Genomic DNA, 144179 nt, shown 5'->3' on the forward strand with positions numbered 1-144179 from the left:
GCCTGCCTGAAGGTCGCTCACCGCAACGCTAAATAAATCATCTAGCCATGTTTGCAGTAATCTACTACTTCAATCAAAAAGAATCATAACGTGCATTTTCGGGACATTTTGACCCAACATTTGTTTATCTCGATTTACTTGTATCCAAAAGAACTGGTCACCTTCAGACAAGCTGAAAAAAAGTTACCACCATAACTTGGACTTTGCTTTAACATTCTTAAGGCTTTTATTCCTTTTGTGCACAATACATAAAAAATAATTACTTTAAAGACACAATAAGTATTTAACAAACAGAAGAGGGTACGTGTTGGGTTGCCAGACAGGTGGCTGTGTAAGCTTTCTATTTCCCTGGACTGAGCGGAGGAAATTTGCTTAAATCTCAAAAAGGCAACGTCCTCCCGCGGCAGCTCCTCCACGTTCTGTAGGGAGTGACAAGACAGGACCTTCCTAACATCAGACCTTCATGCATACATTTCGATCCTCAGGCTTTGGCTGCTGCAGCTTGCGCTGCTGATAACTGTTGGATTTTCATACTCATCATCTCCATCACAGCTAAAAGGAAAACAGAGGATCATTTAAAGGAGGGCATAGAAGTGTAACAGCTACATCATACACATGCACAGCTGCCCACTATGCACAAATAGGTAATGCCAGCAAAGCAGTCATAGCATATATATAAACAGCAAATACGAAAACCTTCAATTTATTAACAGGGTTGCAAGCAGATTCATACACAAAACGAACATTATAAATAGTGTAGAATGGATTAGCTTTGCCAATTAGATCATATCAGCTGTACAGACAGGACACCTCTAGATCCCTTATTTTGGAGTAAGGACATGATTTCGAGGAGTCCCACTTTGGGTTCAGAGTGAGACTAGATTAAGGTGGTGTAATGGGATCTTTGGACCACGGGTCCTCTGTAAGAGCCCAGAATTAAAATATTTGGCCGATGGGGTGCTAAGCACACCAGTAGGGACATTTCATTTTTAACCAACTTTTGGGATGTCTTCACTGCATGGGAGTGTGTTGAACAGAGTTTGAAAAACACAACTACAAAAAGCTTTCCATGGAGCCGGACATGCATGCCACCTGCAGGTCATGTCTTGGATCGCTGTGAAACCACCAACTTCATGCATCTCAGTTCTTTGCGTAAGCTGCCAAAGCCTGGACCTTCTTTGTATAGCTTACAGGTTTTCATAAATCTCTGATCCTCCAGTGCTGGCCACCAATTTCTACGAACAGCTCCTGCCCATCTATATCCTTAAATATTAGCATCAAGCACTTGTAAGCCACAGTTTTCAGAAGCTGACCCCGCACTGTCAGCAGTGAAAAGGGCTTGAGCATCCCTGGCCTTATTGTGCATCAACAAATCGCGTCCTTTTCAGCTGGCCCCCATTTGTTGAGTTTACCATCCTATGGAGTCTTCACAATTGGTACCTTTGATGCAGAAAACGCTACAGGCAGCAGCACATAAAACACCAATGGCCTACCACTGTGTGTTCTGTCCTGCTCTAGCACTTCTGAAAATTGAAAATGGTTCCTTGGGTCATGGCTTAGTATGTACTAGATGAGTTTTTCTCAACTGGAGTAATCCCGATGTGGACTGTGCATCAGATATTAGAGTCAACTCTGATGTGCTGTCAAAGGCTCCACTTTGAGGTACCTGCTGAGTCAAATCTTCTATTGGCACATTTCACCCCACTCGAGGAGCTACAGCAGCCCAACGTGAATGTGCTTGTAGGTGCTCAGTAGGACTAAAATTGAAGTGGACCATTTAGAGTTCCCAAAAGATGAAGGAACACAAGGGCACGGATAACAAACAATTTAGGTAGATCTGACCGGAAAAAAGAAAAAAAAAAAGAAATCGGTCGTAAAAAATAGATTAAAGAAACTGACTGCATGCAACATCATATCGTATGATGTTGCATGCGGTCAGCTTTGCGGGATTAAAAAAAAAAAAAAGCCATTCCCCTCCCCCCCCACTTACCTGTTATCTCGCCGCCTGGTCTAGTTCTACCCTTTAGTTTCAGATCCGTCCCTCCAATGCGGGTCGGATCCAACGCTGTAGGGTCCTTTTTTTCTTTTTGTTTTCCTTCGGTCCCCCGCACCCAATATTGAGGAAGCAGGGGACACCCCTGCATCCCCAAAAGGCTAATACGTGCCGAACAAAGTGAGCGGGGGACACCTCCGCAACCCTTGCTCCATATGTTCGGTACGTATTAGCCTATTTGATATATTTTGTTCCATCAAATGTTACTGGCCAAATTCGGTCAAATGTAACTTTCGGTCAAATAAAAAACCGAGCAAATATACGAATACCATCACAAACAACCATAAGCCGCATACAGTGGCAGCAGAGTTAACACATTGCTAAATGTTCTGTGCAACCCAAAGAGATCTTTCACATCCGTCAGGTAGAGAAATATAAAATTCCAGTTGAAAACTGTATGGACCTAAAACAAACATCAACCTGTAGGTGCTGGTTCCCATATTTCTTCTTAGTGTTATCTAACACCATTTAAAGTTTCCACTAGACAGAAGGACTTTCCATGATGGTCCTTTTACCTTGACTGATGACCATCACCCATACAATGTTTGTGGTGTAAACATACCTAGGTGGTAGCAAAGGCATGTCATTTTCTGTCACCTCAGACAAAAATGATGAACGTTTGTCCGTATCCCAGTACCAAATGTGACATAATTCTTCCCTTCATCTCTGCCATGCGGAGATGCTATCTTGGCTATAATGCAATCATACAACTTGGGAAGATCTGCTTGATTTCTCCCACGAGTGGCTTGCTCAGAAACAAGCAAAAGTCTACGCTTCGTACTATTGTTAGGTTTTGTAACAAGACTTTTATATTGTGCCAAATCCCCATTGTAGCGGTCTCAGATTACCAGACGTGTCTGGAAGTTGGCTTATTCTGCCCCGCCATGGATGTCCAGACCATAGTCTGTGAAGGACAGGGAATAGGACGAAGAAAAGAGGATTGGAAAGAGGTTGCAGATGCCACAGACGTACAAGGGGTTGTTTTAGAGGAATATTAATCGGATAGCATTGGTGCATGCAAGTCCACCAAGTCATGGTCTGCCACCAGAATTGTCCAGATGTCCCGCTCCACAACCACCATGATATCAGACCATTGACTATCTTACTGCCTCCCCATCGGGTCCACTACCCTCATCCCTCAAATCAACCCTCATCTCATCCCCAATATTACTTGTCTCATTAATTCCTCTTTCACCTTTATTATACACGCCATTATTCTAACCATCCTGAAAAAAACCCTCTCTCGACCCTTCTACCCCTGCCAATTTCAGGCCTATCCTTTTTCTCTCCAAGCTCCTACAGCATGCCGTTTATTCTCGGGCGTCTTCATACCTTAATCTTCAATCGCTTCTACCATCCCTTCAGTTTAGTTTCCTCCTGATCATTCCACAGAGACTGCCATCCTGCATATCTCCAATAGTCTCCTCACTGCCCGTCAGTCTAAGCTCTCTGCTGTTCTTATTCCTCAAAGTCTCGACTGCATTTGATACAGTTGATCAGTCGGTTATTCTTTCCACCCTCACTTCGCTTGGCCTTTCTAGTTCTGTCCTTAAATGGTTTCACTCAAATCTCTCCAATAGTTCCTATTCCGTCCCCTGGTTTGGTAACACTTCTTCCCCCAGTTAGCTGTACCGGGTTCCTCAAAGCTCTGTACTAGGTCCTCTCCTCTCTGTACTCTCATCACATCCTGCAATTTCTCATTCCATCTTTATGTGGATACTCCAATCTTTTTCATCCTTTTCTGACTCACTTTATTCAAATGTCTCTCGGATATTCAACTTTGAATGTCCTCTCACTTTCTCCACCTCAACCCTTCTAAAACGAAGGTCTTCTTCTCTCCTGCAATTTCCTTTCCGTCACCATCCCTCCTGCTTCCCTTCACACCCCCTCGTCTCTTCTGTTCCCATCATCAGCCAATAACTGGTTACCTTTGACCCCTCTCATTTTGTCTGCACATTTCTAACACTGCCTGATCATGCCGCTATGCCTTTTCCAATATCTGCAGTGGCTCAACCCCATCTTTCTTTTCACGCCAGCAAGCTTATTACCTCTCTCAGTTTTTCCCATATAAACTACTGTTCAGCCCTACTCCTTGATCTTCCTGCCTCTTACACCTTGTTCCCCCAGACTGGTCCATAACTCATCCATCTGTCTTCTCTTTTCTCTCCCCATCGCTCCTCCACCTCTTCTTCCCTGATTTCTATGTCTCTTCTTCCTTTTGACTCTTGTATTATTTTCCATTTCCTCTCAATCATCTTTAAATGCATCCATGGTCTCGCTTCCCCCTTTACCTTTCCTCACTAATGTCTATACTCTTCAGCCACATCTGTGTGTTGAACTCCCATAATCACTTTTTACTTTCTGTCCCTAAACCTCTCAATGCCTCCTCAAGTTTGTTACTTTGCTTTAATGGTTCCTAAGCACTGGAATTATCTTCCCCTCTCCATCCGTTCTCCACCCTCTTTACGCATTTTCCAAGTGACCCACAAAACTCACCTTGTATCTGCTCTCTCCAACAACTGATAGTATTTTCCTTCTACTCCCCGATTACTTCCAATGTATTACTAAGTTTGATTGCATCATTATTTTTGTAAACCTGTACAGCACTTTCACCAAAGCGCTATAGAAATCAAATCAAATACAAATACTATGCTGGCTAGGGCTGATGGGAGCTGCAAACCAAACCACCCGGAGATCCAAATGCCACATGTCCCCCACATCAAGTGGTTCATAGAATATACCTCCCTTTTGCAATCCAAACCTAACCACTATTGAATCAAACTATTTATGGCAGTTTCAAACAGCAACAGGTAGTTCATAACTGTTAGTGTTGGGCACGTGATAGGCTTGATATCTGCTCCAGCCCCCCAGGTTGAATTGTGGTGGCTTTTTGTGTCCCCCAGATTACATTTACTTTATTCCCACCTGGGCAAATTCTACAACTTCCGTTCCCAGTAAAATCTTTGTTAAACATTAGCTCTTTTTCAGAGAGTTCTGGGAACGTAGGCTTTAATAAAATTGGTGTGTTGAGAGTCTCAGAATTTGTAGGTAAAATACACTGCAATTCCCACAGTACAATAATCGAATTTTAGCAACAACCTCCTTTTCAGAGGCAACCTAATTTTTCATAGTGCAATAGTTTCTTTCTTTGTCCCCCTCAGAGGTACTGTATGTATATCGAGTCCCAAAATGCAATAAACCTCTAGTTTATTTGACCCGTCATAACCGCTCGCTTGTGTGGATATAGACTTCAATTCCTACAATGGAGAAATGTTCCATTTCCTTTATTCTGTACATAGCCTCTCCCCCTGGGCTATTGGGAATGTGGACTTCAAGCCCTGAAACGCAACACTTCTCTGCTAAAATAGTTGGATCTCAGGATACCAACATTGTTCAGGCTCTTGGAATCACAGCTTAGCTTGACGGCATCTGGTTTTGCTCTCAGTGTTCCCCCTCTCGGCCATACGTGTTGCTTCCTCCATCTTCATGACTTGTGTGCTGGTCCTGTGAGGCTTAGGACTGACTTGGCTCACATGAGTGGTTTCTAAATGCGGAATGGCTCTTTCCCGATCATTGTCTCTGCTAGAAGCTCCTCTGCCTTCTTCACAGATTATCCAGCTTTCATCTCACTATGTAGGCTAAGTGTATGGGGATCTTTAGCAGGGCATGTGTTTCTCTATTGCTTGACCCCCTGGCAGTACAGTCTCGGTACACACTGTATGGGGAAGGCTCATCACCCATTTCCAACTGATCCAGTGCCAGACATAGGATAATGATAAGATATGATAGGTTATTTATAACGCACTTAATACCCAGAGGTTTCTAAGCATAGGAAATCAGAGTCCGAGATCATTCGGTCTTACTCTTGTGGCTCCACAAATACTGTCATTTGGCTCCACCTTACAGCTTAGCAGATTCAAGGTTGCTTTCCCAAAGATTCCCTTCTCTGCTCTTTTGCTTCTTCTGCGGTGTCAGTCATCCGGCAAAGGAAAGCGAAAAGATTAAAAACGACATACCTCTAAGGGGTGACAAACACAAAATTCATAAATGTGCTTTGTTGGTCCGAATTCGGTTTTCCATTAGGTCTTCCCCAAAGTGAATGCCTCACACATAGGCCAGTGAGTACACATTTACCCCTACCAAGAGAAGTATGGTCTCTTCTGCCTTAGGAAACGGAGGACTCCTTCCACTTTAACATGGGTCGATGCACAGGATCGAACCTTAACTTCTATTGAAGTCAGGAGTTGGATTCTAAATAAGACATAGGAAGTCTGGCCTAAGTAGTCTGGTTAGATAACCTTTAGTGATCTTTAGAACTCAGACAGGAAAGCAGCCCCTTTACAATACAGGTGTAGCGCTACTCTGGAGTCTGTGTTCACAATCTGAGGCCACCAAGGCATTTTTCTTCTCCCACGTGGGAAGAGGGTCTCGATATTTGATTTGCAGACAACACCACTGCAATGTTTCCTGTAAACAATCTGTGTGCTGATATTCTTATGAATTGTACTCCCTTGTTATAAAAACTTAGCTGTTATCACTTCAAAATAAGATGTGTGTTATAGCTTACATGGCCAAGTCTTCCAACCTTCAGGGAGAGCAAAGCTCGAACTCTGTAGTTCTCTCTAATCCAGGAAGTGGGCTGAACTCTGTAGATCTCTTTGCATCAGTCAGAACTACAAATGCAAACTGTTTGAATTTTGGACAGGCACTCACACTGTCTGGAAATGCCATCCTTCTCTTGAGAGGCCAGATATTTTCCTCCTTCCCTTCCACATCCTCCAGCAATAACTAGCAAACAGAGGAGGTATCTTCTGTGGCAGCTGAATCAGGTGGGTATTTGCTAGCCACGAGGTTTCTGATTTTAAGAACTGCTGGAAACAACAGTTTGGCTGCCTTTTTTGCTCCAGGAAGCAGGGGCTAGTTCCCTACCCTCAATTGATGAGTCATATGGGTCTAAAGAAGGTAATCTGAGAGTAATTAGGAGTTCCTGCAGGCCGACAATATTCAACAAGTTAGGAGTACAAGAGCTCAGGTTTTGCTGAAGATTCCAATCATTTGTCCTGCCCCCTTGATCATATTTCTGTCTGCTTTTGCAAGCTCGGGTCTCAGCAGATCATTAAGATATAACTTGGCAGCCACTGGCACCTACAGAAATTCGGATTAGATTCAGGGATCTTGTTTAGTAGTTTCCGACTGTGAGGAAGCTTCTTCAAAATATAGTTCTTTTGTTTCTGGCCTATAAGCCATTTAAGTGGAAGGTGATCAATGATACTTGCAGTCACATTATTGGCAATCTTCAGTCACTTTTCTCCTGCAAGCTGCACATTATTTTCCAGAAAGAACAATGTGCATTTGAAATATGCATTTTCCTTCACAAGGTTCTCCCATGTTCCATATGGATCAGGTGATTTTTTTCATTAATTTTTCCACATACTTCCTTAGAGGTTGAAAGGCTTGAATGTCTGCAAAGTACTGAAATGTAATCTTGCTTGCACTACAACAATCAGATTGGACAGATTATTTGTGGTCTTTGATGTCATTCCCTTAAATCTAGTTTCTTACATAGTGGTTTCCTAGATTATAGAATGCTACACAAAAACTGGGATTGATAATTTAGAAATCCACACACATGCAATCATGTTTTAAGTAGGTTCTGTCTCGTACACTCCTGGATGTCACGTGTAGCAGAGCCATTTGGGCCATTGTACAAATCTATGGATGTTATTTCCAGACAAGATATTTTGCTCAGCCAGGCCCCAATGAGGAATAGATTTGGTTGACATGCCATTAGTCTGCCTCTTTCCCTCTTCTAATTCTCATGCTTTCGAACTTCCACACCGCCTCCGCAGGAAGGGAGACTATCCTATTGTAATTGAATAGGTAAGATGCCTTGCAGCCACAAACATCTGCAAGGTTCTTAAAATGTACATTTTGTGGCGAGGAAATCCAAAAGCTATAAACTGATATATTCTGTGGCCAGGACATCCCAAGAGAATAAGGGTTTAGTGGCAGTGTGTATGGGGAGGTGATTGGTGTGGCCTAATACAAGAGTCACTACAGTGAGCAAAACTTTATTGTTTGCTGAAGGATCCAGAACTGGACAATGTGTCTTTGAATGCATAAGACTTTATGGACGGCATGTGTGTGGCTGAACTAAGATTATGGAGCAGAGAAAGATTTCGAAAAGGAAGCTGCGACAAACGCAAATATTGACGGTGATGAACAGAAGTCATTGCATGATGTGATTTGGCTTATTTTTGTTTGATTGTAGCAGAGCATATTTTTTTTTTTTAAGTACAGGTGCAGCATCTAGGCCTCCAACGGAAGCCTGCGGTCAGATAGAGGCTGAGCTGCTCAGACACCATATTCCATGTGTGGCCTTCAGCAGTGGGCACACCACCCCAGGCCTCACAACATGTATTACAAGCACCTGCCTCTTTGCTAGTGGCCCCGCTCACCCCTTACCCTGTTTCATGGCATGCTTCTCTTGTAGCGCTGGCTGAATCTTTTCTATCTGCTTTGTCAGGAATTCAACTTTTCTCTTGAAGAAGTCTTTGGCGCTTTCAGCACTCTGGAAAGACAAACAAGCCACAGGGCATACATGAATAAATGAAGGAAGCAGCAAAACATATTGCACAATAGTGAGGCTCCCCCTGTGATTAAACCATGACATGTTTTCTATTGTCCCATTAGTATGCAGAGATAAGGAACTAGAAAAGGATAGGGCACATTAGGATAGGGTTCTGAAAAGCATAGGTAAAAGGAGGAAACCAAATTACATTCATAACAATAACAAATATATATACCCATTTTTTTGATATCTTAATAAAAAAAAAGGTCTTGCGATATCTAGAGCAAAGACAGGCAAACAAGAAAAAAAACTTCAAATGACAAGCAGTGCACACAGAGGAATACATTTTTAAGTAGGTCCAACACAATTGCGGTCCTGGAAGCTAACCCAATTCTGGTCCTAGGATCTAAATCACACATCATATGCGGTAGGTGGATGGGGGGGCGGAGGGGGAGGAGGGAGACCAGGAATCAGTTGAGGAAAACACATACATTAAGGGTGTCTATGCATGGGAGTTTGTTCCGTTATAAACTATCAATTCAGTTTGTTGCTGGTTATTTCTGAGTTTGAGGACTTTTGTCATCTCCTAGGGACCGCAGAGAACGGACTTGAGGAACCTAAAGCAGCCCAAGAGGTCCCTATGCCTTCAAACAAAAGCAGTGTTCTTTCTGGCAATACAAGTAAATCCCTTCATACAGGTTTTTCCTAATGCAATTTAAAACAAAACAAATTTCCAACATATCCAAGATAGACTGGACATAGCAGAATTTGCAAGGATATGAAATCAGTTTTACTCTACTTATGATGATCCCTACCACCAGCACTAGAAGAAGGAAAATGTCCCTCCCCCTAGTCTAAATCACTTGCCTCACATGGTGGAACCTGCTAAAACTTCCTTCTTTCCACATATAAACAAAGACAGATCAAGTAAAAATAGGCCGTCTTCACCAACTCAAATCCTCTGGTTGGTTTTCATGTATGTAGATGTCTTGCTTAATACTACATTTCACCTTGCTGATTCTTCAGATAACTTCTGTCAGGAGGACATTTTAAAGACAGAATTCAGATTGACCAATCAAATGATACCACCCTGGTTATCAATCGGTTGTCAGGAGTCCAAAGCACAATGTCCAGATTACTGTTCTACAATTGTTAGCAGTACCCAGGCCATAAACAGAGGTCCATCCCACCCAGGATCCATATATCATGCATCAAGCTGTTAGGGATATTTTCCTAAAGGCCCTTTTTGTCCTGATCCTGCGGTCCATCTTGCTAACTCAGGTACTACTAGTGATTTCCTCAAACTTACCACACTCAAAAAAGTGGTAGATCTGGGCAGGGTTTTCACGACTAACTTTCATGAGGCGGAGATGGGTGGGTCACAGGTGCAGTACACAACACTTTTCATAAATTCACAATGAGATCTGGTTCACACGCGATTTAAAAATATATGACAATGCATTACTTACCGTAAAAGCATTTCTGATGGTTGTATCTGCTTAGATTCACATGCTGTGCATAGGTCCGACATCCAGTGGTCACTGCGGAGTATTGCATTTTGTTTTTCGTAGTCGAAAAGGGGACGTCGACAAGGCGTGTCTGTAACACTATCCCTATAGTGACGTGCGTTGTACCCACAATCCCTCACGCGTCGAGGTCCCTCTGTTTGTATTTTTCTGCCCTGAGGGAGCCTTCTAGACGTGAGTGAGTACAGAAAAGAGAGAATATAGAAAAAGGATGTCTATGTTCCTTCCATCCGAGCGGGGAGGAAGGGTGGGCGCATGTGAATCTAAGCAGATACAACCATCAGAAATGCTTTTACGGTAAGTAATGCATTGTCTTCTGATGTTTGTTAATCTGCTTAGAATCACATGCTGTGCATAGACTAGCGAGCAGTACCCGGAGTTGGCGGTGGGTTATGAGAAGGAACAGTAGAGAAAAGATGTCTTAATACTGCCTGTCCCACCTGGGAGTCAGATCTAGAGTGTGCATCTAGACAGTAGTGTTTTGTAAAGGTGTGCACAGAACTCCAGGTAGCCGCTTTGCAGATGGACTCAAGGGGAACATTTGCAATGAATGCTATGGACGCCCCCGTGCCTCGAGTAGAATGTGCTCTTGGCCTAAAGGGCAGTTCTCTCTTAGCAAGAGTATAGCAGAGAGTGATGCATTGAACAATCCATCTAGAAATAGTGGACTTTGAAACTGCATCCCCTTTTCTTCCTGCTGCCACCGAGACGAAGAACTGATTAGTCTTCCTCAGTGGTTTGGTTCTTTCCATGTAGAACATGACCGCTCTGCGGACATCTAGTGTGTGCAGGGTCCTTTCTCCCAAGTTGGAAGGATTTTGAAAGAACGCTGGTAGTTCTATAGACTGGTTTACGTGGAATTTTGAGATGAATTACGGAGCAAACCTTGGGTGAGTGCGTAGAACCACTTTATCTCTGTGAACTGTAACAAAGGGGTCTAGAACAGCAAGAGCCTGTAGTTCACTTACTCTCCTGATGGAGGTGATAGCTATTAGAAAAGCAGTCTTAAGAGTGAGGTCTTTAAGAGATGCTTTGTGCATGGGTTCAAATGGTGAGCCCATGAGTCTGGTAAGTACCACGTTAAGGTCCCATCCGGGAGCTGGGTCAGCTATCGGGGGGTGTATTCTCTTTACTCCCTCCATGAAGGCCTTTATAACAGGGATCTTCCACCACGACACTTGAGTTGGGAAGTGGTGTATGCAGAAAGTGCCGCTAGGTGGACTTTAATGGAATTGAACACTAGACCTGAATCCAATAAATGGGTCAGGTATAGAATAATGTGTGGGAGAGCAGTCAATTGGGTTGATGCTCTTTCCTCTGCACCAGATGACAAATCTCTTCCATTTGCTAGAATAGCAGTGGCGAGTGTTAGGTTTTCTGGCTTCCCTGAGGATGTCCATGCATCTCTGTGGGAGCTGTAGATGTCCAGATTCTATGATCTCAGGAGCCAGGCTGCTAAGTTCATGTTCTGGGGGCATGGATGCAGAGTCCTGCCCCTGTCTTGTGACAGCATGTTGTACGGGCAGGGGAGTTTCACTGGGGGAGATAGAGACATCTCCATCAAGTGAGCGAACCATGGCTGTCGGGCCCACATTGGGGCCACCAGTATCATGGTTACTTGTTCCTGGTGCATCTTGTGCACCACCTTGTTGAGAAGGGGAGTCGGGGGGAAAAGCGTAAACAAATTTCCCTGACCATTGAATCGACAGACCGTTCCCCTTGGATTGGTTCTGGGGGTACCTGGAGGCGTAACTTTGGCATTGTGAGTTCTCCAGGGTTGCGAACAGGTCTATTTCTGGGAAACCCCATTGCGTGAAGACGTCGAAGACGATGTCTTCGTGCAGTCGCCATTCGTACTCTTCGGGCAGGGGGAAATCCCTGCTGAGTTTGTCTGCCAGCAGATTGAGTTCCCCTGGTACATGTTGTGACAGAAGGAACATATTCTGTTTGAGAGCCCACTTCCATATGTTTTGGGCCAGTTTGGACAGTCCTGGAGAGTGGGTTCCCCCCTGCTTGTTGATGTAATACATGGCTGTGGTGCTGTCTGTAAGGACCATCACTGTCCTGCCTTGTAGGTGTTCCTGGAAGGCTTTTAGCGCCTTGAACACCGCTAGTAGCTCCAGAAGATTGATGTGTTTGGATGCTACGTTCGGAGTCCACTCTCCGTGAGCAGTCTGATGGGATAGGTGAGCCCCCCATCCTGTGAGGGATGCGTCTGTGGTTAGAGTGGCTTCCGCCGCGGGTGAGGCAAAGGGTTTCCCTTTTTTCAGGTTTTCCTTTGTCCACCACCGTAGCGAGAGAACTAAGGCCTGCAAGACCACCACTAGATCGTCCCATAGTCCGCTGGCCTGACACCACTGGCTGTTGAGCCACTCTTGCATTGGGCGCATGCGCAGGCGCGCGTGAGGTACCAAATAAATACACAACGCCATCATGCCTAGCAAGCGCATTGCTTTGCGTACCGTCACCTCTCGACCGGTCACATATTGAGGGATCTGAAACAACATGTTTTGGACCCTCTCTTTGGAGGGGAAGACGAGGCCGTCCTTTGTTTGAATTAGAGCCCCTAGGAATTGTTTGATTTGGCTGGGGTCTAGGCTGGACTTCTTTTCGTTGATGGAGAAGCCCAACTGGAACAAAAGGTCTACAGTCTTTTGGGTATTGGAGAAGCATGTTTCGTAAGAATCCCCTGTTATGAGCCAGTCGTCGAGGTAAGGGTAAACTGGGATGGACAACCTGCGCAGGTGGGCCGCTGCCACTGCCAGTACCTTCGTGAATCCCCTCGGTGCTGATGCTATGCCGAAGGGTAGCACTCTGAACTGGTAGTGTTTGCCCTCTATCATGAACCGGAGGTATTTTCTGTGCGCTGGCAACATTAAAATATGAAAGTATGCATCTTTCATGTCCAATGTTGTCATGTAATCTCCCTGTGAAAGCAGTGGGATCACTTCCTGTAAGGTCACCATACGAAACTTTTGGGGTTTGATGAACTTGTTCGCTGGGCGCAGATCTAATACAGGGCGCATGGTTAGATCCTTTTTGGGTACAAGGAAGTACACTGAATAAATACCTTCCGTTACCTGAGATAGAGGCACGACCTCTATGGCTCCTTTTTCCAGCAGTTGTACTTCTTGTAGAAGGATGGCAAGATGTTCCGGTGACATGCGTCGTCCCCTCGGGGGTTTGTATGTTGGGGAACTGTTGAATTCGATGCAGTATCCGTGGGCTACGGTGGAAAGTACCCAGCGGTCTGACGTTATACCCTCCCATGCTGGAAGAAAGGATGTTATCCGGCCCCCGACCGGTGTTGCATGGGAGGGGACGCAAATCTTCGCGTCACTTGGTGTTGTTAGGGGCTTGGGAACCTCTGGGGGTGGACCCTCGCCCTCTTCCTTTGCCCCGGCGCTGTCCTCTTTGGCTGTACTGGCCACTATTGGTCTGGAAATTGGTGGCAGGGTACTGTTGCTGCTGGTTTTGTTGTTGGCGTTGGCCACAAAAAAAGCGTTTGTTGCCATAGCCGCGCCTGGTAGAGGGCTTAGAGATTTGGTCAAGAGTTTTGATAGTATCGAACTCTTTTTTAGCCATCTCCAGAGCCTCATCCACCGCTTTCCCGAAGAGGTTTGAGTCTTCAACAGGTTTATTTATTAAAGACACCTGTGTCTCCGGTTTGAACCCTGAGTTGCGCAGCCATACGTGGCGTTTTAGGACTATTCCCTGAACTAGGGATCGTCCCGCAGTTTCTGCCGCATCCAGAGAGCTCTTTACAATACTCTGGTTGACCTGGGTTCCTTCGCCAATAGTTGTAAGCAGGCGTGTACGTAATGGTTCCGGCGCTTCTTCGGCGTCTTTGCGCAGTTTGGCCCACTGCACGTCCGCATAGCTAGCGAGCAAAGAATTGTTGTTTGCAATTCTTGCCGAAAAGGCGGCCGAGGATGTAACTCTTTTTGCAAGGGCATATAACCGCTTGCCCTCCTTGTCAGGTGGTGCCTCACTGGTGGAAAGTGGTACCCCTGCCCTCTTTCTTGTGTTGGTTACTACCAGGGAATCCGGAGTGGAATGTCCCCTGATGTACAGCGGGTCTGAGGGTGAAGGAGTGAAAAGTTTTTCAATTCTAGGATTGACCCCTCTGATTAGTGCGGGTGTGGACAGCGAAGGGATGATTCTTCTCTTCACCGAAGCGAGGAGGGGAATTGTCTGACTGACCGGGGGTTTCTCCTTAATTACTCTTTCTACAAAGTCTAATTCAGGGGAGAGCTCCCCAGTGTCCAGTTCGAAGTGTGCTGCTGCTCTGCGCAACAGGGCATTAAATGTGGGCTGATCGTCAATGGGAGACGTGTTTCTAATAGGTGAATTGTCAGGAGGATTTAGGTACAGGACATCAGTGTCGGAATATATTGATGGGGATTGCCAGGGGTGAGAAGGTCCTTCTTCTGGATTTTCTCTGAAGCCTTCTCCTACCAAGTCTGGGCTGTCTTCCAGACCTTCCTCCTGGTTCCGTCCCTCTTCCTCGTCCATAAAATCATCCTCTTCCTCAAAATAATGTTCTTCCCCAGTGAGGTCATACACACTATGGAAGTCTGAGGCTGTGTCCTGGTGGGGATTGACTAGTCTTGGAATTTTGCCCCTGGGGTCCTCCTGAGGCCCTTCTCTTATTCTCTTGGGAGTGGGAGGGTTCTGGGTATTCATAAACCTCTCCATTCTTTCCATGCAGAGATGGAGCCTTTCCATGGTTTCATGGGGTACCCCTGAGCGGTCTAGCGGGGGAAAATTGGTGTCTTGTAGCTGAAAACGGCTCGACCTCTCCCACAACGTCGAGGAAAGTGTCCCGTCGCCCTCTGAAAAGCCTTCAGGTGTGCTGGGAATCCCTTCGACTGAAGGAGATCGTCCCTGTCTTTTCGGCGTGTCTTTCGACCTTTGCGTAGCGCTCGACGAGTCTTTCGGTGTACGCTTGTGGGCGTCGGCTACCACGATCCTCGCCAAGCTCTCAGCGACTCGTTTGTCAGCGGAGGGCTGTGGTTTCGACGTTATGGGTGTCGATCGCTCTACAGCGGCATGCGCTTTCTGCTGATGCGCGGCGGCCGATGATTTGGGGGCGGCGCCCTTATTTGCCGAAAGCCCAGTCGCTGGTCGCGGCTGCGGTTGCGAGAGGGGCTTCGAACCCGAACGGACCGAGGAGGCCGCCGGTGAAACCTGCGTCTCCTTGGGCGCTGATAGAGCCATGGGTTGTGTGCTTATGTGTGGTCTTGTGTGCGTCAATGTCGCCGGGGTGTTCATCCCCATAAGCAGGGCGTGAGCCGAGCCCGTCGGGGCCGGGGACAGACGACGAAGCGCGTGTGCGCTCTCTAGGGGGGTTTTCGACTTCCGTAGCGGAGGTTGTGGTATCACGCTCCTCGTCACTGTCAGAGGTAGCGACGGTGGGTGGAGCGTCGGCCTTCGACATAGCGTAGGCCGCCCACCTCTTGACCCTACGGTCTTTTAGAGTTTTCGGCTTAAGAAGCCGACAAGCCGTGCAACCTTCCTCTTTGTGATGGAGGGGCAAGCAGCGGTTACACCGTGAATGCTTGTCCTTCCAAGTAAACTTGCCCTTGCAAAGCGGGCAAAACCTAAAGGGTGTCCTCTCCATAGCCGAGGCAATAAATCGTGATAACCACCCCAAGGGAAAGGAAGGGGAAAAGGAAAGGCATTCTCAGAAAAGAACTAGAGATGTCCCACGACCCCCACCCTCCCTACTGTATTTGGCCTGCGAGGCCAGGCCACGTGTTCGGCAACGCCGAAGGATCTCCTCCGCTCGTCCCCTCCGTCGAAGATCTTCACAACAGCGTCGAGGGGGGGGGGGGGGGGGGGAAATCGATATGTTCTATATTAATATAGGAAAACGACCAAAGGTCGAGGAGATGAAATCTGCAATGTCTCTCGAGGAGTACCGCGTAAAGGCGACCAGTAGCTGGGCGGAAAAAAACAATCTGAGGGACCTCGACGCGTGAGGGATTGTGGGTACAACGCACGTCACTATAGGGATAGTGTTACAGACACGCCTTGTCGACGTCCCCTTTTCGACTACGAAAAACAAAATGCAATACTCCGCAGTGACCACTGGATGTCGGACCGATGCACAGCATGTTATTCCAAGCAGATTAACAAACATCAGAAATATATGATTTTAAGAAGAGAGAAAAACAACACTCATGGGTAAGAAGGTGGCACAATGTTTCATATATTTAACACGATTTTAAGAACAAGTTAGAGACAATAGAGAGACCCACCATAGGAAGCAAAGGGCAGTAACAGGGATCTAAAAACCTCTCTTTCTAGGCTGGCAATTTCAAGCAGAGACCAGTAGTCAGAGTATGGGTAGCCTTTGGCAGGAAATAGTTACCTTTGTGCGAAAGTGCCACCAAGAGCAGTTCCTTGAGTACCATTGGAGGGAAGCCCTTCAGAGTCTTGAAGATAAAGAAGGGCTTCACAACAAAGAAGGATCTTGCAAAAACCAAAAAAAAAAAAAAAGACCCGCCAGCAGGCATGGAGGATCAGGTGAGCAGTCCCCTTGCACCGAAAATGTACACAATTGGTGGTTACTTCACAGGTTGCTCAGCGACCACTCCAGGCCTCCGAATTGGAACAATGGTGGTGTTATGTAGAATGTCCTTTGGGTGTAATTCTCCCCACTTGTAAGTCCCCCAGCACTTTTTGCTAGACTCTTGGATTTTTTTACCAGTTCTCAGAGTGAGTGGGAAGCTTTTTCCCCCCACACTCAGTTTTTTAATCTACCGTTAGGAACATTTTTCAACCTTTTTGGTTGCATCTTTTTGTAGTCATGCTTTCCTCCACATTTTAAGGCATATGCAATGTATTATTGCAGCACACCACACTTTCTGTGCAGTGGTGCTAGGATCTCAGAGCTTTCCCTTTTTATTTTCCTTGTGGTAACAACCGTTACCAAGGACACAGGGATACTTTTTAACCTATCCGACTGTTATATTGTGGAATCAGCACACCCCACCTTATTTAGAGTGCTGAGGGGACACAATGTATGCCTTTTTCCACTTCTGTAACTTTCTAGATACGAGAAGTCTAACTGAGCGGCTGGCGGCAGTGGATGATTTTCTACAGACATTTGTGAATTTTACATGCAGGCTGCTCTCGCAGCTGCGGGAAGGGACACATGGACCTTAATTAGTGCCAGTCTTTGTTTGCTAACTCACAATGGCTTGCCCTTTCTTGAGCCTTCCTCCGCTACCCTGCATGGGGAAAGTCCTGCTCACTCCTTGGTCTTTGACAGGTTCCCATTGGGAAGCCCGCCCGCAGGCAAAACTGGGAAGTCAATGAAACTCCTCAGGTCTTTGCCCTCGAGTGTGTCTGCGTGGATCCAGTTCTAACTGGGTGCCTGGCTGTCCCTTTTGGGACAGCATAACTCAAAGTGGTGATTGGCTGGGTTACTGCATAAAAGGCGAGGGTCTTGATGCTGATACGAGAGTCAATGTTATGCTCACCTGGTCTCTGCGGAGGCGTTGGGGCACGGTTGCAGCCCTCCGGGGGTGAGGTCGCTTGGGTCTGACTTTGCCCTCTGCGCTTATGTGGTGACTGGTGGCAATAGGTGATGCTGCTCGGGACTGCTCCTGTTGATTAGTTTTGGCGAGCACCCAGTCCTGCTGCTTCTGGCAGGGGCGCTTGTATGATCTAGACAGAGTTCCTTCACTGGTCCCTTGCACGTGGTAGTCCAGCCCTGCTGCGACTAAGCCACTATACATCAGTTAAGTGTTCCCGTTTGCCTTTGTCTTTCCTTGCCTATTTTTGTTGTATTGTAAAGTTTGTTGTCTTGTATTGCTGTCCATTCCACTTTTGATGTTTGCTCTTTTGCTTTCTTCCCTTGCAGGTGATGTTGCTGGCCCGGCAGAAGCTGCGGCGCTCGAGACGACAGCCGCAGGGAATGAAGAACGAAGCTGCAGTGATACAGTAGCTGGTAAGTTGTTAACTAGGGGGCGTGCAGGGTTCAAATGCAGCACGGCCCTAGGACGGATGTTCTAACCTTGTCTTTCTTCTTCTTCACAGGGTCCGAGTTCGTGGATGCGGAGTGTGGTGCTGTGGCATCTGGATCAAGATCACTGGATGTCAGGAGAGGAGTCAGCAGATGAAGCGATGAAGCACCGGTTTCCTGGAGGCGAGTATGCAGGAGACCGCCTAGTTTCCAAAAGGTAAATAAAATGGTCCAAGCGGCGGTGAGCGTCACGTTGCACACAAGTGCACAGTAACGCGAAGCACCGGCCTTAAGGATGGAGCAGCATATATAGTCGGCACATGAGGATGTTCTCTGGAATAAAGGCCTTCAGTTCCTGGAAAGTTCTTGTAAAATAAAAGTACTCTTGCACTGAAGTGTTCCTGCTCACATCTCTATGAGCCTGGCGCCAAAGGCGCCAGGACGGAGTCCAGCCAGGGCTCCTGTGTTTATAGGTCCCAAAGGGACATAAGTGAGTGAAGTGACCCATTGCCCCCATCACTAGATGGTGTGGGTGTGTTCCGAGCCTGTGGCCATGACAGTCGACCACTGGAAGATCCATTCCAAAGAGGAGGATGTCTACAGCTACCTCCAGCTACCGCCAAGCTGAGTGACTGCTGCTGCACCAGCTCCATCTTCTGTACAACAGGGAAGATCAGATGAATGACTTCCTCCCTTGGAGTGGTGGCCGTAACCAATCTTGAGACCATCTGCAGTTTGAGCCATCCCACGAATTGCTGTGACCTTCCAGGCCTGCAATACCCTGGGACTCCTGGCATTAGCTAGTCAAGCGCAGTTTCCTGCTGCAAACCTGTGGGCATCTGTCTGGGCCTACAGAGACTCCATCCTGATCATAGAAGTCCCCTCAGAAGAGTCGAGGACCGAGAGAAGGAAGAAGAGAAGAGTGCCCCAAAGCTTGTGTCAAGCCTCCACAACCAAGTGCCATGAAGATAGTCTGCTAGGATCCCTATGACTGAGTCTGACCGTCTGCTCCCGCCAAATATTCCTCTTCCAGCCGCCAAGGCCAGAGACCCGGACCGGAGCTGCTGTTGTCTTACCATGGTGACCTGCCAGTGGCATTGTCGTTCTTCATCGTAAAAGGTAAGCTGCGACTCCTTGGTACTTACCTAGGCAGTTGTATTGTTGTTCTGCTGACTTTCTCTTAGAACCAAAAGCACAATTATTTCTGTGCCATTAAAACTCTTACTACCCCTTAGCGCTACTAGGGGGAAGGCTTAACTCACCATTGGGTTATGCTTAAGGGCTAGGCTCTTCTGCTTGAACCACTTACCAGTTACCTCAATGGTTGTTGCTCGGCCAGGCCTGCTGTGGCTGCTAGTTGCTTGAGGAGAGAAGCTCCTTTAATGTCGAAAGAATGCCTGTGCACATTGTCTTTAGCACTTTCTGCTTTCCTTGTGCTGTTCAGCTCATTTTTGTTTCTACTTTTCGCTATCTCCACTTTGCGGGGGCTGTGCTTTTCTCTAATGACTTATGTTCCCCTTGCAGTGCGAACACTGATGAACTCCTGCTCATGCTATGAGCGCAGATTATATGGTGCATGCTTTTATGTTGATCAATATTACTGAGTTGAATAATACCTCTTTTTGCCTTTGCAGGTGGCGGCGGGCGCAAGCGGTTGAGACAAACCAGTTGGGATTGCGGATGGGACAAACTAGCTGGAATGCTTGCGGTAGCCAGTAAGTATGAAGTTTTCTGACCAGGATTAACTGTCCCTTTTTCTTCTTTCTTTGTAGGTGCGGGTCGCGGCTGAAATCAGGTCCGTTCTTGTTGCAGGAGCACAGTAAGCATACTGCTGCTCAAGAACAGCTCTAACATGAAGCAAAGGGTGTGGATTTCGTAGCCAGGGATGAGTTCCCTGGGAACTCGAGCAGATCACGTGGATGCTGGTTGTGGGGACACCCAGTGGCCATATTGGAAGTCTGGCAGAGTCTGAATAGTGTGGCCATCTTGGAAGAATGTCAAGTGCCTTGTTTTAGAATGCTGTGCACTAGTGCAGTCCAGCCACCCCCTGCACAGCGGACTTTACAGATGCCATATATGGTAGGAGTCCTAATGAGGGTAATGGGAGTCCTGGAGGGAGCCCTAGGCTCAGTAATCATGGCACTTCTAAAGTAAGACTTTCCTAAAAAGTTGCCTACTTACTAGTATGCAATTTCAGTAAATGTGGGTTGATGAATGATTTGCTAAACTGAAGCTATCTATGTACATACCGATCTGCATGAACTATTCTTACTTACGTGAACTGTAGTGATTTTTACATTGTCCTAGTATATATATATAATAACCATATTTGTATATAACTACAGAGTTTAAGTGTTTCAACTACACCTCTTCTCCCTCCTAGACAAAACCTGGCTGCTCGACAATCGCTACCAGACATTTTGGGTAGTTCAGGTCAAACCTAAGAATTGTAGCCCTCTACACCAAGAGTGCGTCTACTTCAGTCCTACCTTAGGTGGACTATGGTAAAACTCCCAAACAATGGGAACTGAAGATCCTTATGAAGTATTATTCTTGATCCAGCGATTTCCAGGTCAGAGGAGCTAAAGTGTGGCTAGAATGCAGTCAGTGGCAGTTATCGATGCATAGTTCCCACTTCATTCTCGGGCTTAGGACTCGGTCTGACGATGCAGGCACTTTAAGGAGCTGTATTCCAGTTGCATCACCAAATCAGGGTGAAGGAGCACTTCTGGGGGTTCCTTCCAGATGTCCTCGAGAGGCAGTTCTTCGCCGTGAGATTCTTCGGAGCGACAAAGGATGCTGGTGCAGAGCTTTGACAGTTTCTGAAGCAGCAGGCCTTCCAGAGTGCAGGTACAGCATGCCACCATTAGACAAGGCGAGTGGGTAATGGGGTGCACTTTAATCACCTTTGGGAGGCAGTGAGCACTTAACCACACACCAATCACCAGGGGTCGGCCCGTGTTAGGTAAAAGGTCACTTACTACTATTTTACCTTTATAGAAGCATACCAGAAAATGAATTAGTGTATCCTGGGTTGGTCACTACCTTGTCTGCAGTATAAGCGCAGTTAAGTCAAATATACCACGCATACACCAATTCATTTTCTGCTATGCTTGTATAACCTTTTGCTGTAATATACTATAAGAATTGGTTTGTAGCCAAATGCTATTCACCAGTACTGAAGTTACCCACAATTGTCTCACAACTTGTATGTTATGTTTTAAATGCACAACTATGAAAAACATATGCTAAACAATGCTTCATTAAAAAAGCTTAGAGCAGTATATGATAAAACTAAGATCAATGCATGAAAGCAACCTACTAATGCACTAGTACAAGGCAACATCAACCCCAGTGTCCCATCAAACCTCCAAGCAAGGGTTTTGCTCAATTTAATATTGGCTTAAGGACCATCCCTTGTACTTTGACATTTTGCATTCAACCTACATTAGGATCTTTGATGGGTTGTTCCAGGGCTGACTTATCCCAGCCACCATTGCGAAGAATTGATACATACAAGATTAAAAGTATGTGAAATTGTTACGTGCAAGGACTGCCCTGTTTCGATATCCTGCGTCACTGTGCGACAGTGGCGGTCGCTGCTGGTGACTTTCCTGCATTTCTTCAAGTGTCCCGAGACCAGCTGCATCAGTGCTTTCTTTGTCCCACATTTGTGACGAGCGATCTAGCTCCAGTTGTAAACCGCACCCGTAGGTGCACCTGCAACCCCTGTGCACTTTGTAGCTTAAGCAAGGAGGGGTTTCCATACTCCAGGTGACCATCTCCAAGCCTGCCAAGTTTGGGGCCGGAGTGAGCTAAGGGCGGCAAGTAATCATAGCACTTACTGGTTGACCCAAGATCATGCAACCCATTTGTATGCACAAACGATCCCTTGTGGTCTGTGCCTTGGCTGGCTCTTGCAACCTAAAGCCGTCAAAGTTGGGCACAGCCCTGTACTCTGCAGCAGATCCTCCTCCGACTCTCGGAACTGAATGTCCATATTCCAGAATCCTCTTGCTAACTTTTCCTTCCAATTGATTATTGTCCTTTGTAAGCTTTACCCATCGGCAAGCGATTTTACGCACAAACTTGACACTGAACGCAAGGCTCCAATCTTCATAGGGCTGTACTTTTTAAGTTGGGGATATTCATCTCAGTTGTCCAATGCATTAAAGTTTGTCTGCTTTCCCTACAGACAGGTTTTGCCGGGAAACCACACTTTACCACATTGGCCGAAAAGTGATTGTACATGTATTTTACATTGTGTTTTTAAGTAGTGATATTACTGTGCTTTCCATTATTCACTTGTGTTTGTTCTGGGCCTAATAAATTGTGTATTTTTGATCTACCACCGTCTAAGGGTAATTCTTGTCATCCTACTGTTTCTGCTTATCCAAGACCTCAGATCACCCTCACTACTCCCGAGACTTAGCCTGGGCTGCTCTCCAAGCTACTTTGAATTGTCCTGGCTAACTTCAGTGTTCCCTGTTTAACTTACAGGGGTGGCTTCCTAAACATCTGTTCACAAGAGTGAGTTTAAAAATCCATTCAAACACCAGTGAGAGTAGAATACAGTTTGCAAAACTCATTTCCCATCTGTTTTTTTCAGCATCACCAAAGAGAAAGGGTTATAGTGTGGGGGTTACTACTGGACTGGTGACACAAATAGTTTGAGAATCTGGTTGTAGCAGGTGTTACAAATATTCTGCCCACAAGCAAAATAAGACAGGCTGTAGGGTCATTCCTGGGGTTTTCACTGGAGCCAATGTTTCCCTGGACCTGCATTCTCTGGATTGGCGTGCCTAACCCACTTCCCTACTGCTACCTCATGACATCACCCCCTCTTTGGTTCGTCCTCACGGTTTTGGTCAACTAAAAGGCCGTAGAAAGCACTAGATAATTAAATAATGTGAGTATCCCAGAGTGACAGTGCACACCACGGTATTACAAAAAGGAAAGTGGGGGGATAAATTAAATGGTGAGCATTAGTGGAGTTTGCTGCAGGTCTTCAGTCATTCATTATAAGTTTATTTCGGAAAGTAAAGAAACTTTCCATAAAAACATTGCAAACTACAACACAATATCAAAGACAATTTAATTAAATCAGTCATGGAAATACACAAGTTAAAAACATACAATTCAAATAAAAAACTCAATTAATAAAACATGGTTTAAAGAAGTGCTCATAATTCCTTACAGTGCTATTAGTTGCCTAAAGTGCAGATAGTGGTTTCCTTTTATAAAAAGGAACATTTCAGGAAACTCAGAAAAGCCCATCCAACCTTTGAGCAATCTGCCCAAAACAAATATACTAATGCTGGACGATATTGGCTAAAACCCCTCTCTCTTTGTATTGGTTTCAATGTTTGTGCTCAAATATTTGCAAATGCAAGGCAAACAGGAGACGTACCAAATTGTCTACCTGGGCTCGACACAACAGACATGACTGTTATGCATTCCTATCTGTCCATGCTGCTGTAATTGCGCTAAGTGGGAGGCAGTTCAATCTGGCCCTTGCAATTCAAATTCTTGGATTTGAGTAAGAAGCCCCCAAAGTAAATATGTTTGTATTGAACCTTCAGTTATGATAGCATGTTTACGATTACAATGTTTAGAAAGTTCCAATGTTTCTCTATCACCATATTTTTAAATTGATGTGGGAAGTCAGTAATTTGAGCGCATGACCTAGCGCCATTGTGCATTTTTCCTTCAACACCACGATTTTTGGGTGTTTTTCTTCTGGCCAGCACTCGCATTTCCCATATGGTGCTTTCATCATGGCCACCTGAGCGCCAATCTGAACTGAGGCAGTGTGTGTAATCTGCTGGCCTACATCGTTCTCTGGCATTGGATGCTGCTTATTCTGACCAACGAGGGACCGGGAGGCGTGAGCCGGTCCTTGTTCCAAAGCTCACTTCTATGGCACCCGTCCCCGTCCGCTTTCACGGGCTTTCACAGGCCACCAGATGAGACTTCTGCCACAGACCAACCCTCCCCTGAGGCTGCTACCCCTGTACTACGGGACTACCATGACTCTCTTACCATAATCTCCATGGGTTAGTTCCCCCTTCTTGATTTCCCTGTACTTCCCTTCTCGTCAGGGATCTCTCAGCCCTCCCTGTTATGTACTAATTTGAAGCTTTTTCTGTACTCACCATTACCATCTGTCTCCCACTTCAAACTCCTTAACCTCTGGGCTCTCATTTAATCTTGAAATTCAAAATTGCCTGTTTTTTGCTTATAACTTGAAATTCAAACATGGTTGTTTTTTGCTTTTAACTTGAAATTCAAAATTTACTCTCTTACTGCTGCTACTCTCTACCGGCCCCCTGGGCAAAGCACCTCTTTTCCGTGCGAGTGGGCTGACCTCTCCTCCTCCCTCCTATCCACAACCACTCAACTCCGCCTCCTTAGTGACCTCAACATCCACCTCGATTCTCCCTGCCCCTCATCTCTGCTCTTTCGACACCTCTGCGATTCCCTCACCCTCATCCTCCCCTCGGGCCCGACACACTCTGCAGGTCACACACTTGATGCCTTGATCTCCTCTGGCCTCCCCCTCTCTATCCCTCCGACCACTCCTCTCTCCTGGAGTGACCACTGCCTTCTCTCCTCTCTCTCACTCCGTTCCCCCCCAAGCCCACCCAAATACTGCCACCTACCTTCTCGGACATCCGACCTGTGAAGCGTGTGTCAGTAGAGGCTTTTGCTGCCACCTTCTCCCGCCCCCCCCCCCTCTTCCTCTGGCTGACTCTCACTCTGACAACTCTGTCCCTTCTCTACTCTTCTATTTCTGATGCTCTTGCCCGTCATGAAGGTCCGCTTGAAGTCCAAAGCCAAGTGCAATTCTAGCTACACTTATACACAAGTGTAGGGCGGCGGAGAGGAAATGAGGGCTTCTTGTTCATCCTCTGCCAAACTGGCCTGTCGCCTGCTCCAAACGCAATACCGACTCTGTACTCACCAAGAAGAGACCCCACATTCAAGCCCGTGTCTCTGCGGCATCTAACAACTCGGCCGAACTCTTTAAAATCTGCAAGGAGCTTGCCAACTCTCTACCCTGCCTCTTGCCTCCCAGGATCTCTGCAATGCCCTTGCCTCTCACTTTATCTTAAAAACCCATGACATCCTGTCCTCCCTCTCCTTCCCTCCAAGTCTGTGCCTGCTGTCCCCCCCCTTTACCACCGCCCCACCCTCCTTCTCTTCCTTTCCGGTTTTCTCCCCTGATGAGGTCGCTAGACAAGTCCGATCTATGAAAGCCTCGTCAAAACAGATTCATATTGACACCCTCGCTCCGGCCCTTGCCGATTTCTGCAACCAGTCCTTCGCCTCTGGTTCATTCCCCTCCCTTCTGAAGGACTCCCTTGTGCGCCCTCTTCTCAAGAAACCCACAGCTGATCCTTCCTGTCCAGCTAACTATTGCCCATTACTCCCTTTCTGGGCAAACTCCTGGAAAAGCTTGCCATCTGTCAGCTTAACCTTCATTCTGATTCTGTTGGCTGTCTCCATGACCACCTGTCTGACTTCAGAGCGGCCAGAAGCACGGAAACTGTTCTCCTTGAACATCCATGAAGATCTGCTCTCCAACCATGACTCAACATTCCCTCTGCCCTCATGCTACTCGATCTCTCTTCGGCCTCCGACACGGTCAACCATACCATCCTGCTCAACCGTCTCCGTGATAACCCGGGAATCACTGATCAGGCTCTGGCCTGGCTGACCTCTTTCCTCTCTGATCGACCCTCCAAGGTCCTACTTGGGTCCTTCCCATCATCCATCTTTCTCTCTACCTGTGGTGTTGCCCAGGGGTATAACCTCTCGCCCTGGCTTTTCAACCAATACCTGCCAACTCTCGACCATTGCATTGCCATTTTCTGCTCAAATTTCCAGTGCTACGCTGATGACACTAAACTCATTTTTAGGCTGCCCTCAGCCACCTCTTCTCCCTCTCTCATCTCGGATTGTCCAACTGCCATTCAAGATTGGTGTGCAGCCAATGGTCTTTGTCTGAATACCAGCAAGACAGATCCTCCTCATCGGCACACCATCACCATCCTTTCCCCTCACTCTCTGGCTGGCCTCCCTTGGCCCTCCTCCTACCCCCACCTCCGAGGCTAATAACCTCGGGGTCATCCGACTCCACACGGTCCTTCTCCGCCCACATCTCTGAGGTCTCTAAAAAGTCTAACTTCCTACTGCACCTCCTCATAGGTACTTTGCCTTTCCTCTCCTTTCCCCAGAAGCTCACTGTCTCCCAAGCTCTGGTTCTCTCTAGGTTGGACTATTGTAACAACCACTTTTTAAATTTACCTGCCTCTACTCTTCTCCCTCTGCAACAAATCCAGAACAGGACTGCGAGACTGGTCCTTGGCCTCAAGCCCTGGGACCGTATCTCTCCAGCTTTGAAATCTCTTCATTGGCTCCCAGTGGATGCAAGGATTAAATTCAAAACCCTCTGCATTGTCCACAAGGCTTTCTGGGGCCTGGGTCAAAATACCTTCAGCTATCCCTCCGCAAATAACTCCCTTCTCGAGCTCTCCGCTCCTCTACCTCTAACTCCCTTAGGCTCAGTCGTTTTTCAAAGAAACGAGCTGGGGGAGAGGGGATCAATCTTAGTCTTCGGTTGGGGCCACCCTCTGGAACAGCCCCCTCTGGAACAGCCTCCCTGCCACTCAAACTTGAGGAGAACCATCTCCGGTTTTGGAAGCACCTCAAGACCTTCCTCTTTGCTTCTGCCTTCGCTCCCCCTCTCCCCAGCTGATCTGCTCTCTCTTGGCACTGTGCACCTGGCCACCCTCTGTCCCCTTGGCCCAGGTACCTTCTCACCAGGCCACCCTCCTGCATTGCCTCCTGGTCAACCCTTGCATTAGGGACTGTATCTGTACCCATACAGTCCCCCAATGCCCCCATTTTCTTCTTTTTCTGCACGTATTTGACCTACCCAGTCTGCTGCCGTAAACACAGCACTTGCCACTTGCTGGCTGCATTACAAATGTTTTATTGCCTCTTATCTATTTATTACTATTTATCTTTACTTTCCACTTACACACTTTCCACCCCCATACACTTTTCCCCTTTCCCTTTCACATGCACTTGAACGTTCTCAATGTCACTGGGCCTAATAAGATCATTGTTTGTTCTCCCCCGTTCCCCTCCCTTGCCTTGTCAGGCTCTGAAACACTTGTGTATGAGCGTGATACAAATAAAATATATCTCCAAGATGGAGCATAAGCCAGGACTTTAGATTATTTACTATTTGCTGTGTTGAAGTGTCTGGGGATTCATTTTCATAAGCCCCCTTTTTATGGCCTTCAGCCAAGGTGTCCTCAAGGATATATCTTTTTACAGTAGGGCCATAACAAGTGTTTCAGTAAGTACTCCCTTCCTGTTCTTTCCAGAGCCGTAACCAATATAATGTTGGTTGATTAGATATTGTGAAGGCATCATGAAGCAGACAAAGACAAGCGATGTATAACTTTGGCTATAAAGGTTTATTAAATGAAAATAAGGTGTTCCACACCCTAACAAAAACTAAGGAAATTAAAAGTTGTGTGTCTAAACCTAACCTAGCCCTCACTTAATACTTGGAAAAATGTGTACAGGTTTGAGTTTCTAAATAATTCAATAACTATTCAGAGCTTGTCCCAGCTTTGGGCTTGCAAAGGGCTTCTCTTTACCACACTTCCAAGACAGTTCACAATGCCATGGGATTCCCTTCCCTACGCTTTCAAGTCTCTCAACTTTGTAAACACAGTTCTCAGGGACAAGTTCCAGCTCCTCTGATTTGGGTACTTTTCACTGGTTTCACAAAGCAAAGGATCCTTGACTTAAAAGACAAAACGTCCTTTGTATTTAACCACAGGTTTCTCAGTCGTTATTTGAGTGGCTTTTCAATAGGTATGTGTCCTCGGTCTAGGCGCAGTTGTCAGACCACACGGTCCACCCATTACAGGTCGCACAACTGATGCACATTACTAGACACTTCTCATCAGTTCCTTGTATACATAGTATCACTGTTTTGCCACCTTTCATTTGTTACTGCTTTAATGCATTCATATGGCTTTTGCCAATGTTTGTTCCCACAGCTCAAAGTTCCTTCATAGATTTAGAAAATGCTGTTTTCCGAAAAGTCACCTTTCCATTCCTCATGTGGTCCTTAAATGGTTCACAATTGCTCTTTAATATCTTCCCTTGAATTTGGTATTCCTAAGTAATTGCTTTTGTTCAAATCAATATTCAAAAGTACTGGGTTTTATTCATATCGGTATTCAAAAACGAATGTCCTCACATGTTTGAGAGCCCGTCTGCTGTGCCTGGTTCTGACCACCATAATCCCTCCCTTTCATGCAGCGCCTCACTTCTCCCCTGCAGCGGCTCTTGTGGCTTTGCGCCAGCCACCGATGAGTCTCTTGCAGCTCGGGCCTCACTTCGCCTGGTGACTGCTTCCTCTCTGCAGCCTGTCATTGGCAGGCTGCTTTCGAAAGGATTGTGTCCTCCCACGTATTCCTCATATTTTTCCAGCTTCCCTCAGCCCCGCTTCCGGCTGCATACGCTCTGCATCGTTCTGGTGGTCTTGAATGCCTCTTCTGCCACGCTGCCTTCCAGTAAGGGTCTGCGCTACTCCAGCAATCGGTGGGTCTGCTTTCCAGACTGACGCCCTCTTCAATGGTTCATGTCAGTTTTAAACCTTCCGTCAGGTTGATTAGTCCAAAAAATACTAGACATTGCTCTTGCTTGCCTCTTCCGTGCCCCAGTACCTAACTGGTACAGGTGATTGTGCAAGTCAATGGGTAAAGGATGCACTGATCTCGTTTGCCTCTTCCTCGTCCCAGTACTTAACTGGTGGATGTTAGTAGGTGACACACTGAGAAAATGGGGAAGGGAATGGCAATAGTCTACAAAGACTTGGGAAAGGAAAGGTTAATTATGAAAGGGGAAAGGGGGATACTGCATCTCATCTAAGGGTACCTCACCTCCTCTCCCTAAATTACCTCCCCCAAAGGTAGTGCTCCCTCGTATATCCACCCCCAGGGTCAGGATCCGGTAGGTTCGGCCTTTCCCTGGCCAACTGGGTGGAGGCACTGCGAGGGAAAGGGGTGAGGATACCCTCAGGGTTCCCACAATATGCAGTCTTCATTATAGCGAGGGACAGGTAACCAGGTCGGAGTGAGGGGAGTTGACATCATAGGTACCAGATAGTAGGGTAAAGAAGTGAAGATTACAGGAAAGTGGCAGATGGGGTGGGGCAATCAAGGAAGTCAGCATCTACATTCTGGGCAGGCAGGTTAGAGGGAACCTTATTCTATTACTTTCACTTTACACCATTATCCTGTACGTCCCCGAACCTGAAAATAGGTCAATTCAATTCATTAAATGAAGGCAAAATGGGGCCAACTTCAAGACAAATCTTAAGAAGAAAAAAAATGTAAAAGGTTGAAAGCTTCAGAAATCCTTAATTTGCCCCCACTCACCTTCTCAACATAATATCCTGTTCCTACATCTATTAGAACATGCTGCACATCATTCAATTTTCCAGGTACGTACATCTGCAAAAGAAGTTAAGGAAGAAACTCGACTTCATTTTACAATAGTTGTATTCTAAGTGTTTGATATTTTTATATTGTCCATCCGTCATTGTCTCATAGCAGCGTAACATTGTCATGTAGAGCCCAATTGCATGGATCGATATTCCAGTATATTTTGGACTCTATGAAAAACTGTCAGCGGGTAGGCCTTAATGAGTCCAAAAAAAACACAAGTTTGGCAGAAAGTCACAAAACCACAGGGGCCGCTTCCTTTCACATCACTTTGGCTTTTCCTGCTGTGCTGAAATTACCACAATTGTGAAGCCGTGAGAGTTTTCTGGCACTGTCCTTCATTCAATTTATCTTAGGTCCCATCTCCCATTTACAGCCTCGGATGAAGAGTCGGTTTAGACTCGAAACACGCGTCAGGCTACTTTGCAAATAAATTCATCGGACTTATAACCACATCTCTTTTCAATTACTTACAACACACACATGCCTATATTGCACTCTTGGGCGCAGTGCGACTTAGAATTGCCCCTGTCTTAATGAGTCAAAGCCCGTCACAGTCCTGCTGAGCTGCACTGACGTGTGCATATTTGAGCATGAAATGCTAGAAGTATTCTATCACAGGGATCTTGGTTCCAATGTTAAAGTGGTGATGTGTAACCATGACCGAGTATTTAAGTTCAGTGTAATGTGGTGAATTGTGCCATATTTATCAGTATCAGGTGGTGGATTTGGAGCTTGCATATATGGAAAACGAGCAGCATACATGGATGCAGAAGATGAACAAGTTACTTTCTTACCTGGTAACGTTCTTTCGATCGGATGGTCCGACGACGTATTCCATATCTATGACAGGTAATCACCACAGCTGTGCTGCTTCGGAAACTTTTTTCGGCGTCTGCGTCCTGCGTCGATGCGCCGTCGTCGAGGACCTCCTCCGACGTCCGACGTCATCCGATGTGATAAGTAGGGCGCACTACGCCCGTAGCCTCAGTTGTAGTTTTTTCCCCCAGAACGTGTGACATTAGTCAACTGCCAGTCAGACACAAAGCCTTGCGGAACGTAAACTGCAATCGCAAAAGAAATTCTGCAGCGGGGAAGGTAGGGAGGGAGCGATATGGAATACGTCGTCGGACCATCCCATCGAAAGAACGTTACCAGGTAAGAAAGTAACTTGTTCTTCGAGGGGATTGGGTCCTCCGAAGTATTCCATATCTATGACAGACTCCCAAAGCAGTACCAGAGCAAGGAGGAGGGAAAGAATTTAGAATCAAAATTTAGAATTGCCAATCAAATAGCAGAGCAAAGGACCGCCTTGCCAAAGGCCAGATCCTGTCCTCGGATGGAATCGAGGGAATAGTGACGTACAAATGTATTTACTGAAGCCCAGGGCGCTGCATCACAGATGTTGCGAATAGGAACACCCCTCTGCAGGGCAGTAGATGCAGCCATACCCCTGGTAGAATGGGCCCGTAAGCCAGCGGGTCCTTACCCGCCAAGCGGTAACACTCCGAGATGGCCAAAATAATCCAGCGAAGTCTGTTTCGTCACAGCTTGTCCCAAACGCTTTCAAGCGTAACCAATAAAGAGTTGATCGTCCACTGTGACCCAGGACATGCGTGAAACATAAAAGCTTAAAGCTCTCCTAGGATCAAGCCTATGGAGCCTCTCCTCTTCCTTACCAGGATGCAGAGGAGGATAGAATGCCGGAAGAACAACCTTCTGGGCCAAATGAAATTGCGTCACTACCTTCGGAAGAAAAGAAGGACGAACTCTAAGGACAACCCTGTCCTTATGGAAAACAGTGAAGTGTGGCTTAACTGAAAGTGCCTGTAACTCACTCACTCTGCGAGCGGAAGTAACCGCAACTAAAAACACAGTTTTCAGAGTCAACAGCCTCAAAGGGCAAGAATGTAAAGTCTCAAACGGAGCACCCGTTAGAAAGCTGAGAACAAGGTTAAAATCCCAACCGGGCACCAGGAAAGGTGACGGAGGGACCACATTAGTGAGGCCTTTCAGAAACTGTGAAATCAAAGGGATTTTAAAGTAGGAACACTCTTCAGACGAGCGCTTAAAGATGGACAGCGCCGCCAGGTAACCTTTAATGGTACCCACTTGCAAGCCCCTGTGGGCCAAAGAAAGTAAAAAGGACAGAACCATGGGGATGTCACATGCAAAAGGATCCACATTCTGAACTCTGCACCAGTCGCAGAACTTACGCCAACGGCAACGGTACAGAGACTTTGTTGCTGGCCGTCGGGCCGAGAGCAACACCTCCATCACGTCTTCAGGGAGGTCCCAATCCTTATACCTCAACCTTTCAGAAGCCAAGCGTGAAGGTTGAGGGATCTGACCTCTGGATGGAGAACCTGATCCCCCTCCCGTGAGAGCAGATCGTCTCGGTAGGGAAGACGCCGTGGAGGGCAGATGGACAAGTCGAGAAGGTCCGGGTACCACGTCCTCCGAGCCCACACCGGAGCAATGAGGATCATCCGGGAACCGAACTTCCGTAACCTCTGCAGCACTTGCGGGATGACGGGGACTGGAGCAAACGCATACAGCAGCGGGAATGACCACTCCACCACGAACGCGTCTCCTAAGGCTCCTTTTGGAGGAAATTCCCGCGAGCAGAACCTCTCGCACTTCCGGTTGACACTGGAGGCGAAGAGATCCACCTGAGGGGTCCCGCAAAGGGCGAAGATCTCCAGGAGAATCTCCTGAGCCAACTCCCACTCGTGAGAGATCGTGCTCTGCCTGCTCAGAGCGTCCGCCTTCACGTTTTCGTCTCCGGCCAAATGAACTGCAGAGACCGAAACTTCCTGCGGATGGCCCAGAACTCGAGCTGCATCGCCTCCCTGCACAGAGGAAGTGACCCTGCCCCCCCTTTTTGTTGAGGTAGTGCATGGCCACTGTGTTGTCCGTCAGGATGAGGACATTCTTTCCACGCACAGTCGGCAGAAAAGCCTTCAGGGCTAGCCTGACGGCCCTCAGCTCCAACAGATTGATTTGGAGTCTGCACTCCGACGGAGACCAACGACCGCTGACTGTCAGCCCGTTGGCATGAGCTCCCCATCCCGTGAGGGATGCATCCGTCACGATCGTCACCTCCGGCCAGGGAAGCCAAAACAGAGCCCCCTTCATCAGGTTGCCTTCGACGGCCCACCACAGAAGGTCCTGGGCGACCGAGGGCGGCACCTGAGCCGGGTCTGACATCCTGCCGGAGGCCTGCGACCATTGCATCTTAAGTGCCCACTGCAAAGATCTCATCCGCAGGCGAGCCTCTGGCACCAGAAGAATGCAGGATGCCATGAGGCCGAGCAACCTCAAGAACTCGAACGCTGGGAGCGTCTGGGCATGCTGAAACTTGTGCACCATCTGCTGAATGTGAAGAGCCCTCACCTGGGGAGGAAAACACTGCCCCAGGGAAGTGTCGAGCACTGCTCCGATGTACTGGAGCCGCTGTGTTGGCGTCAAATGGGACTTCTTTAAATTAAGGGAGAAGCCCAGCCTGTGAAGGGAGTGGCAGGTGACAGACAGATGATCCAGAACTTGCTCGGGAGAGCTCTCCCTGATCAACCAATCGTCCCGGTAGGGGTAGACGTGAATCCCCCCCTTGCCTGAGATGCGCTGCCACCACCACCATGAGCTTGGTGAAAACCCTCGGGGCGGAGGTCAATCCGAAAGGCAGGACCCGAAACTGAAAGTGCGAGTCGCCAACCGCGAACCTCAGGTACTTCTTGTGCTTGGGATGGATCGGCACATGGAAGTAAGCATCCTTGAGGTCGAGAGACACCAACCAGTCCTGAAGCTGAAGGGCCTGGAGGACTTGAGAGAGAGTAACCATCTTGAACTTGTCCTTCCTGAGGAGTTTGTTCAAACCACGCAAGTCCATGATGGGTCTCAATCCCCCGTCTTTCTTTGAAATCAAAAAATAAGGGGAATACCATCCCTTGTTCCTCTCGGCTACAGGCACCAGTTCTATGGCACCTTTCTCCAGCAGGGCTTGAATTTCCTGCGCAAGGAGCGGATCCGGACTCTGCAAAGAGAGGTTCCCCGGTGGATTGTCGTGAGGCCTCTGCCGAAAGGGAAGACAGTAGCCGTGGGTTATGATCTCCAGAACCCATACATCTGAAGTAATGGCATGCCACTCTACAAGATGCTGCGCCAGCCTTCCCCCAACCGGCGAACCATGGGACATGGCCACATGACTGAGTGGTAGCGGCTGCGGCGTTACCTGTGGGCAAAGAGGCAACTGCCCGAGCGGCCTTGGCACCACGGGTACCCTGTCGTCCACCTCTGGTACCCCTGCGTTGGCCTCTTTGACTGCCAGCTCCTCTCGCTTTACTGAAGGACGAGTAATAGCGAAAGGAACCACCCCTCCATTGCTGTCCCCTAGGATGAAAAGGCGGAGGTTGGCGAACTGCAGTGCCCAACGACTTCACTACAGCTTTTGAGGTCCGCAACCTCTCAAGGCTCTGGTCAGCCTTGCTGCCAAAAAAGTGTTCACCGTCAAAGGGCATGTTGAGGAGCACATCAGGAGCAAACCCCGACTTCCGCAACCACGCAAACCTGCGTATCACGGTGCTCGCCGCCATGGACCTGCTAACGCATTTAGCCATGTCCAAACCCGACTAAACGGACTCACACATGGCGTCCTTACCATCCTGGACCATAGCAAGGAAACCATCCCGTTCGTCCCCTTCGGGAATATGTTCAGCTGCTAACGCAACAGTTCCACATAGTGTGCGTGAAACGAGACAAGGCACAAATGGAGTTGGCCGCCTGAAGCGCCATACCACCAGAAGAAAACACTTTCTTCGCCCAACCATCAAAACGTTTGTCGTCCCTATCAGGAGGGATGGTAGGGTACGACGCCTGCTTCACCGGGTCCGTGGCCGCCTGCACCACCAAACTCTCCGGAGTGGGGTGCCTGGTCAAGTAGCAGGGGTCGCTACTGGCTGGACGGTATTTTCGCGACAAGGACCTGCCCACCGCTGGGAGACTCTCCGGAGCAGTCCAAGCCGCCGCCGCCACCCTTCTCTGTAGAGCCATATGAAACGGCAGTACCGGGTCAGTTGGAGGACCAACATCAAGGATGTCCGTGAGATCATCCTGCACAAACTCCCCTGGGGGAGCAGACCATCCCAAGTACTCGGAAACCCTAGCCATAAGGCGCCGGTACGAGGAATCGGCATGAGAGCCAGGCTCAGGCTGACAGAACTCTACCGCCGGAGAGGTGTCCAGTCCACTGGCATCATGCAGCGACTGCCTCAAATCGTCAAACTGACTATGGCCCGAAACCATTTAATCTGGAACCTGACTAGGAACCAGGCCATCAGAATCCTCATCCACCTCTGAAATATATTCCAGGTGGCAGAAAGAAGGCAACCGAGAGTGCTTGCTCTTAACCAGAGCCTTCCTAGGGGGTACCTCCGTGCCACTGGGAACCTCTGACACCCCGGCCTCGAAATGCACGAGAGAACAGGCATCGGCGCCGAGAGGATCGGCGTCTAGTAAATCGGCGTCGACGTCAGATGCAGCGCCGCCAGCATTGACGGCGTCGACACAGTCCTCGAAGCCGGAGCTCCGAGCGTGGCCTTCGACGGCCTGAGCGTCGACGACTTCCTTGGAGCCGGAGCCTCGAGAAAGCCTGTTGACGCCACAGGCATCGATGTCTTTCGCGAAGACATCACAGGTGCACACGGTCTCGAACGTGTCCAGGACCGGGACCTGGAACGGGTACGTCGAGAACGAGTCCCCTTGTCCGAACGGGACCTCTCCCGTGACTCGTGCCGACCACTCTTGCGAGTGGTGTCTCTCGACCTCTCACGGCCGACCCCACTCAGGGGCGCGGACGGTTCAGTACCCTGCGACTCGAGAATCGCCAGAATTTTCTTCCTGAAGGAAGCCCATTCCTCCGGCGTCGCACGGCTGGTGGGGTAAGCGACGTGCCGGGCAGAGTCCTCAGAAGAGGACCTGGAAGACGACCGCTGTCGGCGCTTCCGAGAATGCCTCGAAGAGGCCGAGGAGTGGCGAGACCGACTCCTAGAAGAAGACCCACGAGTCTTCCGACGATGACGCGGAGAGTCACCTCTCGAATCATCCGTCGAAAGCCCCGCAGACTTCGACTTCCGGGGCTTGGACACCCGACCTACCGACAACTTCTTCTTACGTTCCCGTAAGGCCTTGGACGTGAGCGACTGGCAGTCAATACAGTCAATACAGTCATCCGTGTCGTGGGCCACCCCGAGACACCAGAGGCAGGCGTCGTGCGAGTCCGTCACCGACATCTTGGACCCACACTCCCCGCACTTCTTGAAGCCCGGACGCGGGGTCGAAGACGAAGTAGAAGACATCTTCACAAGAAGGATTTTCACACAAAAACGAACAGGTTCGAAGAACCGAGAAGAACAGAACTCCAAAGAGTCGAAGCATAACCGAGATTCACGAAGCAACACGTTCGCGGAAAAAACGGAACCGAGGCTACGGGCGTCATGCGTCCTACTCATCACATCGGATGACGTCGGACGTCGGAGGAGGTCCTCGACGACGGCGCAGAAAAAAGTTTCCGAAGCAGCACATCTGTGGTGATTACCTGTCATAGATATGGAATACGTCGGAGGACCCAATCCCCTCGAAGTAGTATTATTAAAGGGGGTAATCAGGATGCTGAGTAAATGCAACCCATCTTGTGTGAGAGGAGAGTGTGACAAACACAAGACTATCATATTTGATGTTGCAGGAAGAACCAGGCTTTTCTGAAATCAAGAGGAAACTATAGATTGCATACGGAATTAAGCATTGAATTGCAGAGAATGGTGGTTGGGTCTGGCCAAATTGGTCCCTGAGGAAAGGGTTGGATTGAGCATAGCATTTGACATGACACTGATCCTGTGTACAACAGTCAACAAATGGAGGGCATAGAGTCTAGAGTAATCGCTAGAGCTGAGCCCCAGTAAAAGCCATTGCAAAGAATTCTGAGCCTGTTTAGTAAGCAAGTTGGTCAACCTAATTTTAGGCTGTTGGCATAGTCAAGGAAGGGGTACTACGGCCATGACTGAGCACACTGACAAAAAAACACAACAAAACCACAAAAGAAGTCACAATGGCAAAAAGCTTTTTGAAGCTCCGAATAAACCTTTACACAGAGTGAAAGGTAAAATGTCAATGAATTGGCCCTGGTATTTTATGGTCTTACCAAACTTCCTAAGTAATTTCGCCATGGGTGTGGTCAGGGTTGAGACTGAAATTACGTTATCAAACAGGATTTAATTGCTTAGAAACATTATCCATATTTGCTGCATCCTTGATTGATGCCCATTTTGAGAATAATGTTCGTCTTGTTTGCAAAATATTAGCGGGGGGGGGTCGCAAGTAGTGGATGAGGGCATCAGGTTTTAAGTAGAGGGGTGAAGAACTGCCTAGAACACAATAAATACACAAGCAACTCACACTAGCTGCACATTTATTCCCACTCTCACTTGAATCCTCGCTACAGACTGATGTTCCTCAAGCAGATAGAGTACAAAGTTTCAAACTTCTCTTCCCAATTCAGTTTAAAAATCATCACCTTCCCATCTATCAGAAATTATTCTGAGGGTTTCTAGTTTCATCTTCAATTAAGGCCGAAGAAATAGAAGGCTACAGAGTGAAGCATAAAAAAGCCTGAACTCATGCCCAAATACGACTACCAAAAACAGAAAGAGCGGACTTCACAATGGTATCTTTTAGAAGTAACGAAGGGTTGAAAACATATCTCCTAGGCCTACATGATATGACAGTTTATTTATATAGTGCCTATACACAATGTGTTTCAAAGCGCTTCAAGGCAAGATAGGAACAAGGGAAAATACAATGACATTCTTACAGGCCATGAACAGTAAGGATGTGAAATTAATCGTACTCGGCCTGATGACATTTAAGATAGTGCAAGAGCTAAGACATAGATAAGGAAGTGAGAGGGAGAGTGGGAAGGAAATGGAAACAGACAGGCGACTACCGTACTAGGCCCGAAGACATTTCTGGTAGAGCTGGAGAAAACAAAAAGGTGAAGGAGAAGGGTGTAGAAAGGTAGCCGAGGAACAAAACAAGCGACTATCATACTAGGCCTGACGGGCTGTGGAGGAAAAAAACAGTAAAATGGGGGAGTGGGGGGCGAGACAGACGAGGTTGCTATCATACTAGGTCCTGGGACAATTCTGATAGAGTAAGTGCATACAAGAAAGTAAGGGGAGGAGATCGGAAAAGGGAGAGGAGACATGTTCAAACGTACAGACTACCAGTGGGAGCAGACATGCAGATGTTTTATGTGTATCATCCAACTCCTGCAGAAACAGGCACATCAAATAAATCTTATTTTGAAAGGATTGCGTCCTCCCACGTATTCCTCATCTTTGATATTCGATATCCTCCAGCTTCAGCTGGTTTGAGGAAAAAAAATAATAATCGGCGGAGGGCGATGTGCGTCGATGCAGTCGACTCGATGTCCCGAGGGCCTCCGTCTTGAGGATGTCACAGAAGGCATATATAGCACATGCAGCGCCCGTTGGCTTTAGTTCCGTTTTTTCCACATAAGCTATGCTTCAGGAAAACTATGGCGCGCTTCCCTTGTTCTTTGCGATAGGTCTTCATCGACACAGACTACCCCGAAGACCGGGTTCAGGAAGTGTTGAGATTGTGATTCGAAAATGTTGTTAACTGACCCACACTGAGTAGGTCTGTGGGGTCTTGGGGTGGAGCAAAAGAACTCGGCCTGTGCCAAGTGCCGGACAATGACAAATCTCCATTTACCCGGTCGATAGAACCTTTGTCGACGAGCGGAGAGGGGACTCTCCTCGGAGGAAGGCTAAAAGATCGAGGAGTGGCTCCCAACACTCCTCGTCGAGGAAGTAAAAAAAGGGCACCACAGGTCGCCTACGTCGTCGGACACCTCCCCTGAGACACCTTCCCACCGAAAAACTCCACACCGGCAGAATGGGAAGTATTTAGGTCAAAAATGCTGAAAATATTCCAAAAACAAACCCACAGCAGGCAAGACATGCTCCTACCGCGCCTTAAAAAGAAGCCGGTAAGGAAAGGGCTTAAGTCAAATCCTGTGCGCCCTCGTGCCTGGCACGAAGGCCAGATCCTTATTGAGAGCGAAGGATCCATCGAGCCGTAAGACCAAACATAAGTCGAGGTCGACACCATCTAAGCTCTCGACATCGGCAATGCCATCGACGCTGGCTGCGCCATCGATGCTGACCACGCCACCTAAACCTGTGGCGTCATCGAAGCCAAAAAAGATTTGAACTCCTCGAGCGTCTAAATCCACACTTCATTAAGCCATTGATGCCTATACTTCAAAAAAACCTATATTCCTTTACTGAGGAAAGATCATTTCAAATCGCTCTCCTCAATTTATGGGGGGCGATGATCCTCCAGACAATGCTGAGCCTTTTGGCCTCCGATTTCGTACACCAAATGTGCCCGAGAGCTTTATTTCTGAAGAGTCTAGGTTGAAAGATCTTGAAGATAATTTACAGACGGCTAGTGGGGTAGACACCTCACCTGAGCTGGATTTTGGTAGACCCGAGGCTGGTGAGCATGCAGATGCTTCATATAGATTGCTAATGTCTAAAGTGGTAGACTATATGGGGTGGAGTAGGCCTGCCCTCCCTTCTGAACAGGATGATCTGACGGACATCCTAGATAAGGATCCGCAGATGGATCCTATATTACCATTTCATATTGCTCTACAAAAAAAAGAGTGGCAGAAAACGCCAGAAACTAATCCAGCAGTGAATAAAACCAGACCAAAAAATACTGCCCTTCCAGTAGTGACCCCAATTACCTGTCTAAACACCCCACTCCAGAGAGTCTGGTGGTACAGGCAGCTACCGCAACTGCCAAGCACGCATCTTATCCTACTATCCCTCCAAGTAGGGATGACAAAAAAAGAGTAGATGGATGGGCAAGAAAAGCATTTTCTGCAGGGAGTATGGCTCTAAAAATCAGCCAACTCCACATGCGCCCTTGCAAAATTCTCATTCACTCTATGGGACTGCATTTCCTTGGCAGCAGAGCACATTCCCGAGGGGGAGGAAAGAGACAGGTTCTTAGCTATTGTTAGAGACAGTAAAGAAGCCATGCACGAGTCTCTTCAGTCAGGTCTGGATTTCGCAGACAGCATCAGCAAAGCCATGGCTACTAGCACCGCAATACGCAGATTTGCGTGGTCGAGGAAGTCGGGATTTGCACCGGATGTGCAATCCAGACTCCTCAACATGCCTTTTGACTGGTCTCACCTCTTTGGCAACAAGGCCGACGAAAGCTTGGAGAAGTTGCAGACCTCAAAAAGGCAGCAGCCAAATCTTTAGGTGTCGCTATTAGGCAGTCTCAAACCTTTCGCCCCAGTAGGCAGCCTTGGAGGGGTAGATATTTTTGCTACTACTCCTCCGTTGGAAGAGCGAGAGGAATGGCTGGTCAAAGAGGCCATGGAAGATTCCCTTGTGGTGGACATGGGAGAGGTGCAAAGCCTGCTCAAGCAGGGGCATTCTTACAACCAGCCACTGCATCAGCCGCCACAAAACCTATCTGAGTTCTTGAGTCACAAGTCACTAGTGGGAGGCAGACTGTCTCAGCATCTGTAAGAATGCTGAGACATTACTTCGGATGCTTGGGCACTGGAAATCATAGCCCACGTTTACTGCCTTCCTTTCATTCAGAGACCTCAGAACCATCCACCGGGGAATCACTCAGGAAATTTTGACCCTGCTACAGAAATGTTCCATAGAACCGGTGCCTGTAACGCAGAGGAACAAGGGATAGTATTCCCCATATTTAATAATACCCAAGAAGGACGGAGGCCTGAGAGGGGGGATTCACGTCTACCCATACCTGGACGATTGGCTGATCAGGGTGCGTTCCCGCGAACAAGTCCTGCATCATCTCAGCATGGCCTGCCACTCTCGTCACAGACTGGGCTTCTCCCTCAATTGCAAGAAGTCCTATATGACACCTTCTCAAAAGCTCCAGTTCATCGGGGTTGTACTGGATACATCCTTGGGAAAGAGCTCGCCACCACAGGTGAGGGCTCTAGACATTCTGCAGATGGTCACCAAGTTCAGAGTGCCCAGCGTCTGCGGCCTACCAATTTATTGAGGTTGCTCGGCCTCAGGGCATCCTGCATTTTTCTGGTGCCCAAGGCCCACCTGAAAAAGACATTCCTTGAATGAGCCCTCAGAACACAATGGTCCCAGTTCTCAGGAAACAGGTCAGACCTACTTCAGGTTCCAAGCAGTGTTGCACAGTATCTCCTATGGTGGACCTGCAAGGACAATATTCAGATGGGAGAACCCTTTTGGCAACCATGGCCAGAGAGAACAGTAGTGGCAGACGCCTCACTCACGGGGTGGGGAGCCCACGCCAACGATCCGACAATCATTGGTCGTTGGTCTCCATCCCATCGCAGTCCAAACTAGATATCAATCTTTTGGAGCTGTGGGCAATCAGGCTAGCGCTGAAGGCCTTTCTGCCCTCTGTACGGGGAAAGAATGTCCTGATCATGGTGGACAGCACAGTGGCCATTTACTACCTCAACAAGAGAGGAGGTGTGGGTCACTACCACTGTGAAGAGACACAATGCAGCTCCGGTACTGGGCAATTCAAGAAGGAATCTCTCCATCAGAAGTTCACCTAGCCGGAGAAGAGAACACGGCGGCGGACGCTCTGAGCAGGTACAGAACAGTCTCCCACGAGTGGGAACTAGCTCAGGAAGTTCAAGAGATCTTCACCCTTTGGGAACCCCTCAAGTGGATCTGTTTGCAACCAGTGTCAACCGGAGCGTGAGAACTGTACTGCTTCAGGGAATTTCCTCCGAGAGGAGCTCTAGGAGACGCGTTTGTAGTGGACTGGGAGGTTCCACTCCTGTATGCGTTTCCTCCAGTCCCTGTCATTTCTCACGTGATCAGGAGGTTGAGAAAGTTCGGAAACACATGATCCTAATTGCCCCGGATTGGGCCAGGAGGACGTGGTACCCGGACCTTTTGGACACGTCCATCTGCCCTCCAATATGTCTTCCACTAAGAGAGGACCTTCTCTTGCGAGAGGAGAGTCGGGTTCTCCATCCAGAGATCAAGACATTCAACCTTCACTCATGGTTTTTGAAAGGCTGCGACACAAGGATTGGGACCTCCCGGATGAAGGCCAGCAACAAAGTCCTTGTGCCGTTGCCGTTTGAACAAATTCTGCACGTGATCAGGAGGTTGAGAAAGTTCGGAAACACATGATCCTAACTGCCCCGGATTGGGCCAGGAGGATGTGGTACCCGGACCTTCTGGACATGTCCATCTGCCCTCCAATATGTCTACCACTAAGAGAGGACCTTCTCTTGCGAGAGGAGAGTCGGGTTCTCCATCCAGAGATCAAGACACTCAACCTTCACTCATGGTTTTTGAAAGGCTGCGACACAAGGATTGGGACCTCCCGGATGAAGTATTGGAGATTTTGCCTTCAACCAGAAGGCCAGCAACAAAGTCCTTGTGCCGTTGCTGTTTGTACAAATTATGCAGCTAGTGCAAAGACAACAATGTAGACCCTTTTCTGTGAAAAACACCAGAGGTATTATCCTTTTTACTATCCTTAGCCAATCTGGGGCTCCAGGTTTGAACTATTAAGGGCTATTTGGCGGAACTATCCATCTTTACGCACTCGTCAAAAGAATGTTCATATTTCAAAATTCCACTGGTGACAATTTCTAAAGGGGCTCACCAATGTGTTCCCCCTGCCCTCTCTTTTTACAGGTTCCAGTTTGGGACCCTAGTCTGGTACTAAAATGTCTAATGCGTGCACCCTTTGAACCTTTACTTTCATGTCCATTAAAATGGTTCACATTTAAAACGATTCTCTTGGTAGAATTAACTTCAGCCCATAGAGAGTGAATTGCAGACACTTTCATCCAAGCCACCCTTTACTATCTTCCATAAGGATACCATAAGGATATGGGTGTTATGAGGGTTAAACCTTCACGTTTACCCAAAACTATTTCTGATTTTCATGTAGGGCACAAAATTACCATTGAAAACTAAATTCTTGTTCCCCTCACCAAATCAAAGACTGCTTTGGGAGTCTATCAAAGATGAGGAATACGTGGGAGGGGACAATCCATTCAAAGAACAAGTTTTCTTTCGACTGGATGTTCCTCCCATGTATTCCTCATCGTCCTTCCAGCCTACCCCACAGTAGAATTTCCCATGCTATTATAGCTTTTGCTCCTTCAAAGTTGAGCACGGTCAAAGCCGTAGTTTTGCGGGTAGTTTCTACAGTAAGAAAAACAGAACTGAATCCAACGGGTGCTGCGCATTCTATATATGCCTTCGATGACCTCATCCTCGAGACAGAGCCCCTCGAGGGTCATCGAGTCGACTTCATCGACGCAAAGTGTCCACTGACATTTTATTTCCGAAGCTGCTGAAGCTGTATATCGAAAAATATCAAAGATGAGGAATACGTGGGAGGAACATCCAATCGAAAGAACGTTACCACGAGCAAGTAACTTGTTCTTTTCTTGTGGCACAAACATTTGCCTGATGTGCAAACAACTCAATTTGGTGACACGCATAATTTTCTAAGAGGCACATACATGCATGCATTTCCTGATGCAGAGGAAAATACTTTTCAGTACTGTGCAGAGGGGTTGGCTATTGTATTGTTATACACCGAAAATGAATGACATCATTCATAGATTTCTTTTTACTGGACAAACAAAACACGTATTATGTTTAGAATGTGCAACCCCATCTAAAAATGAGTAGTGGGGCACTTCACAATGCAAATAGATAGGCACATCTGCTACGACTAAGTACTAGTTAGACATGTGGAAGAAAATGCAGCACAGTTTTGTTAAAGTGAACAGAAAACAAAAAAGTTGTTGTAAAAGAGCGAGATGCCCCATTCACAAAACTATGCTTTCTGTTGGATTGTGCATCTGGCTCACTCCCAGGATGAAAAGAGCGCTGTTGTAAAATGTGATGTGCAAACAACTGTGTGCGCACCGAAGAGAGACATTGCAATTATTTTCAAGGCCTTTAACCGAATCCTGAGACTGGCTTGTCAAGACCAAGAACATGCTGAGAATTGGAGCGATTTGAATGGGAACTTTCCACATGCAAAGCTGCAAAAGGCCTCATTTCATGCTTTAAAGAGACAAATGCAAATGGTGTACGGATTAACTACTGCCTGACGAGTATGTAAAGACCTGTAGAACAATGGACAGGGAATGGGAACTCTGCACAAGTGAAGAGAGTGTGTTCGCTGCATCCAAAAGTGAAGAGAGTGTGTTCGCTGCATCCAAAAAGATTTAACATGCCTCAAACCATTTGTAGGAGCAGTATAATAATACATTTCTTTTATAGCGCTACACACCCATAGGTCTAGGAGCAATGAAATTATCCCACAGGGTGGTACTCAATGCATCGACCTCGCACGGATGAAAGGCCAAGTTGACCCTGCCAAGATTCGAACCTGCCACAGCAGGCTGCGCACATATCGGGAGCAGGTGCTTAGCTCACTGTGCTATCGGACTGTGTAAAAATAAAGGAACGATTCCAGGATTTCACCATAGTGTGAGACATGTAAAAAGTATTGAATTGGAAAGCTACATATTAATTGCTCTATTCCGTGGAAGATGTAGCTGGGGTTGACCTAGCATAAACCTCACTCCAATCCCCCAACCACGTCACAAAATACGAGGCCACAGTAAGGCTCAGATTTATTGGGTTCAAACCAGTTCCAAGCCCAGGCCTCAAAAAACATTGACAGATGCTGGCTAATGGACAAAGAGCAAAGAGACCTATCAAGTATATCAAATTCAGGTCACTGAAAATTCATTCAACTAAAGTCACAGGATCTCTGTGAACAAGCTAACAAACCTAGCCTGGACACATAGACACCATGCACATTCACCTTCATGATGGTACTATCAACAATGACCTCTGCTTGCCAAAGTCAGCATTTCTTCACTTATAAAGTGAATAAGAAAACTTACATGTGTTGCTTTTGGTCCCAAAATATAAATCATTAAAACAAAAAAGTATAGCAAAAGGTCCCATCAACTTGAAACAAATTGTATTTTGTCTGCAACCAATATATGTAACTCCTAAAACCCACCTGGTGCATCATGAGAACAAATTTAAAAAGTAGGAAAAATAATGATCTCTGCGTATCACACATATCGCACATGAACATTTAACATCTTGAACTATCCATTGTAATAAACAGAACACAATGATATTTATTTTTATTAAACATAGACATGCAAAGTGACACTATTAAAAAGAAATGTCTCTCCATTCCCTTCCACCTTTGCAATAATGGGACTCAGACCTTTCAAATTATGAGGGGAGGAACTGAAACTACACAATGGCTGCACACAGAATTGGGATAGTTAATATTCGGAGATTAATATTGAGAAATATATTTGGATACAGCTGGAAGGCTGGAGAACTGAAACCAACTAAATACTACTTTCCTGGCTGGATGGGGAAATAGAAGCCCTTTTAGCATATTTTGAGGTACTTTGGGTTCTTACCCTGAGCTACCAGGGAAATCCAGATGTGGACCCCTTGCTCACTGTGCTCAGAGGCACAGCTCCACCTCAGGCCAGATTAGGCCGAAACACGTGTCTGGGGTTGCTGTTGGTACTCTTGTTCAGAAGAGATTTGTCTAGCATTTCGGTTCTGGACTGCCTTTGGGTGGGACAAAGACATGCATATGGAAATGTCTCCTCTGTGACAAGAGCAGTGAGCTAAAGCGTGTTTGAGACTCTCCTGGGGACCATTCAACCAAGAACAGGTCAATAGGCTGTGTTTAAGGGAGGATGAGTGCGGTGGACAGGGAGGACCATGTTGGGCTAGTCCGGAAAAGGGAGCACCCCCCCAAGGGCAAGTGCTGGCAAGGGATGCTGGGGGAGGGAGGGGACTACTAGAGGGTGGTCTGGCCCCGGTATAACTATGAAGGGACGAGGCCCCAGTCACAGCGGCAGATGGAGAGTTAGCAAGGGAGAGGGGAAGGAAGAGGAGACAGGGAAAGTCTTGAGAAGTTTCCGGAACTTAGAAGATTCGCCTCAAGTCTGAGGGAGACGGGTGGGGGGGAGGTTTGTGCGGGATGGGTTCTGGAAGGGAGGAGCTAGCCGAGGAAAGGGATCTGCCTCCCACTCTCTGCTTGGAGAAGCGTTTGACCTGCAGAGTTTGAGCCAGAAGACCAAAAGACTCTAGCCGGGAGGTATTTAGGGAGGGAAAGTTGGATGTAAAGAGGTCCCAGGCCCCAGACAGCCTTGTGGATGATTCAAAGGGTCTTGAATTTGATCCTTGCAGTCACCGGGAGCCAGTGGAGAGATTATAGGGCTTGAGAGATGCAGTCCCTGGGCTTGAGGCCAAGGATAAGTATTGCTGCCAAGGATAAGGATATCATGCAAATTTGCAGGCAGACAGGCGTTTGGTCATTAAATTAGATGTTTGCTCAACAGAAATTAGCAGTGAAGTCATTCTATTCACAGAAAATCAAACAAAGTGTTAAACCCCTAAATCCCCTCATCTTGAAATCCACAAGCAGACCTATGTGGTATTTGAAAGGGCAAGGGTACTAAAACATGATACCTTTTACTGGAGAAGATTACATCTTCAGCCCAAACTTGAAAAGCTGAAGACAAACCAAAAAGAATAGGTTGAAAACTACACACTCAAACATATAAGTACGCACTTATGTTGTTTGAAAGTTGTACATGTTCATAGAAGACTGCAGACATGTGTTCAGAGAAGAGTGCATAATCCCTCAGAGGTTTATTTTCCTAATCCAAACCTGTAGGCGCCATATGTAAATGTGTTCTAGCCTACATTTAAAGCACCTACACACGTTATGTTATTTGGCATGTATATAGCGCTCTATATATCATTGGTATGACCTCAAAGCGCTGGTACATTGAACGCCCTTGGGGACCGTAGTCCAGGTTAGTTGAGAGAGGAAGGTGTAGTAGGGTGCATGGGTGCACCAGTTGTGTGCAGCAGAGGTAACTGCCTGATGGTAACTGCATCCCACTGTTAGGTGTGGTGCTTTTTTGCAGTCTGGCGGGTGGACATCGAGACTGGTTCTGGCTGCATTAGGCCTGAAGGACACTTATTTGGGAAGCTAGGGCCGGTTTTTTATGGGGTATAGCTGTGTTTCATTAGAGTGATGTGTTGTCGATGGGGTAGGGTTTGTATGTGAGCAGCTAGGCCGAATTGATTGAGGGGTATAGATACACTCCAATTGTGTGATGGTTTAGAGCAGAGAGTAAGCATAGTGGTATTCATTAGCGACATTACTTGCGATTACTTCGAGGCAATTAGTTGTCAGATGGTAGGTTAGTCGCTAGAGAATGATCGTGGTTTGTATTAGGGAAAGAGCCACGTCTTTAGAGCTTTGCGGAATGTCATAATCTTGGGTGTGACGAAAATGACGGGGAAGCAAGTTCCACCTAGTTGGGGCCAAGGTTGAGAAGGCGGACCCTCCAATCCTGGCAAGTTAGCAGCTGGAATTACAAGAAGAAGGGTGGTGCTTGATCTTAGGGTGCGAGAGGTTTTAACTTCTCTTGTAGGTATAATGGGCCAGACTTGTGCACAACTAGGTGAGTGATGCATAGGGTCTTGAAAGTGATTCTTCGTCTGACTGGGAGCCAGTGGAGGTATGGTTGATGATTCACAACCCCACACTCAGAGGGGAACCAGGTGATGTGAATATGTGCATATAATGTCAAATTATCCAAGTATCATTTCTCAGATACCATGCATGTCTTGACACCTGAGAAAAAGTGTTTTTGAATCATTTTTAAAAATGGTACTACATCAATATGTGTACACAATGGCCGATACGCGGCAATGCCATCAATGAAGTACGCTGTGTTGCTTAAAATAGAATAGTACATAGAAGGCGTGTATTTTGAATGCTTAGAGCACACCCCAGGGTATACAGTCTACATTAGGGAGAACAGGAAATGCAAAAGAAAAGAACACAAATTTCCTTAACAAGTGAAGGAGTAAATCATAAATCAAATAAGTAGTAAGGATATACACACTTGATGAAACAAATATCGAAACGCTTGCATAATTAATATGCCTAAGGAACAAGAAGAAAGTTTGCTTCATAATTTGTGTATATCCTTACTATTTATTTGATTTCGGATGTAATCCTTCACTTGTTAAGGAGATCTGCGTTTGCTTCTTTAGAGTATAGTATATTCATTCAATTCATTATAGAACTGAATTTGTGTGTGAATTGATATTAGTGAGATTCATGTAGGCAGGTAAAAGCTTGCGTTACTGATCAATTTTTTCTGAGACCCTAACATTATATACCATTTCTTAGAATAAACCTGGAGAGCAGCTTAGTTTGAAGTGAAATTTTATTCTTTAAATACATTTCAGGTTTTGAGAAATCACGGCTTGTTATTCTTATACAGAATTGTAGGGTGGGACTATATATCGCAGACCTGAAATCAGTCATGTTACCCTAAAGTGAGTCAATAATTTAAACGTCAGATAAAATATCTTTTACAGGCGCAAAGTCATAATAAGTGTAGTAAAAACAGAATGAATTCAGCATCAGCCAGAAATATACAATTGGTTAAAAAAAAAAGTGCCTACTTGACAGATTTTGGTAATCAGAGTGCTACTACATCTTAGTAGAACATAACATAAGAGTCTTAATTTCTGTTCGGAATTGGCCAGAGGGGCAGCAAGACTGGAAAATAGTTCCAGATTACTGGAGCGGAGCATAGCATGAAAACTCTTGTTCTCAGGTTTTCTCCCCATTTATTTTATGAATGTATTATCTTAGTATTTAGAAAATAAATGTAGTTTGAGGACTGCCAAAAATCTGCAGTTTCTTTGCAAGATAAGCCCTTCCTCAACGCTTCTTAAATGAGACATCCTACTAGAACGATAATATGCTCTTCCATTTAAGCCAGTGTAAAGATACAAAAATACATGCTGAAACTTCCTTTTAATTACCGGTGTACCGAAATTAGAGTAAGAATTTGTCTGAATACTTAATTTTCACTCAAAGCCGAATACAGACTATACTGCTTTGACTGTGCCTGGAACCATTCAGGAGTGTCATGTTAATCCTGTGAAAGGACCATTAAACAAATGCTACTGTCACTTTTGCGATCGAATACAGTCGGAGCAGAGGTGTAAAATTGCAAATAAAGTCTCAAGCCTTCATGTGCTGGACACCAACTTTAATTTGGCGGTTTGCTGGTGAGGGGTGAGCCGAAGAAAAACTCTATTTTGAAAGTACAATGAGATGTCTCTGGTCTCCCCTGTATTTTGCAGTTGAACTGTTGAGCTGGAACAATAGTTTAAAAAGAATTGCCATTGGAAAATTGTATTTTTCTTTAGGGGCTTGTTGATTTGCCGATGACCTGTGTGAGTAATCTGAAAATTACAGGTTCCAAACCCCAGCAATCCCCAATCCAAGTAATATAATGGGAGTGGATTGATATGACTGCTGCAGATATCCAAAGGAGTTCCAAACCAACAGTACAATAGCTCAGGAGGTAGTGTGCATGTAGCAAATACATGTATTCAGCCTGCAGACTAAGGTTATGCAGAAAGTAAGATGGCTCTGTGGAAAGTATGCCTATGGCAGAGATGTGGTTGTAATATCGAACCATAGGTTTCAATTCCTGCCCTCCAACCATCTGATGTTGCCCAAATGAGTCCCTTTCAATTGGGTAAGAGTGACAGATGTTACCAACAAATGTAGCTATCCAATAGATTGGGATTTTTAAAGAAAATCCCAAACGAAAATGCCCCAGTTTGTGGCAGCAGAAATATTCCTCCCCACATTAGAGAGTTGAAAAAAAAGAGGGATATTTGTGCAATAAAGATGGGAAGATACAAGTTTACAATTCAGAAATATTAGACCAAATGGATGTACAAGTGAAGCCCATAAGTAAAATAAACATGCACATGCCAAAGATCTGAAAATCAACACGGTCCCTTCCTTATGGAATCATCCGAGAGCCACGGAGGACTCGGCATGCCCTATATATTTTTGGCTACTAGGCCCCAAACCACCACCCACAGCCCACCCGTAACACAAAGAAACATACTATCTTTTAATGAAGGCATTTTTCAAATGGGTCATCTCCTCTCAGTACCACAGGTAGAAAGTATGGTTTTAGCATCCCAAAGATTTGTATTCAGTAGCACTTCAACAGTAAACAGGGCGCTAGCTGATGTAATCACTCCTTTTGTGTTTCACTGCCTTGCTGGAGCCAGAAGACTAAAGATGGGGAGGTGTTAGGGAGAATTCTCTGTAAAGGCTAATTTCCGAAACCTAGTGAGTCCCCCAGCAGCTTTGCTGAATTTATGGGGTTTATTTTTTTCTCCTGCTAAGAGTGAGACTCTTTCTCCCACTCTTAGACGTGATTTGAGATATCCTTTGACTTTGTAATGTGTTTTATGGGCTATGGGGTCTTTTACTCCATAGGGTTTCATGTGGTTTTTGATAAGTGTGTTACACAGCACCCTCAGTGCAGTAACACAGGGGTGTCATAGTGACCCCCAAACATAGACTCCATACCCTGGGACTGACTACTGTCTCCCAGGGCATGTAAAGTCATCATTGACTTTACTAGTTTTAATTTGTGAACAGAACCAGTACAAACCATCGTATTGTGGAAGTACTGGTAGGGGTAATTAGATTGCCCTGGGTCTGTTTTTCGAGGGGGCACTGTGCAGTCCCCCCTCCTCGAGTTTCTGGCTGGTGGCAGTTGTTACCACGCGAAATATTCCATCGGAATATTTCCTTTGGGATTTTCCCATTCATTTTAAACGCATCACATTTTTGGTGCAATGTTAAAGATACCGCCGGGTTATTTATTTAATATTTATTCCCCGGTTGGGTCTTTTTGCCAGGACTCGGTTTTAAAATGGCGTTTGTGTTCACCTCTGTAACTCCAACCCAAGCCGAGCCCTTTGTTCCACTTTTTGCCGGGCTTCTCCACAGAAGCCTCCAAAAGTGGTGCCACTCTGTCTGGGTCTACAGGATGTGTGGGAGGGGGGGGTTTAGGCACCCTCGGCAACTGAAGTCACACTCTTGTGTGATTGGCACAGTGGTGAGCCGCCCAGCTCACCACTTAGCATGTTTGAGTGACATCTAGGACTGGTGAATGGGGGTTTTCTGCATAACAGCAGGGCTTTGGGGACTGGAACTTCGGAAGTCGCCTCAGGACCAAAGAATCCGAAGAGGGAGAAGCTGAGCCGACCTGCAACGACGGCACCACCGGTGGAGCCCTGCTGAACCGTCTCACCACTTCCCAACGACAGAAGATCTTCATCCCGGAGAGTCTTCTTCCTCTGAACTGGAGGGGATAACCAGTTCGCCCTCTTTTTCGCTTCCTGGATCGTCTCGTGGTCGACTCGCCCGTGCCAAGCACCCCGGCGGCCGGATACCCACACTTCACCACTACCGCAAATAAAAGGGAAGTACCTTTTAACCGAGGAACTCCGCGGCTGGTTTCTTCCCTGGCAGTGCAACGACCTCCAGCTTTCCTCCACGTCGAGACCCTCTCTTCCTCTGGACGAAACACCAACTTGCACCTGCTGCCAGGAACAACTGCCCCCGCTGGAGCCTCCTCACCATTTCAGGTACTGAGTCCCACCTGGTCTCCCTTGCAAGAGACTGTTTGAGGTGTCCCGTAAATCCTTGACTTTCTATCCTGGGGTGACTTGGGACCTGCTACATAACTTTTCCTGCCTTAATCCAACCCTTTCTTGAACTATCTGCAAGACTCTTTTAAAGTACTATTCAACTGTGTGATCTTGGACACATTCCGCCTTGCTCTCTCCAAGAGTGGGCCTGGCCTATGACTTTCTTGCTCCCCAGTAGACTCTGCCTTTTTCTGACTTGCTCTGGTTCTCTTTAAGTGTTGGTATTGTGTATGTTCCTAATTCTGCCTTTTTCCACTCCCTTTTTATTTAACTTATGGAGTGTCATCTGAGGTTAAGCGCTCACCTCTGTCTGAAAATAAGTGGTGTTTTAAATAAGACAATAAGTGATCAGGGATGTATATATATTAATAGTGACTGTTTGAACTTGCTTGCCATGTTAGTGTATGCTACAAAGTGTGTTTCTAAATAAATAATTATATACTTTTATACCCAAGCTCTGGTCAGTGTTTGCTTGTGCTACTGTATTTTGGTACCTATCTTGTATACTGTCTAACTCTTCTTGAGAGAAGTCTGGCTGCTCAGCCACAGCTACCAGGTAAATCTGGGTGGTACAGACTGCTACCAATTGGGTTTACTGCCAACACTTGTAGTCTTAAGCCTTTTGCAGTGGTCCCCAAGGGAACTGCACAGGTTTCTGCCTAACAGGAGGCCTAAAGGGAACACTGGAAATTACAAGTAGACTCATCCCAGTCTCCCCTCACCGTGATTACAAACTATACTTTGGGGCTAGTCTTAGTTACGTGGGCCCTGCCCAACAAGCGACACCTATGAAGGCAAAAATATACAAATTGTGCTGTTAATGAACCATTTTAATTTCTGATAATTTGTTCCTTTCATGGTTTACAGTTCCTTTCATGGTTTACACTAATTCTGTAGACAATATAGAAAGGAAATGCAATAATGAATAGATGTACATATTTTAAAGTGTATTTTTAATTTACAAACTGTTTCTCTTGCATAACTATCCATTAAAAAGGCAACTATTCGGCTCTGTATTCGGTTTAGGCAGAATACTTGTTCAACTATCCGTTATTCGCCGAATAATTAGATCTACTTTTCGGTACACCCCTGCTTTTAACTAGTATGAATCTAGCTGCAGCACATGAATATTTTTCAGTGGAAGGAGTGTGGCTTCATTGTTTGCTAAGAAGTGCATTTCGTGAGGTTTTAAAGTTACAGGCTTCTCTGGGTGCATTTAATACACTATTCAAAAAGTAGAATAGCTGAATGAGAGAACACTTTTCACACAGAAAAAAAGTGTCCACATGGATCAAATGAAGCAGAGCTAGAGGAAAGAATCTGCAGTTTCAAACAATCCTATGCAACATGCCCTTTGTCTCTCACCAATCAATAAAAGCAACCCAGTAGAGCAGTGCTTATATTTCATAGAAAATACAAAGCTAAAAGATTTTTTATACGCACTTGCCAAGAGTCAAAGCACGGAAGGGGCAGTTATAAGATTGTTACAACAGGGCAAGTTAAAATTGAACTATTATAATATATATGCTGCAGGACTGTCAAATAAGGCCATCCCAAAACGCAGAAAGGACACATCAGTGGGTCACAAGTGGATAAAGACAAGGTTATTAAAACAAATACATACTCAAGCCCAAATAACATGGTGAATAGAGGATTCGGGGAACATATGCCTTAATGGGAAATCAAACATGCCCTTCTACTACAATGTATTTTGTAACCACATCCATCACAATAATCGCATGAACAACATTGACACGGAACAGCTGGGACATATGCATAACACCCAGTAGCAGTATCCTTGAGACCCATGTAGGATGTGGTCATGAGATATCCCTAGGGTCACCCATCCTCCATGGGGGTTAGAGTTAGCCATCAGATACCAAGTAGGTTATACTCCTCGGACACCAGGGTGATCATGTACAAGGTACAATTCAATAGCTGACAGTACATTCCCCAAACTGAAGCCTGATGCAATATATCTTTGTTGATGTGGATGCCAGATTCCTTTATGCCAATTTATTTATTGGGTGGAAAATGTACTTATTTGAATCAGGACATTATATAAAGAGGATGGAATAGCAAAATGAAACACTAAGGGTCGAGGCTGCTTAATATGCGCTGAGGATCCACACAGGTTACACAATCCTACATTACTTTTTAATGTGTACATTTAGATATCATTGAGCCGAGAGAATTTGCTGTTTTCTTTTTGCGCCGAATTACACCACAATACGCTGTGGTATTTGCAAAAGAAAAGGTATTAATCCAAGGACGGATATTCAATGTAGATTGCTTTATTTTATTTCAAATTGCATTTACTGCAAGATGGTCAGTACAGCCATTATTGCATATCTTACCAACATTTACTTCAAGTCACAGGATTGCACTCTGGTCTTTCGTACGAGATTGCAGTCCGGTTATGCACTTTTGGACCCCCATTGCAGTTTCCAGAAGGTGGTGCAGGTCGGTTGCCTCTCAGGATTGAATGTTTCTAACAACGTTCGATCTTTATTGTTGTGCACTTTAAAGCCTTCACTTAGTTTCCAAACGTCAACGTCTTTGGTTCTCTTTCTTGCATAGAGCCACTTGCTCTCATCTGCCAAAGTTCAATTGCAATGGTTGTGTACTTGTGAATCTTACCTCCAGCTCCCAAGATGCAATTCCGGGTTGGTCTATCCTCTGCGTAATGTGACTCAGAATCCAGGTCCCAGAATTAAGAGCCTCTTTCCCCACTTTCTAATCACATTAATGCGTTTAGGAATGCAGAACGTTTGCACTCTTCTGTTTACCAAAGTTGGGGACTGCCACGATTTCACTCCGCTTCCCTTTCGTTCTCAAAAGGGAACACAGTCACTTGGATGAATATTTCACTGTGTCCATCCATACCCAAGTAGTTTGTATCATCTTACTCTTCAACTGCTTGTATAGCGTCAACAAATTGCCTTTTCACTCCTCGTTCTTTTTTTTTTTACCTCTGTCGACAGGATCAGTGTGTGACATCCAGTGGCCATCTAGCTGGGTTTTTGTTTACTAATCCTCCCCCGATAACATCTCCCCTACTCTGTGACACTCGATGCAGATGCTCTGCATCAGCAATGTCAGGTCTTTTATCTGCCAGCAATGGTTCACAGGTTTTCTCCTTGGTGTCTGCAGAGTTGCGTGATCTCTCTGATAGCAACGTTTATCAGACCTGCTCCTCAGATCTCTCTGGGACTCTTGCAACTTCGCCAGCAAGTTCCTTTGCAGGCACTCCCAATAAAACATTTGACTGATGTTATTGTTGTCCTTTTCCATCAACTGCAATGCCACGTCTCCGACAAGGGGGCCACAGACATGCTGAACAGGCAGAGCACTCGGTCAGTGAGGGGACACCTCGCCACAATGCAGACACATTTTGTTTGAAAATACTGGACACAATTGCATTACTTGAACATCATTACATCACGTGAGGACACAACATATGGAGCCAAGCTACATTTCTTTTGTAAACGCATTAAGCAATTTACTTTATTCTCAGCTTTGAGTTTGCTAATGTACACTCCATCAGGCTTGTTTTTCCGAATCCCCTCACTCTGCTCCTTTCTCCTTTCAATTCAATACAATATGCATACCATTTTTTATTAAAACAATGCAACGGACTCTGCTTTTAAGTACTGGTTTGAGACAACGGTGCTGTAAGGAAATGCATGTCTGACACTGAAGACTGTTTAAATGTCTCGCTTTCCATTAGTCCAAATGCACATTTTTTCAAGAGAGAAGCATCATGTTCTCCAAATAGGATAAATTCCTTTCCATTTAACCAATCCTGCCTGACTAGGAATACTCATGAACCATCTAACCATTTTGTGTAGTTTATCCAAGGACTAAAAAACATTGCTTGTTCATAAAACGAGGTCACTGAGGCCAAGGCTGTTTGCATCCACTACGATTGATTCTGCTAATATGCTGTGTGACCTCACCATCCAGGATCACAGAGAAAACCAAAAGCGGACCTCACAGCAAGACCCAACAGAAAACCAAAGAACTGATCTCAACCCCAAGACTTCACAAGGGCCAAAAGCTAACCTTGCCAATAAAAGATCCAATGAGAATGGAAACCTCAAATGTCATCACCATGAAAAGCCATGACTGTCCTAGCCCAACACTACCAAAGGCTATCAATGGCCAACAAGACGACAGCAAGAACAAAAAAAGAGACCTCACTCTAGTGAGTAATCCATGGATGTTATACCTTCTTCCCTATTGGGAGCCCCTTCCCATAAGGCCAGAGAGGTCAGGCCGCTACCTGATAGTCCCTCTGGGAGTGGTACGGTATCCAGTAATATGGTCGCAGAAAAATGCAGTTTTTACAACAAAAATAATTAAATAAATCACAGCAAAAAGGCTGTGGTGTGACCTAGTAAAAGTTTTTCCATTATACCACAAAAGGGGAGCGGGGGTGTACCCCCGCTCCCCTTGCGCGGTATAATGGGTCCAGGGGTGTCCTCCGCATCCATTACATGGATTACGGGGGCCACACCACAGCCTTTTTGCCGCAATTTCTTTTAAAACAGCCATTTTCGCTGCAACTATTACATGGAACCGGTGGTACTCAGTGGATGGATCTAATGGGGAGGGAAGCCCCCTATGGAATTAGTGACACCTGGGGAGAACATGGTATCACCACACCTTCCTAACCAACCCATACCAGTACCATTCACACTGTTCCCATGTGTTTCTCTTATACTTATTGCGCCTTGAAACACATTGCATATAGCGCATTATAACCCAATAAATAAAAATAAATACATTCTTCCAGCATAGGAAAACATGGGATGCGGAAGAGCCAGGACTATCCGAATAGAGCTCCCCTTCCTAATACCAAGACTAGGATGGACTTGTTAGTTCTTGAGAGACTGATCCATTTAGTACTGAGACGAGGAAGGGCTGCCGAGTACTAAGAAGTACACTGCGGAACCAAAGTGAGCAGTTCCGTCAATATGGAATTGATATGTGCATAAAAACAGAGGAACAACTCAGACTAATGTTGAGCACTACCTGGAGGAACCAGGAGTGCAGAAAATGAAGCACTGGAGAGAAGGCAGAATGGGATACCACAAAGGGAGCATGCCACCACGAGGAGGGTCCAGTGTGGAAGGACCACACCAGATTGGAGTGGTCCTTCCTAACAGACCCATCAGGTCTCACCTGACCAACCAGATCTATGTACCATCCTTTAAGAGAACCAAAGCTGGAGGGTCTAGCAACACTTGGCTCCCAACAATTGGAATGCACTGCCCACAACCCTAAGAAATGAAAGATCCTACACTGTATTCCGCAAAATGCTTAAAACCTCACTTTTCTGTTAGACCCAAACCAATATGTGTAACTACGTTTATTCAACTGTAACCTCATGAACAGTAGAACTGCCTGCCTGCTCATTGTTACACATGTTTGTTTCGTCAAGTTGAATTCTATGTAACAGCGCCACAATGCCTCAGGGCTGTTGCTGAGCTTTATAAATGCAAATAAATAAAATAGGAGTAGTAGGCAGCTCATGACGCCCAGTCGGGACGGCAAACGTGCAGAGCAGGCAGCACGATCGTCGGAAAGGAAATTTCCCTCGCGGAGCCATCGCAAATCAACAGGGAACTGCTGACCGGTGAGGAAACACTGAGGCTGAGGCGGGCCAGAAGCATCAGAGAAGCCCTAAGAAAACTGCAGACCATATAGACAGGTATGAGAGTGTGAGGGGAGGTGAAAAGGGGGCCACGGGAATGGTGCAGAAGCTGGGAACCTTGAGGGAAACAAATCACGGGTCTGGGACCCCAATCCATAGAATTTAAGAAGTTGTGAAAGTATTCATGTTAATAAACAAAATCTCAGTACCTGGCAAGTTAGTAGACCAGGGGGACTAAACATGGAAAGAAGAAAGTGCGAGTCTGAGACCCACATCCATAAAGGTGATCAAGTCCTTCAGAATAATCATAGTTCCAGTACCTGGCAGAGAAGTAAACCAGAGGCACTGTATTTGCGAGTCTGTGACCCGCACCCATAAGAGCAATTTTGTTGATCGTCATAATAATAGTACCTTGCAAGAGAATATACTATACAGATTGTGCATGCAAGTCTGGTACCCACACCAATTGAAGTATCCTCACCAATAGTAATAGTCACAGTGCCTGACAGCGAAGGGAACTCAGGCTGACTGAGTGCAGAAGCAAGGGAAAGGAAGCATTACCCCTTGACACCGTTCTGTTATAGTAATACCTGGCCAAGTGAAAAACCAGGTTGATGGTGAAACAAAGTCTGAAACCATGGCAAAGAATCATGCCCCCCCCCCCCCCCCAACCCCCCTGGTGTTTTGTGAACATTCTACCACAGCCAAGAGAAGGAAGTTATTCTTTTGGCATCATAAGAAACTTGATGGACCTGGGGATGGGAAACATTCCCTCAAGTGTTGTGAACATTGTGAAGATAAGAGACTTTGTTTTCTTTGTGCCTTGGTGAAGAGTCAGCCCAAGGAACCTTTCAGACTTTGTTTTGGTGTTCTGCCCTTGACAAAGAACATTTCATTTTGCCCTATAAGTGAACATACCACCCAGAATAAAGAATTCATTCTTTTGAACCAGAAAGATCCCCACTTTAGTTAGTTCAAGTGTTAGTTCAAGTGTAAGGGAAGGAAATAGGTTTTGGACACACGATGGTGGACTATTTGTTTTAGACTAACATTCTGACAACATCCTTAGTATTGGTTGAGGCAGGGAACCCCCCTCTTAGTAATAGGGCCGGATAGGGTTTTCTTTTATATTTCAATAAAAGTCTTTCACCAAAATGAGGTCACCTGTGCGTCAGTCATCTACACCCCTACACACTATACCTAGACCTTATAAGAAAGAAAGGAAACCCAAATGCTTGCATCATCACCAAAGATCACTACAAGCATCAAAAGCAGGCTTCAACATCCAAAATCCCCATTACGAGAAATACGTGCTTCCAACACTCACTAACAAGACAAGAATTAAAAGTGGTTGTCATTAGCCACTCACACCACAGCAGCTGAAAGCAGACAGTGTGAGAGAGACAGACTCAAAGATGTTTGTTTCAAAACCTTTATTTACTAAAGTTACTAGGCTGGTGTAATGCCGAACTGGGCCCTAACACTAAAGAGATGGTTACCTTAACTGATGTCTCTAAGGGCCGTCGAAGTTCAAAATAAAAATCAGTCTGCATCTAAACCTTTGCTTGCCCTCATTCTGACAAAATGTGTTAGGAAGTCTTTCAAAAGCAAAAAGCGGTGGTTCAACATGGTTCAACAAAAAAAGGGAAACCAGGATCAGTTTCAGGTGGTCTCCTCTCTCTCCAGGTGTATGTTGGTCAGCTTCAAAAGAATCAGTTCAATCAAAACGGGACTGTTCATAGGACCTGCTCAATAGTTCAAACAATGTCAATGTCTTTAATGCCTTGGGGTTTCCTTCCCCAAGCTTCAATTCCTTCAGTAACACAAAATAATCAAGGTTCCACTTTGATAGACCTCTTAGGATTCCCTTCCCCAATCTCAGGCCCCTCTTTAGTTTCAAAACACGAGTTCAGTTTGTCCGGATGTACCTTTCTTTCATATACAGCTCTTTCGAAGGGTAGAATCAGCGACTTTAGAAAACACCAGGTTCTTAGCTCTTCCTAAGCTCGACCACTCCGAGCATTTAACCCCCCCCTCTTTTATTTCCTGCTTTTAACCTTTTGCCATCAGGGGTTTTCTGCCCCCTTCTTGTTCCCCTCAGTTTCCTTGACTTTTTTTTCTCACGCCCACTGGCACCTTTCCTTCCTTCTCCTGCACACTTGCACCTTCCTCTCCTTCGTGTGCCCACCGTTTCCAACTTTCCCATGCACACTTTCCACTCTGGTGGGTCATTTGCATCCGTCCCTGTCTTTTCGGGTCACCAACGCCCTCTTCATTACAATTCTTTCACTTTGGGACCCTTGCATGCTCTACTTTTCTGGTTTTCTCTTAATTTCATGGCCACTCTTCTTTCAATCTATATTGCTTTACTAGTTTCCGTTCATTTCTTTCCTGCTCTGTGCCGCTTTATGCATTCCTTTCGCCCACACCGCTTCATTCAGCCGCATGCTCCAGCGCGGTGACAACCAGTCCCTTCTAGTTCTGCGGGCCTAAGGCCAGGGTCTCACCACCTGTCCCTCACATCCTTGGGGTCGACAGAGGTCCCAAGGGAACAAGCAATTTTCAGACCGCCAATAGCGGCCTGCAAGAGGGGGGGGGGGGGGGAGCTTTGCTCCGGATCGCTGGAGACACGGCTCCCTAGCCACACTGCAGCCCCTCACCAACACCGGCCCAGAGTCTTGGCACACTGTTTGCCTCTGGGCCGTAGATCCTGTTGCTCTCTGCTTCTTGCCTTCTTTGGTCCAAACAACGTCGCCAGCTAGCTATTGCACCTGTGTAGAACCACACCTTCTATAGCTGGAAAAACAGTCATGTGCGAGTGATCATTAGTAAATGCCCAACTGCCAGACCATCAATGGGACAACTAAAATTCTTTCTACAGCCGGTTTCCCCGTACACTCCCCATGTTATCCCTATGAGAAATCTTCACTACTCCCGGTTGCCTCCCTGTAGTCCCGCTATTTGTTGAAAATGGGTAGGGGGAGATGGAATGGGTTTGGAAATACCCACGAAAGCTGGGGAAAGGGTTTTTGAGGTGGAATAGGAAAAAGGGGAATACCATGTGTCGCCCTTGGATGTTCTACCAATCCCCCGTGACCCTCCACTCAGGTGATCCTCCCTCGCTTGTCCACCCGCAGGGTCGGATCCAAAAGCGATGCCCTTCTCTGGCCACCCGACTACAGGATCCCAGGGGAGTAGGTGGGAGAACATGGTCAGGTTTCTCACAACAGCCTGCAGCAGGTTTTTCATGAGAACCCAAAAAGAGCAAATATTTGAGCTTCAGCATATTTTAAAGTGCACTGCTGTTGTGAGACTGATTGGAAAAGAAGTCTGAAACCTAAGGTCTACCATTTCTAATCACAGAAGCACTGAGCATGCTGCATACACAATAGCATTATATATATATATATATATATATATATATGCTCTGTTGAGGCAGACAGACAATGGCACCCTAAATGCTGCAGAGTCACCATTACTATGACCTACTCCTAGGTCTTGTTTGCATGCACAGAAGATGTTAGGAGGGCTCAGGCAATTTATCCGCGCATTTAAAATTCCACATCTCTCCTGCAAATCCTGGACCTTGTAGGCAAACTTAGGAACAAAGGACAACAGTTTATTACAGTCTGCTGTTCAGACACTTGTTGACTAAATTCTTCATGCTGGCATTCTAGAAACAAGTCAGGATCTATGAGCAATTCCAAAAGGATACAGAACTTGTCAGCGGGACAAGCAATTCCTTCCCTGGAAAAGCAAAGTGAGACAAGGCATCAATTAATTACCAGAATTCAAGTCATCCCACAGCTCAACATTTCCAGTAATTCTCATATGCTATGCAGGTTTGGGTTTGCAAGGCTTACAAAATTATAACAATTGATCAGGTCATTAAACAAATCTTAAGAATGGGTAACAAAACACTTGTGCATCTTTGCATAGGATTATAATAAATCCCCATCATGCATGTAGAAAGACATCAGAGGCCCTGCATTTTTTAAGCAATTAACAGTAATCCTGCTTGTAAACTCCTGGTACAATACTGGTCTCTTATTAAAGTTACCATGAAATGCTTCTAAAAGCAACTGAAAGAGCATTCTGTTGGGGCCACTTGGCGTCTGGCCACGGAGAATACTTCACCTGCAACCATTGTCTGGGTCTCTGGGTTCCCAGTGAGAGAATACATTCAGTCACAGTCCTTTGCCCGGAGAAGTAAACCCTACACCAGCTAGGGCCAACAATAATTGACAAAAACAAAGCGCTTAAGATGATGCATGCTGACAGTAAGTGAAAGTTGAGAAGGCAACATCACACAAATATCATGATGAAAAACTGAACGGTAAACCACTAATATATACAGGGCAGGTCTACTTGACTTCAAGTGATGTACTACAGTCTTTTCAATTAAAATATGTTCTGGATGGCCATAAAGCCTACCCAAATCCCTACCGGCAGCAAGAGGATAAATGTGGTTTACCATTCATTTAATTTTGTTACATTATTGTTACTTACCAGAGCCTGTCACAGTCCTTCTTGAACTCCCTTGCCTATTTTAGCCCTACCACTCCAGCTAGTAGGTAGTACCATGAACTTACTACAGTGAAGAGATGGATGGAAACACTTTGAATTCAACAGGACGATTGGCAATTGCTCCGACACCATTCCATTCCATCGTTTTTATAGCCTCCCGTACCAGTATCCAGTAATGTTAGCGAATAGAGAAAAAAAAAAAATTACTCTTTTACCGAAACCATAATAACGAAAAAGTACCAAATCTTTAATTAAAATGTATATGGGGATGGGGTTAAAAAAAAAAAAAAAGGGGTGGGGAGAGTTTAAAAGCACAGAGAAACAGGGGGACGGGGACCCAAATACATTTTTTTAAAACAATATTTTTCTGTTAAAAGGTTTTGGTAAAAAAGAATTCTCTGAAATTTCATTCGTTATCACATAGATCCTCCTGTATCGTTACAGAAGTGGGACAACGCATATGTAAATCAGTCTTTTTGCACCCATCGCAAAAGGGGCAGTCCACCCGGAATTGCTAGGTCACACCACTTATGCAAAAGACCACAAGCAACCCCAGATATGTTTTGACCACATTGGCCATCAGCATGGTGCCCTGCCAGTGGTGATGATGATTAATTCAAAGCTTTTAAATCTACGACTCATCGCTGTTGCTGGGTCACACTAAGCTGCATGGATATGATCAGATTTGGGATGCTGCCTCACTAACGAAAGACAATGATTTTAGCCTATAGTAATTTGCATTTCAGTCAGTACCACTGGTATAATGTTTGTATAACTAATTGTAGTAATAGTTTTCTCCATTAATTAACTATTACAAACCTACAAATAGTAAAGTATAAGATATCTGTGTTTTCACTACTGTGATCCGGTCTATCTTTGCTAAAATGTTACTGCTTTTTAACTTGCGTCGAAAGGTGAAATTGGAGGATAGGGAGTGACATGAGATGGTGGTAAGGATCATCATTGTACCCTTTGAACCATCCTCTCAGACTCTCCCCTTTGTAACAGGGCCAGAGAGCTGTCCTGTCAGATGGGTTTAGGGACCCCCGCTGTCCCTCAGCCTGGGGTGGGGTGGGAGGCCTACCAGGGTTAATGCCGCAGCCAACCGTTCTGCAGTGTTTGGGTGAGTTGAGGGTGAGTTGAGGGGGCCCACGTGCCTATCCTCTACCCTTGTGCCTGGGTGTATAACAGCAGTTCCACTATCTAGCACCCGTCTCATAACAGCACCATTCTGGCCAATGTCTTTCTTTTTCTATTGCACAACTTTTTAACCCAACAGCAATGACTCAGTCAGCAAACAGCCCAAAGAGACCAAGATCTACAACCAAGATGCAGAGCGAGCTACGCAGCAGCATGGATCATGTATGCTGCTATGCAACACGCTCCTAAAGAAACAATACAGAAAACTGTAGAGCGTGTGTGGCACCTTCATCAATCGGGCAAGCTGGAGGACCCTCCCACAATCATGGACATTAATTGTGATAGGTTGCCAATATCACACAGATGTAAAGGGAGTGGGCTTACAACCCGTTTGGACTCTTTGGCTTCCTAAAAAACACCTCTCCAGGGGAAAGAACAGCCAGAGGTTCACCACGGAAACTAGGGAGAGCGAGGCATGGGAAGGATGTAGCAAAGGGAGAGGATTATGTGAGCATGTAAGGAAAAGAGCAAGGCGTGTCCGGAAAGCTTCACTAAAACCCCCCAAATCATCTCGGAGACGGTGAATACAGGGTTCACCTAGATTGTTCACTGAAAGACCGATAAGGCATTTGCCTTTAGGCCATCACCACTAGTAAGATAGGCTTCAGGCAGTAGGGGTTACTAATCTATAGTGACCGTCCTGGGGTTGTGGGGTGGCTGGGTTAGGGAGAGAACTTCCACCTCTAGATTAGATGGAGGGACAGCTATTGGAGAGCCCGACATTTGAACAAATAATCCTTTTGATAGTTGGTGTGTTCTAGAGCCCATCTGCAACACTTTTTTGACCTCGTTTTCATCTTGCTGAAAGGCACCAAGCTGACAATTGAGAATAGCATAAGCTCACAGGCCTAAGAATAAGGTTACAGGAAACATCATATGAACATATTATATTGCCTTGTAACAATGATCTTGAATCCAATAGCGTGTAAGCCTAGGGTGAGTTTAGCTCAAGATACTGAGCTAGCAGCATCGAGAAGAGCTTCATCATTAAAACAAGCAGACCTGTCCAAAAAAGCAAAAGGGACAGGCTGGCCAGCAGAAATGTGGTTCAGAAATATTTCAGTTCCCAGAATGTCGAGCCTCCTGAGGAGACACAAGAAGCAAGAGAAGGGGTACCAGTGGCCCCAAATAGAACTGCTGTATTGGGTAGTAGTCGGAAGGACGATGATACTGATGTCACTAACACCCGAGTCTTCAATAGGATGCTCTGGTTCCCAAATTGACATTTTTCCAGGAACGCCATGTCTTTTCAAAGGACAGTTTCTTCCTAAGCAGAGGGGGCTGGCAGAAAAGCCTTCAGCGCTAGTCTGATTGCCCACAGCTCTAAAAGGTTGATATGCGGGGGCGTGGCTAAATGGCCACGTAGTGGGACGTGTCCGAGGAGAGCTCCCGAGATCCGACATTGATCCTCGCAGAAACTGAAGTTTCCACTGGACATTGCATGCCGGCGACACAGCCACGCGCTCATGAACACTTGAGGAGCGTCCCGAGCGTGGAAGCGGTGTGATCGCATGCCAATACGAGAAGACGCGACCCAAAAGGAAGAACGGGGTGCCTACGGCTGAGACGCGAACAAAGATGGCGGCCCAGGACAAAGGGCCATAATAGTGACCGCAGCGTTCGCCGGAGCTGCGTGCGGGAGCCCGGCGCGGTGACCTGCTGTCGCCAGCGAGGACGTGGACCTGGACTTGAGCGGGGGCAGGCATTTCATTGAGCAGCTGAGAGGAGCAGACCGCCCGGTATTGCAAGCCCGGCGGCCCCGCAGCAAGATCAGGATCCCCAGGGTGCCTGCGGCTGCATAGTGGCTCCTGAGAGGAGGCGCAATCCCCGTGTCTCCGGCCAGCTGAGACTGAACATGCGAAGTCAGAGCATCCCTGGCGCGACGGCGGCGAGCTCCAGCGGGCCTGGATATGCCCGAACCCAGACGGTGAGGCGGGCCCCGACCCTCGGCGGGCCCTACAAGGTACTGCCTGGAGGCCATCAGTGAGGATACAGCCACTAACACGGGGAGCCGGGGAGACTAAGAGCGTCGTGAAGCCGGTGGAGATACCAGCGGTGCGTGGAACGGTGCTGTAATGCACGGCCGTGCCAAATGAGGGCCCGAGTCCCTATGCAAGGGGAATTCAGCAGTCCCACGGGCCACTATGACACGGCTCTAGCAGGGAAACACTGGGGTGCCTGACAGACCCTTGGGAAGCCCGAACACGGGCCGGATTGGTCGTGCTGTCATTAGAAGACAGGTTGGGCTGGAGCCCGGATCCTGTGGCTGCAGGCACAAGCACATGTGGATAAATATAGTCCACTGGTGCTGCGCGGTGCTAACAGGATATCCGGGAAGCGGTGGGGCCTGGCCCCGGCAAATTCGGGGGAACTGGGTGTGCTTAATAGAAGATTGCAGCAGTGAGGTGGGCCCTCACGACCCCGGTGCAACAGGATGACGAATAAACCCCCCAGAATAAGAGCCAAACAGCCCACACTAGACACCTTCACCAGAACGCCAACACAAGCGGAAGAGGCCAGGAAGGCGGAAAAGACTCCCAAAGTGGGCCCCAGCCCCACAGGCAACCAGGATGTACTGGAGGCAATCGCCGATCTGAAGGAGGCCTGGGAGACCAAACTGGGCCTAGCAATGGACAAACTGGAAGCTGCACTTGAGCTCAAGATACGAGCAGTGCAAGAAGACGTGAGCCTCCTCCGGCAGGATGTGTGGTCTCTGGCTGAGCGCATAGGGGCCCTAGAAAAAGTGGCCCCGAACACGGCGGCCTGTGCGGCCCATAGCTCAGAGCTTCATGCCTTGGTGCAAAGGGTCGGCAACCTGGAAAGCAGGGCGGAGGAAGCAGAGGGACGTGCCCGGAGGAACATCTGCATCGTTGGATTGCCGGAAGGTGCTGAAGGAACTGACCCCACCGAGTTCATCGAGACCATGCTACAGCAGGAGATACCCGGGGGAGCCCTATCCCAGGGGTTCGCCGTGGAGAGAGCGAACAGGGCCCTCATGAGAAAGCCGCCGCCGGGGAACCTCCCTAGGCCGGTGATTGCCAAGATTCTGAATTACCGGGACCGCAAAAGAATCCTGGAATACTTCCGGAAAGGAGGCACAATACAGAGGGTGGCCGCGCTTATAACGGCATACCCCGACTACACCCTGCAAGTACAGCGGAGCCATATGAATTTTGGGTCGGTGAAGAGGAGATTGCAAGAAGCCGGCCACAAATACATGCTGCTCTATCCGGCTAAATTGAAAGTATTCCATGGGAGCAGAGCTCTGTTCTTTCACACTTCAGAGGACGCTATGGGATGGCTGGACCTGCAGAGCTGCCCCCAGGAACCGGATGTCCAGGAAAATGTTGGCAAAGATAAGTAGCGTGTGGTTGGGGCTTCCCGGGCGTTGTATCAATTGGCATTGGGACTTGAATATAGTACAGCATATAAATGGATGGTATTTATGCCTGGCGCAACAGTTCTACTTAAGATCTGTGGATATCGTGAAAGTTGCACTTTAGTAGGGGAGTTACACGGAGTTCGACCTACTCACCCCCACAGAGTAGTTTAGGTAGGTCGCTGGTAGTCCGGTGACACCCTGCTGGGCTCTGGGCCTGGGATTCCAGGACGGAGCCAAACGCGGGAGGGCCTGAGATCCAGGGATGGAGCTGGGCATTTGTGGGGGTTGGAGTTGGGGAGGGAGGGGGGAGGATTGCAAGGGTGTGCAGTGGTTTGTAGTTGGGGAATGGGGAGTTGGGTTAGAGGGAAGTTGGGCGGGAGGGAAGGGGTAACGAGCCAGAGAGCGAAAGAACGGAATAACGAGGGGAGCATCAAGGGTATGGTTAAGATGGGAACAGTCCGAACAGATGGCATCAGGTAATCTCAAAATTGGGACCTGGAATGTACGGGGCCTTAACAGCTATCTGAAACGAAATAAAGTGATGTTGTACTTAAGCCCTACTGCAGGAGACCCATCTCACCAGGGAAAAGCTGGTGGTGGTCAGGAGGAAATGGAAGGGTAATGTTGTGGGTGCAGCGTACTCGGCGTACGCTAGAGGGGTTATCACTTGGGTGGCACCGCATGTGCCGTTCCAGGTGCTGGGCTCTACGGTAGACCCGTAGGGCAGAATGGTGGTGGCGACGGGTCTCCTGGAAAATAGGGAAGTGCACATCATAAATTTGTATGCCCCCAATAACGACACAGCGGCTTACTTTAGGACCCTTTATAGCAAACTTGGCCCCCTGGCGGGGGGTATGGTGGTCTGGGGAGGGGACTTCAACTTTACCCTGAACCCCAATATGGATAGGTCAGCAGACAAAGCGGGGAAGACGGCACCGGCGGCTAGGGCGCTAGGAACCTTACTGAGAGACCTAGGCCTGGAGGATGTGTGGAGAAAGTTGCATCCTACTGATAGGCAATATGCGCACTGCGCAGCGCCACACGATTTGCACACAAGGCTAGATTATGTGTTTGTAGCGGCCGAGATGGTGGGAGACATAGTGGGAGCGGAATACAAAGCCCGGGTATTGTCGGACCACTCGCCCTTAGCAATAGAGTGGAGACACCAGCCCCCAAGATCGCGGATCCCAACATGGAGACTTAGGACAGAGGCTCTGCAGGATGAAGGGTTCCGGGAGGGCCTGAGGGAAGCCATTGAGGAATATTTTGAGAAACACGGATAGCGTGCGCTCGGTGGGAACATTGTGGGAAGCGTTCAAGGTGGTGGTGCGTGGGGTAGCCATTTCCAAATCTAAAGGGCTCCAGGGGGGGTGTCGAAAGGGAACTTCGGGAAACAGAGGGAGTTGGAGGGACTTGCACGTTGTGAGAACACTGCCCACGACAACAGAACCAAGATAAAAGACCTACAGTTGTCCTGCAATGCGCTCTGGGATAGATTGTGTAGACTTAATCACGGGAAATACACGGCAAGGATACACGCAGGGGGCGACAAACCGGGTAGATTGCTAGCCTGGCTGTATAACAGTGAGACCCCCCCGCTCAGTGATCAGCGAGATTATGGGTGAGGGAGGTTGCACTTGCAACACCCAAGAAGGGATAAATGAGGAGTTCTTTAAGTTTTACAGACATTTGTATGAGGACACAGGGGAGGATGTGTGTCAAGACATACAAGACACACTGGAGGACATAGAGCTGCCCACCCTGGACGACCTAGAACGCGTGGAGTTAGACGCACCCGTCACCTCGGATGAGCTGGAGGTGGCGATTCAGGACCTGCCCACATGTAAGGCGCCCGGTTCAGACGGGTTGCCTAGTGAGTTTTATAAAACATACAAGCAGGAGCTGCTTCGGCCACTGCTCGCCATGTTTAACGAGGCCTATGAGCAGGGGGAACTCCCATTGACCCTCCGCGAGGCTGTGATCATCCCACTCTTGAAACCAGGCAAGCCGGCCGTGGAGTGCGGGTCTTACAGACCATTGTCCATGCTCAACCAGGATGGTAAAATACGCACGGCAGTGTTGGCTAATAGGTTGAAGAGGGTGATTGGCAAGCTGATACACCCAGATCAGACGGGCTATGTCCCGGGCAGGAATATCACGGATAACCATAGGAGGCTACACCACATTATTGACCAAACTGAGGCAGGTACGAGCGAGTTGGCGATAGTGTCATTAGACGCGGTCAAAGCCTTTGACTCGGTAAGGTGGCCTTGACTGAAAGCGGTCCTGAAGGGATACGGAATGGGACCTGGATACCTCAGGTGGGTCCAGTTATTTTACAGCACCCCGGTAGCGAGAGTCAAAACGGGGTCCACAGTTTCAGATGCTTGGCAACTCAGTAGGGGGACCAGACAGGGATGCCCCTGGTCACCCATGTTGTATATACTAGCATTAGAACCGCTGGCAATATACCTACGGCACCAATATGAGGAGGTGGGCATTAGCACAGAAGGTGGCAGCCACCTTATATCGCTATATGCGGACGATATGCTCCTCGGTTTGCGTTATCCGGAAGAAAACCTGCAGTATGTGTTGGAGGTGATGGGACGGTACGCTACCCTTTCGGGCATATCGGTGAACCCGGGGAAGTCTAGTCTGTTTCCCCTGGGCAGGTACAGGGATGTTCCGTTGCAGAGGCTGCCGATCCTGCCAATACCATGGAAGACCGAGACCTTTAGGTATCTGGGAGTAAATATTTATCACAAGATTGAAGTGGAGCACAAACATAATACTGAGAAGGCAATAGAGGGGGTCAAGAACAGCATGGTGTTCTGGTCTAGATTGCCCCCGACTATGATGGGGAGGGCGGCTTTGCTTAAGCTGGTGGTCCTGCCTAGGCTCTTGCATTTTTTCGTGAATGTCGCATTTTTGATACCTAGGAGCCTATTTGCGAAACTTGATAGCGTGTGTAGAGGTTTTGTGTGGGGGAACTCCGGGAACAGGGTGGCCCTATGGAAGCTTCAGAACCTGTGTGACAAGGGGGGTATAGGTCTGCCAAATTTTGAACTCTATTATCTGGCGGGGCAGCTGCTGTATGTGGCCAGGTGGCTTTCGGCTGAGGACTCGGCAGAGGCCAGGCTCCTGCGAAGGGACTCAGCCCCATACTTCTTGAGGGAGGTGGTGTGGTTGAGTAGGGACAAGCTGGTGGGAAGACGGCGGCTACTGTGGCTGGGCTGGGCGGTCTGGCATAGAACGTGGAGGATGATGGGGAATTTGGAGCCGTACTCCCAGCAGGCCCCATTTGGCGGCGCTGTGTGAGAACGATTCTCAACTACTCGAATCGGTCCGCAGATACTGGGAACCGGTGGGCTTAGCCATCCTCGGGGACATATGGCAGGAAGGGGAGGCAGTGGACTTTCAGAGATTACAAGAAGAGACAGGGGTGCATGTGGGCCAATATATAGCCTACGTTAGGCTTGTAAAAAAGGCTAGACAGGTGGCCCGAGACAGTGCTAGCTGAGGAACCCGATGCCTCCCTGGAAACGATGTATGATGTATCGGAAGGTGGACACGAAATATCAAGGATATACAAGCTTCTGCGAGCAAGGGCGGGAAAGGAGCTGCTCCAACTGAGACAGGATTGGGAAGAGGAGGTAGGAGGACCCATGACAGACGGGCAGTGGGAGAGGGCCCAGATGTACCATAAAAAGGTGTCTAGGAACGCGAGATTCCAACAACTTCAACTGTACGTGACCCACAGGGCTTATTTGACTCCCGGGAAAATTGCAAAGTTTGGGGGACCGGTTACGCAGCAATGCCCCAGGTGTGGGGAGGTGGATGCGGGGATGCTGCACATGTTTTGGGCCTGCCCGGAGGTGTACAGGTTTTGGGAGGAGGTTAAAACGAAACTGATTGGTGGGGGAGTGGTGCTGGACGTGGAATCAGCCTGGTCATGTATGCTCGGGTTGTTTCCTAGACCCCGACATGCAAAACATATAAGCAAGGTGAAGGACTTGGCCTACGTCCTAGCCAAACGCAGGATTGCTATGGGCTGGAAGGCGGCCCATAGACCTAGGGTGGAGTTATGGTGGGCGGACCTCCTAAGATGGGCGGAAGCTGAATCTGTAGTTTGGTTTGAAGCGGTCACCAGGGGGGGGGCGAGGAGGAAGTAGGGTCCCTGCTGGAGTGGCGGCAATTGGTGACCTCTATGGCGAACCCACATCAGAGTAAGGATGAAACAGAGGATTCAGAAGATGAGCGCTCAAGTGTTGCGCTACCTGATAATGCTCCCGTAGAAGAGGTGGGAGAATTGGCTCTAGTTTAGGGGGGGAGGGTGGGGGGGGGGGGGAGTTGGGGTGTTATGATGGAAAATGTGATGGTCCGATGATGTTTTACGTATGGGAACAGTTGTAATGTGTTTTTTGTTTGGTTTTGAAAATAAAATAAATTTAAAAAAAAAAAAAAAAAAGGTTGATATGCAGCTTGGACTCCGATGGAGACCAACAGCCGCTGATTGTCAGATCGTTGGTATGGGCTCTCCACCCCGTGAGCGAGGCGTCCTTCACTACCGTCAACTCCGGCCATGGTTGCCAAAATGGTTCTCCTTTCAAGATGTTCTCCCGACAGGCCCACCACTGAAGATCCAATGAGACTCTTATTTGTAGGAGGCCCGACATCCTTCCTGAGAATTGGGACCACTGAGTCCTGAGAGCCCATTGGAGAGATCTCATTCTCAGGCGAGCTTCTGGCACCAGAAAGATGCAGGATGCCATGAGGCCGAGCAACCTCAGAAAACCAAAGGCCGGTAGACGCTGGGCATTCTGGAATTTAGTCACCATCTGCAGAATGTCTTGAGCCGTCACCACTGGTTGCAAGGCTTTTCCCAAAGATGCATCCAGGACTGGCGCTATGAATTGGGAGTCTTTGTTGACGGTATCATGTGGGACATCTTTAAGTTGAGGGAGAAGCCCAGTCTGTGAAGGGAGTGGCAGGCATAGCTGAGATGTTCCAAGGCCTGTTCTGGGTAACTGGCCCTGATCAGCCAATCGTCTAGGTAGGGGTAAATGTCAATTCCCCCTCTCCTGAGACACGCTGCCACAACCGCCATCAGTTTGGTGAATACCCTTGGGCGGAGGTCAGCCCAAATGGCAGAACTCAAAACTGATAATGAGAATCGCCAACGGCGAACCTCCGGTATGGTCTGTGCATGTGATGGATCGGCACATGAAAGTAATTATCCTGAAGGTCCAATGATACCATCCAATCCTGAAGCTGGAGGGCCTGAAGGATCTGAGAAAGGGTTATCATCTTGAACTTTTCCTTCCTGAGGAACTTGTTCAAGTCTCTTAAGTCCAAGATGGGTCTCAATCCTCTGTCTTGTTTGGGGGATAAGAAAATAGGGGAGTATCAACCCTTGTTCCTCTCCACTACTAGCTCTCGGATGACTGATGTTTTTGCAGAAAAGTTATTCAGTAACCTTGGGCAACTATTTCCAATGCCCTTGCATCTGAAGTAATCGCCTCCCAGTGCAGTCTTGTGAATCAAGTCCTCAGAGAGGTTTTGGGGAGACTGACGCAGTGGCTGAAGGTAAGGCAGCCGCTGCTGTTGCGGTTTTAGTACTCCTTCCCCATCCAACGCGAGGGAATCTTTTTTGTCCTCTTTAAGCTGGCTGTCCTCTGCCCCTTCCAAATGTGGAGTAGTGATGAAAGGACCTACCCCTCCAGGGTGTACCCATGAGGCAGTTTGGAGGTTGTCTGATTGCAGCACCAAGGGATTTGGCTGCTGCCTTGGAAGTTTGCAGCTTCTCCACACTCTCATCAGCTTTGTTTCCGATTGAATGAGTGCCCTCAAAGGGCATGTTGAGAAGTCTGGATTGTACGTCTGGGGAAACTCCAGACTTTCTCAACCAGGCAAATCTCTGCATCACTGTACTTGCCGCCATAGCTCTGCTGATACTGTCAGCAGAGTCGAGACCAGTCTGGAGGTATTCGCACATCGCATCTTTCCCATCCTTGACAACCTTTAAAAACCTGTCTCACTATTCCCCTTCAGGGATATGGTCAGCCGCCATGGAATTGCAAGGGTGAGTGTAAACCTTTCTAACGTGGACATAGCATTAGACGATTTCAAAGGCCATACTCCCAGCCGAAAAAACGTTTTGGGCCATGGCATCGTAACACTGGTCATCCCTATCTGGAGGGATTGTAGGATAGGCATTCTGCCTACTGGCGGAGGTGGCGGTCTGAACCACCAGACTCTGGCGTTGGGTGCTTGGACAAGTAAAAAGGGTTGGAGCTTGAAACTCTGTACTTTGAAGTCAACTTTTTGCTGACAGCCAGAATGACCTCTGGTGCCTCCCAGTTGGTAGCCACACACCTTTGTAAGGCTAGAAGGAAAGGCACAATTGGGTCCTCTTGTGTTTCCCCTGTCCAAAATGTCAGTTAAATCATCTTGCTCAAAGACTGGTGTTGGTCTGGACCACCCCATATACTCCATAACTTGTGACATCAATTGCTCGTATGTCACTTTGGCGTGGTCACCAGGGTCTGCCCTGCCAAACTCAACTTCGGGCGGGGTGTCTAGCCCACTAGCATCATGCAGGCATTTTTGCAGGTTTTTTATTCTTGAATCTTCCGAAATTAATGCTTCAGGCACTGATGGTGTTCCATACTGCAACCCAAAAGGTCTGGATTCATCAGAAGATTCCTCTGCATCCTCATAAATCGAGGAGAGGGACTTGAAATAATCAGACCCGGGCAAAGGAGTATATGTCTTTTCTAATGTAGTAGATGTCATTATATTTGGGGTCAAAGGAGCCGAAAACATTGAAACTGTTGACGTCTTCGAAGGTTGTGTCGAGGAGGTCCACGCTCGAAGCGTAGATGGCTTTGCATAGGTTATTAGCACTGATGGCGCACCTTTCGACCCTGATGGTGTTGCATCTTTCTGCATCGATGAGGCCGAAAGCTCAGTTCTCAAGGGGACTCTTCCTCGACTCGAGGGATCCTTTGATAGCTCTCGAGGAGTCTTGCTCGCAGGGTTTGAAGACGCACGGCTTTTGTGCTTAGGAGATCTTTCGACATGGTTTTTCGGAGCAGTCGCAGCGCAAGGCCGCGTTCTCGAACACTTAACATTTGTAATCTAAACTCTTCCCACTGGGCCGGTGAGCTAAATTTAATGGGGGCAAATAACCCGTTCCGGTGAGAAACTTGTAGACAAGGAAGATGGCGACATCGTCGCACTGCAGTCACAGCATTTCTTGAAACCCGACCAGGGAGAGGAAGACACCAAAGACAAAGCCATTCTTCATGGATTCACTCGAAGAATTGAGAATTTATCGAAGAAATTATCGAAGATATTCCCGTCAAGGAATGAAGCGCACCATATCCGAAGCGTAAGCGCAGAAAACAGAACTGAAGCCAACGGGCGCTGCGCGTGCTACCTATACCTTCTGTGATGTCGACATCGTGACAGAGGCCTCTGAGGGACATCGAGTCGACAGACATTGACGCACAGCACCCCCCTGTTGAAAAAAGTTTTCCGAAGCAGCAAAGCTGAATATTGAAAATATCAAAGATAAGGAATACGTGGGAGGACACAATCCATTCGAAAGTGATCTTGAATATGTGGGCACCGTACAACTTTAAAAAAAAAAATCAAGTGAACATGTTTTCTGCCCATTTCAATGTATTTCATTGGGAAGATGAATTGGTCTATGAAAAAGCGTCAGCTAAAATGAGGAGGAATTTGGGTAGGAGTAAGACAGTCATGTCAGGGAGTAGTTATATAGTGTGATGTGACTTCAAGTTCCATATTTTGGACAGGCCGAAAATGCTGGTCCTCGCATTGCCATCAAAGAAATATGGGTAGCAAATACAGTGAGTTTATGATGAAAGAAGTTTTGAAGAGAAGACTAGTAGGGTGATAACAGTGAAAAGAAGAAATAACTTTGAATATACATCAGTATCGCTTATAGTTACATTTTGTTTAGAAGAGAACATAAACAAAAAACGACACATGATGTTAGGAGGGTTCCCAATACTTGCCTTCATTACTTGGGGTGAGAACATTAAGGCAATCCTTTGCTTCAACATATTTTGTTTGTACAACCTTCAGCTGGGCAATGGATGATGAAAGAAATTCCACTTCCTGGGAAAATAAACAACACTCTTAGAGAAGAAGCCACAGCATGACACAGATATAGTTCAAGCAGGCTTGTGAGCGAAAATAATACTGGGTGTGGTTTGCCACCTGCACCTTTTGAAATAGGAAGCATCAAGTACGTTAGTGATCTTTCATGACAATCAGATGACTTTAAAGGCAAAGAGCTGAGTTTACCACTTCCCTTGCCCTTATTATCTCTGACACCAACATCTGCTTCTTCAGCTTCCATCCTAACACAGTGCTGACCCAACCCCATACCCCCCTTCCTGTGAGGAAAAAGTCACAACAGGAAGTGAATGGAAGAAAAAACATGTCGACAACATGGCAGAGAAGGACACGGATGCGCAGGGATCCATTTTGTATGGCATCTAGGTCACTGTAATATGGAAAGTGAAATACAAAAAGCACGCCCTGCAGCATTACAAACATAATCCCTAACTCACCAATCACTCGAAGACGGACAAGACAGCTGGCAAAGAGGGAACACTTGTGTAAAGCCTGCTTGAGAAGTTAAGACCTGCCCTTACCTGGGCAGTGAATGGGTTGTGCACACCAGAAAGTCCTTTACTCACGGTGCACCTCATTCACTAGGCCATACTCCTTCACAGCTAGAATCTGCTAGATGGTTTCAGCGTGCCACTGCTGAAATCGGCCTCAAAACGAACAGGTCTGGAGCCAATCAGGTTCCCAGTGCATCAGAAGAGGAGCTCCCACATGCACAGCTAGTATGGCGTTGGGGCTCTTGCGCTGTAAGCTTCGGAAGGATTAATATGATATATGATATGGCATTTATAACGCGCCTATACACAAGTGTTTCAAAGCGCGACAAGGCAAGGGGGGTTTGGGGGGGGGGACAAGGGACAGACAACGATCCTACTAGGCCAGGTGTCATTCAGATTGCGCAAGTGCATGGGAAGGGGGAAAGGAAAAGTGCACGGGGAAGGGAGGGGAAAGTGCAGTACACGGGAAAGTGGAATAAATAAAATAAAAAATAAAATTACAAAATTTTAAAAAAGAGACAAATAAACAGCCAGTTAGTGGCAAGTAAAGGAAGTGCAGACATAAGTGCTGGTAGGGGGACTGAAGGGATACAGAAAAACGGTCCCCAAGTGCAGGGGTTGCCAGGGAGGCAGCAAAACAGCGTTCACAAGAATCACAGGTCATGTAGCCATCATGGAGGACAAAATCTGGCCTCTATTCAGCCACATCAAGAATGAATGCAATGGAGAAAGAAGAGGTTGGTCCATCTGCCTGCTTTCTCTGCCTCCATCATGCTGCCACCATACCAGCCAATAAAATTCCAGCACGCCCAATACAAAACCAGGAGTAGTTGATTGGCATTTGGGCAACCACGTGTTCATTCCTTACATTCCTCCTTAAGACTCAGGGTCATGGCATCCTTCCTGGGTGTATATTCACAAAAGGGCTCCAGGCTTTTCCCTGTTCACTCTAGGTAACAATACATTATAAACACAAAATTGAACTGGGCGATTCCGGATACATATGGACCCATCCGACTTCTCCTTCTAGGACTTGTACTTTATTTTATACAAGTAATAAATTCAAGAAATAAAACAAACATTACAACACAGGACGGTTCAATACATTACAGGTGTAATAGATTCTCAATTAAAAACGTCAAGTAATCCTATAAATCTATAAACCCTATTATTCGACTAGGGCCAACTAAATTTCATTGCATGCTTCACTAGGCTCAATTCAGTAGGGTGTGCGCTTTACACCACTGTATTCTTGGCTTGTCGTCAACACTAAGGTGTTTCAGCATCACAAGCTGTTGGACAGTGCACGATTGTGGCGGCCTTGTGTTCAGTATCTGCGACACAAATATAGGTATACATCTTGAATTAAGCAGAGTCCATATCCGGATTGATTTATCCGTCATTAAATGCTCAAGATTTCTTCTGAACCCGCCAATGGGATACATAACGTGCAGATTCCGCTGGCCTCATGCGCGTCTGGCTGGAAAGCAAGGAATAGATGTCCGTGCTCAGCTAAGAAGAATCTTTAATAGTAACATGTAGTGTTCCAATTGACAAATATTGTGTCTACACGAATCAGTATTAGAAATTACTATACAATCTGGTATTGGTAATGTTCTAGCAGTATGCTTCTAAGTCCAACATCCTGCTGTCTGGTCACATAAATCCAGCGGGATCATTCTGTGGAGAAATGTCACATAGGGCTATCTATTTAGGAACTGTATATAGCTTCCAGCTCTTACTGCCATTTAATGTTATGACTACCAGTAAGTACTGTTAACTGCGTGATTATGCATCACAACGCTGCACACAGTGCATAAATACACCAGTGTGGTGCTCTTCCCTGTGCTGGTAAGGTGGAAGTACGGCAGTCCACTTACCCTGTCTGTGATGCAGTACTGTACTACGCCACTGGATCCTTTTAGTAGAGGTCCGGCAGGCAAAGCTAACTCTTGATTCTTGATCATTCAATCCCTGGAAACTTTAGACCCATGACTAATGTGCCATTTTTTCTGAAGATAATTGACAAGATTGCATACCATCACTACCAGAAATTCGTAGAAAAAAAAACAACATTCTTGTGGATGAACAATCTGGTTTTCGTGCCAACCATGGCGCTGAGACGGCTCTTCTAGATCTCCAGACAAATATTACTTCTATTATTGAAAACGGAAACCCAGCTCTTCTCCTATTGCTCGATCTCTCCTCGGCGTTTAATCCGATAGATCACGATCTTCTTGCTGAAAGGTTAACAGTCGGAAGAGGCTCTCCGGCTGCAGCAAATTGGTGTAAATCCTTTTTTGGGACCCAGAATGGCGGCAATTGTTAAAGTGAATTATACCTCCCTAAAAACGATGTTGCTCGGTGGCGTCCCCCAGGGGTCCTGTTTATCGCCCCTACTTTTTAACATCTTCTCTAAGCTTTTATGTGACATGCTACGAACCCTGGGTGTCGGGTTCACGAACTACGCCGATGATGCCCAGTTGGTGTTTAAGCTGTCAGGAGTTTATGAAAATGACACACAACGAGTAAGAGGCGCTTTATGCCATCCATGGATGGCAACAAACTCACTGACCCTCAACGAAGCCAAAACAGAACTATTGATAATTGGCGCTCCACAGAGGCTAAAAAAACTAGAGGATGAATACCAAAGTTTTAAAATCAACAACAATATCCTGGCATCCGACCACGTGAAAACGCTGGGTATCTTCATGGATTTTCACCTTTCCTTTAAAAGGCATGCATCATCATGTGTGCTTTTTATTCCAATTTGCTATGGCAAATTCACCCATATCTATCTAAGCCTAACCTTGCCATGATTGCTGGTGCTATAATAAATTCCAAATTTGACTACTGTAACGGTTTATTAATGGGTATCTCGGAATCGAATATAACAAAAATGCAAACCATTCAGAATGGAGCAGTCAGGGCTGGTAATGGACTCAGCCGACACTCCCAAGATCTCAACAGCAAGGAGGAATCTCCACTGGCTCCTGGTTGGACAAAGAATAAAATTCAAAGGCGCCGTTATGGTTTTTAAATGTTTAGCTTGTACCGCGCCAAACTATTTTACTGACATCAGGAGAAATCTACGGTCCAACAATAACCACAATCTGTTTCAACCCTGACAACTTTCATCCCGTCTGCTTCCTGGAAATTCAACATCTTGCCATCCACTTCCTTTTGTTTGTATCAAAGTCTGGCCGTCTTTGGGAGCGCTCCGAGGCCTTTGGACGAACAGCGCTATATAAAAATAAATATAGATACGTAGATAGATTGATGCTGGTTGCTATGCAACCAGGTAAGTAGTAAGACTAAGCAATCCTGGTGGCCATCTTTAGCTAGTCTGACCCTGGAAAACCGGCTGTGTCGATAATGCTTCAAAGTGTGTTGCCTGTATTGTCTTGCCTGGGGAATGCTTGTGCATTTCACTTATTAATATAATGTTAAGAGTTTTCAATCTACGACTGGGAGAATTAGCTGCTCTAAACTTACCATGCACTCCCAGAACCAACAGAAATGGATTAGAGGTTGAGCAGATTCTCCGTCCACAATCTTAATAAATAATCAGGTACATCTCATCTTGCATAACATGGCAAGTGAAGTCAGCCCCAACTCCATTTGTAAGGCTTGTTCAACTGAGACCATTTTGGGTAACACAACATCGACCTCAGTAGTTTCCCCTCTATTTTGTTCCGCCATTTAGGGCCAACGCCCATCATAGATTCAATGCCATACAGCAATGTTGTAATGGCAGATTTAGTGTTAACTTCAACGAGGCCTTCAATAGACTCGCCTCCCCTTGCTTTTATGAAGTTTCGCAAAACCTGCCACTTACGCATAAGCTTGGGAGTCAAGGGGTCCCCAACAGTTGTTGAGAAAGATTCCTGTAAATGGATATCCCAAATAGATGCAATTCTTAACTTCATTCAGCTTAATGCCATCTAACCACCAATTGTAACTTTAGAAATGTTCCACTTGCGGTGCGCTTGTAATCTTATTTTTTTGTCAGTTAATTACCATGCTGTTTTCTTTAACATGCTGCGCAAGGGCATTCAGCGAGTGTTGTAGTTCCCAGGGTGCGAGCGATCAAGTATTACAATGTCATTCGTGTAGCCTATCCAAGAGATAGGTATGCTCTCTAAACAAGGGGGATGATTACTGCAATATGCCAGAAACCCCGCCATATAGAAGTTGAATAACAGGGGTGCTAAAACACACCCCTGCTTCAATCCTCTATTAGTGGTGACAGGTGCGGTTACGGCATCCTCCTGGGTGACTCAAACTGAAACAAATGTGTCTGTACAAGAGACGTACACGATAGAACAGTTATGGATCCATATGCCAAGCAGCTAATTTGTTCCACAGGCGTTCTCGATATACTCAATCAAATGCTGCTGAATAGTTGACAAAACAATATAAAGACCCATCTGTTCCATTGTAGACATCCATACATATTAACTGCAGGGCCCACATGGCCAGAACTGTCGAACACCCTCTCCTAGAACCAAGTTGCTGGTGCTGAAGAATATGATTATTATTTGACCATTCTTCAAGTAGCTTAAGTAACATGATGGAAAATACTTTGCTACTTGAATCCAGCATAGCTAGCAAAAGATAATTCCGTTGGTCATTATATGGACCCTTTTTAGACACAGGAATTAAAGTTGGTAGTCGCCAGCTATCTGGGATATTGCCACCAAGCAGTATTTCCCTAAACATTACGGGAGAACTTTAGCCCAAATCTGAGGATTCGATTTCAGCAACACATTGGGCAGTCCATCCAGCCCGGGACAATTTAATTCCCATCTTTATAGTGTCAACATTATCACTACTCATCTGGCCTCCAATAATCACACCTCTATTTGTGTAGGGTAAATGACCGTTTGGCTATTTCCTATACACATTTTGACCAACACGATTCACTAATCCCACATAATTCTTTTGGAGATTTCCCTTCAATACGAGTTCGATAGAAGGACCAAAATGTGTGTGAATTATTGGTTTTAATGAGTTTCAAAAAACAGTTTCCAATGCGCGGTAAAGGAACTGCTTTTATAGTGCCCTAACCTGTTCTTCTAACTCATTTTCACAACGGCCGACTCTGTTGCCTGCTGAGCCGATGTTAGGGATGCCATTATGCCCAATCTTGGTCAACTCACCCCTTAATACTTTTTTCACTAGTGCATCCCTATGTCAAATGGCTTTATCCCAATGCCGAAGACTCTGTCCTGCCTAATCTTACTCGGCTATATTAGCTGCAACAGGAAATATAGTTGACCAATGAAAGGGGCATAAAGATCGTAAGATTCCCAACCCAGCTTGTCTGTACCAACAACAATTTGTTTGGGATGTTGACTCTGACCACTTTTTTCCTTGCTCTAATGATTCAGGCCTGCTCAATAGCGGGATATGCCAAGTTTGCATGTTAGTATCAAACCTAATTTCCAACACTGCATGATCACTTAAGTAGGTGAAATTGATCCGATACTTACAAAGCAGGTTACGCAGCAATTTAGTGGCAAATATACAATCCAGATTAGACGTGGGAGTCATCCGCCTGTCTTGTAACTATATCCATCAAAGAAGACTTGTCACTAGGCACAAGGGGTTCCATTTGATATTTCAACAGGCTATCCACCCATACTGCCCCACGCTTGATTGATTCATATGCATGTAAGCCTGCTGCAACAGATTTTTTCTTTAGTATGGATGGGTCACGCTCCAATCGCTATAGATCCCAATGTGCATTAAAATCCCCAGCCACCAATATTTCACCCCCTGGAAAAAGGCGACCCCATTTCTCAATAGTATGTTTGATTATCAATGTCTACGACCCCCCCCCCCGACCCCCGAAGGTCAGACCTACGGCTGTTTAAGGGAGAGCATCAATGTGCTTGCATTACTGGTGGGGTAGTTGGTTATAGAGACCGACATCTAACGGGAGGCATCCCCATTTATCCAAACCATTTTCGCAGCTAGCAAAGAGCGAACATCAATATAAAGGCCCCCCCTTCGGGTGACCTCTAAGATTAGATAGACCATTCTGGGTGAAAACCATGTAACCATTCACTACAATTTCTACATTAAGTCACGTTTCCTGTAGAAAAAGAATATCTACGTAATTGTAGCCCCGGGTATTCCAGGACAGTACTGCACCATGCCTATTGATCGCCCTAGTTCAATATTGGCAATAATCCTGACTTGCTGCCAAACCACTGTATCCCTCAGTGCCAGATTAGGATTGTACTAGGAATGTGACCTGCATGATGCCAAGTTTGTATGGTGGATGTATCCAGAATTGCCAACTTCACCCCTGTGATTCGATTCACTCGCAATCAAATTGTGCTTGCTAACCTGCACCTCGAAACCCAAATTCCATAGTTCAGTAGACTCAGATGAAATCCTTTCAACCACCACCAGGGAGTCCAGAGTTACAACAGCCCAATTTGTATTGCTGTGTATTGTAGGAAGCTCCACAGCCTCAATGTGACAAAATCTGACAATTTGAAGGCCCCTTATTTGACTAAATATGGCCATCAAATATTTCTGGTTAACAAATGGACTATCATTTGCCGGCTTGATTTCCTCAATGCGTAGCCGTCGCTCCCCTCCCTCGGTGTTGCACATACACTTCTTATTGTTCTTGTGATCAGCTATAAAGTTGTTCCTCCCTGAGCTAGAGCAATTCTTAGGATGACAATTCGTCATAACAGCTAAATTCAGTGTGGCACCACAGATCAAATTAATTCTAGATTAGATACCCATATTACCTCATATATATTGCCTACTGTGAGGAAGGCATGGTATCGAGGAGTAGACAAGTTTCGAAAACCTTTATTCAATGTTTTGGTTGGGATGGTAGAATTCTTAACTGGCCCCAACTCTAAAATTGAAGTAATCTCGATGATTAAACAATAACAAATACATCCAAGTCAGTCTGGTCAAAATAAATAGGCCTATACTAAGAAAACCTAACCTTGCCCTTCTTCTCAAAACAACATAATGTGTTAAGGGAATACAAAAGGAAAATAGTGTCTCAAAAAAAAAATGTCAGAATGGCTTCAGTACCAAAACCCTTCCCCAGGTTCAACCCCAAAGGGTCTAGAGAGACTCTTAATAAACAAAGGATAGGTGTATGGCACGGTTCTATCAGTCTAGCACACTTTGGCTAACTGGTACAATTCAACAATTCCATCTGAGGCTTCCAACTTCTGGTAGTTCAATCACTTTCTTTAGGCTTCGTCTGCCTTGTCATCAATGCTCAGTTCACGTGGTCTCAATTTCTCACAGTTCTGCCCAGGCTTCCCTCTGCAAGGCTCGAGCCTGGCTCTCCTTTATGGGGGTTCGCTTCCCCGCGTTTGATCTAAAAGGTATCTTTTTCACTGTCGGAGACTTTCGAAACGGCAAGGAATTTACATAGACCTTTGCATGACCACTTCGACCTTTCTTTCAACAATCCTTCAATTCACAATCTTCTCTTGCAGCACCAATGCCTCTTGGTACTTGTAGTTCTTATCCTTTTTCGCTTGCCTTCTTGGCCTTTTCCAAAGTTATTTTGCCTTGGCCATCTTGGCATATTTACAATTCACATATTTCACTTTCTTCTTATTCAACTTTCTTTCCTTATCATGGTTACTTTCTTTCCTTTGATCTCCGTTCTAATATCTTGCAAAATTCATAACATTTCAGAGACTTTCGAATGTGCGACTTCACCTCACAGGACCACTCTGCTACTTTGTATCCTTTTTCTTTAAACAATTGTTCTCTTCATTTGCGTTTTATTGGCACACATGCAACCTTCAACTTTCAAATTACAGTCACTTTCCCTTTAACATCAACCTAACTTGTGTTGCCCTCGATAGCTCACTGGTCGTGTTAATTTGATTTCTTTAACCTTTATCCAGCAGCTCAAGGCCGTTACAAACGCCTCCTCTGACCCCCCCCCCACCCTCCCACCCCCCCACTCCGCCTTTCACCCGGAAGGGCCACCGGCTGCTTTCTTGCAACTTCAAGGTTTCTTTCCACTGCACGCTTCGCTTTACTTTTCGAAACACTTGCCCGGCTTTCTCTTGATCCTCTCAACTGTTGATCAGCACGTTAGGCTTCCAGCTTCCACCGCCTGGTCCACATCAGCCATGTAAGAGCTGTTCCTTCTCTTACGTAGCCTCGCTCAAAGTGTGCCTGTGCGCGCCACCTTTTATCTTCTCAGGGTGTACCAATAAGTAGCAGGTGTAAATTGTTAGAGCTTTGTGTCCGACTGCCTGGCCTCATTACAGGAACAGGGACAATGCAAGTCAAGAGAGGTAATCTTTCTGACCTCATTACTCGTCTTCCTCGGTGCAGTACTTTTGTTAAGATAAAGTGGGGAGGAATAATAGGAGTTGTAGTTTCCCATAAAATAAGCAGGGTTAGGGGTTAGATGGGTTATGGAAAAAGGGGGGAATACTATGTCTCACCATTGGGTGCTTCTCCCCCATTCCCCGAGGACCCTCTACCCAGGTGATCCTCCCTCGCTTGTCCACCCCCAGGGTCGGGATCCAAAAGCGTTGGCCTTTGCCTGGCCACCTGAGTACGGGATCCCCGGGGACTAGGTTGTGAAACACCCTCTGGTTTTTCACACTACTCAAAGGAGCTTGTGGTGGATTCCACGATATAGACTGCTGCATCTGAACACATGGCTGAATTGGCATACAAGAGGAGGCAGGAAGCATCGCTGTGCCATACACATGCGTTGGTTGACCCATTACATGCTGACCATTGTCAAACCTTCCCTGTCATTGGGTTACTGGGGGGGGCAGGGGATGCAATATAAGATGCACCCCACCCTGTAATGGTTGGCTGTTCCAATTGTAAACAGCCCTGCTGTTGTGTTGGATGCTCATAGGGCTTTAAGAACTGGATGGATGGTGCTTGAGTGGCACAATATTTCTGCAGTGGCACCATCTGTGAATGAGCCTGCTCTTGGGCTTGCTTCATGTAACCATTTGTCAAGTGTACCAGTTGGATGCAAGTCCTGTGCATTTCTAACATACACTGTGGACTGTTTCCCATTCCTCTCTACTTTATGCGCATCACTGGGTTTACTTTGGGCTTGGCGGCCCCATATTGGTCAAGGCATTACATGCAGGTGGTGTGCTAGATAGATCTGTTGCTTCCTTCTTTCCACGCCTCTGCTTGCAACCACATTTTAACCTATTTATTGTGGCCTTATTTTTTTGGGACGCTGGTGTTGAACATTTACTGAGGATTGATTAGGCTGTGATGTCGGAATTTCCGCCTCCTGCATAGAACTGGTGACTTCCAGTTGAGGAGCAGATGTGGAAATTGTCAGCAGCGAATCAAGCATAGAGTACTCAATTGTGCTGTTTCTGGTTTCTTTGAATTGACCTGTTTTACTGCGGGCAAGCACAAAGGTGTGTGTGTGTATGATATGATTATGGAATTCATAACGCACCTGTACATAAGTGTTTCTAGGCACGACAAGACAAGGAGGAGGAAACAAAGCGAGGACAAAAATACAATCTACTGGCCTTGTGTCATTAAGATCGTGGAAGTGCAGGGAAGGTGGGAAGTGCAAAGGGGAGGGTGGAGAAGTGCAGGTAATCAAATGTGCAGCCAGTGGGTGCTTCCATGCAGGAAATCAGAAGGTGCAGCCAACGGCTGGCTCATAATTGCAGAGAGAAGGGAATGAAGGGTTGCAGATACAGACCACAAGTGCTGGGGAAGCCAAGAGGCAGTGCGAGGTGCAACTGGATAGGCAGGGACCTGGGTCCAAATTCAGAAGGTGGCTAGGTGACCAGTGCGTGGAACACATGGGTTTTCAGCATGGAAGATGAAGAAAGGAAGCAGAAGCAAAGAGGAAGGTCTTGAGTCGCTTCCGGAACTGGTTGTGCTCAAGTTTGAGAGAGCGGCAGGGAGCTGTTCCATAGGGAGGCACTAGCCAAAGAAAGATCTGCCCCCAACTCTCCGCTTGGAAAATCAGCTGACCCTCAGCGAGTTGGAGGTGGATGAGCAGAGAGCTTGAGATGAGAGATAGTTAGGAGTTGGAGGTAATGCGGTCCCAGGCCCCAGAAAGCCTTGTGCACATTGCAGAAGGTCTTGAAGTTGATCCTTGCCACCACTGGCAGCCAATGAAGAGATTTCAGAGCTGGAGAAATACAATCCCTGGGCTGAGGGCCAAGGACAAGTCTCGCAGTCCTGTTCTGGATAAGTTGTAGAGGGCAGAGTAGAGGCAGGAAGATTAAGAAAGAGGTTGTTGCAGTAGTCCAGGCTTGAGGAGACAGAGCTCTGGAGACAATGAGCTTCTGGGGAAAGTGAGGAAAGGAAGAATACCTCTCAGGAGGTGCAGCTGACAGTTTGACTTCTTAGAGACGTCAGAGATGTGAGGAGAGAAGGAGAGGGCAGAGTTGAGAGAAAAAGGGCGGAGTCGATGACCCCAAGGTTCTTAGCCTCACAGGTAGGAGCAGGAAGAGGTCCCAGAGTGGATGGCCAGAGAGAGAGAGGCTTGTGTTGCCTGTAACATCGCACCACTCCACTGGTGGATGTTGTACACGGCATAATGACGTATGCCCCATTGGTGTTGGGCCTTGCAATTCAAATGGCGTCTGCCCCTCAGGAGCCACGGCCATCACCAGTCCCTGTGGGATTCTGAGTCAGCCAGGCTGTCAGATACTGACACGGTCCCCCGAAAATGCCTGAAGGGGATCAGGGTGTAAAGAATAAATGTGCTGGACTAACAATGGGGCATGTCCCCGAGAGGCTGGCTCACAGGTTCCATCATCTGGACCATAACCCTGCCAATCGACCAGATAGAACAAACTCCCCTTTGCTTAGCCCAGAGTCCAGTATCTTGTGGACTTAGTATTACTCCTCACCCAGGACAAAGATGGGGGCAGGGCCAGGAACCATGTCCTCAGTCCTTGCAGTTACCCTGCCACCATGGCCCATGTACTACAATATATAGAACCGCTCAAGCGCAGCTAGACGTGCATGGTGACGTCACAATGACATGGACATGCTTGATACCGTCACACATGCTGCGCTTGAGACAGTTACTGATGCCAAGAGCCTCGATCCTGTGTGTGAGAGTTTTCTCCCTTACTTTGAAAGAAGACAGTCCAGAAAAAATACTTAGACACAGCCTTACGAACAGCCATATACAGCTCTCCAGCAGCCTCACCCCTCTTTTTCTGGATATGAAGAAAGAGGGATATCCGAGGCCCTACATAGATTACCAGGCCTTAAATGCAGTCACTATAAAGAACCAGTATCCGGTTCCGTTAATTTCAGTATTGCTGGATCAATTGAAGACCTCCTTGACGTTCACGAAACTGCATTTGAGGGGCACTTATAAAATTGGTTTGAATAAGGCAAGGCGATGAATGCAAAAACGGCTTTCAAAACTAAATACAGATTGTGCGAATACTTGGTGATGCCGTTTGGGTTGTGTAACACCCCAGCCAAATTCCAGTATTTTATGAATGATTATTTCCAAGGATATGAGCGACTGGTTGATCAGAATTTACTTCGATGATAGCCTCATGTATTCCAATTCGTTTTAGCATGTACAGCTTGCAGCAATGGTTCAACAGAGATTGAGGGAGAACTTCCTCTGTACCAAATGTGCAATCCATGCCACAGAGGTGGAATTTCCAGGCTTTATTTTGACCCCAAGAGGGGTTCAGATGAGAGTAGACAAAGTGAAGGAGGTTCTCAATTGGTCTACTCCTACATCCATAAAAGCACTCTAATCTTTTCTAGGTTTCACAATTTTTATAGGAGGTTCATCAGTTCATTTTCAGCTGTTTTGGCTCCTTTGACATTGCCAATTCGCCCTTCTGTTCCATTTTAGTGTACCAAATAGACCCAACAGGCCATTGAGACGCTGAAGCTAGCCTTTAACAAAGCCCCGGTTTTGAAAATCCAGACCTGTGACATCCCTTCAGCATGGAGGCTGCCGTCTCAGCAGTGGCCCGTCACAGCCTGGCCGCACCAACCAAGTACATGCTGTTGCTGATCCTTTCCACCGCCTCATGGCGGCCAAATAAAACTATATCATCATGGAACGAGAGCGGTTGGCTATAAGAGCTGCATTCAAGGAGTGGCGACATTGTCTCCTTGGGGAAAAACATTTTGTGACTAGCAAATTGCAAGGACTTGCCAAGATTAAGTGCACTGAAACCCGGCAGGTCCGGAGGCATTTGTTTTTTGCCATGTTTAGCTTCACTGTCCCCTACGATCCAGGGGGTTAAAGGCAAGGCTGACACGTTCTGCCGTATGACAGATACAAAATACATACTAGAAAAAGACAGCTGCATGCTTCCAACAGAGCATGTTGCATGTGTCTGTAATGCCAATGCACATTTGGTGTATGCAACAGATTGTAGACTCGGGATAACCTGGCAGAAATAGACTGCCTTCTTTACATAAAACATTGTCTATACATCGCTACAGAATCCAGATGTCACCACGCTCTACAATGGTTGTCATGATTCCAGATTAACAGCACATCCTTTTCAACTAAAAACCTTAGCGTTGTTACTCAGGTGGTGTTGGTGGCCCAACAGGCAGAGACTGAACAGACCATGCCATAACATTATCTACGCGTGCTCAATGTAAGGGCATATCTGGTAAACCCAGTGGTCTGCTACAACAAATCCATATACCACATAAACCTTGGTTTGTCATATCCATTTATTTTATAGTTGAGTTACAGTGTTTTAATGGCATGGACACTATTTGGGTGGTGGTTGATGCCTTTACTAAAATGGCACATTTTGGGGTGTGGCCTGGACCGATCCGAGAGTGGATGTCTGTCGGAGTGCCTCTGAGCCAGATGCACCAAATCCATGACTCCGAAGCTTCTAATGAGCCTGTGACGGGATGTGCCGAGAGAGGAACTGGGGCGGCGGAGAGCGGAAGGGGCGCACACAGAGCTGCACTGCCGGTAACTGCAACATCAATCGCATGGCAGCTCCCGTTCTGCCCCAACGCAGATTCCAAGATGGCACCTGGGACCATCACAGCTCACCTAAAGCCTTAATGGGCCTGCCTGATGCAAGCGTTGAGAAGGGGCTGGGAGTACCTTGCACCTCCGTGCGGCTCTGGAGGCAGGCCTGCCCGGCAACTCCATGTGTTGGTGGTGTGTGGAGGAGTCAGGTGGCTTACGGGGTAACGGTAAGGGACTCTGGGGTTGGTACCTGTGCTTGTCCTGCCGCTCCCTAGACATCCTGGATAGCACAAGCTCCAGTGTCCTTGCTGACCACCATTAATGGTGCAGAGGCCTCCAGATAAGCAGCATACTGGGCCTATTTACCCATTAAAATTGTAAATATGGCACTTTTTATCTTTCTCTGCGTACCATTTACACGCCAGTTGAGAGCCCAGTGCAATGCAACGGGCAAGTGACTTTATGGAAACCAAACACCTCTTGATTCTACAGGCCATGTAAGAGCATTTCAGAAATGGTTCTCTGTGTTGCACGGAAACCACACACAAAGAGAAAAGGAATGGTTTCTGTCCAACTTTTGCTGTGTTTTGGGTCTGTAAATGCTCATGGAAATGATGCATTTCATAATGCATGCATATTTATTTTCCTAGCGTTTTAGGATCATAGCAGTAATAAGATGGAAAAGGTATACAATTGGGAAGTATTCTTTTAAAAAGTATGCTTTTTAGTGAATGCTTGCTTGCTACTTTTTCATGGAGCTCCTGCGTTGTGTGCATTGATCATCGATGATAATGATGTGCTATTTATATAGAGCTTTTTAAAGTGCTTTGCATAGAACATATTCACCCAACCGATGACAATACTTGTTTTGACCTTAGAAGGATGAAAGGCCGAGTCAGCCTTGCTGTGATTCAAACCAGTGACCTGCAGATCTCCGACACTGTAGCGAGCCCTCAAACGGCTGAGATATTTTACTGTGCATGATGCACCATGATGCATCTATATGGTGTGTTCATACATATTAATGTATGAGAGATGGTTTTTCCACAAATGTAATTGATTGATTATTCATTATGCACTTATACACAGTGTTTCAAAGTGCAACCATCCATGGCAGGGGAAGACATAGGGAACACAAGACAAACGATCTTGCATGGTACATTTAGATTATGCCGGTGAACAGAAACAGGAAGTGCGTGGAGGGGGGGCAGTCCCATCAGAAGCTGGGTTAAGTGTAGAGAGATATCACTCTCATTGGTCTTAAAAGAACAGAAGTGCAGCAGTGCTGTGGCAAGTGCAAGGCCCGGTGGCAAGTGCAGGAGACAGTTGAGGAAGCTTGGGACCCGTGAGGCTCTGAAAGTGCACCAGGCAGCGAAACTGAGCACAAGTAAAGGAGGAGAGCGAGAGCAGAAAAGGTGGTTAGCAGGGGAGGGGTAGAGAAAAGGAGGAGGGGAGAGAAGGAGGCTGCAAAGTTTATTGTTTCTTTGCTACACACTGTATTCTATTCATTTTCAAGTTTCACAATGTTCTGGTTGCCTTTCACATGCTTACACTCATGCTAAGGCAAATTATTTTTACTCTTACAATTTAATTGTTGCGATGTGACTTACAAAAAGGAGATGGAACATGGAGTGTGAGGATGGAATGGGTATGCAAGAACATGACTCAAGGTTCTGCTCAAGTCAGTTGAAGATCCTTGCACGAAAGAAGAGGCTGTGCTGGTGGTTATAAACTTCAATAAACGCAATACAAAGCATACTCCGTCTCGTCAGAGCTTTAGATCAATGGCGACTAGCTAAATGAAGAAGATACAACCCACAGTGTAAGGGGACTTGTGGGTTGTGCCACCTAACCTTCATTGCTGCCACCTGTCTGAGGGAGATCGTAGTCCTGTGGCTAGGGCAGCCTGGCACGCCTGCCGTGACCTGTGCATTGTGCCCGGCAGTGAGCAGAAGCGAAAAGCAGTGACCAAGCGAAGACAAGAGGTGGAGCCTGCGTTCCGAAAAGGAGGAATGACGTACCAAAAGGTTGGAAGTGCATTTGCCAGTAGATCCTAGCGAGGCAACCCCAAGGTACCCACTAACAAATTGGGGCTCCCACGCGTGAAGGCCGCCGAGCTCTCAAACGTAAATAACTCAGCATGCTCACTGCCGACCGTATCACAGGACAGAGCATATCGCAGCAGCGCAAGCGTTCATTTGTGTAAAGTAGCCAGATAGTGTTCCAGGAAAGTCACGAACAGCAGATTATATTGAATACTGGAGGTGTTTACGGTTAAATGTGCAGTATTTTCATATAAATTTCAGGCTTCACATGTATATGCAATTTGTGCTATGAGCAATCAAAAGCAATAATGTACATTAACTAATTCACCAGTACAAGGGAGTATTTGGGAGTCTGTGCAAAGGGATTGCACTCCTATATCGCAGCATTTAAGAGAGTGGATTTATTCTGAGAACTATTAGTGATTATTATACAGCAGGACGGCCATGGCAGGTATACCCGGACCAGCCACCTTTATGGCACCACTGGGTCCAGTGAAAATAAAATGGAACCAATGGAAGAAGGACTTTCTACACTACAAAAGGCTGCATTTGAAAATGAGGTCTCCAACAATAGGAAAATTTCTCTATTAATGCACTTCCTGGGATATGAACGGTTGCCTATCTTTGACACATTATCACCATTAAGTGGAACGGGAGATGGGGACACATCTAATAAATTCGAAGGGGCTTTGCTGAAATTAGATAGACACTTCAACCCCAAGACTAGCACCATCCTAAAACGCTACAATTTTGGGGTGCGAATACAGGAACATGGAGAAAGTGTGGAAGAATATGTTACTGCAGCATTTGGCACTGTCATGTGAGTTGAGAGAACTTTGACGAGTAGATCAGACCAATAGTAGTAGACCAATACAATCAGGGAAGAGCTCTGGTTGAAAGATGAGCCAACAATAGAAGAAGGCCAAGTACTACTGGGCAGCACAGCTGGGTGCCGTGAATGACTGGCTACATGGGAACTAGTCACTCCCTCACATCGTAGTAGAGCGCAAAAGGATGATGGGCCGGACAACCAGACAGGAGGTACTGTTCCGGGGGGTGGTTAGGCACAGGAGGACTCTACCCAGGATGATGTGGCACACGTGCCAGGTGTGGGTAAAGGTGCATCAGGACATTGGGTGGGTGGAAAAAACGCCCCGAGACCAGCCCATTTGGCATAACACGCACCTCATTAAGCTGCTGAAGATGGGGTATTTTGAGAGCTGGTCAGTGAAAGGAATAGACACCTTGGCGGATATAATACACGAGGATCGCCTTCGGTCATTTGAAGAGTTACAAGGGCAATATGGCCTGCCGGCAGAGGAGGGGTTGCATTATGTGTAAATAACGCATGCCATGAGTGCCCAATTTCCCTCTCAGGAGTTCTCCTCTGGCATCCCCGCCAAGGTTAAGTCTAGACTATACCAAGTGCTCACAGCCTTTGGACCATAGAGCTCACCCGCCTAAGGGAGAAACCGGAGCAGGACTTGTGAGCGGTTAGAAACGGAAAAAAATGGGTAGAGGCCCTGATGTTCCCGAGGGAGGTGGGAATAGCGGTTCGGCTGCAGCGAATACAATTGAAGATCCTCCACAGGGTATACTACTCCCGTACTGCGTTTGCAAAGTGGGGCATGGTGGACAGAGACACATGTCTTATATGTGGTAGGGAAGGCATTACCTTCTATCATACACACTGGGATTGTGCACAGATTGTTCTGGGGGAAATGCATGCATAAACTGTCCACTCTGATGGGCACTCGGGTACCTCTGGAACCGGAACTGGCATTGCTGTGGATATGGGTAGACACTGGGTTCATGAAACATGAGAAATCGTTCCTGGAGATAGCACTGGGGCTTACCAAGAGACTGATTACAACATCGTGGGGCTCTGCGGAGCACCCGAGACTAAGCCAGTGGGCTGCAGAAGTGGTCCGTTGTTGAGCCCTGGAGAGGAGAGGGTACAGGGCAAGAGCCTGTCCCCGAATGTTCTTGAAGATATGGGGGAAGTGGGAGGGAGGGAGAGGGCTGAGGGACTTGACTGTATGGATTGCTTTAATTCTGAACCTTCCCGTTATCAATGTAACTTGTTAGCATCCAATTCTAGTGGTGCTCCCATGCCAATATTGTTATATGGCATGTACTGTATTATGCTCAAGTTGTACCTATGCTTGTGTTTGTTCTGTTTCTTTATGAAAATAAAAAAATAATAAATTGAAAAAAAACACTAGATGAAGTCTTCGGTATTGCAAAGCGAGTGGCACACTCGCTGGCGTGTGTGGATAAGTTAACTGAAGCGGAAAACAAAAGATAGCAAGGTCGAAGTTCTAAGGGTGTCCGAAAGTAAACAGAAGAAGGTCAAAGAGAAGCCAAATCACAAAAGAGTAGAAAACACACAGCAAAGTCAAATACCAAAAGGGAGACAAGAGACTAGGTTTTCGTTGCGGGAGTGATATTGTGCTTCTTCGCCCATATGCCCCAGTCGCAAAACTGTGTGCAAATGTAACAGAAAGGACACTTTTCAAGTTGTTGTAAAAACTTTACATTTTCACAAAAGAAAGGTTTGTATAATGTAGCTGAAGAGGAAGGCGGTTCCCGGAAGAGGACAGTCCGATAGAAAATATAACAGTTAACGTAGTGCAAAGTGTTGAAGAAGAAGAGTGTGAGAGTCCATATACTGTGACCAGGCTCGGAATTGGGACTGGATAAGCTGGAGCTACAAATAGGTCACCAGGAGCTACCCCTGGGAAATGGCTGCACAGCGTTACGCAAATCTACCTTCCACATAAAATGCAAACATGGATTATTTACGACAACTTATGCTTTAAATGCCATATAGATGTGTCCTAATGTTTATTTGTGTAGATTTTCCCAAATGCACAGAGTTAAATTTACATAGTTGTGTTTATTCTGCAGAAGTTGGCATGGGGAGCCAAAAGTAGCTCCTGGTAACTGTTGGTTTTAAGCGAACCAGGCTCTTCTATGCTATAAACCGGAGCTAAATAGCTCCCCGCTCCCCTAAATTTTGAACCCTGCAGTGCAACATGTGTAAATGGGAGAGAAATATCAATGATGGCTGACTCAGGGGCAAAAAGAACACTGATGCTGAAGGATGTGTTTGAGGAGTAGTAGGAGGGGATATGTGGAATTTCCACAAAGCAGATGTGAATCCCGGAGGATATAATCTTGACAAAATAGAAATTTTAGGAGATTTTGATGCTGAATTTAGATTTAAAAAAGGTAGAAGTGCTCATGGGAAAATATGTGACAAAGAAGGGTGCAACTTGATTAGGGTAACCAAAAAAAGTTACTGATGAGAATATGTCAGAATAAGTGTTCCAGATTGGCGATATGGCTGTGTGGGAGAAATTCAAAAGGCTATTTGAGAAGGGTGTAGGAAAAATGTAATTAAAGGGATGAGGCATCAAATAATTTTGAAGAAGGGAAGTGTACCTGTGGCTGCGAAGTTACGATTAATACCATTGGTTTTGAGAGAACGTGTAGGAATGGAACTCGAGAAGCTATAAAAGCAAGGCATCATTGAAAGGGCAGGAGGTGTACAGCGGATTTCGCTTGTAGTGGTGGTGAAGAAACCCACTGGCGAGCTGGGGCTATACATCGATTTGCAGGAGTTAACCAAGTAGATAGACACCCACTACCAAATATGAACAAAATGTTACCATTGATAGGAAAGGTCAGTGTATTTTCCAAATTAGATATGGCTTCTGCGCATCATCAAAGTGTGCTAGAACAGGAGAGTAGAAAATAACAGCATTCGAGTTTTTCAGTTTAAGAGGGTGCCATTCGGCTTGATATCTGCATCTTCTTTATTTCAATAAGTGATGGACTGGTTGTTCCGAGGGATGAAATGAGTGTTCTCCTTTCAGGATGACGTTCTAGGGTGTGGCAAGAGCGAGAAGGAACATGATCTAATTCGAGGACAAGTGTTGGCAATTCTCGAAAAAAAGGGGAGCGTCATTGAGAAAAGAGAAATATGTATTTAAAAAGGAAGAAAGTGTAGTTTTTGGGGCATGAAATTTCACATTCCGGCTAAAATTCCAAGACTGAAATGGTGAATGGAATTAAGAAAGTTGCGAGACCGGCAACAAAAGGGGAACTCAGATCATTTCTAGATATGATTGAATTCTACCAGAAATGTGTTAAAAACTTCACAGATAAGCTGACAGAAATGAGGAAGTTATTAAAGAAAAGAAGAATTTATATAGAACAGTGCATAAAAAAGGAATTTTGTAGGATCACGGAGGAAATTGACTTGGCAAAGGCATTAACATTTTGTGATACAAGGAGAAAGGAGAAGTGTTGTTACTGTGGACGCCAGTGACAGGGTGGCAGGGGCGATACTTCCCAGATCAGAGAAGATGGAAATTAGATTATTGCTCATGCTTCGAGTGTTAAGGGACCTGAAAAAAAATATTCTGTTTTAGAAAAGGAAGTATTGGCATGCCATTGGGCCATAGAAAAATGTCATAATTTCCTGTCGGGTATGGAGTTTGTGATTCAAACTGACCATAAGCCCCTTAAATGTATATTTGGGTCAAAAGGTCTCAGCAATGAGGGCAGCCAGACGAGTTGTGAGCTGGTTAACAAGACTACAGTGTCATTGGTTTAGTGTGGAAGTAATACCAGGGCATGGTAACATGTTAGAAGATCACCTGTCACGTCTAGGAGGCCAAGAGGAAGAAGAAGGTGGACAAGAAGACATTTCAGAAATTATATATGTGAACCATGATGGCATTGTGACTAAGGGAGAACGACTGGAAGCTATGGATAAAGATGAAGCCTTAAAAAATGTAAAAAAATTACGTCAAGACGGAGATGCCATCTGAAGGTCTGTTGAATCAGAGAGAAAGATCCTTTTGGGAAGTACAAGATGAGGTATATGTAGTGAAAGGCTTACTATACCGCTGGGAGAGTGTTGTATCTTTAGATATTTGTGAGAAGATTATTGGGCTGGCGCATGAGGGACATGTGGAGGTCACTCGCATCAAAGCAGTCTTAAGAGGAGAATATTTGTGGCCTGGCTTCGACCGTGAAGTGGAAAGGAGACTGGACGGTTGTAAAGAAGCAGGGAAGGGAGAAGTTGCGAAATCCCAACCATTTGTACAGACAGATGTGCCTAGAAAGGTGTGGGATGATTTGGCCATGGACATGTTAGGCCCAGTTGAGATGGAAAGTGGTTGAGGAAAGAATATTGTTGTCCTCACTGATTTGCTATCCAGGTGGGTTGAATAGAAGATTGTGAGAGAAGCACATGGTGAGGGGATAGTTGAGTTTTTGCAGGAAGTATTTGCAAGGGAGGGGTTGCAGAGTAGCCTCCTCACAACAATGGTGCGCAATTTGTCAGAGGTTACTTCCAGGTATATTTAGTGTGGAATAAAGCAAAAGAGCCTGCATTGCATCATGCAGAAGGAAATGGGATGGTGCAGAGAACAAATAGATGCATAATGGAGGCCATTAGAATGGCCGGCGCGTGTGGCAGTACAGGAAAGGTTATATGCTTGCGCATGTCTCCCCATGCGGAGACAGAAATAAGTCTGAGATGAGAGGTCGGATGGCTAATACAAAAGCTGTACCACCGTGGTAAGGAAGGGCGAGAGAATCGAACTACATGGTGGATGAGTTGAGGGGAAGAATTAAGGAAAGGAAAGCGAATTGGGTTGTGAAAGAGAATGCAAAGGGAGGAGAAGAAGAACTGGATGTTCAGTGTGGAGATTGGGTGAGGATAAAGAAAAGTGTTGTGAAAAGAAAAAAGGTGACTCGGTTTTGGTAGAGTGATGAAATGCATAGTGAAAGTCAGAGGAGGACAAGTTTGCAATAAGAATAGAATTGTGATGGTAAAGAAAATGAGTGTTGACAGAAAGAAAGGTGGTGTGCTGTGATTTGACTTACAAAGGGAGATGGAACATGGAGTGTGAGGGATGGAATGCATATGAAAGAACATGACTCAAGGTTCTGGTCAAGTCAGTTGAAGAGTCTAAACACAATACAAAGCATACTTTCTGCCTCGTCTGAACTTTATATCATTAATTTACACTAATTATTAAAACATTGTGCACATTACTGCCACCTCAAAACCTTATCTGTGGCACAGGAGAGTATGCAATGTCTAGCTTAAACGTCCTAACATGCAATCAGAGTGTGAATGGTACTATAAATGGTCAGCGGAATCGAGGGCGAGTGGTTGTCATTACAGCAATCGTAGTGATCACAGCCTCTTTCAAATCTTCGAAACTACACTAAAAGATCCAAAACCTAACTCTTCAGTCAGCACAAGGAAGTTTACAAAACAGAAATGAAATGGTTACAATTGTAATGAAATGGAAACACAACTACTTTAGTGGTAATCCAGATAGGTATTTAACGGTTTTATGCATTACCTCAGTCGATAGTTTAGTGACCTCTGAAGGATCTAAGGGTAACTCGAGTCAGCCAATATTTCACCATGAGATTAGAGATAGATGTTGGCATTGATCACTTGCCTCTCTGTGCTATCGTATCACACCATTGCTTAATTTGTGGTGTGCTTGCCAGGGCTAAGCCCTGGCACTTATTTTTGAACCCCAGCACTTATTGTCTAAGACTCACATTAATTATGAAGTGGCGATTCAGTACATCCACCAACCACAATGAGAAGGTGCGAGCTGTCCTGTAACCCAAAATATGTCGACACTGTGGGGAGCAGCTATGGGTGGTGGCAGCAATGGTGCCCACCCGCAGTGTCGGGTGCTAGAAAGAATTTGGGTCCTGGCACTTCCTTTTTACTAAGAACTGCATAACACTGGCATAAGATTAAGTAAAACTAGTTTCAGTAAATACAGACTTTAATCATCAGACAATTCTACCACCATCAAACCTCACAAACACAGACTACAAGTCATGTTTGCTTTAGTATTTTATTGGCTAGGTTTGCCCACGTCTTAAAAATGAAAATATATACAGAAGAGATCAAATGTCCAGGAAAAAGGACAGCGCCCTGTAAGATTAACATCACCTTTTACAAAGCGCTTTAGGAAATGAACTAGCTGAATAGTGCCAGCAATTGGTACACAAATCATTTGTTGTTCCCAGGCTCAATTCCTTCTAATTATGGTTTACTACATTCCTACTATGTGAGGTTTTTCCTGATTCTAGAAGCAGAGTTAGCCGCCTTATTTGAACTGGTTACTACCAATGCTATATTAGTTCCATCTGTGAGGAGCTTGATCTGCAGTGGCAATTAACTACTCCTGTTCTATGCGGGTGGTGCTCCCATTGCTAGTAATCCATTCCTATTCTATTTGAGGGGAGCTTGGATCGCTTAGCCCTTATTGGGCAAGTTTTGAGTGCTGAAGCCTATTCTGTTCCCTTTCAATGAGAGTCTAGTTTGCATTTGGGGCCCTTCATTTACCCTTTGAATGTGGGGGTGATTGCACAGCGCCATCCCATGCAGTTTCATCTCAATGCGAGAAGAACTTCTCCTGCTGTGACATTATCTGTGCTAATCTTGTACTGTTGAGACCCACCACATTCCTGTTCCACGTGAGGAAGTATGATCTACAGAGGCCCCAAGCATCACCTTTCTATATTAGGGAGTGTGAACTCCTGAAGAATATGTTGTGCCTGCTCTATGCGAGGGGAGCTTCTACTGCAGAGACCCATTCCTCATCTATTCTGTGTGGGCATCTTCTACTCTTGCTTTGCCTTGCATGGATTAACTCCACCTGTTCTACATGAAGGTTTGCATTGCTGTGGTCTTGATTTTCCTTCTGTGTGTGAGGGAAGCCGGAATGGCTCCTATTCAAGCTGAAATGTTCTGTGTGAGGGAAGCGTTAAGCAGATTATGCTGCGATTTTACCCATTCTTTGCACACAGGGAAAGTTCAGTGTTAGTGCTCATTGGTTCCATTTATATCAGGGTGCGTGGGCTTCTGCATATTGTGCGAGATTTGTTAATTGTGAGAGAAATCTGCTTTTCTGTCATGATGTGAACCACATGATGATGACAATGTCCATAGAGTTAACTTTTTGCACCAGTCGGCTGGATGTCACATATGTCTTACTCTTGTGAAGGAGAAAACTAATTTTGAATCCTTTGAAATGACATTCACTCTCAACGTTTAATAGAAATAGGGATTGGAGTACTCGCACCTTTAAATTGGCCCTGCAGATCTACATTGCCGGTGGAGGAGCTGGCGTTTTTTGTGACTGTGTGAAGGCCTGTGATCTGCCCTTGGGACTGAAAGTACTGGCTGACCCTGGACTTGAACTCTAGTGGGGAACCATTACAGTATTGCTGCTTTCGGAGTCAGAGTCATCTCGTCCAGTCACTGCGGGGTCACCTTGCCCAGCACGCCCCCTGCTGCTTGGGCTCCCTTCTGGACTGCTCTGGATGTCTTGTGGGGACCATCGACACATACCCATGGTTGCACTTCTGCTGCCTTGGAGGCCATGGCGAAACAGGCCAAGAACCCTAGGAGTAGCGACATCACGGCTATGTTTCGAGCACAGGACAAGCCTGGGAAGGTCGGTATGGCAGTGACGTAAGTACACTGCCTTCAAGACAAAGGCACTGACATGGGACTACCGGCTACCAAACGCGATCAGGGCTATTTGTTGGGGAAATTTAGCGTAGCTTCCAGAGCACGGTGGCTGAGAAAGCGTCAAAAATCACGCCGCTGAATAGGCAGGTGGGGCAAGCCAAGCAACGAATTGGAGAGATTGAAGACTGTCTGAACAGACCCTGCAATCTTCCGAAGCATCCCTTCATGGTGTTCCCTGCTTGCTGGGAGATGCTTACCTACAGTAGTATGTTCGGTTCTCATCCGCTCTCCCCTTGGTCTCCCTGATGATGCCTCGATAGAGACAGATCACACTCACCGCCTCCATAGAGCTGACAGAGTGGATGACGCCCCTCCCCCCAAACATCCTACCTGTCCAGCAAACTATCGCCCGATCTCCATCACTCCTTTCCTGGGCAAACTCTTGGAAAAGCTGGCCATCTCCCAGCTTACACTCCATACTGAATCTGTTGGTTATCGCCATGACCATCAGTCTGGCTTCAGAGCAGCCAGAGGCATGGAAACTGCTCTCCTGAACACTCGTGAAGATCTGATCACCAATCTTGACTCTAGCCTTCCTTCTGTCATCATCCTCCTTGACCTTTCCTCTGCCTTTGACACCGTCAATCACGCCATCCGGATTAACGATCAAAAGGCCGATCTAGGCTAAACCTTTGTAGTAGAAGCAGAGAACTGTGAGAACCTGGGCATCACGGACTAGACCCTGGAGAGGTTGACCTTCTTCCTGGACCGATCCTACCAGGTCCAACTGGGCTCCTGTCTCACCACCACCTCCTGCTCCACATGTGGTGTTCCCCAGGGATCGAACCTCTCACCCTGGCTCTTCAATGACTACTTGGCCCCTTTCGCCCACCTTATCTGTACCTTCTCTAACTTTCAGTGTTACGCGGATGACATGCAGCTCTTTCAGGCTCGCCTCAGCCTCCTCTCATTCCGAACGGTCTATCTGCAATTCAGGGTTGGTGCACCTCCAATAATCTCTGCCTTAATGCCAGTAAAACGGAGATCCTTCTCATTGGGACCCCCTGCTCCCACTTTCTCTCTTTCATTGTGGACGCCCTACTTTGCCTTCCTGTGAGGCTAAAAACCTTGGTGTCATCTTAAATTCCACTCTCTCCTTACATCACGGACCTTGCCAAGAAGAAGCTCACTGTCTCCAGAGCCCTGGTTCTCTCTAGGCTGGACTACTGCAACAGTCTCTTCCTCAATCTGCGTTCCTCTACCCCCGCAATTAATCCAGAACAGGATTGCGAGACATGTCCTTGGCATCAAGCTCAGGGGCAAGCCCAGGGACTGTATCTCTCAAGCCCTGAAATCTCTCAACTGGCTCCCGGTGGCTCCTAGGATCAAGTTCAAGACCCTCTGCATCATCCACAGGCTTTCTGGGGTTGTGCCACAAACTACATCTAACTTTCTCTTCCAAAACACCTTCCTTCTCAAGCCCTTCTCTCAGCTACCTCCAACTCTTGAGGGTTAGACGCTTCTCCAGGCAGAGAGTGGGGCGGGGGGCGTGGGGGTAGATCGATCTCTCTCCTCTGCATGTGCCTTCCTCTGGAATGGCCTCCCTGCCCCTCTCAAACTTGAGCCGGACCACCTGAAGTTCTGGAAGCAGCTCAAGGCCTTCCTTTTCGCCTCTGCTTTCTCTCTCCCTCTCCCCTGCTGACCTACCGTCTCCTGTGCAGGCTGGTTGCTCGACTACCAGGTTCCTCCATGATCAGTCTCTCCTGCACCGCCTCCGGGCCTACTACGCATTTGGGGGCTGTAACTGTTTCCCACAGTCCCCTGACTCCTTGCACTTAAGTGCTGCGCTGTGCTGCGCTGCGCTGGCTGTACTTTCTCAGAGCAATGCTGCCCTGATTCCACCCCCCACACCCTTCCCTCTCCCTGGCACTCCACCCTCCTCCCTTCCCCTTTACGTCATCGCACTTGCACAATCTCAATGACAAGGCCTAGTAAGATGGTTTGTCTCATCATCCCTCGGTCTTCGCTCCCTTGTCTTGTCATGCTTAGAAACACTGGTGTACAGGCACGCTATAAATGACATATTGTAACAACCTTAGCCAAGTGTGTTTCTTCTCCCTCAAACAGGAGATCGTGGATGCCACGAGTCGAGCATCAGATCTGGCCTTCCACGGCACTAAACTCCAGCTATATCAGGACCTAGCAGTGGTCACACTTCAAAAGCACAGGGCCCTACACCCACTTATTGCTCAAAGAGGAAGGCATTTGGTACAGATGGAGGTTCAACAAATAAAATCTGAAAGGAGGCTGAGGAGCTGGCCTGTTGGGGCGTCAACTCCCGAGGGAAAAAGCAAGCCAGTCGGCCTTCCACAGCAAAATCGAATAACCCCAAGCTGCAGAGCCACCCATGGTCCAAGGCTGGAAAAGCAGGAAAACCTACAGTCCTACCACCCTGTGAGACATTAAGTAAAGGGAGTGTGATGGATTTAGCGGCTCCCACCTGGTTTGCTCTCTGCCAATGTCTCATTGGCTGCTTGGAACACCACCTCTCCTTCCGGCCTCCTGATCTCTGCACCATGTTCTTAGTTTTTTTTATTTTTATTGGCATTTATAATATAACCAGCACCCTGTGCCAACAACCACAACTCGCCCCCTCCTCCCGACATTCACCCACATTTTGTGACATAAATTCTGTGCATTGCACCTAAAACTTCGGACAACAGCACGTCGCTTTACATTTAATCCAGTATGCTTGACATGTGGATTCAGTTTTTGTAGTAGTAGTATACATGATATACGCGATTCACCTGCATCTTGTACATCCCTTCAGATCATAGTTGGTGTAGCAGAGCCGCCCTCCATCACATCAGATTGTCCGATCAAAAATTGTACGTAGGCATCCCACATGTTTCTATCCCCACCTCTGCTCCGAGTCTGTGACCCCCACCCACTTTCTCTATCATGACAGTACCAGATCTCTGCCTTCCAATGGGAGAGTTTTGGGCTCTGTTTCCCTCTCCCCCCACAGCATTGCTACCAGCCTTTTAGCCAGTATTAGAAGTAAACCTATAGGTTTCCGGACATGCTTGGGCACAGCCTTAGTGTAGCCTAGCAGAGATGTCAGCGGGTCTGGATCTATCTCCTGGCCAGCGTTACCACTGATCGCCTCAAATACCGGTTCCTAAAACTGTTGCATAGCTGGGCACTCCCAGGCCACGTGTATGAAGTCCGCTTGTGTGCCATTACACCTATTGCACCTCCCGGAGGTATCTGGGAAGTATTCCCTCAGTTTAGCCGATGTGTAGTAGAACTTGTGTAAGTATTCGAAGTGAAATTATTTGAATCTTGCATTGATGGCTCCCTTCCTAGTCATCTCGCATCAATATTTCCACATTTCTACCGGTATCTCCCATCTCAGGGGACCCTCCCCTTTCCTCCATGAGGATGTCTTCCCCGCCTCCCCCGAGTTTGTGCACCTAACGTTCAATCCCGATATTGCCTGGCTACCCATCCCTCTCTGAATCAATCTATCCAGTCTGCAGGAAACCTGTGCTTGCGCGGGGAAGATGGAGAACTGTCGTAAGGTTACCTTCAGTATATAATATAGAAATATATCCAGGGCTGAGAGTTCCCCCTCTCTCCCTCAGCTCCTCCAATGTCAAACAACCCATTGGGGAAGAGTTCCCCAAAGTCTGTCACTCCCAGCTTCTTCATCAGGGTCACATATCCCACCTTGCTGGTAATGGGGACCTTCGGAATATGTATTACGGGAAGCCTAGGGGAATAGTGAACCTCCCCCCTGGTCTTGTGCTCTATGCGGCTCCGGGCCCTGCATGTTACATCCACCATGTTTTGAGTCTGTTGTGCTCTATCAGGTGCTGTGAGGATAATTGATCTCAGCAAGGCTGGCGCCGGAAGCGCACGCTCATACCAGTAGCGGAGGAACCCTGCCTGGGCCACATTATAAGTCTCGTAAAAGTGCTAGGCCTCCCTCCCGTATAGGTGCCACTAACTTGTCCCAGGACACCCTGGCTTGCTTACCCGCCCATCTAAACCGAAGCATCGCTGATTTCAACTCTCTAGTCCCCCAATATTGCTATTGGGGCGTTCAAAAAGACAGAGAAACCTAGGGAGTAGCGTCATTTTAATGACAGATATCCGTCCGTATAGATTGAGAGGAAGGTTCTTCCATCTAGCCATGGCCTCCTTCGCCTGTTCCAGGACTTTCCTATAATTGCTGTTGTAACTATCTCTGGCTATATTAATCCCTTAGTCCCTAGATATCAGGTTTTGACCACAAGCCATTGGAATCCCCATCCATCCTGGTACCGTTCCACCCCTTCCGTTAATGGGAAAAGAACCGATTTAGAAGCATTCACCATCAATCCCTAGGAGTTCCCTCAAATCGTTGCACATCTCTCATAATTGGGTCTAGGTTAATGTTGGGATCTTTTATGAACAGCACCGTGTCATCCGCATATAATGATATTACTACCCTGTGGGTGTGCAACTGGACCCTGGGATGTAGATGAAGTTCCCGTATTATTTCCGCCAGTGGTTTTATTGCCAGGGCGAACAATAGTGCTAATAGTGGACACCCCTGTCGTGTTCCTCTCTCCAGTGCTATGATCTGCGTTAACCGACCATTCACCTTACCTTGGCCACCGGTTGCGTGTACAGTAAGGAGACCAGGGAAATGTACTGCTCCCCCATCACAATGCGTCGCAATATCGAGAAAAAAAAACTGCCATTGGTGGGGTCAAGTAGAGCTGCCACTATGGAGTCCTCTTGTTGCACTGCTGCAAGTAACCCATCCTCCTGAGTCCATGTGCGGTGGAGCGTCCCGGAACTAAGCCCTCCTCATCCGTCCCCACCATTGTTTGCATCATGGGCGAGAGTCGGGATGCCAGGATTTTTGCTAGGATTTTATTGTCTATGTTGATGAGCGATATGAGGAACAGTCATAGGGTTTATCTGGTCTTAACAGAACCAACACTGTTGCTTCCCTCAATGATTCTGGTAGATGCCACTCCTCCAGGCTGTGCTGAAACATCTCCAGTAGGTGGGGGGGCAAGTTTATCAGCGTAATCTTTATAAAATTCCCCAGTGAACCAGTCGGGTCCCAGCGCTTTCCCACTTGATAGGGATTTAATAGCATTCTGCACTTCTACCAATGTCAGTGGGTGGCCCAGTAGTTCCCTTTGCTCATCCGTGCACCAATGCAAGGCTACCTGGTCCAGATACCCATCGACCTCAGCCTGGGAAGCCCAGGTTAGGGAGGCATATAATTGCGTGGAAAGCCTAAAGAACTGCTGTACTATTCCTTTGTCCTCAGACTGATCCACCCCTCGTTCATCCGCTATCGCCGGGATCCTCCCTTTAAAGGTTATCCATATAGGGAACACTTGCCAAGCTGGGGCTTGCCCCTCCCCATATTGGCGTACTACCACCTGGCCACCAATATATTTAACCTCCCTAAGTGCCAACGTCTGAAGGTCTTGTAATAGTCGCTTGTGCCCGGTTTGATGGGGTGGGGGAAGCAATCTGCAACGCTTGTATATTACTCTCTGTAGTGGCCAGTTCCCTTCTGATCTGCCGTAGTATCCCTGTTTCATTAGATATGCACTCACCTCTGATCACACAAACATTCACATAATGTCCCCACAGAACTTACCATCCCCACATTATTCTTGAAGAAATGGTCTATGGCCATCGTTAAACTTTCCCGGTACATTGTATCTTTGAGACCCTCGCTCTTTATTTCGCTAGGGAGGTCTCCCCTTCACCCGGCCAGGTAGCTCAATAGCCAATATTCCCGGGGCGTGATCCGACAGGGTGCGTGCAAGGATCCTCACTTCCCCCACCTGCTCGAGTAGTGACTGACACGAAAAAGAAGTCCAGCTGTGACGCTGAGTTATGGGGTGCAAAGTGGCATATATATTGCCGCTCCGTCTGATTTCTGACCCTCCAAACATCTTCGACTTTCCACGTGAGAGTCATGCCCTGCAGCCTACTCGTTGTCCTTCCCTCCTCCCCCCGTCCGGCTGATATCACCCTTTCGGTTGTTTATGGGGTTCATAACTGCGTTGAAGTCTCCAGCCCAAATTATTTACCTGGGTGGTAACATCCCCAGCTGCTGATCTATCCAATCCAGAGTGTCTACTGCATCCTGATTTGGGCCAAAGTAGTTAACCAGCATGTATAGTTTCTACTGGATAGTTCCCTGGATCACAAGAGCCCTCCCTTCCCTATCCTTAACCGCAGTGGTCTGACAAAATCCAACAGAGCTATGTATAAGGGTGCTTACACCTGTGACAACCCCAGCTTTTCCCAAATTTGGACTCCGCCTCTGGTATTAGATGAGTCTCCTGCAGAAATGCAATCCCAACCTGATGCTGTTGCATGTACAACAGGACCTTTCTGCATTTCATTCCAGGTGATAAAGCTCAGTGATGCCATTGCACTCGATTAGTGCATGGGTGTCTCCAGGAGTTTGAGCCACTGTATCTGTTGTCCCACCTGCTCCCTTCCGGTTGTATGGTATAGGCTCTGCACAATGTATATTTGATGCGACACTCGCATTGAACCTCCCCCACCCACAACTACAATTAGTCAGTATGCATCCCCACTCTCCCCCTGATCCCCAATCCCTTCCAACTCCCTGTGTCCCTGATATGCCCCTCCCTCCGCCCCCCCCCCTACTCATTAGCTGTATCCCTCTACCAAACACACATAACTTAAGCTTCCGCTTGAGGGACAGCCAGAAGTCCAGCCCTCCCCATACACCTATATGGATTCATGGTTACTACCTGACATTCTTGAGTTTAAACAACAGTTAGTTCCCAGCATCGTGCTTATCAAAGGATATATGTCTCAGTGTCTGTCATCACCCATTGTTCCCCCTGTCGGGGGGGTTCCTTGGTTGCATTTCCAAAAATTGCACTGGCTTCCTCTGGCGTCTGAAAAATGATTGCACGCCGCTAGTGTTCTATATGTAATTTAGCCAGGAACAGCATGGCGTATCGGATGCCCCCATCACGTAGTTGCTTCTTGAGCTCGATGTACGTTCTTCTGGAGGCTTGTACCTGGTCCGAGAAGTCTGGAAAAAGTCTAATCACGTCCTTTGTAAGTCACTGTCCCTTTTTCTCATGCTTTACGAAGGGCAGTGTCCCCGTCCTGATGGTTTAACATGTGGGACATAATTGGGTGTGGCGGTGCCCCTGGGACTGGCTTCCTCCCACTGGGTATCCGATGTGCCCTCTCCACAATGGACATGGGTGAGAATCCCTCCCGTACCAACGCCTCGTGCAGCATCTCCTCCACAAATGGTTCCATGTTCCACCGATTCTTCTTCGGTTGTTCCTATGTGATCTAGACTCCAAGTCATCCTGCTTGTCGGTAAGTTCCTTCAACGCCCGTTGCACCATCTCCCTGGCCGTCGACGTCGATCCATCCTCCACAAGGGACACTCTCCCTTCTACTTCATACAATCTTTCACCGCGCTTGTCCAGGCGGACCTGCATGTGGTCGACCTTGCAAGTGAGTGTGTCCATTTTCTCATCCAGCGACTGTATGCTTGTTTGCAACTGGTTGAATATCATCTTGATGCACCAGCCTGATCTTGGGGCACTGCTTAACTCTGTGCTTCCGGAGGGTTTTCCATTGCTTTGTTATTTTTCGAATGGGAGGGCGTGTCGAAGTGCAGTTTGTATTACTGCTTATTGCCTTTAATGGATTTGGACATTGCCACCGGCCGTGAACCTACGCTTGGGTGGGGGGGTGCAACGTTGTGTTCAACTATGAAGCCTAGAGCATCTGCTTTTATTTTATTTTGCCAGACGTATCCCTATCAAGACTCCTGCAGCTCCTGTCAGTCAGCACCAGGGGTTAATGCCCACGAGCATGCAACAGTGTAAGAGGCACCCCTCCAGTGTTGTCAGTCCTTGTTATGTTCGGATATAGTATCAGCAGTTCCACCAATCAGGAAGGCTTACCCACTCCAACATTCTCTTTGTGCGAGTCTACCCCGGGGATACACTGAACCCCGACCAGACCCTCTAATGTGCACCTGTTCTGTGCCGCCAGGGGGCTCCTGATCCAGCCGGTGTAGCTTACAGTGATCTCTCATGGATTTCCTTGAGTTGTTCTTCTCCCCTCATGCAAGTCGCTGCCTCCCCCACAGCGCAGTAGGCTCAGGTGTTCCAAACAGGTGCTGCTGCTACCCTGTTGTCCCCAGGTTTTTTACCAAGGGAGAATTGTCCCGTATGCAATAGAGTGTGGTGTTGTAGATTAGGGTTTATGTCTCCCGTTTGCGCCGGTCTAGCAGTTCATTCCTCACCCCCACTCCCTGTGGGGCCACGCGTGTCTGGAGACTATTTAGGACCAAATCAGCTCTCTTTCTGCTCACGCCTCTCCCGACATGTGTGCTGGGAGTGTTGGAGCCAAGTATTTGCGACGTGTTGTGGGGTTTTTAGGGCCAGCTCTCGCTTACCCCCTTTCCAAACAGTAGCTTGTTTATGATGAAGCGGTCGTTGTGTCTTCACGCGAGTTGTGAGGCTTGCATAGGCATGTGTCCGTTACGGCTTTCGTGCTCACCTGACCAAACTTTTTCCTGATTTGTTCAATGTCCTTGTACAAACTGCCATGCCTCGGGCCAGTATTTGATGTTTTTCAGCTCGTATTCTAGTATTCACCTCATCAGGGTGAGCCCAGACTGTGTTGTGGGTCTTATAGTCTAGGGGACTAGCCCATGTGCCAACTTCCTGCTTCCCTCGAGTGTCAATTCAGCCCCTTAGGGTGTCCTGGCGTCCGGGTATTTCCCTGCTTCACTGGTACCAAGCGTAGTGCTCCTCATCTCCCTGGACGTGGAACTGCTGTCCTGCCGATGGGAGAAGGTTCCCAACTCCTCGCCCTGACCGGCAGCGCCGCTGAGCAGTGCTACCGCTGGGTTCAGTCCAGCCTCACTCTGCGAGGTTTCCTGCCCCACATTCCACCATGCGTTTATGCGTCTTCCCCATTCCAATGGGGAACGGGATCCTTGGGGCTCATGTTCCATTCATGCATTATCCCAGGTGCGGCTGCTCTGCAGCAGGATGTTTTGAGGGCTTGTCCGTGTTGTCCTTGCAGCATTGTAGAGGTGCGCCGCTTCCCTTCCGACCCAGCTCACTGGTCCATGTGCCCTCCATGGTGATGACAAGAGGGGCCTTTACCAACGGGCCCTCCTGTCGTTCTGTTTCTCCCCCTTTGGCAGCCCGCGTTTGGTTACCGCAGTCGGCGCTCACAATCTTCTGCAGAATATCCCAGGCATCCTGGTAAATTACGGCCTTCAAGCCGTTCTCGTGGATCCCCCCCGCCCGCACTGACCCAGCACCAGCGGGGACTCCCTTACTTCGATGTTCCTCTCGCTGGAGGTCCCCACTCCTCCTCCTGACAAGCAGGTCTGGATGCACTGCGTGGTCTTGTCTGTGCCTCCCGGGACATCCTGCTGCCTTTGCTGTGCTCCATAGTGGCCCCCTTCTGGCTCGCACCTTTGCGTTTAATCCGGTCCTGCTGGCTACACACCGCTGGTCCTGACGGCTCCCTCCGGTGCTGTCCTTGCAAAGCTGCCGGCCACGTATTATCAGCTGGACCATCAGGAGCTTGCCAACTTCCTAACACTGCTTGCCTACACTCTGATGTTAGACCCCCGTCGCAGCACCTCTCCACTCCAGGGTTGGATGTATGCCGGGGATGGCTCCTCCTCCGCTGCCTCCAAGCCTTCGTTCTACCAGGGCCTCCACGTGTTTTCCAATCTCGCACTTCCCACGCAGCGCTTCTCTTCCAAGTTTCATGTAACATGAGGGGTGAATGTTCACACACACGATGATGTGTCTGGATACCAGTTATTCATCGGGAAACCTCCGGATAATTATCGGATTTATTTAGGTGTACAGGTTCTCAGTGGCATGCAGCCATCTTGGCTAGACTCTCTAGCGTCCCCCTGCACCATCTTCTTAGTTATTCTCTGGCCTGGTCCCATAGCTGTTTGGGTACCGCTATCACTTGCTGTGCTTATGAGCAACGCCTGACTCTGGCAAGTATTAGCCCAGGGCTATGGTGTTAATAGCTCCAAGAGGTGACATTCCCACACACCCTTTCTTTAATTTACAATGATGTTCATTTGACCTTTTCACTTGGTGGGGTGGTCCTGACTTGGGATTTTGTTTTATGTTTGGTAAAAATTGGATGTGATCCTTACAGATCTTTCAGGCTTTTTATTGGTGTTGGTCTGGTCAGCTATGTGCTGCATGCTATCCATTTACTTCTGCCAGCCCCAAGACTATACTGTGCCCTCCCTCATTGTGCTCACCCTGAACGTACAGGGGCTTAACTGTCTAATAAGCGCTAATCAATCCTGCAGAAGTTAGTTGATAACGATTGCTCCATTGCCCTCTTCCAGGAAACTCATCTATGCCCGTCTGATATTTGCAGGTTGCAGAGCAGACACTTTCCACAGCAGTTTGTTGCACTCAGTGGCACAAAAACGAGGGAGGTACTGGGATACGCTTTTCTCTGCATGTCCCTTTTGTTGAACTAGAGGTGAACCTTGATCCCAGGGGATGATTTGGAGGGGCTAAGGGCTTACTATTTGGGCACCAGTTTACAATCATCTCTTTTAATGCACCCAATGAGAAACAGGATGGGTTCCAAGCTGATTTTTTCGGCTGAAGTAATACCCTCCGTTGAGGGGGGAATTGATCCTAGGTGGTGATTCAATATGGTGCCCAAACCTAATTTGGATAAACCCCCATCACTGCTACAGATTTAAAAAACACCATTTCTCTCATGAAGCTGAGCAAAATTAATCTGGTCTACCTCTGGCGTTTACTGCACAAGCCTGATTACATGCACATCTATAGAACCTTTTCAAGGATTGACTTGATGCATGTGTCCCCTTCTTTGGTCCCATATATTCCCATGAATAACATTGCCATACAGTCTGTCAGATCATGCACCTGTGGAACTTCACTTCTGCCCTCCACATAGACCGCTTTGGAAGCTTCATGATCCGGCTCTTGGGGATATGGCCCCACGGGATGCCATTGCAAAGGCAATATAGTCGACTACTACTGAGAAAACGATGAGGATACGATCTTGACTGCCACATTGTGGGACGCAATGAAAGCTTTAGTTGTGGGGGAGTGGGCGGAGGGAGGAAATTATTGCACACACTGCTCATACACCAGAAGGCATAGGTTATTGTGGCAACACCTTGGGAGCAATGTACATGCAGCCAAAATGACCCACAAGCAAACAGGGTCTGTGAAGGCTATGAGAAAATTGCGGGTAGCAAGGAATAACAGCCCAGGCTCTTCTCTGCACCAAGCAGGCCTATTAAGCCAAGGGCAATAAGACAATAGATTTTTGGTTCACAAACTGGAATCTATACATACCAGAAATATCATCATCAGCCTCATAGATTATGAGGGTTCAATCCACTATATCGAACAGTGGAAGCTTGACATTGTCGAGAATTATTTTAGAGGAGAGATGGCCAAGGGTTCTCTTACTTCGGGGCATAGTCAGCACCCACGTCTTCCTAAACTCTCAGACAACCACTGTTAGCTTTGTGATGCAAATATCATGGAGGAGGAGGTTGCTACTGCCATTGCCTCCCTTAAGAATAGGACTCCTGGTCCGGACGGATTTTCAGCCTCAATTGGTTAAGCCTTTGACCAAATTCTTTAATTCCTTCCGGGTGTCCGGGAAGGTTACTCCTTCAATGGAAGAGTCTACTACAGTTTTATTTTTGAAGGCTGGAAAGTCTCTGAGGGAATGTCAATCATATACGCCCAGATGTTGGCTACTAGGTTAGCTTCAGTTTTGCCACGATTAGTTGATCCTGACCAAACAGTTTGTTACATGGTGAAGCACACACAATAACATTAGACAGGCATTTAATTTAATTGATGTTGCTGGAAGGGATGGCCTGGGAATGGGTGTCCTAGCATTAGATACTACAAAAGTGTTTTATACAGTGTAATGACCCTACCTGTGTATAGTTTTGCAGTCCTTTGGCTTTGGGTCAGCATTTCAGTGCATGGTTCTGGATAACTACAGTTCATCTCCATAGTAAGATAATCTGTCCATTGCACGGGGAGACTGGATCTATTGTTTATCTGGGAGTGTGGATTCCTGCTTCTTCCCAGGCAGTCCGTCAGGCTCATTTGCCAGTAAGCAGGAGAGTTTGTTGATGGGGCGGATCACTGCAGTTAAAATGAACCTCCTGTCTAGGTTTTTGTATTTCTGTCAAGCCCTGTCTGTTAAGATCCCCTCCTCTGCCGTGCTAACGCTACAGCGGTGGATCCTGCACTGTATTTGGGTGGGGAGTCGACCTAGGATTTCTACAGTGGTCATTCTAGTCAATGCCAGAGGGTGGGTATGGGGGCCCTGGATCTCACTAGGTAAAAGTCGGCTACTCATAACTCATGTATTCTGGCTTGGAGGGATCCGCTCCCCTCCTGTAAGTGGGTGGCCTTGGAGCAGACCTAATCCCAATGTAGACTGGCGGTTGTGTCCTTTATAGAAAATGCAAGCTCTCATGTCTCTACTACTGTAAAATCCTAGTGTGTCTCTTTACTACTGACATAAAGCCCTACAGAAGATGGGAGTGGTGCCTGGCTTGCATCCTCTAGCCCTGGTTCTCGGTAACCCAGAGTTCTCCACTGGCTTATCTGGTAACAGTTTTTCACATTGGACTGTGGTTCTTATCCCAGCTCTATCACGACATACCCCCCCCCTACCTTTAATTGTCGCTGGGGGAGAATGAGCGATTCATTTATACCCAGCTCAGACATTGGATTACCCACCCCTGTGTAAGAGACAAATAACTGAAAACCCCAGTAGGCCTGGAACTTACCTTCACGGAGGGTGTTTCAGCCCTCTACAAACTATGGGTCAAACTACATCCCGTGCTTGTAGTATCAGAACACATGGTAGGGCATGCTAGGGGCAACAGAGTACACGTATAGCGCCTCCTTGTACATATCTGTTGGCACAACCTGTTTTTTGCTTTGTACGGTCAACATTCTAGAACCTTACATGTGGAAACGCCGGTATCAGTACAGGTACCTGCTGCAGGGGATTATGTTCATAATCTCGCACAGGTCCAATATGCCGTTCACCAACAGTTGAAGGTCGCTCAGCCAACAAGCAAACGCTTTGCTGATAAAGGGATCCCGGTCCAGAATACCATCAGGGGGAATTGGGTGTGGCTGTCCACAAAACATTTGCGAATCCCATGGAAACGGAAACTGCTTCCCAGAAACATAGGGACCTATGTGATATTCTGTTCTGAACCCAGTTGCTATTGAGCTTAAAATGCAATGACGCATCCATCAATTTTTTCATGCAAGTTTCCTCAAACCTTGTCGACATGCCCTACCAGTGTCCCGTCCCGTCCCGTCCCGTCCTCTGCATGTTGAGGTGCTTGTAGAGGAGGCATACAAGATCCAGGCCATTCTGAATACACGTCTATGCCGTGTTGTGTGGTACTACTTAGTTGAATGGAAGGGGTGCGGCACTCAGGAACGCACTTGGTAAACAGCCACCAATATTCATACCCCTTGATTGCTCGGTCGCTCTCATGCTTTGCATCCTGGATCTGGGAGGAGCGTGCAGGCTTTGGGGAGGGGTATTTTAAGGAAATAGGTCACTCCTTGCATGGCTCGGGCACACAGGAATCCCCCCCGTACTGGCAGTTACCCTAGCGCCTGCATCTGTGCCACCATTTCCCCACGCACTACAATACCCACAACTTCTCAAGCACGGCTAGACATGCAAGGTAACGTCATGACACCCAAGACATGGGGGAGGACGTCCCACACACTGGATTGGGCCTGTTGCCAAGACTGCTGGTGGTTTTACAGGAGACATGCAATCAGAGACTCAGCACATCTCAATGTAGACTGTTACTGTGTCTGCAAGTAGTTCTGCGTTTCCTGTCTTTTGTAATTTCGTCCTGACTGACCATGGTTCTGTATCCCAGCTCCTATTTATTTGGTTAATCCTTACTAGTTTTGACTGAACTATGAACTTCCTGGCCTTTTGACTTTGCACTCTGTATCGGACAACATTTCGGCCTTGCGTTTTGTGGATACCATTGCTACTTTAACTACTGAATTTTCTCTTACTCTCGTAACTTACCCTTTTTTGTCTGGATTTGGAACAGATTGCAAGTACTGTTTCTAGAGATCATCTGCAGTTGTTCCCGGGTCGGGGGGGGGGAGGTGGTGGTTATCAACAGCTCTATCGGCTCTGGGCGATAAATGCGCAAGTTGGTGGACACCACACTTGTATTAAACCTTTTGTAAAACGCTATTGCTCAGTAAGATCTGATTCTCATTTATTTAGAATTCTTAAAGGAGCAGACTGAAGAAAGTCCAGAGACACCCAGGCTTGAGATACAGTGATGCAAAAAGCTAGGTAGGGATACCCAGCTAATCAGTCGCTCTTTACTTGTCCCCCTCGGGGTTTCATAATATTCCACTTTAAATCTTTGAACTAATATCTATCATACTGTATTGATAGGAGTTCAAAGGAAGTGAAAATGTTTCATCCTATTATTGCATATAAAGCCGTGTATTGCTTTTTATGCAATAATAGGATGATTCTGAAAACACGTATTTCTAATGTTACAGTGCTATCAGAGAGTTTGGTTCGTGTATTACATTGAAGACTCCATGAAGTTAATAGGAGTGGTTATTTTGTCTCCTTTCTCTTGCTGGCAACATTGTGACATATGGAACCGATGGTATGCGTTTAAAATTTCTATTCCTTTATTTTGTATTGTATGGTTCACTTTTGAAACATTTTCACTTGCTACATATATGTGAAACTACTGTAAACATCTAGGTTCGCCCAGATGAAGGAGAACTATCTTCGAAATGCATTGGCATATGAACCTAGGATTGATTTAAGCACGGTGTGCTGACCTCTATTCAAATAAGGAGCTATTATTGAACAAATACACTATTTTGACTACTTGGATGACTCAGAACTGTTTATTACATACAAACTTAAGCATATCTCTGAATCCTTTGAACTCCTATCAATACAGTACGATAGATATTAGCAGAAAAATTTAAAGTGGAAAATTATGAAACCCGAAGGGGGACAAGTAGAGAGCGACTGATTAGCTGGGTATTCCCAAGTAGCTTTTTCCATCACCTGATCATATGGGACAGGTTATCTTCACTGCTTTGTTATTGAAACAGTCTTCCGTTTGTTTCGTTGCAGCCTAGAAGAGAACCTGGTGCTGCTTGGTTTCTCCTGCCTTTTCATCCGAGCTGCCTGGTTCCCATGAATACTTTTCTATCACAGGGACTATGCTCTCGAGAGGAAATTCACCCTATTATAGGAGACTTAGGACACCCTGTTATTTGATCATACTACAGGTCTGCTTATAGAGCATCCCTCCAGCACTCGACGTGAGGGCGAAGATGGATGAGATTGCAGCAGGATTTGAGAAGCAACATGTGAAAGACAGGGTGTACTTCCAGCTGTTGAGGAAAACCAGTTTACAGGTTACAAGATTGATCATCTGTAGGATGCTATAGGGCCCAGCATACTGTGGCAGCAGATTCTGTGGCCAGAAATACAAAGTTAGCTGGTGGCGAACCAAACCCAATCTCCAGGATTGTAGACTTGCCCTGACTCTCTGCAATTAAGCACAGAGCTTGTTATGAGCCTGCGCCTATTCAGGATGTGCTTCAACAGAATTGTGTACGGTCACGAGGAATGGTATAGAGGCATTAGCGGCCGAGGTCCCTTCAGGGGTCGGACATTCAATGGGAAGCATTCTGGGGTGTTGATCAAATAAGGCAAATTCCCTACTCAACTATGTGGGGCATTATTATAAGCAAATTCAGCCACCACCAATAACGAAACCTATGACTCCTGATATTGCAAAACCAGAAAAAGGAACTACTGCTCAATTGTTTGCTTCAACCACTCAGTCTGACCGACCAACTGTGGTAGGCTGAAGAAAAACAGACCTCAGACTGCAAGAGGCATTCAGAACCGTGATGTGAACTGGGGAGCTCTATCAATAACTATGATTGAGGGAAGTCCGAAATGGCAGAATACATTGGTGAAGAATAGATAAGCAAGAACAGGGACTGATGGCACCCCTCGGCATGGTCGGATTAGTGCTATCTTCATGAAGTAAATTGACAATCACTACAATGGTGTCCTTGCCCTGTGCTACAGGCAGTGCTATGATGAAATCCATTGACACCCAAGGTTTACGTGGGACGGGTAATGGATGAAGAAACACAGGCCTTACAGTAATGTTCTTGCTTTGTGCATATACAGGACAGTCACTTAAATAGTTCTGGATGTCTTTTTGCATCCTTGACCACCAACACGAGCGGTGTAGCAAATCCAACGTTTTCTGTTGCCCTGGGTGCGCTATGATTTTCATATCATTACACCAATGCATTGCCTGCGTTTGTAAAGACTTGGTGAGTAGGAATAATTTCCTGTTAAGCAGCAATGCCTTCAACAATCAAGAGCTAATAGGCAGTGTATCATCTCGATCACTCCAAGCCCATTCCTTTAGTTCGCCCAACACGATTCAAGGTAGGGAACAATGAGCATTCGCTCATGTGGTACTAATGGAGTAGTTGCGATGGGTTCAGTGATATTAACTGCAGAGAGAGAGCATCTGCTTTTTCATGCAAGGTACCAGGTCTGTATGTCAGGACATAATTAAACATCGAGAAGAACTGCTATCATCAGACTTGACATGAGTTGGTACAGACAGTGGATGCAAGGGCTGTCAGGTTCAAATGGTCATTAAACACAGCAACTGTGTGTTCTGACACCAGAAAATAATGGCTCTCCTCTTGGAATGAAGCCTTTATAGCCAGCAATTCCTGCTCAGTTAGAGTAAAATTCTGTTTAGTGGGGTTTAACTTTAGTGAGAAGAAGGCAATAGGGTGCAGAGACTGGGTTTTAGGACAGCACTGGCACAGGACAGCACCAATGGCTACCGTGGGGGAATGATATGATGATATATGTCATGTCATTTATAACGTGCCTGTACATTAAGTGTTTCTAGGTGCAACAAGACAAGAGAGGAAAGAGAGGGAGGACAAGATAAACAATCTTACTAGGCCTTGTGACATTCAGATCGAGCAAGTCTGACAACGCAAAGTGCAGGGGGAAGTGCGAGGGAGGGTGGAGTGCAATCAGGGCTGCATTTCTGAGTAAGTGCAACCAGGGCAGTGCAACTCTGGATACGTGCAAGGGGGCTTGGGACTGTAGAGGTTACAGTTACAGCTCCTAAGGGCGCGGTGGCCCAGAGGCAGTGCAGAGTAGACTGATCATGGAGGAGCCTGGTACCCGGGAAGACTGAGGGTACCAGATTTCAGGGATGGAGAGATACGGTCCCTGGGCTTGAGGCCAAGGATAAGACTCACAGTCCTTTTCTGGATTAGTTGCAGAGGGAGGAGAGTAGATGAAAGCAGATTGAGGAAGAGGCTGTTGCAGTAGTCCAGCTCTAGGCCAGGGCTCTGAAGACAGTGAGCTTCTGGGGGAAAGTGGGAAGAGTACATCTGAGGGGGTGCAGCTGGTAGCGGGCCTTCTTGGCAAGGTCTGCGATGTGAGGAAAGAAGGAGAGAGTGGAGTCGAAGTTAACACCAAGGTTTTTTGCCTCACAGGAAGGCGAAGAAAGAGTGTCCAAGGGTGGGAGGGAAAGTGGGAGCAGGGGTCCCGATGAGAAGGATCTCAGTATTACTGGCATTAAGGCAGAGATTGTTGGAGGCGAACCAATCCTGAATTGCTGATAGTCAAGAACGAGAAGCGAGGAGCTTGAAAGAGAGCTGTGCGTTATCCGCATAACACTGAAGTACGAGGAGAAGGTAGAGATAAGGTGGGCCAAAGGGGAAAAGTAGACATTGAGGAGCCGGGGTGAGAGGTTAGAGCTCTGGGGAACACCACATGTGGAGAGAGAGGTGGTGGAAAGGACTCAAGTTGGACTTCCAGGGCCTGATCCGTGATGCCTAGATTCTCACATATCTGGATGGCGTGATTGATAGTGTCAAAAGCAGAGCAAAAGGTCAAGGAGGATGAGGACAGAAGGAAGGCTTCAATCAAGATTAGCAAGCAGATCTTCACAGGTGTTCATGAGAGCAGTTTCCGTGCCTCTGGCTGCTCTGGAGCCAGAATGATGGTCATGGAGACAACCAACAGATTCAGTGTGGAGAGTAAGCTGGGAAATGGCCAGCTTTTCCAGCAGTTTGCCCAGGAAAGGAGTGATAGAGATGGGGCGATAGTTTGCCGGACAGGTAAGATCAGCAGAAGGCTTTTTATGGAGGGGGTGCACAAGGGAGTGCTTGAGGAGGGGAAGGTACGGGTGACAAAAGAGTGATTGCAGAAATCGTCCAAGGCTGGAGCGAGGGTGCCGATGTGGTCCTTGATAGTTTTGGAGGAGCAAGGGAGCACCTGTTTGGACGACACTTTCATAGATCGGACTTGTCTTGAAACCTTATCAGGTGGCCTGAGGAGGGGGTGGGGGGGGGGGTTGTGCGAGGGAGAGAACATTTTAGTGGCAAAGCCAGAGCCGTACAGAGGGCATGGGAAGGCACAGGAGAGGTGAAGACTGCAGAAGAATTAGCTAGCTCCTTGCAGATTTTAAAGAGTTAGAGGCTGTATTGCTTTTGGAGCATGCGGCAGGCCAGTTTGTCAGAGGATATGCCTGTTGCCCTCCACTTCCTCTAAGCCACCCTATGCTTGCATTTCAGGGCAGCGAGGTCGGAGTCATACCGGGAGTTGCACTTGGAGGTAGGCTTCAGACGGATTCTCATAATAGGAGCAACGGATTCTCATAATGGGAGCAAGAAAGGCCAGAGTTTTTAGACATTGGAAGATGCAGGTTAGAGAGGGCTGTGTCAGAGTGGGTGTCAGCCACGGGCATGGTAGGAGCAGAGACAGTAGCAGCAAAGGCATCCACTGACACACCCTTCATGGGCTGAATGACCGAGAAGGTAGGTGGCAGTGCTGGGGTGGGCTTAGTCTGGGGGACAAAGAGCGTCAGGTGAGAGGAGAGCAGAAAGTGGTCAGTCTAAGAGAGAGGAGTGCTGAGAGAGGAGAAAGAGCGTCAGGTGAGAGGAGAGCAGAAAGTGGTCAGTCTAAGAGAGAGGAGTGCTGAGAGGGTTCGAGAGGGGGATATCCACTTTTATGGTAACATAAGTGCCATAATACGCATTTTAACAGATCCACAGCACAAAAAAAATAAGTAAAACTGTAAGAATATGCACGCAGGAAAGGCCTGTTAAAATGTTCCTCCTGGGATTTCCGAGACCTTATGTGGCAAAAGAAATGCAGAGTCTGGCCCTGATGTACATACTTACTGACATCGGAGGAGACATCACTGAAAATAACATAAAAGAACATCAGTCTTTATTTAATACTCAAGAGCACCGTGGTAGTGACATTAAAATAAGTTTCCACATGTGAGCCAACAGAGAAATAAGTGTGTTGTGTGCAATATATGAATGTTCAATATTATTATATGTGTAGGAAGTCTATAGTCTAACAAACCCTGAGAGAAGCTTTTTAAAATAGCAAAAGCTGCAAACGTCATCCCTTCAGAGAATCCCAAATGTGTCAGATAAGAAACAAAGATTAAATGATTTGTCAGCATCCCAAACTAAGTAGCGAGACTGGAACATGGTCCCGTCTGCAATTTAAGCAGTTCGCGAGTGTGTGTTAAGTACACAAATTGAAAAAGCAATCGACCGAACAATATATAAATTATAGGAACAGGTTGAGGGCGGGGGGGGGCGCGGTGGAGGGGGAATAAAAGAATGATTACATATTGATGGTGTCGATCCTGAAAGAAAAATTACAGTAGCAGCCTGAACACATATGTGAACGTAAACAAATCACGTTTAGGTATTCAAACTGCATTTTGGACATATTGAAAGAACATGCAACACAGTAGGGGGTCGTCTGCTCGAGTCATTATGTTAGAGCATGCACCCTTGTGTTCTTCTCGCATTTATTCACCTAACATTCGACCAGCTTGAGGGTTAATAGCTGTGCTTTTAACCTATAAACACTCTAATGTAATGAATCGCATAACAGCAAAGCGAAACACGCAGGGGAGCCGCTAGATTTCACTACTGGGACGTGAGTGAGTTGGGCAGCTGATGCTGTGCAGAGCCAGAGAAACTTAATGGGGACGTTTACCTATCCGGGCAAAATGTCTGCGGTAGATAGAACACTGCCCGTGAAATCGTTCCGTAAGAGACAGTCGGGCACCCGAACACTGGGCAGATTTGCTTGGGGCAATCAACACAACCTTGGTATCTGCGCCTAGACGTCTTCGCCTCCCCGAATTGTACTGTACACACTTTTCATTTATCAAGCACAACAGCCCCTCTCTTTCTCCCCCATCCCTATTTGTAGATATTGCTAACAGTGCCCTCTCCGCCACACCTGATCGAGCTGGTTCTTCAACCCCTCCAACTGCTGCAAAGACAGCTCCGTAATGTTCACTGTCTGCGCCATGTTGAAAGACAGTAACTAGTTAAAGGAACGGACCCTAGCAACACGTCCTGACCATAGAGCAGAGTTGTAATAGGCACACGTTACGTTCCACCATGTGCCCATGATCTATTTACGTAAAGGACGGAGCAGTGCGCGTAGGTGCGGCTGATGTTTCTTTTTGATTGATTGTTTATAGGCAGGCCGACGCCCAGTGAAGTCTCTTAAACAAGGTGTAACGTCCCACTGATGTCAGTGATGTGGACAAGTGCATCGGCGATGCTCTACTTCCAAGCTAACATCTTCAGCGGATTTATTTTTTAATTGGGGTCTTGTGCTGCTCTGCAATAGGGATCACCGTGGGCAGGGCTTTAAGTGGGGTAAGAAATCGAGGCGGGGGGGGGCTCATTTGGGGGCGTGGCCTTATGTTATATATTTGTATGCGTACCGGTACCTTACTATGGTTTGTGTACTATGCAAGCCTTCTTTTCTAAACACAAACGTAGCTCTCAACCATTTGTGTCACAAAGGCGGGTGAAAACACCCGATTTTATTTTTGGCGGGTGAGAGGCCCATTGAAATGAATGGGCGTGCAGGAGGCTTGGTGGGTGAGTCAGCTGTTTAGAAGCCGGGTGACACCCGCCAAAAGCGTGTGAGTTGAGAGCTATTCACAAACCATAGTAAGGTACCAAACAGATATATAACGTATATATATTTGTCTGCATACCTTACGGTTTGCCTAGTTTTCAGGCCATCTTTTTAAACATTTCGGGTTTATAAAAGATGGCTTTGAAGGTACACAATTCAAGTCATCTTTTATAAAGCTTTGACTACAACACAATTGTCAGTCGGCAAAGCTTTATAAAAGATGGCTTGAATTGTGTACTAATCCCCAGGTTCGCCGCGGGTTAAAGACGCCTCCTCGATCTGGGGGACAGTAACTGCCTCTGGTGACCCCTCACGCACCAGAGGCAGTTACTATGACTGACGGAAGTGGCAGCCAGGCACAGCATCGCTGTGGTTGGCTGCCACTTCTGTCCGCTAGCCTTATTTCATACATACCAACCCTCTCTATTTAGGCGGGAGACTCCCGATTTTTCAGTGAAAAATATTGCTATTTTTCACGTTCTCCCACCTGAAAGAAATCTTTGCCCACTGATTCATATGGGAACATCTTTGTTTCCTGATTTTTCGGACGTAATCTCCCGTACAGGTGGGTTGAAATGTTGGCATGTATGTTATTTCATGGCAGTCGCATCTCCCGTCGCGACGGGATAATGCATCCCCCCAATGTTGCGGTGGGACCGGGGACCCCGGCTCAGCCCCACTTTTTGGAGACTGCTGGGGCCCGGACCCAGCCCACTTAAAGCCCTGACTGTGGGGTTCTGCTAGCCCGAGGCAGTAGGGGCTGTTGTGTGTTGGTCTATTGATCCTCCTGCGCGAGCGTCATGACTCTGTCATGACGCTCCTTTAATAAAGGGCTCTGCTGGCACGCAGAAGCCAGAGGAGCAGAGCCCCAGGCAGCAGCAACTCGTGTCTGTGTAATCATTGGTGGAGTGTCTGTGTGCCACATGATCGCGGCCTGTGTGAGCCGCTCAGCCCGGGTGACCCCAGTGCTGAGGCTGCCCCGCTTAGGGTGATCCCTAAGCAGCTGGTGTCTGGTCCGGTGATCCGGACTGTGTAGGGTGATCCCTGCCCTCGGTATGCTGGGCGCCCCCAGCGTGATGACGCTATCGGGTGATCCCGACATCCTCAGTGGCCCGCCCCGGTGACCGGATGCGGGCCACCACATTGGCGACAAGGGGGTCCGGGTCCAGTGTACCCTGCGGTGCACGGGTCGCCAGGCGCCTCTGCGAAGGCGAGTGAAGAGCCCACGTGGGCAGAGACGGTGTGTCTGCTTCAGCCGCATATGGAAGGTGCAGCGGGCAGAGCATCCTGCTCACGCGCCCCCGGTGTTATCAGGGATCCATCAGCGCACAGCCCCGGCATGCGCAGCAAGAAGGCACGTTGGTGGCGTGGAGGCCGGCGAGGCAGAAAGGAAACGGAGCGTGTGCCTAGTCCTAAGAAGGAAAGAGGAGTGGCCCCAGCGGGCCCAGAAGCGGGCCAACAAAGAAAAGGGGCGGAGCCTGGAGCTCCGGGCCCGCGGATCCCCTGCCTTTCTCATCTGAGCGGGGGAGTAAACTCACATAGCCCCGGGCTGCTAACGGGTGAAATCCTTTGTGTTCCAAAAAAACCCCAAAAAACTGCTGGACGTTTCGTCTGCAGCAAAACCACACCAGCAGTGCGGCTCGGCGGGAGGCGGGGCATAGAGAACCGGGCCACGGCGGAGTGCAGGCCCGAAAAAAAAATAAAAAAGGGGAGTGGCCGCAGCGAGCCCGAGGACAAAGAAAAGGGGCGGTGCCATCTCTCCGCGGGCAGGGGGAGAAACATTCCCATACCCTGGCCGCAGCGGTGAACAGCCTGAGCAGGCCCTGGGGCATAGTAACAGAAGGCCTATCAACACCCGGGCCTGCAAAGAAGTATCAATTAAGTTCTGAAAGTGGATCTCGAGGCTCGCCAAGCAGCCCAGAAAAAGAGGCATAGCCTACCACACCCAGCAGCAGCTGTAAACAAGGAAAAGGAGAAAGCTCTACGTGGGGGGGGGGCGAGGAAACTGACCATCAACCCCTCCGGCAGGCCACACCTGTGCCAAACCCGAGGATAGCGGCTCCACCCGGAGTGCTTGTGCGCCTTCGGGGGAACTCCATGTTGGGTGACACCACTGAGGTCTATCACCAGTGAGTGCCAGGGGTGTGGTCTACAGGGACAGGAACTCGTAGGCCCGGTCTGGGGAGCGCTACAACGGGCAAGGATCCATCCGGACACCCCTGCTACCATCCTCATCCCCAAAGGTAGCGGCTGCCCGGGCAGCACTTGGGTGCATTCAAAAGACCTCCCCACAAGGGGTCAGGTCACCTGAGGCCCAGTAACTGCGAGCACTCCTCAACACCAGTGGCTACATCCGGCACCCTGCACAGCATTAAGCATGTCGGACTACGAAGGGACATGTCAAGGACAACTGGCACCAATACCACCTTTTGATGTTGTGGGTGCGCCTGCCAGTCTGGGTCCCCGGTGGACAGCCTGGGTCGAGAACCTAGAACTCTAATTTGAGGCAGTGGAGATGAAGGACAAAGCCAAACGTCCAAGCCTCCTGTACTCCGCCGGATTTGCAGTCCAGAGGCTATTCAAGACGGTTACCAGTCAATTGGTCGAAAACATTTGGTCGACAGGACAATTAGTCGACACCATTTGGTCGAATGCCAAATGGTCGAATTTTTTTTTTTTTTTTTTACACCTTTTTTGTTTTTTTGGGGGGGTCCCCCCCCCAAAACCACTTTTTTTTCTTTTTTTTTCCCCCCACACGAAAACCCACAAAACACATATAAAAAAATTTAAAAAAATTCGACCATTTGGCATTCGACCAAATGGTGTCGACCAAATTGCAGTCGACCAGTTTGTTGTCGACCAATTGACCGGACAGCATTCAAGACACTAAAGCACGTGGATCAGTCCTATGATGCGGCCATCGCAACCCTAAATGAGTACTTCTGACCCATGGTCAACAGGGACTATGAACGGTTCCGAATGAGGTGCGCGAGGCAGGAGGAAGGGGAGAGCCTCGATGCATTCCACGGGAAGCTGCGCGGCATTGCACTGTCCTGTGCCCTGGGAAATTTTGAGGAGGACGAGATCAGGGCGTAGATCATCTACGGCTGCAGTTCCTCCAAACTGCGCAAGCAGGTTCTGAGGGACCCAGCGCTGACCCTCGACCAGATACTAGAACTTGGCCGGGCCCAGGAACTGGCAGAGGTACGGGCCTCAGCCATGGACTCATCCAGACAACACCTCAAACTGAAGGCCCCTATGCAGCGGGTCAAACTGGAGGAGGTGGCAGCTGTCGGCAAGTGGCAAGGAGGAAAGCTGGTGAGGAGAGGAGACTGGCCAAGGAGAGACCCCAATGCCACACTATGCAATCAGTGCGGGTGGGATCTTCCGCACCCGCAGGAATGCCCGGCGAAAAGACACATCTGTGGGAGGTGCGGGAAGGTGGATCACTTCGCATGGGTGTGTCTTTCCCCGACACCAGCCAGCATGGCGGGGACATCGCAAGGGGGTGAGTCGAAGGGGAGAAATAACCCCAGAGTGGCTGCAGTCCAAGTGGCGGAAGACCAATGGAGATTACAGTACGATGTGGGAGAGGAGGCAGATGAAGAGAATATATTTTTTCTGTCCTGTAGCAGCGCACCTGGCCAATTCGATCCTGGCATCTTCTAACATGGACCAGCCCGCTGTCTGGGCCTGTGGTGTGCAGACTGGAACACACCTGTTTGTTTTGTAGTGCCAAAAGCAGAAGTTTATGAGTAGCCATTAGGTGGTGCGAGGACTAGAATGCACCAAGGTAGACCCTGCCGAGGGTTGCTGTTTGCTTTCAGTGCGGGTAGTTTTGTTTTGTTATAATAAAGGAGGGATGTTGTGTGTTGGTCTAGTGATACTGCGTGAGCGTCATGACTACGTCATGACGCTCCTTTAATAAAAGGGGCTCTGCTGGCACCCGGAAGCCAGAGCAGCAGAGCCCCAGGAAGCGGCAACTCATGTCTGTGTAATCATTGGTGGAGTGCCTGTGTGCCACGTGATCACGGCCTGTGTGAGCCGCCCAGCCCCTGCGTGACGACCCTGTCTGGTGATCCTGACATCCGCAGTGGCCCGCCCCGGTGACCGAAGGCGGGCCACCACAGGGGCGTTGTTGCAGGTTCCTACATATGCAAATGTCGATGCAAGTTTTCTTTTTTTCCCGTTAGTGTTGTATTGCACTTGGGATATTGTCCAACAGCGTTCAGGAAAAGCACATAAACAAGATGTAAGTGGTAACATGATTTTTATTCAACGGCAAGGGACTTGGAGCTCTATTGTGAGATTGTGATAAAAATATTGAAGGGAGCCAAAATGCGGCCCACCAGTTTCCAGCACCAATATCCTGAAGTGTGTGGAAGGTTTGAAGATGTGCGTTCCAGCAGTTAAAGCTGCTAAAATCCCTCATGGGCAGGCCCGTGCCTCCCCTAACCCCTTTACTTAGAGCAGAAACAGACTGAGGCACCTGTAGGTTGCATACATTATAATGGCAACAAATGCAACCCAGGGTTAATAACGGCTGATTATCACAAGACAGCCAGCCAGCAGGGAACTGAAACACTAAATGACCACTGAAAAGTTATACATGCTTCTTTGTCAGCAAGTGGCTGATGTGGAAGAACCAGTGTTCATAGGCAATTTGGTGATAACACTTCTATATTCCCCAAGGGAAGTGATGGCCAGAACACAGCCTGTAAGGCGAGTGCTGCAAAGTGCATATTGTGAGCCCCAGAACGAAAATATAGAAAGGAATATATTGCTGTGTTATATGACTTTTGACAGGCAACTGGGGCAGTTGCTGAGGACCACCCCCCCACCTGCTGAGGCTCAAGGCCCCTCAACAGAAAAAGTTAAAAGGCCCTAATGTCCCGGTTTGTGGGAGAAACGTGCAGAAGTGGCAATGCAACCATTTCTTAAAAGACTGCTAGTGTCCTTAAGTTTACAGCAAATTAGAAAAGTGTTGCAGCAGTCTGGGAAATGCTATTGTTATAAAGGGTAAAATGCGCAGTAGCGATGGTGCCATATGTTAATGTTTTTTGTAATGTAATTCCCGGGAGGGTAGCTCAGCGGCAATGTGCACGCCTTGGAACCAAGAGAACACGAAGCAACACAGGTTCGATCCCCGGGTCCGTGCTTAGAAACCTCTGGGTGTTTAAGCTCATTATATATACGCAACTAAAACACAAAAAAAAATATTACGCAACTAAAAAAACAAACAATTTCTGTAACAGCGCCTAGATGCCCGCGGGCTGTGTGAGTGCTTTAAAAATGTAAAAAATGATAAAATAAAAAAAGTAAAAGCAGGTCTCTGCCAGGAGAATCCTCTCACAGTCACTGTCTTGCATTCCTGATGGTTACAGGGCTGTTGTCCGGCTGTAATCAGGCAGATGCAAAAGTCATGGCTTTCATGTCCCTACACAACGTTCTTTTTTTGTTAGAATATGGTGCGTTTAAGAAAAGTGTATCTCCTTCATCAGAGGGCAGTGTTCTTGTGCACCTCAGAATCGTGCCCTTTAGCAGCTCGCAGCAGAAACCAGCTGATAAAGTTCTGATGATATTTAGAAACTTGTCGGAAAACGTTCCTCAGAGCTCCAGGCAGGAGCTTAACATTTCAAAACAAATAACCGGTAAAACACAACACATCTTCCCCCCCTTTATATTCGTACTTTTGTTTGTTGTTTTAACTGTGGAGCACAAACAGAGAACAGATCAATACATCACAAAATCTTCAAATCTGGACGTTGTTCCCTTCATGTGAATGCCGAGCTTAGGTCTGGTGGTTGTCAAGCACACTCCTCGTGTCCGACAACTTCACCCCTGTATCCAGGTCACCCCTCACCCCTTCCTGCTCACCTGTGGTCTCTTCGTCCGATTTGACTCCAAATCTCTTCTTCCAGAGTGCCTCTTCTCTTGTGTGTAGATGAGGTCTGCCTCCGGAGGAAGCCACCTTGCCCCTCACACCCGGGGCCAAGGGAGCCCCCGTACCAGGGCAGACCGGTTGAGGTGAAAAAGCCGCAAGGCACAAAAAACCCCTTCCTTAGCTGGGCGAGGACGGCTGGTTCAGAGGCAGAGCAGTGTGAGGTCGAAGGGTCCAAGAGGACAGGGGCCCCACCAATGATAGAGTCGAGGAGAGCCGCTACGAGGAGGATCCCACACACACTGCAGCAAGGCAAATGACTGAGCAGACAGGAGAAGAGGCGGGGGAAGCACAGAGTGACTGCCAGGGCAAAGGAAACGGAGAGAAACGCTAAAGCAGGGGAGAGCGAGAGGAAAAAACAAGTAAATAAGCCAGGAAAGGCAGGCGAGGGAGAGAAAAACGTACGGCAAGGCGCCGCGGAGGAGAGATACAACAGCGTACCAACCCGGAAGCAAAGCGCAAATAGGTTGCAACGCGCAGGCTACCGGGTTGGTGCACGTAAAAAGACTGCCGCTAGATAGAAAGCAGAAAAGCTAGACCGCGGTTGTAGAACGCGGGCGGCGTGATGGCTCATTATAATGGCCGCCCAAATGCCAGTGTCTCCACACCTGCCAGCGGCCCCTGAGTGTGACAGTATGCCCCCCTCCAGATCCGACCCCCCCGGGTTTACCTGTATGAATCCGGTGAAAACACCGGACCAGTCTAGGTGCATGTACATAGGATTTGGGTTCCCAGGAGTCCTCCGAACTGGGATAGTCCTTCCAAGACACCAAGTATTCCAATCTGCCCCTAAGATATCTGGAATCCCGAATAGCGGATACCTCATACTCTTCGGGCATGGACTTGCGACTACCCAACAACCCCGTACCCTTCCTGAATGGAGTGCCAGGATCAACAGGGCGGAGAAGGGAGGAGTGAAAGACAGGGTGAACCCGATGCATTGACTTGGGGAGTTGTAATTTGTAAGCCACTGGGTTTATCCTCTTGATGATCTCTATCAGATATAATCTTGTCAGGCAGCCCATTGAGTCTGAAGATGTCCCCTTTAGGTCCGAGGTCGTTCGTTTCCCGCCCGCCGAGGTGGAACTTCCGGACAGTTACGGAGTAGGTGAGAGTCTGATCCACAATACATACAAAGCCCTACATCCCTCCGTCGTCTTCTTTCTTTGGGAGTCAAAGGGGCTCTGCGGACCCAACTTGCATAGGTTCTTCCTTGTTACTCGAGGGAGACAGAGAAGGCAATGAGTGGGTACCTGGTGGATGAACGACAGGGGTTTTATGCCTCTTCCTTTCCGCCTTGCGTTCGCTAAGGCGATAGTCTATCTGGGTTACTATGGAGAACAAGTCATACAGGGTCGTAAGGCGGGCTATCCTTGCCAGTTCGTCTTTTATCTCCTCTTTCAACCCTCTGCGAAAAATCGTATATTGGGCCTGTTCCGGCCATCCCGCTTCAGTGGCCAATCGTTTAAAGGTGGAGATATAGGTCAGCAGGTCACTGGAACCCTGCTGCACCTCCAACAGCTCTTCCGCAGAAACATGTATAATCTTGGGTTGTTCAAAGGTTTGACGCAGTAGGGCCAAAAAGGCCCCATAATCTCTGATCACCGGATTATTATTTGTAACCAGGGGGGTGGCCCAAGCTAATGCATTTCCTGCCATGTTGGACACCATGAACCCCACCTTGGTGTGATCGTTGGAAAACAACTGTGGTCGAAAGGCGAAATAAATGGAGCAGGCTTCTAGGAATTCCTTGAGACGCTTCGGAGCTCCGCCGAACTTGCCCGAGGATAAGGCCATGGGAGGTAAGTCGGTATCCGTAGGTTCACGAGTTGAGACCATCTGTCTCAAGACAGCATTGTCAGCCTTCACATTCTGCAATTCCACATTCATGGCTTGGACTGCGGCCACTAGTTCTTGTATTTGTTCGGGGGTGGCCATATTTCCCTTTTGGCGTTGTAAACTGTCAAGCCTACTCCTCGTGTCCGACAACTTCACCCCTGTATCCAGGTCACCCCTCACCCCTTCCTGCTCACCTGTGGTCTCTTTGTCCGATTTGACTCCAAATCTCTTCTTCCAGAGTGCCTCTTCTCTTGTGTGTAGATGAGGTCTGCCTCGGGAGGAAGCCACCTTGCCCCTCAGACCTGGGGCCAAGGGGGCCCCCGTACCGGGGCAGACCGGTTCAGGGGAAAAAGCCACGAGGCACAAAAACCCCTTCCTTAGCTGGGTGAGGACGGCTGGTTCAGAGGCAGAGCAGTGTGAGGTCGAAGGGTCCACGAGGACAGGGGCCCCACCAAGGATAGAGTCGAGGAGAGCCGCTACGAGGAGGATCCCACACACACTGCGGCAAGGCAAATGACTGAGCAGACAGGGGAAGAGATGGGGGAAGCACAGAGTGACTGCCAGGGCAAAGGAAACGGAGAGAAACGCTAAAGCAGGGGAGAGCGAGAGGAAAAAACAAGTAAATAAGTCAGGAAAGGCAGGCGAGGGAGAGAAAAACCTCAGCCATCTCGGTGGCAGATGGCACTCCCTGTAACGCGGAGAAATGGGCCAGTTTGGAGAATGTATCTATCGTGACCATGAGACAGGTAGACCCCTGAGATCTGGGTAGATCTACTATAAAGTCAGTAGAGATTTGGGACCATGGCCGGCCTGGCAAGTCAGGTTGCGTCAACAACCCGTAGGGTTTATGGGTGGGGTTCTTATTCCTGGCGCAAACCATGCATGTCTTACAGTGTTGCATAACATCCCGAGAGAGGGAAGGCCAAAAGAAGGAACGAGAGATTAACTCTAATGTACTTCGGACTCCCCTATGTCCAGCGGTTATATGGTTGTGACCCCATTCCAAAACCTTAAGTTGTAAGGGTTTAGAGGGAACATACAGCCTCTGTCCTACCAGCAATAAACCTTCCGACCAACGGATTTGATGACGTAAATCACCGGGTACAGTAGTTGCCAGATCTGGTTTGGTAACAGTCTTCACCTCTTGGAGGAACGAGGAGCTCATCCCCACGATTCTGTTTCAGGGAAACAAGTGGAGACTGGCGGGAGTGGAATGGCACTCAGAAGTGTGGCGCCTGAACAAGGCATCTGCCAGACTATTTTGGGTACCTGGTATGTATGTTATTGTAAAGTCGTACTGGTTGAAGTAATGCGCCCAAAGAGCCTGTCTTGAGTTGCCGCACTCCATGTTTCTGAGAATCTTCAGGTTCTTGTGGTCGGTACGTAAAGTAAATGGATGGGCACTACCTTGTAACAGGTGTCTCCACTCTTCACATGCCACCTTGAGAGCCAATAGTTCCTTCTGGATTACGCAGTAGTTCCGTATTTAGGATATATTCTATCTCAGGAGGGCATCACCATGGACCCAAGGAAGGTATCCGCCATCTTGGACTGGCCTACGCCAGCTTCTTTGAAGGATGTTCAACAGTTCCTGGGACTCGCCAACTTCTATAGGAAATTTATCTGACATTTTTCTCAGATTGTGTTGGCCATTACTGCACTACTGAAGAAAGAAGCCAGACCTTTTCACTGGTCGGAACCGGCCAATCAAGCCTTCATTGAACTGAAGAAGAGATTCTGCACCGCTCCTATCCTATCTCAACCGGATCAAGACCAGCCCTTTATAGTTGAGGCTGACGCCTCTGCTAGTGCTTTAGGAGCTGTACTTCTTCAACTTAACGTACGGCAAGGCGCCGTGGAGGAGAGATACAACAGCGTACCAATCCGGAAGCAAAGCGCAAATAGGTTGCAACGCGCGGGCTTCCGGGTTGGTGCACGTAAAAAGACTGCCGCTCGATGGAAGGCAGAAAAGCTAGACCGCGGTTGTAGAACGCGGGCGGCGTGACGGCTCATTATAATGGCCGCCCAAAAGCCAGCGTCTCCACACCTGCCAGCGGCCCCTGAGTGTGACAGTGGTGGCTACTTGTGCCTGTGTACAACTTCCATAAGTGGGGGTAAGGGAACTCGTATGGGGAGTGACTTGACCATCCTTGTCAACTAGATTGCTAAGGTGTGACAGTGACCAAGTCTGTCCATGGAAACACGCGTGGGTGAACGGCACACAGGCCACCACCTTCTATCTGCCCTTGTTCTCTAGTAACACAGAATCTCCCTTGTATTCCTGCCGAGATCGTGGACTGATAAATCTAGTGCATGCTGTGGTCACCCTCTCGGGCTTCATCAAACACATTGTTAGGCAGAATGCTGTGCAGTTCCCTTAGGGAGCACCACAGAAAATTAGGACTACAGGTGAGAGCAAGAAATCCCCTTTGGTATCAGTCTGTACCACAAAGATTTAGTTGGTAGCTGTGGCTGAGCAGTCAGACTTATCTCAAGAGGGAGATGAGCAGTATTCAGGGTTTACACAATAGGCCTTCAGCACTTTGGAACAAGGAAACACTGACCAAAGCTTTGTATTAAAAAGGATATATATATATATTTATTTTATACACTACTAGTAAAACACATTTATCACAGTTCTTAAGCAAGTTAAATTCAGTCAAAGAAAGTATCCACAACTCCCTAGTTAAATTGTAGACAAGTTTGAGCAAGAGTGAAAACTGAGCAAAACAGCACATTGGAAACCAAACACAAATGGCACTCTAGCAATTTCTTACAAGGGAGGGAAAACACAAGTCATATAGAAATATCTTCTTACAGGCCCCAGCAACACTTCCCATGAGTTTGTGAACCAGTTTTGTATAGAAAATACTTAAATGAAAACTGAGCAAAATGGCACTTCACAAGGTTTAAAAGTGGGAAGGAAGGGGTGGTTATAAGAAGTAGGTGCATCAACACAGTTCTAGTTGAGAAGCAATCTAGTGAAGGCAGTTCTAACAAATTTAGCCAGAGTCAGTAGGCCCGTGCCAGAGTCAGTGGTAGAGGGCAAGGGCCCAGGAGCAAAATGTTCTTGTAGCTGCAGTCAATTCTTTGGTTAACGATTTGAAAAGGTGGATGCAGAAGTTGAAAGACAATGTTAAGAGAGAGGGGCGGCCAACCCAACAGGTAGGTAAAGGATTTAAAACACATTTAGCACTACCACGCAGAAAGGGCAGCCTGGCAGAACAATGTACCTTATAAATGAAGAAGTGGCTCCGAAGGTGGCGGTTGTTCCTGGTAGTTCCTGCAGTTTGGGGGATCCAGCAGAGGAAGAGAGGCTCTCGAAGTGGAGGAAGCTTCGAGTTACTGCACTACCCAGGGATGAAACCAGCCGCGGTGATCCCGACGAATAAAAGGTATGCTCCTTTAAATCACGGTCCGGGTGGACTGGTACCTGGCTATCCGGTCTCTGAGTACAGGGTACTGGCGATTCGACCAAGGCAGGTCCAGGAAGGCGATTGGCAAACTGGTTGGCCCCACCAGCTCAAGGGAAGAAGGCTCTTGCAGATGAAGATCTTCTCTCGTCGTGTGGAGAAAAGTGGGGAGACGCTGTAGCAGGGCTTCACCAGTGGTTCAGTCGTTGCAGATGTCTTTGGCTTCTCTCCTCTTCGGCTTCTTAGTTCCAGTGGCGATGTCTTGCTCTTCCAGTCCTCAGGACCCTGCTTTTATGCAAAAAGATCCCCATTCTTATAGCCTAGCTGTCACTCACACAGTGGAGTGGTCATCTTGGCAGGAGACCCTCCAGCCTATCAGGATAGAGTGCGACATGGGTTGCTGAGGCAACCCTGTCCAGGGGTCCTACTCCCCCTCCCAACAATGGACCCACCCCAGACTCAGTGCCGCCAAAAGGACGAACAAAGGATCCCCGGCCTGGGTTAGGAGTTTGGAGAAAGATACGAGAAAGAAGTTATATTAAAGTTCTGGCAAATAAAACCTACCAGAGTAAAGTTAATATTAAAATACATAACATCCCGAGAGAGGGAAGGCCAAAAGAAGGAACGAGAGATTAACTCTAATGTACTTCGGACTCCCCTATGTCCAGCGGTTATATGGTTGTGACCCCATTCCAAAACCTTAAGTTGTAAGGGTTTAGAGGGAACATACAGCCTCTGTCCTACCAGCAATAAACCTTCCGACCAACGGATTTGATGACGTAAATCACCGGGTACAGTAGTTGCCAGATCTGGTTTGGTAACAGTCTTCACCTCTTGGAGGAACGAGGAGCTCATCCCCACGATTCTGTTTCAGGGAAACAAGTGGAGACTGGCGGGAGTGGAATGGCACTCAGAAGTGTGGCGCCTGAACAAGGCATCTGCCAGACTATTTTGGGTACCTGGTATGTATGTTATTGTAAAGTCGTACTGGTTGAAGTAATGCGCCCAACGAGCCTGTCTTGAGTTGCCGCACTCCATGTTTCTGAGAATCTTCAGGTTCTTGTGGTCGGTACGTAAAGTAAATGGATGGGCACTACCTTGTAACAGGTGTCTCCACTCTTCACATGCCACCTTGAGAGCCAATAGTTCCTTCTGGATTCCGCAGTAGTTCCGTATTTAGGATATATTCTATCTCAGGAGGTCATCACCATGGACCCAAGGAAGGTATCCGCCATCTTGGACTGGCCTACGCCAGCTTCTTTGAAGGATGTTCAACAGTTCCTGGGACTCGCCAACTTCTATAGGAAATTTATCTGACATTTTTCTCAGATTGTGTTGGCCATTACTGCACTACTGAAGAAAGAAGCCAGACCTTTTCACTGGTCGGAACCGGCCAATCAAGCCTTCATTGAACTGAAGAAGAGATTCTGCACCGCTCCTATCCTATCTCAACCGGATCAAGACCAGCCCTTTATAGTTGAGGCTGACGCCTCTGCTAGTGCTTTAGGAGCTGTACTTCTTCAACTTAACGTACGGCAAGGCGCCGTGGAGGAGAGATACAACAGCGTACCAATCCGGAAGCAAAGCGCAAATAGGTTGCAACGCGCGGGCTTCCGGGTTGGTGCACGTAAAAAGACTGCCGCTCGATGGAAGGCAGAAAAGCTAGACCGCGGTTGTAGAACGCGGGCGGCGTGATGGCTCATTATAATGGCCGCCCAAAAGCCAGCGTCTCCACACCTGCCAGCGGCCCCTGAGTGTGACAGTGGTGGCTACTTGTGCCTGTGTACAACTTCCATAAGTGGGGGTAAGGGAACTCGTATGGGGAGTGACTTGACCATCCTTGTCAACTAGATTGCTAAGGTGTGACAGTGACCAAGTCTGTCCATGGAAACACGCGTGGGTGAACGGCACACAGGCCACCACCTTCTATCTGCCCTTGTTCTCTAGTAACACAGAATCTCCCTTGTATTCCTGCCGAGATCGTGGACTGATAAATCTAGTGCATGCTGTGGTCACCCTCTCGGGCTTCATCAAACACATTGTTAGGCAGAATGCTGTGCAGTTCCCTTAGGGAGCACCACAGAAAATTAGGACTACAGGTGAGAGCAAGAAATCCCCTTTGGTATCAGTCTGTACCACAAAGATTTAGTTGGTAGCTGTGGCTGAGCAGTCAGACTTATCTCAAGAGGGAGATGAGCAGTATTCAGGGTTTACACAATAGGCCTTCAGCACTTTGGAACAAGGAAACACTGACCAAAGCTTTGTATTAAAAAGGATATATATATATATTTATTTTATACACTACTAGTAAAACACATTTATCACAGTTCTTAAGCAAGTTAAATTCAGTCAAAGAAAGTATCCACAACTCCCTAGTTAAATTGTAGACAAGTTTGAGCAAGAGTGAAAACTGAGCAAAACAGCACATTGGAAACCAAACACAAATGGCACTCTAGCAATTTCTTACAAGGGAGGGAAAACACAAGTCATATAGAAATATCTTCTTACAGGCCCCAGCAACACTTCCCATGAGTTTGTGAACCAGTTTTGTATAGAAAATACTTAAATGAAAACTGAGCAAAATGGCACTTCACAAGGTTTAAAAGTGGGAAGGAAGGGGTGGTTATAAGAAGTAGGTGCATCAACACAGTTCTAGTTGAGAAGCAATCTAGTGAAGGCAGTTCTAACAAATTTAGCCAGAGTCAGTAGGCCCGTGCCAGAGTCAGTGGTAGAGGGCAAGGGCCCAGGAGCAAAATGTTCTTGTAGCTGCAGTCAATTCTTTGGTTAACGATTTGAAAAGGTGGATGCAGAAGTTGAAAGACAATGTTAAGAGAGAGGGGCGGCCAACCCAACAGGTAGGTAAAGGATTTAAAACACATTTAGCACTACCACGCAGAAAGGGCAGCCTGGCAGAACAATGTACCTTATAAATGAAGAAGTGGCTCCGAAGGTGGCGGTTGTTCCTGGTAGTTCCTGCAGTTTGGGGGATCCAGCAGAGGAAGAGAGGCTCTCGAAGTGGAGGAAGCTTCGAGTTACTGCACTACCCAGGGATGAAACCAGCCGCGGTGATCCCGACGAATAAAAGGTATGCTCCTTTAAATCACGGTCCGGGTGGACTGGTACCTGGCTATCCGGTCTCTGAGTACAGGGTACTGGCGATTCGACCAAGGCAGGTCCAGGAAGGCGATTGGCAAACTGGTTGGCCCCACCAGCTCAAGGGAAGAAGGCTCTTGCAGATGAAGATCTTCTCTCGTCGTGTGGAGAAAAGTGGGGAGACGCTGCAGCAGGGCTTCACCAGTGGTTCAGTCGTTGCAGATGTCTTTGGCTTCTCTCCTCTTCGGCTTCTTAGTTCCAGTGGCGATGTCTTGCTCTTCCAGTCCTCAGGACCCTGCTTTTATGCAAAAAGATCCCCATTCTTATAGCCTAGCTGTCACTCACACAGTGGAGTGGTCATCTTGGCAGGAGACCCTCCAGCCTATCAGGATAGAGTGCGACATGGGTTGCTGAGGCAACCCTGTCCAGGGGTCCTACTCCCCCTCCCAACAATGGACCCACCCCAGACTCAGTGCCGCCAAAAGGACGAACAAAGGATCCCCGGCCTGGGTTAGGAGTTTGGAGAAAGATACGAGAAAGAAGTTATATTAAAGTTCTGGCAAATAAAACCTACCAGAGTAAAGTTAATATTAAAATACATAGGCGGTATGTTAGAGGCTGTCAGAAAATGTGGTAGCCTCGAAAAATGGGAAAATCCCATAGGAAAATAATCATGGTCGAATATTTACAGTAGTAACCACTGCCACCAGCCAGAAACGTTTGAGAGAGGGACTGTACGGTACCCTCTCGAAAATGAACATAAGGGAAAAACTATTAACCCTTCCCAGTACCTCCGTAGTAAGATGGGTTGTACTGGTTTAGTTCACAAAAATTGACTAGTAAAGTCAATGGGGACTTTACATGCCCTGGGAGACAGTAACCAGTCCCAGGGTATGGAGTCTATGTTTGGGGGTCGCTACAACACCACTGTGTTACTGCACAGAGGGTGCTGTGTAACACATGTGAATAAAGATGGTTCCTATGGAGGTTGGAAAAAACCCCATAGACATTAAACACAAAAATAGCCTAGAACACAAATAGCAAAAAAGCCTAAGAGTGGGAAAAAGAGTCTCACTCTTAGCAGGAGAAAAAAACAAACCCTTCAAATCCAGCAAAGCTGCTGGGGGACTCTTTAGGTAAGGGAAAATAGCCATAAAATGAGAATTCTCCCTAACACACACTCATTCTCCCCTTGAAACTAGGTTAGGCTGACTCTGCGTCTAGTGTCAACATATGTTTTGCTAGCTTGTTGCTTCTCCTCAACCTTCTTAATTCCTGCTCCATGCTTAAGTTCCACTGAAAAGGACAGTCCCTTCCTCACAACTACCCAGGGCACAGATCAGTACGTGGGACACCACGCCACATGAGCTCAAGGGGCGTGGTCCCTGTGCAGAGTGGTGCAGAGTGGTGCAGTAAGTATGAACAAGGTTTACAAGCACATAATTGAAACTGCGCCTGTTTTGCACCTTCTGGACAAGACCCTTAAGATTTTGATTACAACATTAGGGACCATCACCCTGGGCATGATCACGGGAGGAGTGCTTATGAAGGCTATATATCTTATGGAATTCTGATATCTAATGGAATGTAAACTGTACACCCATGTCAGTAAATAACACATTTCTGATGAAGCCTCCTTACACCAGGGGCACCGAGTACGCTGGTGCTCCGGGGCCTGGGCACCCGCCGGCAGAATGAAGTCGGGGCTGATACCCCCCACACTCCCACTTCCCCACACCCCCCCTCGTTGGAGAGAAGAGACGCAGTATGGATGTTTAGAAATTGAGGGACAGATGCAAAACGAGAGGCTCTTGCTTTGCATCTGTCCCTCAATTTCGAAAAATCGTTTTGGGTTGGGTGTATTTGTACATCTGTGCGCCCCTCTTAGATGTAGAGGTATACCAAATCCAACGGGACAGTACTTGCAGGGCTGCTGTAACTCTAAATGGTGCAGAGCTATTGGGCTTCTATGAGGACAGTAACAGCACTTCTCAGCAGGGCTGTGTAATCTATATGAGCCAGCACTTTCTAGTAGAGCTGCCATATTTGAAATGGAGCAACGCTGGTACTCCTCAGTTAGCTCGCTATACTCTTGATGGGGTAGTTCTGCTTTTTCCCCAACAGGGCTTCTATAATTGTTGAATCTTCTCAGCGGTAATACTATGCTTTTGTTGAGGCAAAGCTAGTTCATCCTAGTGGGGCTGCTATACTTTTGATGGGACAACATCAGCACCTCTCAATTGTGCTGCTACACTCCTATTGACAAGGCCCCAGCACTTCTCAGCAGATTTATTTATTTTTATTTTTATTGGTTATTTATAATGCGTAATGCGTGTAATACCCAGAGGTTTGTAAGTGCAGACCGAGGGATCGAACCTGTGTTGCGCAGACGGAGAGATCGAGCCTGTGTTGCCTCGTGTTGTCTTGCTTCCAAGGGAGCACATTGCCCCATAGCTATCCTACTGAAACTCTGAAAGATCTGAAGTACATTTAATTATGCAGAAACAGAACTATTGAGCAAGTCTGACATCGTCATCATCATCAGAATAACTCAACACTGTTGTGGTTATACAAGAGCTAATATATTTAAAGGGATGGAATTACTCAGAATGTAGCAGTCCATTCAATAACCCAAAATGCTTAAGAATAGGTAATGTGAAAATACTACACTTCTCACAGTTGGGACAGTACTGCCACTTCTCACAGACGTTTCTACACCTTTTATGGGGCAGCACTGATCCAGCCTACTGGACAGCTTCACTTTTAAAACATGTTTATTTTAAACCAAGGCAGGACGATTAACATACAGCATAGAAAAACATATAAAACCTTTTTCAACAATCCCCTTTAACTCACCCCCTCTCCCCCCTCTGGTCCAAGGCCCCCTCCCCTTGGGCCCCTCGCTCTGCAGACCGCCTGCCATGCTCCCCCCTAAGGAGTCCTCTCGGTCCCTCAGGGCCCACCGGGTACTGATGGGTTTATAGGTAAGGAGGGGAATCGCTGATCATACTCCAGTACTGGAGCCCAGATGTTCTGAAAACGGTGAAGGACTCCTGCCCTTGCCACGGTTACCTTTTCTGCGATCAGTATGTCCCACAGCTTTCCCCACCATTGGGACATCAAAGGGCTGTCCGGGGATTTCCAGAAGCGGGCGAGCACAGTTTTACCCGCCAGGAGACATTGGGTCAGCAGTTTCGCTCTGTTCCCGGAGCGTGGGTAGACCCCGGGGATCGGGACCCCCAGCAGGATGGATTTGGGCTCCCGCGGGAGCGCAGTCCCGGTGATCTGTTCAATAGTCGACAAGCACAGTTTCCAAAATTGCTGGATCTTTGGGAATGTCCACCACATATGGAAGAAGGAGCCCGGTTGGGCACACCCTCTCCAGCAGGCATAGTCCACTCGGGGGTTCATATGGTGAAGCCTGAGGGGGGGTAGTACCAACGCAACATGATCTTATATGCACATTCCTTGTTGGTGACACAGGTGGACGAGAAGTGGGCTCAGGCCCAAATATCCACCCAGGTCTGGTCGTCAACCGGGTGTCCCAGGTTGGCCTCCCTTTGGGCCATGCATCAGGTTTTTGAGGCTAGAAAGTCTCCCAAGAAGTGTCTATAGAGGGTCGCGATCCTGCCTCGGGATGGGAGGTCCTTAAGTGTTAGTTCGAGGGGAGAAAGAGGGCGCGTGGCCACCTGGAGGTTTTGGGGGTGTAAGCACCAATGACGCAGTTGGATATATGTAAATCTGTCTCTTTCCTGGAGTGGGAACACCTCCTTGCATTGTTCAAATGTGCGGGGTAGGTTCCCGGCATATAGCTGTTCCAGGGTCTCAAGGCCTCCCTTTATCCAGTTCTGGAAGTTACGAGGGTTCGCCCCGGGTGAAAAGGATGGGTTGTGGAAGATTGGTGATATGGGGCTCATCCTCTCGGGATTCCCTTTTGTTTCAGTGCCCAGTCCCAGGAGTTCAAAGTGTGCTTGGTCTTCAGCAGGAGTCCCTTCCAGCACTCTCTGACGGGAGGCGAAACATGTGGAAGAAACCGTAGGGGGAGCAGGAGTTGTGCTTGCTCCAGTTCCACCCATCTGGGGCGGTCCGTGATTGTCTGCGAGGCGCGGATGTGTGCTGGTTGCACTGCCGCTCTATACGCTTGTAGATTAGGGACCCCCAACCACCCAGCCTAGAGCTGGCTACCAATGTCTTCTGGGGGATTCTGGCCTTTTTGCCCCTTCAGATAAACTTCAGCATTCTCCTCTGCAAGTCTTGAAGGGCTGGTGCTGGGATAGCTACTGAGAAGGAGGAGCAGGCATAGAGGAATCTCGGGAGCAAGTTCATTTTGCAGGCTGTTATGCGTCCCATCAATGAGTTTTCCTGTGTTGTCCAGCGTTTCAGATCCCCTTCCAGTTCCTGAAGCAGTCTAGGGAAGTTAGCCTGATATGTGTCTTTCGGGTTCGCAGGAATGTGAACTCCCAGGTAAGGGATGGACTGTCTCTTCCATGTGATTGGGCACATCCTGGTTAGCGCCTCCCGTTCCTCCTGAGGGAGGCCAATGCCCAAGGCTACCGATTTGCAGAAGTTGACAGAGAAGCCGGTGACCTCGCCATAGCTAGCTATTTCTGCCAGGGCATGTTTTAGTGAGGAGCGGGCCTCTGAGAGCATAAGCAAAACATCGTCAACGTATAGAGCAATTTTGTGCTGGAATGGGCCGACCTGGGGGCCCTTGATGTGATTGCTCAGCCTGATCCTCTGGGCAAAGGGTTCCATAGTAAGTGCAAAGAGTAAGGGCGACAGCGGGCAGCCTTGTTTAGTCCCAAAGGACAAGGAGATCGGGGCTGAAAGGGACCCGTTAATCCTCAGGAAAGTCTTTGGGGTTTTGTAGTTGGCCAGTACCATTGTCCGAAACGTCGGGCCAAATCTGAAGGCTTCCAAGGTGAGTCTCATGAACGACCAGTCCACCCTGTCAAATGCTTTAATGGCGTCTAGGGCCATTAGTGCGAGTCCCTGGGATTTTTGGGAGGCGAGGTCCACCAAGTCCAGGGTTCTACGAATATTGTCTCCTGCTGCTCTAATCAAAACGAAGCCTGTTTGATCGGGGTGAATAATGTCAGGGAGTATACGAGATAGGCGGTTATCAAGAATCTTGGAATACAGGTTAGCGTCTATATTCAACAGGGCTATTGGCCTATATGAGGCTGGGTCTCTCAGGTCTTTCCCTGGCTTGAGTAAAAGGATTGTGATGGACTCCTGCATTGAAGGGGTCACCGAGCCTGTTTCTCTGAAAGGAGTTGAAGAGTGCCACCAAGGGGGGGATCAACTAGGGTTTGAATATTTTATAGAATCTTGAGCAGAACCCATCCGGGGCCCGAGCTTTAAGGGATTTGATGGCTTCCTCAACCTCCTTGTCAGTGATCGGCTCCTCCAGGCTCTCTCTCACTGGGTCAGGCAGGCGCGGCAAGGCTGCTCCCCGCAGGTATTCCTCCTGTTTGGACTGATCCCGTGGTGGTGTGGTCATCAGTTGGGTTAGGTGGTCCACTCCTGGCTGTTGTTTCTTCGACTCTGCATATTGGATCACCCCCTGTGGATCGCGCATCCCAGTGATAGTATTTGTACGTCTCGCTTTGGCCAGCTTGGCTACCAGTAGCTTGTTTGCCTTGTTGTTCTTTGCATAATAAAATTGCCTGGCCTTGGCCATCAGTTGTGCGGTATGCTCGGCGTAGTGGGCCTCTAGCTTCTTTGTAGCTGTGCGGATGGCTCGTTGTGTCCTAGGGGACCAGCCTTTTTTCTTATGAGTTTCCTCCGCTGTTCTAAGCTCCTTCTCAAGGACCAGCCGGGACTGTCGCCTGTTACGGTGAAAGGCCACTCCTTGTGCAATCAGTGCTCCCCTGATCACCGCCTTCATAGCGTCCCAATTGTTTGCGGGGTAAGTGTCCATAACTGGATTTTCTTCGAGAAAGTTCTTAATCGTGGTTGCGATTTTGTCCCTTATTAACATGTTATTGAGAATTGGGTCGTAAAGAGACCATCTACGTGGGGAGTTGGGATGAGGGTCGTGGGTTCGGAGCTCCATGATTATTGGGGCATGATCGGATAGGATCCTTGAGCCAATGGTTACCTCGTTGGCATAGACGAGAGTTTGAGGGGAAGTTAAGAGGAGATCAATCCTCGAGAAAGTTCGATGAACACAGGAGTAAAAGGAATAATCTTTCTCGGAGGGGCGAAGCACCCGCCATGAATCCACTACCTCCAGGGCTCTGCATAGACGTAAGAGGCTGAGTGCCTGAGTGAAATCTCCAGGTGTGGGAGGGGTGGGATTTGTCTCTGGTGGGGTCTGGTACTCCGTTGAAATCCCCCCCAATTATCGTCTGGCCTTCTATGAAGCCCGAGAGGGAGGAGCTCAGCGAGTTGTAAAAGATTGCTTGTCCCGAATTGGGGGCGTATACTGAGACGAAGGGGTAGAGGTCTCCCAGCAAAAGGCATTTAACTGCTACAAACCGGCCCTCCAGGCATGTTTTCGAGTCCAGGACCTGAGGATTTAGGTCTTTCCTAAAGAGGATCGCAGTACCCCCCTTCTTAGAGCCTCCCGATGCAAAGAACTGAAGTGGGTACTGTCGGGAGCGGAGTCGCCCAAAGTCCGCCGGTAGTAGGTGAGTTTCTTGGAGCATAGCGACCCCTGCCTCTTCATCCTGAAGTTTTTGCAAGATCGACTTGCGTTTGGCGGGGGAATTCAGCCCATTGACGTTGAGCGAGAGAAGTTGTAGGTTCTGATGTTCTTGGGCTAAAGTTCCTCGCACCCTAGTATCTGGGGTCGGGGGGGTCAGAGGGGAGTAATCAAGCCACCATCACGAGTGAGGGTTAGATGTGCGTCGTCCTGCTCTTGGGGTTTTAACACGGGCCTCAAACAGGAGGCCGTAACTTTAACTAGCAGGGTGGTCGACATTGTGAGTGCAGCTGAACCCCTGGCCAACCGTGCCAATCAAGTCAATAAAAGTAATACAGAATTCCAAGGACTCTGAGATGGAACATACCTTGGAATGGGCATGAGCCGTGGGTGAAGCCCGCCACCATGGTAAGTAATGATCGTAAACTGAGTCGGAGATGACGGTTCGCTGCAGGAGAGAGCCGGGCGGCTAGTTAGTATAGGAGGCGGAGGTCCACACAGTGCGGTCCTGCCCCTGACTATCTCCTCCTGTTGTTCCGTGATGCCTTAGACCACGAGGACCGCCTGGATTTCAGGGAGGGAGCGGCCTCCAAGTCTCCCGCAGCCACCGGGCTCGGCAAAGCAGTCTCTTTGGCCGAGGATGGATGCATGATTTTACTGGCATCTTCAAGGTGGCTAATTCTCCGTAACGTGCCATTATATGAAAACTGAAGGGCTGTTGGAAACAGCCATCTCTACCGCACCTGGTGTTCTTGGAGGAAGAGGGCCAGAGGCCGGAGTGCTTTTCTCCTCTGGAGAGTAAGAAGTGAGAGGAGGTCTTGATAGATCTGGAGAGTTGAGCCCTGAAAGGAGAGTTAATCTCGAGCACGGCTAATGGCTGAAATGGACTCTTCAGTGGTAAAGAAATGGACCCTGGGGATGACATCTGGTGGGAGGTCCGAATCCACTCCCCGACGTGGGCACAGACTGTGGGTGCGATCGAGCAGCAGTTGGGATTTGTCCAGTTGCGGGAGCAGGGACTGGAAGAAGTCCCCACATATTCCGGCAGGTTCTTGTCTAGGATGGAGGACGGGATCCCACGGATCCGGAGGTTTTTGCGGCGGGCCCTATTTTCGAGATCCTCTTGCTTGAATTCAAGGATTTTGCACTTATCCTGAAGGGCTCTGATTGAGAGTTGGATTTCCCCCAGTGTGGTTGTATGGTCTTGTGAGTGGTCCTCGATCTCCCCCAGCCTCTGCTCCACCTCCATCACCCTTTGATCGGTATGTTCTAATTTGATGGTGAGTTCTGTCATACAGGATCTAAATTCAGACTTAATATCAGCCATGAAGGTTAGCAAGTCTCCCTTGGTGGCAAGGGCTTCCCCCTCCTCCTGGGGCTTCTGTGGGGTCAGCTTGGCAGGGTTGGGCTTCCTTCCTCTGTCCGACACCGTAAACATGGTGGCAATGTCCGAATTCTTGCTAGCTTCTGCTTGTTTGGCCATAATGCTGGTTTGGGGGGAAGGGGAGGTGTTGAAGATTTCTATTTGGGTCCAGTCTGGAAGTGCCAGCCGAGGCCGGGGTGCTATGGTCCTGCAATTCGTTGGGATGGAGACCCTGAGAACAGAGGTCCAGCCCTGACAGTGCTGATGCTTAAGTAGGTTATGGCCTCCCAATGTCAGGTGAGGAAGAGCGGGAGGTTATAGTTCTTTCGGTGAAGAGAAGGATATAGTAGTCTCCCTCGTTCCTTAGGTTGGGGGAGAGGAACTGAACTGGGATGTGGGCCGGGGCACCCCAGGAAGTGAGTGAGAGGTACTTACGCTGTCCTAAGAGAATGCAAGTTCGATGGCACCTCTCTGAGGGAGCGGGTCAGGGCCCAAGCTGCGTCCGGGTTGGGCAGAGAGCTGCAGGCCCTGGTAATCACCCCGCAGCTGTAGAGACCTTATGGTAGCTTGGATGGTCTGCCACGAGCAGGGGGGTTGAGTGGTGTGTTTCGCTGCCTGCCAGGTCTATTTGCCTCTGTTGCAGAGCTGTTGCGGGTTCCAATTTTCGTGGGGGCCCAGGCCAGGCACCGCAAGGTCCCGCCCGGCTGCATCCCGTATGCGCTGTCAGTATACCGCCGCCCGCATAGGGCCTCTCCCCCCAGAGAGAGCGGCACCCTACAAGGGCCCCCGTGCTACTCCAGGGCCCAATCAAAGAGCCCCCCAAGGACCTGTCACACTCGGGAGCCGGGACCCTCCCCGGGGTCCCGCAGCCGCGGGGGAGCCCGCAGGATGTGTTGTACCTCCAAGCGGAGGGAAGGCTGAGAACTCAATGGCGGCCTCCCGCCTCCTCCCTGCCGGTGCAAAATCCAACTCTCAGCTGCAGGGCGCAAGACCTCATGGGGCTCCCATGCCACCCAGGTAGCCGAACCAGGCAACCTGCTCAGTCCCCGGGGGTGCCGCAAGCCCCAGCTGCCCGCCATACAGGGCACCGAGGTCCGTTTATGCCGCACTGTGGGAGCGCGGGCGCCCGCCACCTGGTCCACCGCTCCCTAGTCCACCGCTCCCGCTAGGTTGCACCCCCCACATGCAGCTCCAGCCGCCGACTGCGCCAGACGCCGGGGTCCCCTGGTCCTCACACAAAGATCCCCAGAGTGGGGGGGCACCACCCAACCCACCTCTCCTAGCTGGCTGCCATCACAGGGGTCCAGGCCGTCCTCCAGGCCCCAAGGGGTTTGCCGCCAGAGTGCTTAGCACGGCTCGCCTTCGCTCTCACTCGCAGAACGCGCCTGCCTTTTTGGATAGTCGGGCTCCGTCGGGCACGAAAGAGCCCCGTCTGGATTCGGGCATAATGGACCTGAAACAAAAGCTCATTTCCAGCTAATGCTGCTGGAGCAGTTCCCATTGCTGTGGGTCAAGTCAGCAGCTCAATAGGCACCCAGGAACTGCATATTTTTTGGCTTGACAGCGGGCTTCCTCACTGATGGCTTCAAGGGAGAAGCCATATCGATGGCGCTCCAAGCCACGCCCCCCCCCCCGACAGCTTCACTTTTAATGGCACTTCCCAATAGGGCTGCTATACTTCAATAGGAAATGACCAACACTACCCGCAGGGAATTGCATACTCTTGATGCCACCGAAGCAGCATTGCCACCCACCACAGCTGCTTAATTTTTAATGGCACAGTGCGTGCACTTCTCAGCCACCCTGCTTTACATTTAAACGGTTCCATGTGTTAAAATCGCGGCAAAAATGGCTGTGAACACAAAATATCTCAGCAAAAAGGCAGTGGATTTGCCGCTGCAATCCATGGTAAGGATGCGGGGGACACCCCCGCAAACCCCAGACCCCTTATACCATTTAAGAGGAGCGGGGGACACCCCCGCAACCCCTGCTCCCCTTAAATGGTTTAATGGGGTAAACCTTTAATGTGGCAAACCACAGCATTTTTGCCGCGATTTTTTTTGTAAAGGCGACATTTTTGCTGCGATTATATCACTGCATACCATTTAAACAGACCGAATTGTCATTTCTCAGCAGGACTGCAACACTATACCATTGTGTTCTGTATGTTTAGTGCTTCTTTACCACCAATGTGGATTCATGGCACTCTCCCAATGTCTAAATAGTAGATCTGGCTACATTCAATTGGCAACAGGCATGTCCCAAGCTGCCTGCTGTCCATAAACGGCTGCTCAGGATGTTGGAAGCCGTGATGGGGCAAGGGATATAAGGCTCGAGCCTGTAGGATAGC

The 144179-nt window shown here is 47.6% G+C and overlaps 1 protein-coding gene across 1 annotated transcript; it reads right to left on the bottom strand.

Moving 5' to 3' along the window:
- Window positions 1–202: 202 nt before the first annotated feature.
- PFDN5 (prefoldin subunit 5) lies at window positions 203–118988 on the bottom strand. Its single transcript, XM_069653323.1, has 6 exons — window positions 118836–118988; window positions 74204–74306; window positions 60765–60796; window positions 29597–29671; window positions 8519–8624; window positions 203–552 (listed from the first exon to the last, which is right to left on the bottom strand). Exons 1-6 carry the CDS (start codon window positions 118905–118907, stop codon window positions 482–484), a joined length of 459 nt encoding a protein of 152 aa, XP_069509424.1. The 5' UTR covers window positions 118908–118988; the 3' UTR covers window positions 203–481.
- Window positions 118989–144179: the final 25191 nt, after the last annotated feature.

Source organism: Ambystoma mexicanum, chromosome 3q (assembly GCF_040938575.1).
Source record: "Ambystoma mexicanum isolate Mex_15411 chromosome 3q, UKY_AmexF1_1, whole genome shotgun sequence".
Lineage (NCBI taxonomy): Eukaryota > Metazoa > Chordata > Amphibia > Caudata > Ambystomatidae > Ambystoma > Ambystoma mexicanum.

Bases quoted from the DNA above. Each gene is read 5' to 3' on its own strand.
- PFDN5 (XM_069653323.1), bottom strand. From the start codon at position 118,907: ATGGCGCAGACAGTGAACATTACGGAGCTGTCTTTGCAGCAGTTGGAG. The intron at 8,625-29,596 runs GTGAGTGGGGGC...TTGTCTTTCCAG, and splicing joins CAGGATATTATGTTGAGAAG to AGTGCTGAAAGCGCCAAAGA. The intron at 553-8,518 runs GTAAGGGGTGAG...TTTTCCTTTTAG, and splicing joins GAAGCATGCCATGAAACAGG to CTGTGATGGAGATGATGAGT.